Here is a 116,481-nt window from a genome sequence, read left to right as displayed (position 1 = left end):
TATATAAAGATTACTTCTACTCTGATTCATAAGAAAATCACAATGAAAGGTCAAATGTTAATACCTGTAGATCACAGATGCGCACTTCGGCAGGGCTTCGCCGCTTTCCTTCTTCTCACCCCTCTCTTTTATTTTTTCTATTTTTTCTGGAATTTTAGAGAATAGAATGAGGGGTGAGAGGGGAGGGGGGTTTAAATAGGGCAGCCCTGCCCTGTCGCCCGTGGGGGGGGCAAGCCCCCCTATCGCCCGTTGGGGGGCGACCGGCCCCCCTGCACCACATCCCCCGCCAGGGACTTGTTCGAAGAAAAAATTCGAAAAATAAATACAGAAAGGTCCCTGTCGCCCGTTGCCTGGGCGACAGGGGGCCAAGGGGGCCTGTCGCCCACCCCATGGGCGACAGGGCCCATTTTCGCAATTTCCTGAAACGACCACATATTTTTGAAATTTTGATTTATTTTAAATATAAAAAAGAAAAAAAAAAACGCTTCCTTTCCTCTCCAAGCAGAGCGAGTGGTGCCCAGACTTTCGTCTGGCCCATCCCCTTTCTTTCCTTCCCTTCCTTTGCAGCCAATACTCCAGTTGTGGTAGAGAGACAAACATTAGGAGTGGCACGTGTGAGTATGACTGACAATTAAATTATCACATATAGTGGAATATTTATTTAAATATACTAGTAGTCTATGTTTTAAATAAATATTTCAATTTTTTATATTTTACTACCATACCCTTTAGTGACCGATCCACTCGTGGTTAATCGCGTCACCTCGGATAGCGCCTGGTAGGCAAATAAAAATAATAATAATAGTACCTAAAGAATAATAGTGTGACCCAAACTCAAGAAATGAGCAAATAGGCCGGCCCAAAATACATCTTCTGCCTTGAGAACATATCTGGTGGAAACTACAACTTCGTAAAAACCCGTACAAACCACAGTAAAAAAAGTTGTATAAATTTACTAAAAAAATCACACATGTAGATGATATGATGATACACAATTTTGTAAAATATCTTGTTCAAATTCGACTTCGTTTGTGAGATACTCTCTTCATATCTTTTTACTTGTCGTTAAGACAAGAAATGTTAGTTCATTTTAGTGCAATTTGTTGGTTTGAAACGTCGTCTATTAAGATATAGAGGGATATTAAAAATAACAAATTTCAAATCAGAAATCTATCCAAATAATTTGTTAGAAATTTATTATTTTTATATCTCACAGATGAAGTCGAGTTTGGACAAAATATTTTATAAAGTTATGTATCATCATATTATATATATGTGTGATGTTTTTGATGAATTTAGATAACTTTTTTATTGTAGTTTTTATGGGATGTTACAGAGGTGGTGGTTTGCACCACATACGTTTACCTCGCCGAGAGGATTACAAGTTGGAGTTGGCGACCTGCCCACCGCGCCTCCTCTTCCCAGGCGCCGAAGCGCCGCCGCCCCGCGCCCGCCCTCCGGCCTCCGCACCTCCGCGGCCCCTTCCTGCTACCCTGCTGCACCTCCTCCGCCCGCGCCGCTCGCTGCTGCCCTGCTCCATGCTCTCCCTCGCGGCCCCGCCTCGGAGTGCCAAGCAGCCGACGGACGGCCGGAGCTAGGGTTTCGGCCGAAAATCGCTGCGGCCAGGGCGCCTGTCGGTTCGCCGTCTTCGTCTCTCTCATCTCATTCAGTGGTGAGCTCTAATTTCATCTCTCTTTTCAGTTTTTGCATTTTTGCCTGATATGTAGATTGGATGTTATCTGCTACTGCTAGTGTTGGGACTTGAGAGAGCATGAAGAACCGTATTGTGTATTGGATTATACCGAATTGCATGTTCAAAAATTTGGTCAGGACTAACCAAGGTTTGAATGCTGCTTCCGCCACTGCCTGAAGCTGCGAATTCGAACACCTGAACCCCCGACATATGCTATTTGTATTCGGATCTGACCATATATTTTACCTACTAACTTCGATTTTTTGCAAAACATGTACGCCCTGTCCTGTACTGCTTACGCCCCTGATTGACCACACTAAGCCAGCCAGACGCTCGGTTCAGGGTTCCAAGCCCCAATTCAGTGACTACCTTTTTTTCATTTATCCGATTTGGGAATTGCATCTATGTTCAGAAGCTGCTGGAGCAAACGTAGAATGGGTTCCTCACACTTTTATTTATGCTCATAGCCTATCTGCTACAGCCAATTTCTGCAATGCATCTTTATTGCTGTCGTTTTCTACGTGCAGAATTGGAGCGACCGTCTCAACATGTCTTGGGCTGCGATCGAGAATGATCCCGGTAAGTTTATTTTCTGTTGCCAAGCAGTTATACATTGCAAAGTTGTTCTTTTTTTTAAACACGTTCCACACATGTCACACTTGATAAGGTTCCATTCCACCATAGCTCTGACTAGCCTTTTTGCCCATCTCTACTGATTAATACTACATGTGTTATGTGTGCACGGTCCTTATCTGGTGCTAATTGATGAACACATATTGTCATGTTATTTTCACTGGATGCTGATACTATAACATTCAGACCAGTCTGTCTGTAGTAGTGTTTCTTATTTACATACATTATTAGAAGAATGTACATACCTCGTAACAGTACATGTGAGTTGCAACTGACTTTAGTAAGGTTGGAAAATTGAGATGTGCATGCTTAGCTGTCTACATCTGTCAGCTACTTTAGGAGAGCGCCCAGGTGTTTTAGGACTTTGTATCTGGAGTAACATGATGGCCATTCTCATTTTGTAATTCGCAGTGTTTCTGCCTTTTCATTTTGGATTTTGTCAGACTAACTGAATGGTTATTCTCAATTTATAATTTCCTATCTTATGCATTTGTGGTCGGAATGTGTTAAAATAATTTATAGATCCTAGAACTCTCTTCCTCCACTTGATGATATATGTCAACCAGCTCAACTGCATACTCTTCATTCCTTGTTGCACCTTGTATTTGTTTGACCACCTTTCTGGAAACTCATGAGCATTTTATCTTGCTGCAGGTGTTTTTACAGACCTGTTGCAGCAGATGCAACTGAAGGGTCTTCAAGTAAGTAATCAACTACTTCCACTCTACGAGTCTATCTTCTTGATAAATGCCGATGGTTAGCAAACAGTCACCCAACCTTTTCATGGTTATACTTATACAGTTGGATTGTGATTCTGGTGTGTATGCACCGTACCAAAATGAGCACCTGTTCATGGAATGGAATCGGTAGCAATTATCCACACTGGCACTAACAATGAGGATATCTGACAAAGTTTTGCTTGTTTCATACTTTATGACAGACGTTGCATGCTACAATTTGTGATGGAAACAGATATTTGTATGATAAAACAGCCCTTGCAAGATGTTAGGGTCCCCTAAAACATATAAATGGGCATCATGACATTAGTTTAACATACCTCTCTAGGCTACCTGAACCATGTAAACAACCTTTTACAAGCCCACGACAAAATTAATTTGAAGCATTGCTGTCACCTTAGCATAAACAGATAGTAACATAGTGATAACTGTTTCTCCTTCTTCTATTGATCCCTGTGGCCTTTTGTCGTACTTTTTTAAAGTTTTTAACCTCTGCTAAATAGTAAATGCTAAACCTACATATATTGTGCAACAATATAGAACATAAATTTAATGTTTTGGGAAACAAGAGTGAGGTTCTGCCTCTTCTTCTTTCTTTTGTGAAACTTGTTATTTGTTTTACATCCAGAAAAGCCAGCAGAGTATGATATGCTATGTTATGTTATTTTTTTTCCCTTATTAGGTTGATGAACTCTACTCACTTGACCTGGATGCGCTCAGTGATCTTCAGTATGTTATCCTACGTCTAGCATTAGCGTGAATAGTGCTTCTTTTTTCCTTCTAAATTCACCTAACTTCTGTTGGCATTTGCTAGGCCAATATATGGGCTCATAGTACTGTACAAATGGCGACCTCCAGAAAAGGATGAGCGTCCTGTCATCAAGGATGCAATCCCAAACCTTTTCTTTGCCAATCAGGTCAGAAGCATTGAGTTGCCAGGCTACTTCTGCCACCTTTATTCATCTGCATCTTTTAAAATCAAGCCTGCTCTTCACTTGCAGATAATTAATAATGCGTGTGCAACTCAAGCTATCCTTTCTGTTCTCTTGAACTCACCTGGCATCACCCTTAGTGACGAGCTTAAAAGGCTAAAGGATTTTGCAAAGGACTTGCCACCCGAGCTCAAGGGATTGGCCATAGTCAATTGCGCAAGCATCCGCATGTTAAACAACTCATTTGCGAGGTCAGAGGTCCCCGAGGAGCAGAAACCATCTAGCAAGGATGATGATGTTTACCACTTCATAAGCTATGTTCCAGTGGATGGTGTCCTGTATGAGCTTGATGGACTCAAGGAAGGGCCGATAAGCCTGGGTAAATACCCAGGTGGTGCTGATGAGGCGGGGTGGCTTAGGGTGGCGCAGCCTGTGATTCAAGAGCACATTGACCGGTTCTCTCAGAATGAGATAAGATTCAGTGTGATGGCAATCTTAAAGAACCGGAAGGAGATGTACACAGCAGAGCTCAAAGACCTCCAGAGGAAGAGGGAGAGCCTGTTGCAGCAGATGAGTGATCCTTCTGCCAGCAGGCATGTGCCATCTGTCGAGCAGTCTCTAGCAGAGGTAGCTGCTCAGATCGAGGCTGTGACAGAGAAGATCATAATGGAGGAAGAGAAGTTGAAGAAGTGGAAGACGGAGAACGTGAGGAGGAAGCACAACTACGTGCCATTCTTGTTCAATTTCCTCAAGATTCTCGAGGAGAAGAAGCAGTTGAAGCCCCTGATAGAGAAGGCAAAGGCGAAACAGAAGTCTCACAGTCACAGCACCAATCCTAGGTGAAAAAGCTGCAATGCATCCTCCTGTGTTTGTTTTAGTTGAGGTTTCTTGTAGAGATTGGCTGTGTGGCCCGTATTTTCTTGGCCAGTGTTCACTCCAAATTTTAGCTAGTGCACAAATGTGTGCTGAAATATATCCAGGCGAATGAATCTTGAAGAGGCCGAGTGTGCCGTGGACTGGAGTTTATCCAGTCATACTGTATACATGGTTTCTCCATTTTTTTTTCTGGCAGACTGATTATTTTATTTGCTGACATCTGTTGAACCTCATTTCTGTCTGAAACGTAGAGCACGATGCCCTCACGAACAGGTCTACTCTTTCACTATTATTATTTTTTCAATCACTAACGCATCATCATCACATATACGATGTGCGTGCACACCACCATTAAGTTTATTTGCTGAAAAAAATTGGAGTATATATGCATATGCATTGAAACGTTTTTTTTTAGCATATATGCATTGAAACGTTCATCAATTGCACAAAGCAAGTGCCTGTCAATGCTTAGCAAAGTGTCCTTTTTGACTAATGTCGATTCATTATTTACCGCCACCAGTTAAAAGTATGAGGGCAGAGATGGGATTTTCGCTTACCAGTTCCTGGTCAATTCAGCGCCTCATGGCGGCCGGCGAGTCAGGAAAGATGGTGGCGGTGAGAAGCTGCAAATGAGACTCATTCCCTATCTCATTAAAACTCACTCCCATCAGGTAAATTAGAGATCTCTAAGTAGCTATCTCTCTTCAAACTTGTTTCATTCCCCCACTAAGCACTCGATCAAGTTTAATGTGAGAAACATGAAGTAGCTTGCGGCTGGTCTAAAATTAAACTAGAAATTAAGAAGAAGAAGAAAAAGAAAAAGATGCCATAGCAGCTTTGCAAAGTGTCTTGAATTCTTGCTGTGGAAGATAGACACCTCCTGCATATATTAGGTTGATTTACATAACAACTACTACAGTGTACTTTTCAAAAAGAAAACTACTACAATGTACTTTTCAAAAAAAAATGTGTTGAGAGAGGATCAGGACGGCGGGTTGATTCAACAAAAATTTAAGGTTTTATTTACAAAGTTTCTTGACTGTGGATTGATTTTGAGAAAGTTAAGGGTTCTTTTGTAAAATTACCTGAGAGAGGTGGTCGTGCTATGGGTTGATTTCGCTAAAAGGAGAGGACTTTTTTTCGCAAAAAAGCCCTATGAGAGGAGGCGACTGCGGGTTGATTTATCTAATGTTCGAGAGTTTTCTGAAAAATGAATGGCACTCACACAATCTGGACCATTGGCCAGCCCATCCGACGGCCGGTAAAAGATGATGACATGGCATGCTCGAAGGTCAGCTTTTGGTGCAAATTCGTATTAGGAGATATATGGGCGTGTGGCACACCACTGTGACTGTTTTTAATTACTTATTAATTTCGCATTCTCAGGGGGTTACTGTTTTTAATTACTTATTAATTTCGCATTCTCAGGGGCTTACTATACGTACTAGCTAGCGAGCTGCTATCTAGTAGTTGGTAACACTGTCAGGGGAAAATTATACATAATTAAGAAGAGCAGAGCGGCTCCATCGTCCTGGATAAAGCCTCGCACAACATGCCCTATAATATATATAATATATAGGGTCTGTTCAGTTCATTTTGCAAAAAAAATTTGCAAAGGAATCTTAGTCATTTGAAGTACTAAATGAAGTCTATTTGCAAAATTTTTTACATAGATGGGTTGTAAATCGCGAGACGAATCTAATGATGCTAATTAATCCATGTTTAATCAATAATTAGCGGGTGGTTACTGTAGCATCACTGTTGCAAATCATGGATTAAGTAGGCTCATTAGATTCGTCTCGCGATTTACAGCTCATCCATGCAAAAAGTTTTGTAAATAGACTTCATTTAGTGCTTCAAATTAGCAAGATTCCGTTACAAAATAATGCGTTTACGGCATTTTTGTGTTTACATGTAAACAACTAAACAGGGCCATAGTTTGCATTCCAAGTTTCCAAAACAACTACTACTCCAGGTCCATGCATTTTTATTCCAGTGCAGTGGCCACTGGCCAGTCCTGAACACCAAGTGCACTAATCTATCGGTAGATCTGGAAGGAGATGGTCCCATATGTCAGTGACCCTGCTTTGACAAATTGTGCATTCAATCTCGTTTATTTATCTTTTTAACATAAGATATATATAGTATCGATAGATAGATGCGCTTTCCTTTGCTGAGCTGCTGCCTTGGAGAAGCAATCAAATAAATAGTTTATCAACTCCCGGCCCAACAGGGCCAATAAAGCAACCTTACACTACTAGAAAACGGGCCATCGGTTCAGTCCAAAGGTACCAGCTGCTGTTGCAGCCGGTATCGATGTTACCCATCGGTACCGGCTGCAATACCATCTGGTACCTTTGGCCTTGGACCAACCTAGTGGAGGACAATTGGCACCGGGTGGTGGTTCCAACCGGTTCCAATGCGTCAGTATAGGCACCGGTTTGAACCACCACCCGGTACCAAATGAAGGCAGCGCTATAAGCACAGGTTGATGGTAATAACCGATTCCTATGGTGATGAAACGTGGCAGCTGTCAGGAGCTCGGGCCTAAGGCACCGGTTGGTGCCTTGACCCGGTGCTATTGAACAAAATTTAGCACCGGGTCATTGAAACCAACCGGTGCCTTTGGCCCGAGCCTATAAATACCCCAGCCCCTCCCCCCTCAAGCTACCGTGAACTCACTGTTCATGGCAGCTGAGTGAGGTGAGGGAAGGCGAATTTTTGCTTTTTGTTTGAAAAAAAGGTTAGTTATTTTTCTTTATAACTTAGCAATTAATTTTTAGAAACAATTATTACTTGATTTAGTTTATACATGTGATAATTATTTTTATTTGTAGCATCTTATTGTAGTTATATGGGTTATCAATTTATTTGATATTTGAATACTATCAAATTATTGTATTTATATGTTTTATCAATTTATTTGAGAAGTGAATAGTATCTATTTATTATAGTTATATGCATTATCAATTATATAAATATATTGTTATAAATTGGTAGTATGAATGAACTATTTGTACAGTACAATGATGTATATAAATGTATTGTGGACCCAGATGAGTCGGCAATGGATGTACATGGCCGATCGGCGTTCAAAGGAGTTCATGGATGGCGTGCATGAATTCATAGAAGCGGCCGAGAAACACAAGTATGGCGGTTTCGTTCGTTGTCCATGCAAATTCTATAAGAATGAGAAGGATTACTCATCATCAAGAACCATCCATAGTCACTTGTTCAATAGTAGTTTCATGCCGAACTACTATGTTTGGACCAAGCATGGCGAAAGGGGAATTGTGCTGGATAATAATGTAGAAGAAGAGGACAGGAATTCTGACTTTGCAGCCAATTATAATTCTTTTTTCAATGACACTTCAATGGGTGAGCCTGAAGAAGATACTGAAGGATACGTTGTAGAAGATGATCTTTGTCAGATGCTGCGCGAAGTTGAGGAAGATTGCGAAACAGAAAAGGAATCGAGAGATATGAAACGTATGTTGGAGTACTACAGAATATTGTTGTACCCTGATTGCAAACAAGACCAAAAGAAGTTGGGTACCACATTGGAATTATTGCAATGGAAGGCATCAAATGGTTTGTCTGATAAGGGATTCGAGGAGTTGCTGAAACTTATAAAAAACTTACTCCCTGAGGGTAACACCTTGCCGGAGACAACATACGAGGCAAAAAAGTTGTTTGTCCTCTAGCATTAGAGGCACAGAAGATACATGCTTGGCCTAATGACTGCATCCTATATCGAGGTGAGTATGAAAATTTGGATTCATGCTCTGTATGCAACGCATGCCGGTATAAGATCCCTCGAGATGATCCAGGCGACGTTGAGGGGATGCGTGTCAAGAAGAGGGTGCCTGCCAAGGTGATGTGGTATTTTCCTCTAATACCACGCCTGAAACGTTTGTTCATAAACAAAACGAATGCTAAATTGATGCGATGGCACAAAGAAGAACGTAAGCAAGACAATATGTTGAGACACCCCGCTGATGGGTCGCAGCGGAGAAAAGTGGACAGAACATTCCCAACATTTGCAAATGATGCGAGGAATATAAGATTCAGCTTAAGTACGAATGGCATGAATCCTTTCGATGCCTAAGGATTTGGGGAAAAAAAGAAAAAGGTCATTGGTACCGGTTGGAAAGACCAACCGGTACCAAAGGGGCTGCCACCTTGCGTCAGCGTGGCAGCCTTTTTGGTACCGGTTGGACTTTCCAACCGGTACTAATGGGTGCCTAAGGCACCGGGTTAAATACCCGGTGTCCTAAGGCGAGGTCATTGGTCTTGGTTGGCGGAACCGGTTGGAAAACCGGTGCCTAAGGCCATTTCCAACTGGTTCCCATGGCCCGTTTTCTAGTAGTGTTAATTATATATTTCCTACAAAGAACCAACCTAGCTAGTTAAACAAACATTTGAGCTGAGACAAGAATACATGATTGGACTAAAATACGCCAGCAATATATTCCTGCCTGTTCTTTTTTTTTTTGGGCAAACATATTCCTGCCTGTTCTTGCACTGTCCACCATAGGACAGTTGGGAGAGAGAGAGAGAGGTATGAACATGAACATGTATGTAGTAGTTTATTCTATTTCTGACATGTTAGCTAGTCATGCATATATAAACAGTGGGTGTCACCTTTCGGGCTGGGTGTCATTTGAGGGAGGCTTCAAGTAGGGATGTTGTCAAGTGCATGCCCACCCCTTAGCTTGGGCAGTTGACCTCCTCCGCCAGGGCCGCCGCGATCTCCAATTCTCCATCCCCCTCCCCCATCCCATCCCATCTTGCCTTCCATTGACCGCCAATTCGATCTCCCTCAGAGCTCCGCAGCAGGTTTCATATCGCATGCGCAAAATCGCGAGCCAAATAAGCCTCAGATCGAGACAGTACCAAAGCTAGCCAGCATGATCGGAGGAGGGACGAACAACAACCCCTATTTCCTGCAGAATCACCACCACCAGCAGCAACAGCTGTTCCACCACGCCCTCGATGGCATGGACGGCGGCGGCGGCGGGTTCATGGAGCCGCCGGCGGCGTCCGATTCGGCCGACGCGCACTGCCACGCGCTGCTCTACAACCTTTCCTTGCTGAGGGACAAGGTGCAGCAGCTGCAGCCGCTCGTCGGTCTCGCGATGGAGCACGATCGACCCGGGGGAACCGTCGCCGCCGTGTCCAGCGCCGGCGCCGTCATCCAGGAGATCATCACCGCCGCCTCCTCGATGATGTACGCCTTCCAGCAGCTTTGCAGCCACGGCGCTCAATCCTCCACCACCGCTAACGCGGCGCCGCCGGGGGTTAGCAGTATCGCCGCCGCCGCCGTTGGCCATGCCCAGAACGGCGGCATAGCGGATACTGCCTGCGGCGACTACCAGCAGGCGGCGGCCGTCATGCAGCAGCAGTGGCAGCAGCACCACCACCGCGGCGGCTACGGCTACGGCAACCGTATCGACACCAAGACATCAGCCGTCGTCGTTGCGGCGGCCGTGCCATCATCGTCGCAGTCGCAGTCGCAGCCCTCGACGACGACTGCGGCGGCCATGGCCGCGGAGGAGGCCGCCGGCACCAGCACGATCATAGAGCTGGACGCGGCGGAGCTGCTGGCCAAGTACACGCACTACTGCCAGGTGTGCGGCAAGGGGTTCAAGCGCGACGCCAACCTGCGGATGCACATGCGCGCGCACGGCGACGAGTACAAGAGCAGCGCGGCGCTGGCGAACCCGGCCAAGGGCAAGGCCGGCGGGGGAGGAGACGCCACGGCGGCGGCGGCGAGAGCCAGCAGGTCCTACTACTCGTGCCCCCAGGAGGGGTGCCGGTGGAACCGGAAGCACGCCAAGTTCCTGCCGCTCAAGTCGGTGATCTGCGCCAAGAACCACTACAAGCGCAGCCACTGCCCCAAGATGTACGTCTGCAACCGCTGCAACCGCAAGCACTTCTCCGTGCTCTCCGACCTCCGCACGCACGAGAAGCACTGCGGCGACCACCGCTGGGTCTGCTCCTGCGGCACCTCCTTCTCCCGGAAGGACAAGCTCATCGGCCACCTCTCGCTCTTCGCCGGCCACCAGGCCGCCGTGCCGCTCGACAGGCAAGCAGCCAACGGCAAGAGATCGCTACTGTCGTCGTCGACATCCACCACGCACTTCGGTACGTAATAATAATGGCCTGGCACTGGCAGATAGATGTGATCAGAAGAAAGCCATTGATGTAGTACTTCAGGTATGATGATGTGTATCACAGTATATCAGCATATACATATAAAACGGCGCCCATGCTTCTCAAAAACAGCGCATGCATGAGTTTGATTGCTGTATTTCCTTAGCTTTATCTAAAACGAATAAAAGGAACAGCTAGTAATCAAACTCATGCTGCTGACAACTGTTAGTTGTACATCAATTGGCATATGTAACTACAAATTAGTGTGATAGATGGATGCTTGTTTAATTTTGGTTTTGGTTAAATGGTACTGCGGCTATATATAGCCAGTACTCTAATAAGTTGGCATCATAGTAAAATGGGGCCAACTGTGGCTTGTTTAATTACTCTAACTCTACAAATTCTAGGGCCCAAAAGACTGAATGTATATGCATGCCTACTAAAAGTACTTTGTAATACAGATTTCATAGCAGGAATTAGTCTGTTTCAGTTCTTTTAAAGTCTGGGGACAACGAACCTTATTGTAAGTTTGGAGAGTGCCAATTCACTGGAGATCAATGCAAGAAGGTTGCATCGTTTTTCTTCAGACCTTCACCGGAGAGGCACACAGCGTTTGTTGGGTTTCCTCCCTTTTTTTATAGACGAAATAGGCTTTGTTCTTGGCAGTTATAACTAGGCTCGTTTGGTTATAGTCTTGCACTGCACCTTGCAATTTGTATGGAAGAGGTTTGGTACCCCCCCCCCCCCCGGCCTTCACTTTATCCAAACTAGCTAGTTCATTATTTTGGAAAGATTTGAATGTCAAATTTCTTTGCCCACTAATCCCTGGGTAACCTAGATTAACATTTGCTTGATATTCTTCAATTTGTTAACAAAAATTATTTTATGGTAACACATATTAAAAAAACCTCGACAAGGGGGAGAGACGTCTTCTTGAATTTCATCTTAAGAGGCTTGTGCCATGACTCGAACCCGGCTAGCTCAGTGAACCGCTTCTCTGGCGTGTTCGGCTGACAGTTGCATTGTGAGAGCGTTGGCTTCTGGTAACATACTATACCAACGGAAAATTCATATGTTTTTTTTTCACATGTGTAGTGGAATAATATTTCTATTTTATTGGGAAGAATTACTTACATTTTTAGTTGACACCTCCATCTCTTACTACTTGAACATATGCCAGGAATTAATGGCTCTTCGATCATATACATTTTTCTATAATCGAGTTAGTAGCATTACCGTGATATTTAGAAGTTCCATATATAAAGAAACCTATATCAAGATACACAATTCCGAAGCAGCATATATATATATCCCATATACTTATTGGGATATCAGCTGCACCTGCATCTGCATATATATATTCGTATTATCAAAATAATAAATACTAGGTTGAGCGCTTGGTGGCTTAGCAGGAACATGAAATTATGCACAATTAAACTGTTGTTAAGGTTCACATGACACCATTTTACCCATGTACTTTGGTGGTATTGCTATAGAGAAGATCAGGTACTGCTTTGGTTTCGTGGATGTCCATGCCTCACCACCAGTACCATAATATTTTTGCTGCAACAGCTATTGCTTTTTAGTTAATGATATATCAGTTCTGCCAAAATATAAGTCATTGTTGACACTGGTACCGTATCCAAAATATCTACAAACTAGCAATTACTGTGAAACAATATATCTGTTCCAAAGAAAAGAGAAATAATATAATGGAAAGAACAGATGACCAGCTCGGATCCTAATTAAAATGTTCAATGATAGTATTTTTTTTAAAATACTAAATCTAGTGGCATCTCAATCCTGTGTTGCCAATCCAATGTAATATAATTCTTATTATATTCATCATTGGAACTAATTTAAAAAGTGTCCAACATAGATCCTGCTACAAATTCTATTTTGGATCGGACGGTATGCGTTCCCTATTGATGTCACCGCCACCTTGTCGATAAGGTTGTACTGCCCATTTTCATAAAGCATTAAATGAAATATTCCTTGGAGTTTCCTTTTTGTGGATCTTTTGCCATGATGTATAGCAACAGATGGTATTCATAATTTTGTTACTGCTATTATCCCAACACTTATTTTCTTAGGGGTTAATTTGCATGAATTTACAAGATTCGTATGGGATTGAAATTACGCTATCTTGCTAGCTTGTAACTTTATAGTAGCAGGGTGATTCTCGCACTTTAATTTAGAATGTGATTGATGTCTATCGTGTGATATTGCTAGTCCCTGTAGTTCATTACTTCTCTACTTGGTTGTTCTGCTCCAAAGTCCTAGCTAAGAGATGGTAAGTGAGCATGGTAAGCTGAGACTATTAGGTCTTAAATTACGGGAGAAGTAGTAGCAAGAGTGTTATTTAGAAGGAAGAAGACATGATTATTAGTGTGTGCTGTGCGAATTGAAGCAACATGCAGATTCGAATGAAGAAGAAATACTCCATCGATTTCTATTTACATATTATATTAGATTTGTTCTAATAAGACAAACTTGGTAAACTTTAATCAAATTTATTTATAGAGAAAAGTAATAACATTTCAATACCAAATTTGTTTTAATTGAATCGACCATGAAGTATAGATATGTTGCTAGTGTATATGTTGGATAGTATTTGTTGATATATTTTTGTATAGATGTGGTCAAAGTTAGTCAAGTAGTTTAACTTATGACAAACCTAATAAAAAAACGGAGGAAGTATATAGAATATAATGGCCAGATCTCACGGAGTGGGGGACAAATAAAAAGGTAATTTTGGATAATGGTCGGATAATGGGCTGCTAGCTGCATATATCGTCTGTTCTTGTTGGGCTGCGGTATGCATGGGCAGGCAGCACATCTATCTGTTATTAGTTTGTTTTAATTTGGTCGGCGCTAGCTTAGCTTGCATGGTATAGTTTATAACACAAGTATCATGCATGCGTGCCGAATTAATCTACAGTTAAATTAGCTTGCTGCTCTAGTTAGTACTCTAGTTAATATATAATTATGATTAATTATCAAGGCAATAGGCAAGGCAAGTGGTGGTCAAAGTCGACGAGCTGATCGATCTATATCTACTCCGGCCAGTATCTAGCGAGCAACAGAATGCATGGTCCTTATTCATTATGATGCATGTGTCAACGCTAGCTTTAATTTGTCTAAAACCCTGGCCTCTTCACACACACACACACAACCCTGGTACGGTAGATGCATGTCTGTTCATTATTGTTAATAGGCTATTAATAAATTAAATAAATATATTATAGGAGGATGGATGCCGCGTACAAGGAGGCATGCATGCATATCGATCGACCCACACGTTTCATTTGATTTGATTTGATTTGATTTTGCATACCCGTTTGTATTTGTATTTGATCAAAGTCGCCGCAGAAGAGGCTGGCCGGCCGGTTGTCATCTGCTTGCTTTTGACTGTTTGCCGTTTGACCCGCTAAAACTAAAACAAGACGCGTTGCTAATTGTCCACTGCTAGCCGCGTACGTTATGTCACTTCTTTTCTACCTACTTATTTATTAGCTTAGTTATTAGCCAGCGTGAGTGAATTGGTAAGCTGCTATCATTCAACAATTCAGGGATAAACATGCATGATATAGATGCTTCACTCCGAATCCTACGTTAACTGTATGCAAGGTCAAATATATATTTTTGAACGAACGGCACTCGACGAGTGCGTTTCTATTGATATAGTAGAAAAATACAAGACTACGGCCCTGGGAGGCCATAGGCAGGAAACAAAAAGAAAAAAAACAACAAGCTCGTCCGGTTGGATTGGGACGTCAACACGGGTTACCGCTCAACTATACTCGTTGGCCGGTTGGATTGGGACATCAACACGACCAAACTCTATTCACAACGACGACAGAGGAGAAAAGGCACAACTGCAGCTTCCACCTACCATTGCACTCTTGCGGCTATCGAAACAACTGAAGTGATCCAGCGTTGATAGAGAAGCAGAAGGGGCAGACACCACCACACCAAGAGACCCCTGCCGTGCAGGACCCAACGCCGCAGTGCTGCCGCACCCAAACCGACCGCCCGACGGCATGAAAAACACCAACTCCGGAGCAACCCAATGCGCGGGGGCCTCGCCACTTCCGCCATTGGACGCCACTCTCGCGTGCGCGGGGACCTCCAACCCGCCACTCAGCACGCCTCTCTCGTGTGCGGGGACCTCCAACCTGCCACACGGCACCACGCTCCGTACTCGTTTCAGGGATTGCTGTCGAGTCAGCAAGAAGAGGTGCCCCGCCCCCCCGGAACAAAACCAAGCCGCCAGACCACCGTCGTGGTTCGAAATCATCACGTTGCTTTCCCCCTCGCACGAAGACGCCGTCATCGAGCCAGAAGACCGAAGATGTCACCCGCGCCGTCTTCCGACATTGTACCGCACCGGAAGGGTTCAGCCGTTCTGAACACCCCGTCGCGATCTGCTGCAGGCCAAGTCGTCACTGATTGTCATTGCCGCTAGCGCCGTCCTTCAAACACTGTCCGCACCGCACTAGGGACTGCCACGCAGCTCCAGGCGCCGCGGAACGCTGCAAGCAGGCGAACAACAGCCGAGTGATGACCCCCGGCCACCAACAGAAGAGCAGGCGTCTTGGCGTGAGGTAGGCAACCCCCTTCTCCGCACGCCCTCCGACAGATTTGTCACCACCGGCCGAAGCAAACCGCGAGCAGCAGGCCGGCCAAGTTGCCGAACGGTGTCTCTAGAGATGATGCCTCCAAGGAGGTCACGACGCCCACAGGCGCCGCCGCCGCCGCCGTCGCTCGTCCAGGAGCTGGACTGGGTTTTCACCCAGAGACCTCGTGCAGGAGGGTTGCAACTCCAAAATGACGCCCTCAACAGGGAGAGCGACGCCCGGAGGCGCCGCCGCCATTTCACCAGAATGAATCTGGCGAGGGCTTTCGCCCGGAGTGCCGGCACCCCACAGCACGTGTTCGTCGCCTCAAGCCAGCACCATCACTGCGGCCGCCCCAACCGAGGGGCGCCACTGTCACAGCTCCACAAAGCCCGCTGCCGAAGTTCCATCTCCCTCCTCCGTCCTCGCGACCCGGCAACTCGCCGGCGCCACAACGCGCCGGCTGCTGGGGAGCCTTGCACGGCCGCAATCAACGACGTCACCACGACGACCGCTGGCATACGTCCAAGCAAACCGCTGTCGACCACGGCTCCACGCCGCCACCGACACATCGTCGCACAGGTTGCAGGCGCCGACACAAGAAGCCTGCCTGCCCGCCGCGCTAGAGACGACACCAGGAGAGCAGACGACACACAGTTTGCATGAATGTTGAGGTTTCTGTGTGAATGTTCAGTTGGTGATTCTGTCTGCATGAATGTTCAGGTTTCTGTCTACAGATTTATTTTATTTCTGTGCTGTGTTTCCAATGCCAAACATGTATTTCTATTCTGAAAGGATTGCTATCTCTGAAATGCGAAAGATGAATGAGGTCTGTTCATTTTTCCAAGAAGGTGGTGTGGCATTTTCAGGAACATTACTTCCATTCATTCTTGCCCAGGTCTGAGTTTCAGTCTAACAGAATTTCAGTAACACAAGTTCTAGTAACAGAATTTCAGTAACACAAGTTCTAGTAACAGAATTTCAAAATAATGAACAGTACCTAGATACATCACCATACAGAACAAGCTGGCTGCTGGTGCAAATTTCAGAACCCACAAGCCACCAGCAGTCAAGTTGAGCCAATTCTTCAAGGAAGAATTAAAAGAAAATTGCCTGGTCTGAATAAGTATAGAGCCAAGGCATGCAGGCAAGATTACTCAAACAAGCTGTTAACTGAATCTCTGAATATTCTAGAGAACAAGTCAAAGTTCTTGTGAACAAGATAACTAAATAGTACAAATGCTCACCAAACAAGCTGTTAATTGAATCTCTGAATATTCTAGAGAACAAGTCGTGTTGCTGTTTTCTGAATCAAAGCCTCAGACCGAGATATGCTCTTTCTGTAACTGGTAGTCACCAAACATGACTTGTTTTCAAATTATCCTGCATGTTTCATCAGTTGATCTCTTGATAAAAAATGGTAGTCACACGCGCTACCACTTCCTGATAAAAAATGGTAGTCACACATCGTATTATTTCTACTCAGAATTCAGTAACAGAATGCAGAATGCTTCAGTACCAGAATTCATCTGAGCAGCAACAGAATGATTCATCTGAGCAGCAATTAAGTAACAGAGTTTCACTGATGTACTGTCAAGTAACAGAATTCAGTAACATTCAGAATTCACAATGCAGCAACAGGCACCATCCAAGTGTTACAAAATGATGTGAGCATCCAAGTACTGGATAAAGTACTATCTTACATTGTTTTGGGTGCTACATCTAATATTTACAACTAAGAATGCTAATGTCTGTATACAACTAGTCTGCATCTTCTGAAAGCATTTCAAACACTGCTACATCGAAGGGTGCTGCTGTTTCTTGGTCGTCACTGTCGTCGCTGCTGCTGCAACTATAGGGAGGCAGAGTTGTAGTAGTAGTCCTGGAGATGATGGCTTCCAATTGAACAAACCTGAGGCATTGACTGTCGCTGCTGCTGTAACTAAAAGGGAAAAGAACAGTTAATTGGTCGCATGAACTGAACTACTGTACAAACAAGTGCTTGTGTTGTGTGTAGCACAAAGACATTTAATAACAAGTCATACATAATAACAAGTCATGGATATTAAATTCAGCTTACAGATGTTGGGCATATGTTAAATTAAGATGTTGGGCAAGTAGCATAACAACCTAGAGGAAGCTAATGACTTAATAGCATCAGGCTCTATCATCAAATTATTCCCTGCATGCATGGCTACCAGACCAACATAGAAGAGTTTTTTTTCTAGACAACCGTATCTGATTCTTAGATGTCACTTTGCAAGAAAACATGATGTCATCTCACAAACATATTATCACTTCTCATTAATGGTACTAGACTTCTAACAGGTGCTCCATCTCACTAGAACTGAGATGCAAAGATAATTGAGACACGAACACGATGCAAAGACAATTTTTTCCACCTCAGGATTAGCAAAAGCTCTGAGTACTGCACTGCAAAGACAATATTGCAGCCATATTGGAAAGAGACAGTGATATCAGCCATTTTCCATAAAAACTTGGCTCCTGTCTTCCTATAGGAAAAGGCCTGATAGCTTGACAGGCTGAAAGAGATGAACAACTTGTATAACCACCATCTGCTCTAGCTAGAATACGTTTTTTTGAAAGAACTAGCAAGAACATGTGCAGTCCATTCCGCAGGAGCATAAGAAAAGAACCACTTAATCTATTTCATTGCTACTAAGAACAGGCCAGGAGGATCTTGCTAGCTAGGTCTATATGTGCTTGATTAAAGTCTGGCTGTAGCAATTAGCAAATAGCAGTGCAGATTGGCATAGCAAAGAAATCCTGAAATCCTGAATCAAGATGATACCTTGTGAGTTCGAAACAGATCAGAAGGTGCGGTGTCGGTGACTCACGGTCGTCTCAGGCCGCGGGAGGTGGCGGAGCACGAGAGGCAGCTCCGGTAGCTGAGGGCCGCCGTGGAACTCGAGCTGCAGGCCAAGGCGGCGGCGGCGGTCACGGCCAAGGGCGGCGGAGGTGGTGCAGGCCAAGGCGGCGGCGGCGGTCACGGCCAAGGGCGCCATCTCCGCGGGGGACAAGAGGGCGCCGGAGGTGGTGCCGGGCGATGAAGGGAGGCGGGGGAGGCGGCGGGCAGACGCTGAGAGGGCGGCGGCGACCGGACGACGAGCGGGCGGCGGCGACCGGACGACGAGCGGGCGACGGTGGGGTGGCGGGCGCCGGCGGCGCGGGGTAGGGTAGGAGCGGGTGGGAGAGGTTGGTGGGTTACTGAGGCAATGACAGGTGGGGCCAGATGTCAGTTGAAAAAAAATGAAAGCCCAATTTAGTCACCCTACTAGAGTGGAGGTCCATAATTGGATGAATAAAATTTAAAAATAAACTTCTAAATGAACAATTGCTCATCCAAATTTAAAAGTCCCACTGGAATTGCTCTCATATAAGTAGTTTCCTGACGCTTGGGTTGGTGGCGGAGGATGAATTGAACTAGGCCAGTAATAATGCTCAGCCACGATCAAGATACATACATACATCATCAAGGATCTTGGACTGAAGAAGTCAATATGCACGCCAAAACAAACTATATATGGAAATGGAAATGCAAATGCTGACGCTGTAAACACACAATCATCTACCAGTGGGTGTGTTTAGTTCCTCAGTTTTGAAATTTTGAAGGGAAATCTTTTCACATTTAAAGTATTAAATATAGATTAACCACAAAACTAATTACACTCGTCCGTAAACTACGAAACGAATCTAATGAGCATAATTAACCCATCATTAGCATATGTTTACTATAGCTTTATTGTAGTAATTTAGTGTCTAATCACAACCTAATTAGGTTCATTAGATTCGTCTCGCGATTTACAATATATTTATGTAATGCGATTTTTTTCAACTACATTTAATACATCAAGCAGACGATTTACAAATTTTTTGAAATTTTAAACTTTGGATCTAAACAAGGCCACTATATGTATATATGGAAATCACCGCTTTTAACTTTAATGTAACTTTTGTTTATGTGAGAAAAATTAACATCACAGGATGGACCATGGATATTTAAAAGTGGTTTCCGGCCTATATATTGTTATGGGTTGTGTTGCTGGAAGCATTATGGTACATGAGAAATTAAGAGTCGACTATTAATTTTTGGAGACCGTGCCATATCGTGCGTGTCTTTTATATTTTTTTAGTACAGAGTAATAGCAGACTCAGCTCTATTTTTGGAGTAGCACAGGAGAGGTGAATAGCTATAGCAGATCCGATCCATGGCATAGCTGCATGCACTGCACTGCACGCGCAGAATGTGTGAACACACGAGTACCCTTTTTCTCATTTTATTTTTATTTTAATGGAAGAATACCAGACATCAGCTTCATCATCGAATCGCTCCAATCGTGGCCGTTGGCGCTGAAAAGTCCACGGTCAACGCAATCCACGCAGGCAGGCATCACCTCACCTGGGTGTTGGGAAACTTCCCACCGTGGAGCCGGATGATGGTTGTTGTTTTGCCAAGCTTCTCCCTCACGAGTCCCCCAATTGCAAATATAATACGCGAACCTAGCTAGTGTCTCATGTGAAACTCTCCTATATGTGCAATTATGGAAAACTGTACAAAGAAGGCCTTTGTTGTGCATGTATGCCCCCCTTTTTTTTTTGCTAGATGTGCTAATAAAGACTTGAATTTATTTATTAATCATTTTTCAATGAATGAACAAGGTTTTGATACAAAGCATCTCCAACAGATTAGGTAAAAAAATAAAAAAAAACTTTCCAAAAAGGTGTGGTAACCGACAACCTCTCCAAATCACCCCCTCACTAACGGTGGGGGAATACTGAATACCAGTAGCAGGGATTCGTAGAAACCTCTGTTTAGACATTTAGTCATGTTCCATCTTCTCTTCAAATGGCAACCAAAAGACGTGTAGTTTCTAAAGTGATCTATGGCATTATAGTGGCGGATGCAGCACCGGATCTAGGATCTAGGGGGCTCTAGCCCCCCCCCCACCCCCAGAAATAATGGAACCCTCTCTTAAGCCCCTCTTCCATTTTTTGAGAAGAAAAAAGAAGAAGAAAAAAGAGAGGAAGAAGAAATCAGCCCATCCTTTAATCATTTCTGGATCCGCCACTGATGCGGTTGTATGTAATGTAACGGCTTCATTTCTATTTAAGATTACTATGATTAACGGCGCATAATAGCTAGCAATGTTTGGTAGAAAATAAAAAACTTCAAATACAACTACGTACCGCAGGCAGGTATTTGAAAAAAAAAGAGTCGTGTGGCCATGATCAGAAAACAGCCATCGCACGGGGTGAATTCTGTAAAAGGGCTCCCAAAGCAATTAGTATTATATTATGGTGAAATCCCTGGATTTTGGCAATGTTGGCGTGGTGTTCCGAAAAGGCCCCTGGGCTTTCTTATAGCCCAAGCCACTCCCCTTCTTCCCGGAAGAGTAGACCTCTCCCTCCCGCAAAACTTTCCCCAATCCCCTCCCTCCAATCCAATCTCCTCTACAACCCTAGCAGCAGCAGGCACGCGCATGACCCACCCCTCCTCCTCCGCCCCGCCTCCGGCGGCCGCGGAGGCCACCTCCCTCGCGCCGGGCTTCCGCTTCCACCCCACGGACGAGGAGCTCGTCTCCTACTACCTCAAGCGCAAGGTCCTCGGCCGCCCACTCAAGGTCGACGCCATCGCCGAGGTCGACCTCTACAAGCTCGAGCCCTGGGACCTCCCCGCCCGCTCCCGCCTCCGCTCCCGCGACTCCCAGTGGTACTTCTTCAGCCGCCTCGACCGCAAGCACGCCAACCGCGCCCGCACCAACCGCGCCACATCCGGGGGGTACTGGAAGACCACCGGCAAGGACAGGGAGGTGCGCCATGGGCCCAGGATCGTGGGGATGAAGAAGACGCTCGTCTTCCACGCCGGACGCGCGCCCAAGGGCGAGCGCACCAACTGGGTAATGCACGAGTACCGACTCGAGGGCGAAGAGGCCTCGGGGATCCCGCAGGTATCCAGGATTGTCATCAATCCACCCCCTTCTCCCTCCCTTATTCATTAAAATTCTGCGTATTTGCTTCGGATTCATGCCTCTCGTGCACATTGTTCTGTATGCCCGGTGCCAAAAATGGGCATGTGCATACTCTAATGTACTAGTCTTGTAACTATATAAATAAATGCAGTGCACTCACACTGATTCGCAAACCTGTTCTTCCAGGACTCCTTTGTGGTGTGCCGGATCTTCCAGAAAGCTGGCCCAGGTCCACAGAACGGGGCACAGTATGGAGCACCCTTCGTCGAGGAGGAATGGGAGGAGGATGACGAAGATGTCGGTTTGCTTCCGGTCGAGGGTGATGCTGTTGTTGACCATGAGGTGCCCCCCGCTCCTAAGGAGATCCCTGGTGCTTTGGAGAAAGGCTACCTTCAAATGAGCGATCTCATTCAGGTATAGCTGCCCTTGCATCTTTCTTATTTGTCAGCGTGGTTTCTGTACATGATAGCAAATATGCCGGGGACCAGGCCACATCTGGATAGACCCGGTCCATGGGTTCCAGAAGGACGGCCAAGGGGAGGCCGCCGATTTGGCGCTAGCAGCCTGGCCACCGGAGGGCGCAGCAGCGTCGGGGGACCGGGTGTTGACGCTGTTGTTGCCGCCGTTGCCGCCACCGCGCCTCGAGCGTCGGTTCTTGGGCTTAGAACCGGGCGTCGAAGGTGTGCTGGAGCCAGCGCCCCCGGAGCCGGTGCCCCCGGAGGGCGCGACTTGCTTTGGCGTGGACGAGGCGACGAACGCGGCGGGCGGTGCTGAGGAGGACTTGTGCGCCATGTTCATCTCCTCAAGCAGCAGCTCAGCCTGGGCCAACTTGAAGGTCGGGAACGGGCGAGCGCGACGGAGATGAACGCCGATGCTGGTGAAGCGCTCGTTGAGGCCGCGAAGCACGTTGAGGACGAGCGTGCGGTCCGAGACGGGAGACTCGAGATCATCGAGCTGATCAGCCATCTTCTTGAAGCGCCGGCGGTAGTCGGCGATGGAGAGGTCGCCCTGGGAGAAGCCGTGGAACTCGACGTCGAGGAGGATGGTCCGAGTCTCGCGGTTCCCCAGGAAGTGTGTCTCCACAGCGACCCACAGATCGCGTGCCGTGGCGCCGCGGCTGGAGATGGCCTCGGCGAGATCGTCGGAGAGGGTGCCGGTGATCCAGGACTGGACGACACAGTCCATGCGCGCCCAGTCCGGGGAAGCAGGGGCGCGGGCGTCGACCAGCACGTGATCCTGGAGGGAGAACTTGTCGGTGGTCAGTAGAAACTGATCACGCCAGCGAGCGTAGTTGCCGGAGTTGACGTCGAGGATGGTCGTGATCAGACTCCGGATGTTCTGGATGGAGACGGCCTGGGCGTGGAGCAGTGTTCTAAAAAACGTTTTTAAACATCGTTTAATCTTGATTAAACGATGAACGGTGGCCAAGCGTTGCGTTTAATCACAGTGTCGTTTAATCACAACACACGTTTAATCATGTTCAATCTACGTTTAATCACAAAAAAACTCTAAACCATAGGCAAGCGTTCGCCTAGCGTCTAGCGTTTTTTAGAACCTTGGCGTGGAGGTTGAGGACGGCGGCTGCCTCGTGCAGCATCATGGCGGAGTGGAAGTCGTGGTGCTGCAGATGAGGGGATCCTCCATCCTTCTGCTCCTGGGGCGGCGGCGTCGGGGCGCCGGCTTCGGCGCGAGCGGCGGCCGCGCGATCCAGAGCGGTCTGGATCTTCGCGGCGGCGGCGTCCCGCTCCTTCGTGGCGGCGGCGGCCTCGGCGTCGGCGGCGCGCTGAAGGGCAGCAGCGCGCGCGGCTTGGGCGCGCTCCGTCTCCTGAGCGCGCTCCTTCTCCTGGGCGGCTGCATCGGCAGCCGCTTTGGCGGTGGCGGCGGCCTGCTCGGCGCTAGGGGAGGAGGGGCCAGCCATGGCTAGGGTTTGGGGCGCAGCGCAGCGGAGCTGGCGCGCAGGGAAGGTGGGCGCGGCACGGCGGGAGGCCGGCGCGCGAGCGCTGCACGGCGAGGTGCCGGCGCGCTAGGGCAGCGGAAGACGAATCGGGAAGAAGACCCGGACTCGTGATACCATGATAGCAAATATGGCACGGGAAATTGGTGATTGATTAACGAGAGTACATGGGGTACATTATATAGGCAAGGATCGGTATCTAGGGTTTATAGAACACACCCAATCAACGGAGATCCTTGCCTAATCGAGATCAATTACCATAACCCATCTAAAACCCTAGCCGCCTAGGCTAGGCGCCAAGTCCCAAAGGCCGGCCCACTATAAGCCTTGCTAACAGCCTCGCTAACAGTACATATTGAATTTATTTTGACGTACACACATTTAGGTCTTACTTGTACTTGTTAGCCTCCGAAACCTGAGGTCTGTGGATAACATGAAACAGAGGAGTTATACTTGCTATACCTCTGGAACTATTCTATTGTTCCGATTAAATTGAATGGCACTTGAAGAAGCGCTTGATGCATCTCATTTTTTTCGTAGATTATTAGACAGTGCACTCCTATTTATATGAATTGTTATTCTGATAAATCTTCTATATGAGCCATTAATATTGTTTGCTTATGTGCAACTGTGTAGGATTTTTATTCCTTTTTTTTAAAGCCTTTGATCATACACTGAATACTTCCTATTTCCCTCTTAAAACATGCCACTTTAATGTTTGAAGTACGCATCAGAACCGGCATCACGTGGATCATTTGAGCGACCAACCTATGTTCTGTAGTTCACTACTTCTGCCATCGGTAGTAGTTCACAAATCATCTTGAGTGGTCTTGGTACCTTGTTTGATAATAATACATTGCTTTATAGGCAAAGGACACTGGTTATGGATATTGTAGAAGTCACGTGTTGAATGTTCTGTTTTTCGATGGTTCTACAGGTGGGTTTTAATAATTGTAGAGCTGCTATGATCTTTTCAGATTTTGGTTTGCCTAGTATTGGAATTTCCATTGGTTGCTTCTAGCATCTGATTGAAGGAAAAGCTTGCGAATTATGCTAGTGCAAGTACAATTTCTATAACTGTTGCACCAAAGACAATACTAAACAAGTGGTTCGCTAGTCGTCAAGTCATGGATCAGCATGTTCCTCTTAGGCCTTAGTGTGATTCTTCTAGGATGCCAGTTGAAGGCACGTAATCTTTCGAAAGGGGCTATGGGCACCTTGTCGACAGAACATGACTTTGTCAAGCCTTACATTTCTATATACATATCGATTAATCATCCACCTTGCTCTTAACAGGGTTGCTGGATTTCCTCCAGCAAGAGCTTGTTGTATGTAACTTGTATTTTTGGAATACTATTCCATGCCGCCTAGCAAGGGCACTGACTTGTTTGTCTTTTTGGCATAAATCTTGCTACTTTTTTCTCAGGTAGCAAGTTATATGAGATCACGACTACAAGAGTCATGATGTCATAATACTCATTTCTGAGCATAAAAGGTTGGGATTCTGTGTTGCCATCCATCTTTGACTGTATGGTGTGAACTCCACATCATGTTACAGTATACAGATTATCAAACAGAATAGTTCTTTGACAATAAGTTTTTTGTTATTGTAATAAAAGCATTTCGTCAATCTAAATGAGCTTACTGTCCATCCATGCAGGGGCTTTTTTTTATGTAAGTTTTGATGTATAGGTGATCCTTTTATTTGTTTCGTACTCGGTTCATTTTGATTTTGGTATCAAATTTACACATTGGTATTTGTTCTGATAAATGCTCTTTTCTTTTTCAGGGTTTGGGTGATCAAAATGGGAATGGTACAATTGGTTTGCCAGTTTCTGATACCTCAAATAATAGCAACCATTCTGAAGATGTAGATGGAAATTCTGGGGACATTTTAAGTGACCCGAACCTTGCCTCTAATTTTCTTCAGTATGTTGAGCCTGGGGAGCAAAATAGCTTAATGCTTAATGGAAATATGATATCAAATGCCAATGCTGGATATTTTCTTAATAATTTCAGCCCCAGTGATGGATTCCTAGAGCTGAAGGATTTTGCAGATGCTGCAAATCTAGATTGCCCTGTAGGCAATGAATCCACCGTCTGTCCTTCGGATGGTTGGGCATGGAAAACACCCGATTCTTTGGAAACTGTAAATGGAGCTAACAATGATATTCCTCCACTCCCTGATGACCAGATTTTCCAGCCTGATGAGCTGGAACAGTTGTTGCAGTCAATACAAGAAGATTCCCATTTTGGCTCAAGTGTCATTGATCCTCCACATTCTTCTATAACAAATTCAGTTATGCCAGAGGATGATTCTTTGATGTTCTATGATGCACCCTTCGATTCCACCATGTGTGATGATGGGTTTAGGCAGGTGAATGGAATTCTTAATTCCCCTGCAACCAATCTATCAGGTATTGGCATGGTGGATGATGGTATGCCATATTATGATGCAATGGATGATAATTTATTCAATGATATTCTGGGCAACATACAGCAGTCAGCTGGTAGTTCCCATGCTTTTAATGGTCCAGTTCTCACCCAAGAGGTATGCTTTTGTTTGAATGAAGAGACGAAGTTGCTGTGTTTTGTGCAGAGCATAGATATGTTTGCTGGTGATCACCCACATTTTTCTACTTTTACAGGTCAACAATACCATGTATACATATAGTCCAACTCAAAAGGTTTTAGAACCTAATTTTGTAGTTGGTGCTCCATCATCTGCTAGGTTACCTGAGGCTGGTAGTCAGTTAAATTGTGTTGTTTTACCAGGTAATCTACTATGGAAAATTACAATAGGTCAGCTATATGATCCATGATGGAAAAGGCGCATTTCATACCTTTTGCACCAGATTCTTTTATGTTAGTTGTATACTTACCCTTATTAAGCAGGATTGAAGTATTAGACTGTTTTGTGTTGTTGAGAAAATCTAGCTCAATCTTGCTTAATGGGGGCAGGATTATATACAGCTGGCATGCAATTTCCTGGTCATTAGCTTGTGCCTGTAATACCTGTAAAAGGAACATTGTTGACAAGTTTTTTGTGTTGTGTTCCACAGATGGGCAAGCTAAGAGTAGTTCCATCGGAAAGCGGATATTGGATTCCATCTCCGCTCCACCAGCTTTTGCATCGGAGTTCCCGGCACACCTCCGCAAATCCTTAGCTCCTATTTCTGGAGCACGCCCCAACACCTTCCATGTCTCTGCTGAAGTGATCAGTATAGGTAGTTTAGCTGTAGCTTCTGGGCCTGATAAGTGGTCCCTGCAAAAGAATCAAGGCATGGAGCTGCTCATCACAGATTTTGAGCCTGGTACCCGTATACACTGTGGCTGCAGCACGATTACCACGGTGCTGCGTGGTGGCTTCTGCCTTGTCTTCTTTTCGGCAATAATGCTCTTGGTGAGCTACGAGGTGGGCATGTGCATCTATGGCAAATAGCAGCCTGGTATTGGAGTAAGATAATCTCATGACACTTAGGTTAATCCGCTGTGTTTTGAGGCAGCCGCAACTTGGGCATCCGCTTAAGTGTATTGCATTGCATGACATGGACCTGTGGAGTTTAGCAATAGCAGTAGCGTCTTGCAGCCCGAGAGCTAATGGTGTATGGCTGAGTATGAATTCCTCCAGTGCTGTTGTTATAAGTGTGCGTACTGCTTATCATCACATCGGGATGTGACGATGCTATTTGTCATGCTTCTGGCTGCAACGGACAATGTTAGTGCAGAATCCTGTATATATATTTCAGATCAGATTCACCGTGGCTGAATCATGATGCTTTTGCGGTACAGTTGTGTTGGTGTTTTTGAGTGTCTTTTTTTCTTGTTTCAAAATGGATGGTAGATGTAGCGATGAATCCAAATTTGCGGCTGTGCCTACGGGTGGCTCTGTTTCTTCTGGTTATTATGTTTTTGCCATGAACGAAGATCGATTGTTGTTGCAATCTGAAAGCAACTTGATGATTCTAGCTATGCTTGATGCACGTTTAGTAGCTCGGCATCATTTTGTTACTTTATTAGTGTACAAACTTCGCATCATAGGCAAATTCCTATGGCACACTTAACTGAACATACATATAGATAGCATCTGTAAGCAGCTGCTTCTCTCAACTATCGTCTGTGTTTTCGCCCGAAACTGCATTAACATACACAAGTGCGCATTCGCCCGGTCGTGCTGCTGTTACTAACTTACATCTCTCCTGGAAGCATGGTATCTTCTGGAAGATCACAAAATGCAATCCCCTGCATTCCACGAGGAAAAACGAAGTCGATCATTTGCAGCACAATCTCTATTTTACATGCATACATCATTAAAAAAGGATTTCGGTAATCATGGTGATTTACCTCTCCTGTAAGATGGGCTACGCATTTCTTCTCAGCAATCAACTCGGCTTCAGTCTGAAAGAATTAGAATTACAGGGTCAATGGTTACAATAAAATCTTTTTTTTGTCGCCTGTAGTCTACAGCTTATTGTTGAAGGCAGTTCCTATTACCCTCACCTTTTTAATACGTTGCCAGAGAAAATCGTCCATTAACACATCAGTAGCTAGTTCATAGTCACCATCACCCTGTTGGAAGAATTTCAAGATCATTAGAGTTGAGTCTGATCCTAGGAACAAAAGTTATGCAGGCAACTTGGATCCTGAATTGTACCTTTGATCTGCATGGCATACTGAACACGATGTTCTCTGCTATGCCATAAGGATTTCCAGTAGTATAAACCTGTGTTTTATTTTTATTTTCCTTTCAGAAAAACGCCAAAACAAAACAATGAACAATTTAAAGGGATCAAAACTAACCCCTGAAGAGAACCAATCGCCTTCTGGGGTAGGAGTTACAAGGGATCTAATAGCATCCACTATTGAAACAGCGGTTGATGCAGCTGAAGATCTGCCCCATTTTTGGATGAGCACACCTCCGCGCTGTTTAAATATGTAGGGATGAAACAAATTATGATACAGCATTGTCTAAGTTCTTGAGTGACAGATAACTGCAAATATGTAGCAAACAGAGAGACGTACATTTTGAACTGTCAATGTGAATTCTTCTTCTAACCACTTTGTATCCTTAATGACTTCTTTCGCTGGTCTCCCATCAATTTTGGCATTCAAGAAATCAGGAACCTACGCATGGTGATCAGTACCAAGTTACCAACAATCAGCGAAAAAATGTATCTGCAAAAGCCTGGGCATTCATAATCATATCTTCACCTGAGTTGTTGAGTGGTTCCCCCAAATAGTCATGTTTGATACTTTGTCATAAAACACGCCTGCTTTTAGTGCTAGCTACAAAAGGAGATTGCGTGTGATTGCTTAATCTGTTTGTCTGCTGGGGAAAAAGGACAAGAAACAATAAAAAGCCAACATCAGGCACCTGGCACTTTGCTCTATTTTCATCCAACCTCGTGAGCGCATGGAAATTTTTTGCAGGTATGTTTGGAGCATTTTTCATGCAAATCAATGCACTGCATCAAGGGCAAGCCACAACTCAGACATGGCAATAGCAGAAAACATTAATACTTGGTAAAACATATAAGCGTCCATACTTAGTGTTACAGGGATTTCCAACAACTATGACTTTCACGTTCGGCGATGCCACGGCGTTAAGTGCTTTCCCCTGGCATAGTTAAAAAAACTTTAGAGCACATCACCATTTGTTCATTGCACTCAAATATATACTTGGTTGCTGGTTTTGGGTGTTAGCAGTTCTATGCTAAGTAATCCTTGTTAATTTGAGGGTGAAGTTTCATAAATGCTCCCTGGCACTTTTCCTGAGAGGGTTTCTTTACAATTTCATGACATAGTACTTGAGAAGAAACGAGGAACAGAAAGAAACCTGGTCAGCATAGATTTGGCCATTGATGTCTAGTAATGCAGCTCGCTCCATTCCAGGGCCTCGGGGCTTAGCACCAATAAGAAGAGCCCAATCTACATCTTCAAAGACCTCATAAGGATCCATACCAATGCTGACTTCCCTCAGCAATGGATATAGTGAGTCCTCCAGTTCCATAGCTACACCTACAGTTGCAATTTCAAAAGCACATTAGGAATGGAGGGCACATATATGTTCAGTCACATTGATGGACTGATATCTGAGAATATGGTTAGCTTGGAAATTAAACAATGTAGCAAATATGAATTTTTTTCTCTTTCTTAATATAAAGAAATGGAGTTATTGTCCGTGTTCAAGAAAAAAAAAGAATTCCGCTTCACAAAAACTGAGGCAGAGAAAAAAAAAGTCAGTTACCTTCTAGTGCTTGGAATGATCTTTCTGAGCCAAGTAACTTAAGTGCTATTGGTTGGTCTTGTCCAAAAACCTCACCAGAGGCAAGCTGAAATTTTTATAGTCAAAGGTGTGGTCAACAACACTGCATCTCCAGTTAGAAAACATGGGAACTTATTAGGGGTGTAAATTGGTGACCTTAGGTGCACATCCAATTCTCTTTAGTTTAAATATTTGTACAACTTCTCCAAAATAAGGTCCTATCTTAGAAAAAGTAGCACATATATTTGAACTAAAGAGGGTTGGAGGTGCACCTAAGGGTCACCAATTTGCGGCCCATAGAACTTCGTAAAATAAAAGATTACTTACTTTGAAAAGCAGATGATTTGATATCATCCCAGCCGCGCCTGACACAGCAATGCTCACTAACTTCTTCCATGACTTGCTCTTGCAATGTTCACTATCCTGTGTTCCATTCGACGGAAGGAACGATAGATTGGTACATAATACAAGTATGTAGCATAATGAAAAAAAAAAAGAAATCAAGCAATGGCATGCCGACTCAAAGAGCTATTACATTTACATGTCAACACCATTTTGCTGTATTGCTATTTGCTAACTAAGAAACCACTACTTGATCGCATCTCACAGTTACCGGTCAATATTTGGTGGCCTGCACCGTACAGTGCTCGATCTCCTTGACGCTGGCACTCCACCCAACTACGCTGTGGTATGTAGGAAATTTATAGAGGCCCAACGGTTTGATTGGTGTGCGCGCTGCTATCCAGTACCATAGCAACAAGCTAGCGTTATTGCAATATACTCCTATGTAAAATAAAATAATCCTATTCTAGTATGTGAAGATTGTGCAATAGCAATACGCGGATCTTTTTAACACAGTTGCGTGCTTTACAAAACCCTGAGAAGAAGATGGATTAAATATTCAGGAGCGGCGTCGCAGTCCCCACCAGCAACTCTAGCTTATTAGGTCGGAAAGGAATTCTACTTTTTGAGGCAGTAGCAGTAGCAGTAGCAGCGCGGGTCCAACTCCAACGACGGTACAGCATGCAGCAGAAAGGAACTAGTAGCCAGCCGACGGAGCATTCCAACAAACACATGGGGGTGACTGAGGGTGGATCGCGTGTGAGACGGGCCGGCGACTCACCGCCTTGAGGTCGTAGATGGTGCTGAAGACCCCGAAGCCCTTGCGCGACGCCGGCTTCTCCGGCGCGACCGTCGCCGCGCCGTCCTGCACCTGCCTGATGAGGCGCACACATACACGCATGTTATGTTAATCGCCGGCCGACATGCATGCTGATTTATATTACAAGTAGGTAGCTGATACGCTCGTCGATCGGGGTACTTACTTGGCGGCGTCGACGGAGCATCGGACGGTGGCGAGCGGGGTCCGGCGCGGGCGGAGGAGCTGCGCGGCGCCGGCGCCGAGCGGGGTGGTCACGAGGCGCGATCCGGCCGGGGAGTAAGCTGTGGAGAGGCCCATGAGGATTGAGGAGCTAGCGAGTGGATGCTGGGTGGATGGATAGGAGAGGCCCTGGCTGCGCGTGTTTGGATTGGCCCGCCTATTTATACTATAGCCCTCCAAAGAATTAAAAAAAATGTAGTATTCTCCGCGTATAGGACGGAGGGCCGCCACGTCGTGTACGTCGTCTAGCTGCTCTCTCTCTCGTCTCCTCTGCCACGTCACTGTCCAAGTCATGCAGCAGTCTCTGTTCCTTGCAAGCACACAAATACTATACTATACCCCAGACTGGGATATCGATCTCAAGCCAATTTCATTTCAGCCGATCGAGCATCTGTTATATTCCTAGCATATGCGAGTCAGTTTCGTTGATGTCATTTCGTTTTGCTTAATTACCAGATGATATGAGTGTCTGAGTTATACTGTGTAATCTCAAAAAAAAAAAATCCTTGCCTATGCATGTCGATCAGTACACAGGCGGATCAGAGATATACATATAGCAGATGCTCGTGATCGATCTGCAATGGCGGCTGTGGATCAGGCATGGAATGCATAATGGAATGACGACGACGACGACGACGACGAGTAGGTAGCTAGCTAGAAGTTCTTGTCGGCCTGGTAGGTGACGCCGAATTGCCAGCCCGTGGGGAGGACGTGCCAGGAGGTGGCCTTGCGGTGGTCGCTGGTCATCACCCGGAACGTCAGCGACTCGCCGGTGAGGTCCTCCCCGGTCTGCCACACCTGCCCCCAGTTGCGCTTCAGCTCCGTCCACCCGACGCGCTTGCTCCCCTTCACCGACACCGCCGCCAGGTCGCCGGCGCCGCCCACGTTGGTCACCGTCACCATGTTGAAGTACCTGTTCCCGGTGACGGTGTACCGGATGCCGCCCTGCTTCGCGCACGCCACCCGCCGGTACGACACCGGCACGATGCCGGCCTTCTCCTGCGCGATCTGCAGGAACGCCGGCATGCTCAGGTCAAAGTGCTCCCGCGGCGGGTTGCACCACCCGCCGCTGTCGCTCGACTGCTGGTAGTTGGGCGGGCACAGGTTCGTCGCCGTCACCACCACCGCGCCGGCCTTGCACCCGTCGGGGCTGTCCACGCACCGCACCTCGTAGCAGCCGCCGCACGCCGCGCCGTCGCCGAACAGCACCGGGCTCACGGCCACCGTCTGCACGCCGTACCCCTCCGCCCGGGTGTCCTTGTACCCGCACGCGCCCGCCGTCGTGCCGGACCCGTCGCGCCCGCCGTAGAAGGTCGCGTGCGCCGCCTTCCAGGGGCCGCACGTGAACTTGCCATGGTTGTGGTGCACCACGCGCCCGCCCGGCGTCAGGGCCTTAAGCTTGGCGGCGCCGGCCGACGACGCGACGGCGGCCAGCAGCAGCGACACGACGACCAGTCCCGCTCCCGCCGGCGGTGGCGCCATCCACGAACAACCGGATAATATAATTTGATGGATTATTATTACCTATATACAATTAATCTCTTCTTCGATGCGACGAGGTTTCTTATAAAAACTATGGCACGCACGTACTGATCTGCTGCTGGCCATTTTTAGGTTCCTGCTGTCTTCTGGCTGTTAATTAAGGCGCTAATTCTGTGCGATGCAACTAGAGGCCTGGAGGAGCAATCGGAGGATGCAAATGTAATAAACAACAGCACAGGACAGCTAGCTTAGCTTGCAGGTATTCATCATCTTATTATATGCATGGTAAACATAAACCTAAGATGGATGTCCAGTAACACTTAATGCAATAACAAACACATGCTCAAAAGTTTTACAGCTGGTACAACAACAAAACACGGCAGTAAAGAGTTGATGTTCATAGTGCTTCATAGATCGACCTTCACGATATGTGACAACACTTATTTTCCTCAGCTAGATAATTATTAGTTTTTTTAATATGACCAACCGACCGACCTGCAAGGGCTATATATTAACCACCACACCATGCATGGTGCAAATTCAAGTAATACAAAAAAGGCACTGCCTCCAATAGCACGATTCAAGCCAAAAGGCCACCATGGATGTGACACGGAAGTCTCAACTGCAATCCGGCGAGCGAGCAACCTACAATGGAGTCAGGCCAACAACACCTGCGCAAGAAACAAATATTAAGCAATGCCTAAATTGATAGTGTCTGAACAACAGAAATTTGAATGTGTGATGTAAAATTATCGCAGTTCCTTATCTTTACCATCATATATATAAGAATCAACTGAACAGGTAGTGTTCTTTCTCATGCATGCATGCTTAAGTAACATTGTCATAAACTATGTATGTCCATTCATGGATTCATAAATATGGCTGAGAGAACATACCGCATGCCAGTCTTCCACCAGCATTTCCAGTACTGAGGCTAAGCTCATGGCCGCCTAAACACATTGGACAGATGAATAAGTATCATTCATGTATTAACTAAGACAGGGAAATGGGGCATGCAAGTGGAACTAGACACACCTTTCCCCAAATCATCTTCAAGCTCGTGAACCACAAATGCTCTCCCAACAACTGAATTTGTGCCGCTCAAAGGAATCTGTGTAAAAGGAATAGCAAAAATTACCAAACTGAATTTCGAAATGCAGAAATAATATGAGTATAGCTTACATAGTGTGAAAGTATGATTACCTGATTATCAACAATGGTTGCCTCAGCGACTCCTATATCATCACCAGTATAACACACATTGCACAAAACAGGTCATTCATCCAGAAGAAGATATTTGCAAATGAATATCACAAGTGTACTGATGATTTTTACAGGCCTTACCCTCAGCATTGGCAACAATGTTTCCCAGGTCACCCGCATGGCGGACTTCATCTTCTGGCGCACCGTGTGTCAAATTGTTTGGGTTGAAATGTGGTCCTGAATATTAAATTTTGATCTGTAAGTATTATGTAAACAAAAAGGCATTTGGTAGCTTGAGCAACTAGATGGCTTAATTTATTTTCAGAGCGCAAGCATCAACAAGGATGCATGAAACGATAGCCTGAATAGCATCATATGACAGAAATAGTTGGATGGAAATCACGACCTGTGGATATGCATCCATTGGTGGTATCGCCAAACTCGTGCTGCAAAACGAACAAGTGTATCATTATCCTAACAAAACAAGGAGTTGAGATTAAAAGCTGATTACACAAGAGAACAACACTCACAAGGTGGAAGCCATGAAGTCCAGGAGTAAGTCCAGTGACACGGACGTTGACAGTGGTTGGTCCTGTTATGCAAGAGAAAGATTCATAGGGGCAATAGTAGGCACAGGCAGTTGTGTCTCAGGAGCAAAATGCATGTGCACTGGTGGAGATGCCAGTGAGGAATCGCACAAGTAATGTATCGGCAATGAATGGCCTAACTAAGCCCATTAGCCCAACAGTTGAGGTAACATGTTTAGTTGAGCTAGTGAACAGTTGAGACTCGTGCATATGGATTCTAGTCATACATTTGCAGCACCAAAACAGTGAAACTGTCCTCGAATTGAGTTACAGAGTCTGCGTGAACTATGAATGAAGGTAGAATGTGAGCAAACATGAAGCTATTTTCTTTTTCTTGGCTGATGCCTGCTGCAGAGCAAATCGGTGCAGTCGTCGTGTGCAATTAGAAGAAAAGTTGAAATTTTTAGATAACCGTGGCACAAACTCGAGCAAATTGCTATAGCCCAGAGAGAAATAAAATGTGGTGCTGCCAATTAAGAAAAGGGGAAACGAGGGTGCCTGTTTCGGCTGCCCAGCGATCCAACTACCGAAGCTAAGCCTGTAGTAGACGGAAGGTGGATGAGAGGAGAAAGTGGCAAGGTAATGGGATTGGGGACGCACCGTCGTCCTCCTGCGTGAGCGTGACGACGCCCTCGACCTCGGATGTGCCCTTGAGGACGGCGACGGCCTTCTTGGTGGCGTCGGCGAGGACGAGCGCCCTGGCGGCGGCGGCACCCCCGGGCCCAGCGACGAGGCGGAGCGAGTGGAAAGGGCGTGCGGAGGAAGAGGGGGCGGCGAAGAGGGCGGCGGGCGGCGCGAAGAGGAAGGTCTGCGCGGCCATGGCGGCGGCGGCGGCGGCCTTTGGGACTTTGGGAGGGTCTCTCGAGTGTTGTGGGGGCCTGGGGGGTGGGTGACTGGCGGCGATAAGGTGGGCTCGATCTCCTCGGCCTTATTATACTAGGCAAGCTCCTCTGCTCTTGTGATGTGCCGCCACGGCGATCCCTTGTGATGTGCCGCGTGTGGCTCAGCTCGCGTCACGCACGCGCCAATCGCCATGGAATGCAAAGCGAAGCACCTGGATGCATCATCGCCATGGATGCATCATCACCTGCGGGTTTGTCTTTGCTCGCCTCTCTCCCCTGCGCTGCTCCAGAACCCAGTGGCGGAGCCAGAAATTTATGACTGGGCATGCCATATGTAAAAAAAATTCAAAATCAAATACGAAATATAATGGACAAAAAGTTATAATAATAATAACAAATTCACAATAGTGATCCAAGTATAAGTTGTAAACATAAATAATTAAATAATATTATAAAATAGTGGTCCGAGTATGGCCACCGGTCGAAGAAGGGTCGCAGAAGATGCGCCGCTTGCTGGCGTCTTGGCCGCCACTGCAAAGCCGACAGTGCCCAGTGCCCCAACGGGCCGGTGGTCGGCACCTTCCATCCTTCGCAACTCGCGTTAGGAGGAGAGGACATGAGTCATGAGTGATAACTGATGGGGGGTAAGGACCCGAGGTCACGAGGCTGTCAGGTTGCCGGAGTTGGGGGAGGAGCACCTGAGCGGGGAACCACCGTCTCACTGAACGCTAAATGGACGGGATACGGAGGTCAGGCATCAGGGGCGGACACGACACGCAGAGCAAGACTCTCTATATCTTTCTTCGTAGCTAGGAATAGAGATTTTGATGGAAAAATATCCTCCAACAGCTTCTCTAAGTGGTTATCCAAATGTAGCCATCCTCCCTTCCGCGTTTCTCGCTAGTCAAAGATAGATAATGGAAATAACTTTCTAGAGTGTACACAAGATATAGAAAAACTTTTAGAGAGTGAAAACATATAAAATACGATTTTTGTGCAGAAGACTATCCAAATAATAATTTAGAGAGTGTAATTTAGAAAGACTCTTAGAGATATTTTAAATCTGTGTATACTTATTAGTATTTTCTCCCAAATTTTGGGTATGCCAAGGAATACAGGGGCATACCCCTAGCTCCGCCCATGCCAGAACCAGAAGCATCCTCTACTGGAGCTGAAACCAAATTTGCAGAGCTTTTGTGATCCTTTAACTCTCTCTCTCTCTCTTTCCCCATGGATGATGCTTGCAAGGGTTTATTGATTTTGGCAAAAGGTATGAAAGAAAACTTCTTTCTATTTTTTTTTTGCCGTGATGTGTCGCTAGTGTCACGTTCGTGTCCTGCCAGAAAGCACAACCCGAGAGCGAGAGACTTGTTCTTGGAGAGGTTACTTGTGTCTTGGAATATAGGATGGGAGTGCCAATGCCAACGGATGCATGCATGATGCAGTTCATTGTGGCCACACACATCTCCCTTAGCTTTTGGAGGCTCCATATACTATAATCTGTTTCTTCCATCTTCTTCTTTCTTTAAAACAAAAAGAAAAAAAGAAAATACGTAGGAGTAGCATTTTGGGCTCATTTTGGTCTTTGTGCTTACTTACCTTGTGACATGCTCGGCCCACTGAACCCGCAAAACAAAAGGCTCGGCCTATTGTTGAAGCGAGATGTGTGTGGAGCCGAGCCTGAAGTCTGACCTGGCCGCAAAACAAAGGGTAAGGCTCTTCGGGATCCTCAAGCGCCTATGGACCACAATAGAATGACGTGCCCGTCAACTTGCACCTCTAAAAGGTGTGTGTATGGGTTGTAGTGTCGGGTTAGTTAGGGAATACGTGTGTTTAGATAGGGAGTGAGTTCAAATACTACAGCTTGTAGGCACTAAAAAAACAAAGGGTAAGGCTCGCAGCTCAACAACTCTCGCTCTGAACCCGCAAAACAAAAGGCTCGCAGAAACAAGCTGCATCCATGGCCACCGCAAAAAAAAAAGCAGATGAATGTGATGCAACGTCCAAAACTCCTCACGGAAAGGGAAAGGGAAAAGGACAACAAGTAGCTACTACAACTTGCAGGATTTCTTTTCACATCGTCCTCCTGGTCCCTTGTGGCCGGAAAGAAGATACTAGGAAGCAGTAAAGTAAATTGGCAGCTAATTTTGGGCACTGAATCAGGATTCAGCAGTCATCCGTGTGCATCATCATGTTTTTTTTCAGAGCAGGTACACTGCAGTTGGTAATACCAAACCGATTCCATTTGTTAGCTTTTCCTTTCTATTTTCATTTCTTATGCTTACCAGGGTCAACCAAAGTTGACTTTATTCTTATCGCGCTTAATCAAATATTGTATATACACTTATTGTTAAACATCTCGTAATCCTAAATACATGGCAGCGGGAGCAGATAGTTGCATTGCATTCATGCTCTCAGCAACCTGCAGAAGGCGTCGCGTGCTCCATCAACGTAGCTAATAATGCGTGCGATCAATGTTTTTTCAGACAGAATAAACAATATTAGTGTCAATGAATAAACAAGACAATATGTATATATGCAACAGGCAGGCAGGCAGGCAGGATCGGACGACATGCATGTTGTGCAAGCTAGGTAGCATCATATCCCCATGCCATGTGGCCGGCCATGTGACTTGTGATTGGTATATATTCGGTGGTTAGGTTCCAATAATATCTATCAAGGACTGAGCTGATGACTCATCTTGGAACGAATATATATAGATTCTTCAAACAAGAGACCAATTAATATCTATATGAAACAAAACATGCATCCATGCATGGATGACCAGGTGAGGTGTAATACTTAAGTTAGTTTTTGCAGTAAGAACTAGACATTCGTCAGTTCATTCTTGACTGTATAGAAGCTAAGTAGCAACACATATGCGTTGTGCGGTGGATGCATAAATTGCAGAATGCAGGCACTTCGTTCTCCTCAAAATGCATATCTAAAATTGTATGTATTGCTCCTAAATGTTGATCAATCTATATATATCTCGTCATTCCTCAACCTGCAGGAGTAAATGTTAATTAAATCAACACATAGCAGGGACAGACAAGAAAGAATTGTGGTGATCTGCCTGTTTGGCAAATAAAATATGTAATAGTTCTTGCATTGCAGAACACAACACAAGGGCGACGGATGCTGACGTGAGAGGATGGTGATCCCCCTCTCCTTTCCTCGTCGACGATACTGATCCGTCTCCACATGGTGGTGGGCTGGGGGGGCTGGCTGGTGCTTGTTGGTGGCGCCGAGGTGGTGCTTTCGAGCAGCGCCGGGCTTCTTCCGGTAGAGGCGGTGCAGAAGCGACGGGGAGCAGGCTATTGCCATGGCCATGTGTGTGCGGCAGACATGGTGTTGAATCGGGCGAAAACCTTCACTGATGCGTCGGCGGCGGACATGGTGGTGGCGCTCTTGGCCCGTCGTTTCCTTGCTGGGGGCACCATGGCGAAGCATCATGTTCTCTGCATCGCGGGACTCTCAGGATGAAAACCCTGTCCATCTATGGACGTGCGACGGCGCCTTGGTGTCGTGCCCTCGTTGGAGGCGTCGCATCTGGAGACCCGGAACGGCTTGTGATAGTGGTGGTGGTGGTTTGGTTGGTGGTCTCGCCTGCGTGCTGCATATTGTGCGCACGGTCTGTATTGGCAGAAAGGTGCAGATGGCCCATGGGTGCTGGAGGGCTTGAGCTAGCGAGCAAGGTGCAGTGGTGAGCTCAATGACGGCTGGGCGGAGGTGATGCTCTCAAAGTGGCTTTAGATATCTGAGTCTTTGGCGGAGGGGTGTGAGGCGGTGGGTGAGGCGAGGCCCCCACGCAGAGTGGCCAGGATCAGTGGTGTTCATTGGTGCTGTGATGGGAGTATTTTGCTGATGCACCTCTAGAGCAGAGGGATCGACGATCTTGTCCGTGCGTCTTGAGGGTGATAGTCCCATGGTGGAGGAGTCCGGGTAGCCGCTCGGACTTGCAGCGGGCTGCGGCTTTGGCGTGGCACAACGTTGATGACGGTGGCGTAGTTTTCAATGGCTTACTTTCAACTCTTCTCCCAGGTGGTGGTGGTGGTGTAGCGTGTGTGGTGTGCATTTGTTTGTATGGTGGTGTACGCTTCGGCGCGTTATGTACGAATGCTTCTCCTTCTTAAATGACAAAGCAGTGCTCCTGCTATCTTTTCAAAAAAAAAAAAATAACACAACACAACACATTGGGGGGGGGGGGGGGGGGGAGCAGAGTCTAGCTACGACATGTGTGCAGTGCAGGACATTAGGTGCAAGACAGCTTTCGTGCATAATAATGGCCTGCTTTTACATCAAACTAGTGTATATCGATCTGCTGCTTCTTATTCGGGTTTGTTTGTCTGCATTGGATGCATTGTCTTGTTCCTGCTGAGTTGAGTTCCTCACATGCATATGCATGGACAAGTACTCTTAACTTGCTTCCAAGCTTGAGGAATAATACTATCATAGCCGCCTCGCGCGTAGGAGGGCCCAGTTGATTCAAACTACCAATGAGCTTCCTTCCTTCCTTCGTCCCTTTCCATTAGAGTTTTAAATTAAAGGTGGTTGCTTGCTAATCACATGCCAAAAAGGCATGATTTGGAATGAGAAAGCTCAAAGCGGCTGCTGTTGTCGGGGCACAAAGCATGCCCTGCCCAGGTGGTACGAGAAATGGTGAAGATGCAGTACTAGTATCCCCCACTGGCAATCTATCATCCCATCTTTCGCTTTGCTTACTGAAGGAGAGCGATCAGATGCTGAAGGAAGAACCGTGCCATCCATGCGACTAGTCTGGACAAACCAAGTAAGACACAGACACCTACTACTACCAGAGTCTACCACCACGCAGGCACATTTTACGGCTATGTAGTATAGTGGATAGGTTAAGCTGCTTGCACCTGGGTTCCTTATATTTGTGGTGCTGCACATGGGCACATGACAAACACACACTCTGTGATCTGATGATGAATTGGACAGGACAAGACCTACTGTGCTGTGCCCACGGCTACGAGGGAGTGACCACATTTTACTATTGCACTAACCTAGCCCCACACCAAAAGGAAAGCTTACTACTACTGTGCGTAGGAGTACAAGTGGTAGCAGTGGAACCGTAGCCCTCACTCGGATTCATCATTCATCGTTCATGAGTGCTGGATCCTGGCTGGCTGAGAGGATTCGTCGTTGTGGAGGGAGGAAAAGCGAGGGAGCACAGGCACAGCAAGCAAAAGGGAGACAGCTTCATGGCTTGCTTTGCTCCAAGCTGATCAAGGGCAGGGCAGGCAGACACAGCAGAAAGAAAGCAGAGAAATGACTAGCCGCTAGTATGACCCAAAGCATTAGCAGCCAAAAAGCCATTCCATTGATCCATCGAAAAGCAGGCAAACCCCAACCCCCAACACCACCGACTGACAGCCAGCCAAGCTCGAGATCTCTGAATTGCTGATTGATTGCGTTGCAATTTGCATCATCGTCTTCCTTCCTCCTCACTCTCACGCCTTTTGTTCAAGGGGCGTACACGAGTCCGTCGCCATCTTTGGTTGGTTGTCGTCCGGAATCTGGATGGAGTTGGTGGTGGCTAGGGAGGACACGACACGAGCAAGGGGAGCCCCTCCATACTGCAACAGTTCGCGTCGTGCTCGTGCACCTACACTACACGCCGAGCTAGAGTAGAACTGTACACTACATGCTGCTCCTGCTCCATTATTGCCTTGCCTTTGCCCCCAGGCCCCAGCTCGGCTCTGCTCTCTCCTCCGCCGCCGCCTAATCACCAATCATCTCGCCGCCTCTGCTTCCCCCCGCCTGCTCGATTTGATTGATCCTTCCCCCATTTCCATTTGGTTCCCGCTGGTACGAGTCGCCGGTCCTCAGGTTCTTCTTCTTCTTCCGTGCCCATGCCCAGCACCCTGTGATCTGATCCGGGGGGCATTGCTCCGCGGCTGGCTCCTCCAGCCGGGGCAAGGAGCGGGGGAGGGATGGAGGGGAGGCCGGCGCGCCGCCGCGCCGCCTCCAGCCCCAGCCCCGGCCGCAACAAGGTCTGGGTCGAGCCGCCGGGCAAGAGCCGCCACCACCAGACCCCGGCGCGGTCGCCGCCCCCGCCCCCGCCCCAGACCCCGGCGGCCAAGAGGGTGGCTGTGGTGTACTACCTCTGCCGCAACCGCCATCTGGAGCACCCGCACTTCATCGAGGTGCCGCTCGCCTCCCCGGAGGAAGGCCTCCACCTGCGAGGTCAGTCCTCCGACCTCCATCACATCACATCAATAAAGGCGCTGCCTTTCGGGGCCCAAATCGAGCATTACCGCTGATGCGATTGGCGTTAATGGCGTTGATCGCTGCTGCAGATGTGATTAACCGCCTCAACGTGCTGCGAGGGAAGGGCATGGCCTCCATGTACTCCTGGTCCTGCAAGAGGTACTACCGCACTTCTCACTCAATACTCAAGAACGGCTTTTGCTAGTACCTGCTGCTTGTTTTCATTTCATCCCTTGTGTATCGCCCGCCAGGAGCTACAAGAACGGCTTCGTGTGGCACGACCTGTCCGAGGACGATCTGGTGCTCCCCGCGCAGGGCAACGAGTACATCCTCAAGGGCTCCGAGCTCCTTGACCGCTCGCCGCCGCCAGGTAAAAATTGCCCATCATGACATAGCAATAGCGTTTTCGCACGACGGAAGAGAAGAATTGATGCCCGTCATTGTGTTCATCAGATCAGATCTTGGTTCAATTTGTCCTTGTGTTGTTTTAGATCGGCAGCAGAACGGCGTCAGCAACCCAAAGGTCGAGGGCCTCAAGCACCCCAAGGAAGAGTCCCCTCAGTCACGTGGTTCGCAAGAAGGATGTTCCTCCTCCTCATCCCCGTCTGCCGCCGATGTCAAGGAGATCTCACCTCCGCCTGCTACTCCACGGCTACAGCAACAGGCACAATCAGCATTGCTGCCGTCCTCGTCCACCTCCACCAACCATGAGGATGAGCAATGCCAGACTACACATTCAGGCTCATCTGGCAACCAGTCCCCTGAACCTGCAGGGAGAAATGCTCCACTATCAGAGGCAAGCTCCCCAGGAACTTCCGAGTACAGAGTCTGCAAACCCAACGGAGCTCAGGATGCCGCCACACAAACAGATGATAGTGAGAGAGATGTTCCTGAGAAGGATACCCGCCTGGCAGGACTGTCCATGGAGGCTGGTACATCAGATGCTGAGATTCAAGAATGCCACGAAAGGACCTCTCTGGTGTCGCCAAAGGGACCTGAAATCGTTCGAGAATCACCAGCAGTGTGTTCGTCTGATGCTTCGCCTGGTGGCAGAGTTGAGACCTTGGAATCCCTGATAAGAGCGGAAGCCAGTAGGAGAAGTAGCTTTAGAACACTGGAGGAGGAACATATGTTTGGTCCAATGGGTGTGAAACTCAAGCCAGCCAATTTGCTAATGCAGCTTATCACTTGTGGGTCTATATCTGTGAAAGAACACCGGGGCTTTGGGATCATCCCAACATACAGGCCTAGGTTTACACAAGTTGAGTTCCCTTCTCCAGTGTTCTCCACTCCTGTGGCATTGCGACACCTTGACAAGATCCCATGTAATTCAAGAACAATTGGGATGAGAGCTCCAGAGTCTGAATGTTTCAGCGGGACCTTGGTTGAGACCAAGAAGCAGGATGAGTCTGGGAGAGGAATCGACACACTCAAACGCTCTTCATCTTATGACGAGGATAGGTACAGTATATAATACTACCACAGATTGTTCTGAATTTCTGATCTTGGACTATGGTGCCAGTAAGAATGATGCATGGTTCTTTCTTCAATAATGTAGCCTACATGCCTCATTACCTTCTTATCAGTGGTTACTGTACTGTACCTTCTTTTAGAACTTTAGTCATACTGGTTAGTCACACTGAATGTTGGGTTCTAACTAGTCGCATTAATGTTGGGTGCTAAAAGCTCGAGTTAATTATTATGTCTTTCTTCATTCTATGTTATGATAGTTCCCAGACTAGAGGTATAGCCGAAGGAAAGAGACACCAACAATAAGACACTCGAAAACAAATCATGTAATTTGCTCAGGCGTTACTTTTAAGTGTCAAACTGAACATGTTATATGCAGTGTGTCACTAAATTGTGACCAAGCTAGAAATTTGCAGACTGTCACTTTATAGTTCACGTGTAATGTTACATCGCTCAAGCAGTTCAATTGTTTAAATATGGTTAGGTCTTTGTTGTACGCCGGGCATACTGATATTTGACACAGTACCTCCTTTGAACATTTTCCAGGGTTTATAGAGGAGCACATTCCAAAAGTGACACAGAAAGCTCTGTGGAGTCAGGTAGTTTCAGGTGTCTCCCACAAACTATCAGGATTATATCTTGTAAGCAATCGAGAAATGGAACAATACTCTCCCCAGCCTCTGACATGAGGAACAGCTCTAGTCGACAAGAATATAGTGCTAGATCCTCGCCACTGGATTCATCAAAGAGTGCAAGCAATAGGATGACTGATCCATCACTGGGTAAACTATCTTCTGCGAGAATAGAGTCATTCCACGAGGAAAAGGATGTGATCAAGATTGAAGAAAGTTGAGTTGCCTCTCACTGTTCTCGTTTGTTCATCTACTGGTTCTGTTTCTAAAAACTGACAAGATAGACCGTTTAAAACTGCAGGCTTCCTTCTGGAGCTCGGGTCATAATCCAGTCTGCACCTTTGTGGGAAGAAAGCGATGACAGCAATGAATCACTGTAAGGGGATGTGTTACATATATGTTTTTCTTCTTTTTGTTTTGTTTTGCTGAGTACGGCGTTTGTTGGAAGTTAATGTGCGTGTGCCATAGCTTTTGGAGTAGGTTCAAAGGTATTCATTTTGTGATGTGTGAATGTGATAATAGATAGTCAACATTTTCTCACACCTTGAAGAAGAGAAGAGTTTGATTTGCCCACTTCGGTATTCTCAGTGCTGCCAGTTTTACTGGCTTTATTTGTTCAAATAAATATGCATGAACTGTATGCCCACCCGATTATCAATGTGTTGTTTTACAAATATCAAGCAAACAAAAGCAAGTTATCCCTTTTAGAATGCAATACAATCACAAAGCAAAGTTTTCTTTTAGTAGTATCCGAAGTAGGGTGGCACCAGAGCACAACAAATACATCACTGAAAATCTGGATGACTATCGATTCTTGTTCCAAGACTGTAACATGGCCAAGTATCTATCCTTTCACCAGAGCTTGGTGAAATCTTGATAGGACTACATACAGCATTACATCATCGGACCACTTGAAAGGCTCTCATTGGGTAGTACATCGATATGCAGATCTGAGTGAGAAGCGGGAATGCATTTGCTTTTGTTGTTACTAGAACATTTGGCGCGCTTTGCGCGCCCTATCATAATGTCCTTATCATAATCGTCAAGATGCATTACAATATTAAACAGATATGGCACATTTTGAAATCCATAACATCAGCATGTAATAAATGGAAACATGTTCATATATTTGTCTATACAAAGGAGAGAAAATGATGATATGGCCTTCTGCTAGCTACATCCACCAATTGGTCTTTAAATTCATCATACAACAGGTAATTCAATCTTGCCAAGTGAATGTTTCATTTATACGTCAGTCTACGCACTTCGCGTGCCCTATCATACATCTTATCATCTGATGTATAATATTTATAGATGTTTGTTAGCTTGTCCTCGCGTTTGGATCTGAAAATTGGCAATGTTTTCTAGGCATGTCAGGTCAGAACACATACAAGTGGCAGAACCTAGGGGACTTTTTTTTTGGATAATGCAGAACCTAGGGACTGAATAACTCTATAGTTAATCAGCCTGGAGTGCACTATACACAAATACAGACCCAAGAAAGCTCCCACCTGTTCCAACTGAAGTTTGTTGCCATGTCCTTTGGATCACCCTTCCGCTTCCCGCTTGCAAGTAGTGCAAAAGCGGGCTTCTAAAGCTCTTGCAGTGGGAGACCTATTTCTGGTTCCATGCCACCGAGGATTAGCCTCCAAAGCAGGTTGCTGCAGGTTTTCCTGTTGCCATGGAAGGATCACGAGCCATGTTGCTGTTCGAACTGGAGGGAGCTTCAACATCCTTCATGCAACTCTAATTTTTTGATGGCGTGACACAAATACTGCCGCTTGCCCTATCATCATGTGGTGTCTTCAGCTTATTTGAGTTAATCGGACCACTAAAACATGACCTTCTTTGGCATAATTTGTCTCATCAGCGGTGATCTTTGAGTGAATTTCAGCCACTGCATCAGCCTTATGCTCAAACGACTTGTTCTCAATTAAGTTCTCCATGACCATTCTCTCATTTTGCCCATCATTGGTAACAGAGTTTGATGCATTCATTTTGTGCTCAGATCGCTTCTCCTTTATAGAACAGCATGCAATTGTTTTAGTCTGGAAAGTGGCACCAACATCAACTGCAGCTGATGTTGAAGTCAACGGTGGCTTGCTTTCCTCTTTGTCCAAACCACCACGACCATTTGAGAAAGAAAAGCTGCAGCGGCTGCTTTGTTCATTACTACAGCTAGTTAATCTTCTGGACTTTGACACTGGGGACAAATTCTTGTGCCTTTCAGGTTTTGTTTTTTTCAGGTTTTGTTTTGATGCCATAGCTGCCTGTCAAATCAATTTTATCATCATTGCCATTTGAAGAATGTAGCAGTCACCATGTTCCGCAATGAACCCACTGAAACCATTTCAATTTTGTTAGCCTCAGCTGTAACTCGTCCACAATCTTCCTGGTCATCTGATAATCTATCATTGGCATCTTCCTCCTCGGAGGAACTGTCACTCACCATATTAGATGAATGGCGTGAAAGGACAAAATTAATATTTGCATCTGCAGGTAAGTTTCTCAGCTCCCACACATTGAAGGGCTCTTCCCCTTCAACTAAGCTTGTATCAATTATTGTGAACTTAGGAAACTCTTGATATCCATCTGAAGGACTGTCTTGGTTCAGTTTCATTTCTGTTATACTGCCATTTTTCTGTTATATCATGGTGAGAAGACCATGGTCTACCCCATCAGCCTCAAATTCAAGAAGAACAGGATCAGCTGACACCTTTTTTTTTAGGACATCACTCACAGAATCAAAATTATGGGTGCCTTTAGTGAGTTTACTTCTCGAGAACTTATTTATACCAGGCATGAGAAATACAAGGCAATTTTTAGTTGTGCTGACATCCTTTGGCTACTATGCCAGCCTTTTGCAAGCAAACAGGGCCAGACAGCTTCCCAGAAAATATCATTTGATCTTGTCTTACTTCTGAAATCACCAGTTAAGAATTTAATTATATCTTCTAAAAACCAAGCGACGAACAGTCTTTTCCTGTAGGCAAGTCGCTATGAACAGTGAGAGCTTGATTGGGTTTAGATTGGTCCGTAACAAATCCAGTCAAATCGTGCTACCTTTACCAACCCCGACTGCCTCCACAAAAACTTATGTTCCAACGATGGATATCAGAGCTAAGACAAATTCCTTCAAAGATGTTTGACTGTCACTAAAAGGTTTGACAACCTGCAACATGTGAGAGCAGAACAAATCAGATGACAATTCATAACAGTATAAGGTTGACAAATATCTGAAGCATGAAAGTTAGTGATTATTGGACAGTTTCAGATCATCATGTATACCTTTTCATATTTTTCACCATCTCCCCTTCTGTTTTTATTAAAGATATAAACCAATACAAACAATCAACAGAACCCAAATTCTGTAACAAAAATATTGATACGAAATGAGCATAATTTGGAAACAAAATCCTGAGTACATGAAAAATATGGAACTCCTTATAAACAGTCAATTTAATTGGGTATAGCTAAATCGAGCCAAATGAAGATTCTTCTCTCTGCGATTAGTAGCACAAAATGCTAACTAATTAACAATATGAATGAGTTTTATTCAAAGAGGATTTTTGCATCTTGCTACACTAAATTACATCTGAAAGCAATTCCTGACATGAACTTTCTGCAGCTAGTCAACATATGTGCCTACTTCACCGGCACAGAATAAGAGCAAGTATTATTAGATCAAAGAATGTCTAAGTGAATTGATATTTGGGGTTGTAATTCTTCTCTCGGATGATATCTTTTAGAAAATTATCTCACAGATGATGCAATGCCTTACTATGCCCGTGCATCAAGAGAAGAAAAACTGCAAGCACAAAATAAACACAACCTGCTCATGCTCGCCTTCCTGCTCCGGCTAGAGGAGCTCGATTCAAGGGAGAGGCTGATTCGAGGGAGGAGAGGCTAGTTCGATGCAGGGAGAGCTGGACTCGTGACTTGGTGAGGTCGGTTCCATGGAAGAGGAACTTAATTCGCAGTTCATTGAGGTCGATTCAAAGGAGTAGGAGCTCGATTCTGTTCTTGGTGTGATCGATCTGAAGGAGGAGTTCAATTTGAGGAAGGAGAGCTCGATTTAAGTCCTAGCAAGGTCAATTTGAGGCGGAAGGGACCTGATTCGTTGTTGACCTTCCGCGCTGCGGCCTCTATCTCCGGCGCTGCGGCCTCTGCTCCTACTGCCTACGGGGCCGAGCCCGTGCAAGGTCCGTGTATCTAGTGCTCCTCCTCCTCGCGTTCGCGGTAGTGTTCGCCTCTGTTTCCCACGCGCAGGTACTGCCGGCCGCGCCACGAGCAGGCCCGCCGGATCCATGCCGACCCGTGTAGCGAAGAGGGGTGAGGGGTGGGGAGGGACGCCATCGGGAAGAAGGTGCCGGGAGAGAGAGGAGGCGCCGTCGGGGTAGGGAGAGAGAGGAGGTTGCGGGGTTGGCGAGTGGGGTTAGAGTTCGGGGCTTGCGGTAGAGGGTAAATGTAAAAAGTATCTTGTGGAGGGTGTTTCTTCTTCTTTGTGGCGAAAGAAATATTAGTGTGACCGTGTGAAGGTTTACGTGTAAAATATATGAATATGGGTGCCGCATTCTTAGAATGAGCTGGGCTCAGTTGCAATTTTTAGAAAAGAGGAGGATGTTTTTGAAACATTGCCGAAGCTGGCGGGAGGCAACACGTGTCCCGTGGAGTGCGGGAAGGATAGCAAACAGTAGCAGGTTTTAATTTACTCGATGTGGAACTTGGCCTGCTGTCATGTTGACCTTGCTGCATTGAGTTGACTTGGAGTGAACTGCTGAAGGCAAAGAATGCTGCTATTTACTGCTCATTTACTTGTCTATAATGGCTCCGTTTGGTTTGTGCTGTATTAGTGAATAATGATATTTTGACCGATAATTACGGTGTCAAATAAACCCAGTTTACAAAACCAACTTCAGAACCCCTGCGCTAGTGACCCTGAAGAATCTAATGAGGCCTTTGACCGCACGATTAGAGAATGATTACTGTAGAACAACTGTAGCAAATCATCGATTAATTACCGTCATTAGATTCGTCGCGAAAAGTTACACCATCCCTAAAAAGATTTTTGCAAATAGACTTCATTTAGTACACCATGCATGTGAGATTCTTTTATAGAATGGAATAGAATGGAAGGAAACAAATAGGGCCGGATGGTGGGCGCCTGAGCTTTTCAGTCAGGGATGGGATCTGGAGGGAGTATGTGCTGGATGGTAGTTTCGTACTACCCCTTTCAATTGACTTTGGCACTCGTCTAAAGTCTTGTTTAGTTGTAAAATTCAAAATTTCAAAACTATCACAACGAAAAAAATCTTACATGTATGGAGTATTAAATTTAGATGAAATATAAATGAATTGTGAGGAACGAGAGTACTCTATCCTGCTTGTGATGAGTGAATTGTCAATCGTGCGGTGTGATCGTGCGCTTGGTCTTTGGATTGCAAGTACACGGGCGTCGAGTGTCGACGGGGAGCTGCCGTGGAGGTGCTGTGGCCGATGGACCGTGCGGTGGACTGGCGGTGAAGGGCAGCCAGGGACCGGAGCTCGGACCGGGCGGCAGCTGTGGCGTCCACTCCTGGATCGAGGACGCAAGCGGCGACGGAAGGCGGGTTTCTTGGTTTGCGCCACAAAACCAAGGAGGCAGATGGCGGTTGAAGACGCCAAGTCGTGGAGGCACGGGCGTTGGTCTCGGGACTGACGGAGGCGACGGGCGTCGACGGCGTCTAGGGCCTCGCTGCGGGCGAGGAGGTGACGGGCGTCGGGCGGCGTCTAGGGCCGTCAGGAGGCCGAGGCGGGAACGGCGTCTAGGGCCACGGCGTGGAGGCGGGAATCTTCCCGCGCGTGAGGTTTTGACGATTTTCTCAAAACCGGCCACCTACTCGGGTTTCGCAGACCCTCCAAAACCGCGGACCGGATCTTCGTTGACGTGGCGGCATCGCAGCAAAGATTTCGAGTCGAAGAAAGAAGCTCCGCCGTCGATCGAGGGTGTACAGCGGGCTGCTGCAGACCCGACCGGTCTGATCGGTCCCCTGGACCGGTCTGACCGCAGCAGCCAGGTATAAATACCCCCCACCAGCCCATGGGTGGGTGAGTCTCTTGAGTCTTTTGTTTTCTCTGAATTTTTCCTTCTCCCAGCCTCTGCTCTAGGTTAGGGCCAAGGACTCCAACGCAAAGAGAGTTTAGATTATAGCTATTCTCTTCAATCTAGTGGGTGGATGATGGGCGGATGGCTCTAGCCTTTGTATAGGTGAATTCCTCCGAAATTTATGAATGAAATCCTGTTGAGATTCACCTTTGTGTGCTGAGTATTCGTCCTCTTCCTTCTCTCTTGCGTTTTGGGTTCAATTCTCCTCTTTTGGTGTGTTTCTTATTTGGAGGAGAACAACCCTTGATTTCGTGGTTTGTTGAACTCTTTGGAACAATTCCTAAGCATATAGCCTAGTGCCAAACCCCCTGGAATCATGAGTTTCCACGAATTGGCGATTTTGTGTTCTTGAGAAAACCCCAATCCTCTTCGATCTTTCCTCGATTTCTCTCGATCCGTGAATCTTTTGGGTGAGATCTTTTGGGGATATGTTCACGGGGTAGTTACGAAGCTTTTCTCCAAGTTTCGCTGGATTTGGACTTCGTTTGCTCAAGATTTGCCTTTTGAAGCTTTGGTCTCGGGCTGTCTGGAAGATACCGGTCTCTGAAACCGGTCTGACCGGTCTGGAATTTGAATTTCCAGCCCGACCGGTCTGTGCAACCGGTCTGACCGGTCTGCAGTTTGAAGTTCCCAGCCCGATCGGTGAGACCGGTCCAGTACACCGGTCAGACCGGTCTATGTGTGCTGTGCTGTGATCTGTGAAGTTTCTCTCGCCTTTGCTTCCGCGTTGCGACCTGGGTCTTCTGCTTCGAGATAGTTTGTCCATAGCTATTCTCGCTGACCTAGGTTCGAGGGTTTGCGGTGATTTTGGGACATAGGCCGTCGTTTCAGATTTCGGAAGAAATTTTGATCGGCTCCCATTCACCCCCCTCAGGTCGCCGGCTTCGGTCCCACAAATTGCATAGTTTGCTTGTAAATTGCGAGACGAATCTAATGAGCCTAATTAAGCTATGTTTAGACATTAAATTGCTACAGTACACATGTGCTAATGACAAATTAATTAGTCTTAATAAATTTGTCTCGTAGTTTACAGATGAGTTTTGTAATTAGTCTATATTTAATATTTTAAGTGTGCAAAAATTCTATTTCAGAAACTTTACGAGTGCAACTAAACGAGGTGTAAGTGGTTTTTTTCCTTATGTAACACCAGATGTACTCAGTGATGTACTCATGTTTCTGAAGCAGGTACGCGAGGCGTTTCTGGCTCTGCATTGTCGAGTACCATGTTTCTGAAGTCTGAACGTGAAAGAGAGGCAAGGCATGTCATCCCTGTCGTTGTACAATTGTATGTGCTTGTTTCCAGTTGTTCTAGATGAGAGTGTTGCAACTGGCAGTGAGGCCTTGAGTCAGAACTGAGAACTGAACTGAAGCAGAGGATAACTGCAGCATCCATGTGAGCCGCTTGCTTGTGAAAGTCATTTGTAAGGATCGGGTGTTCTAGTTTAAGAGGAGAAGGGGGTGAATTATGCACTATAAAAAAGTTTAGACCTATGGCTCCAACTAGTTTGCACAAAACTTAAACTAAAACAAGCTATCTAGATATGCAACTATGGTTGTTCTAGTGTGAAACCCCTATCCCAAAAGAGATTAGCAACATATAGCCTTTGCTATCAAAAAACTACTCTATGAAAGTAAAGGCATACAAATTGCTAGTATGAAATGCGGAAACTTAATGAGCGGGATATGAGATAGCAAACTCTTGACGCGGGTGTTTATCCCGTGGTTCGGTTAGCCACAAAGGCACACCTACATCCACGTTGTTGTAGCACTCACCAAGAGTATTGCTACTCGGCCACCAAGTCTCTTCCGTGAACACAATCACGGTCACCTTGGCCCCCGGGTTCCACTAAGGAGCTGCTCCACAAAGGATGGGGGTCTCCACGTCTCCCGCACAAAGTGTCGTCGCCGCTCCACACCAAGTTGGAGGGTCGATGACGTTGCCGGCGAGCTTCACAGCTCCAAGGGGCCGGCGCACCAAGCTCTTCTTTTGGTTCACTAAAGAACCACAGCACAAAGCCTCAAGGACTTGCAATCTCACTCACTAAGAGCTAATCTAGCACTCACACTTTACAAGACTAGTGCTAAAGGCTAAGAATATGATCAATGAGCTCTTGTATGGCTTGGAGATGATCTTGGGTGTGTGTGTGTGACTTCTAGCAACTCCAGCAAGCTTCAAATGGCCGGGGGATGCCATATATATAGGCCTCCAAGTCGAGGAGCCGTTGCTCCAACGGTCAGCAAAAATCTGCGTACCATCGGATGAACCGATGCCTCTGCATGGGGTAGCGTCGGTTCATCCGGTCACTCTTAGACTCGAAGTAGCCGTTGGCTTCTCTGACACAGTTGCAGCAGTTCCAGGGACCATCGGTTGAACCGATGCTTAGGGTGTCGGTTCAACCGGTCACACACAGCAACTGGACTATCCGTTGGGCCTCCCTCTTCTGCTGACGTCATTACACCGGTGCTATGCTCCGATGCATCACCGGTTCAACCCGTGCTGAAGACTTGGCTCCTGCGCGCTTGACATCGTCTCTGGAACATAGTACATCCAATGCACCGATGCCTCTCTTGACACCATCGGTTCATCCGGTGCTTCACTTGTTGCTTCACTTAATCTCCAGAGGCGCACAGACTTGGGCCACACAGCAGGGCATCGGATCTTCCGACAACCATCGGACGCATCGATGCTAGGGGCATCGGTTCTTCCGGTGCTTCTGGTTTCAGTAGAACTCGTCCAATTCAGCGTTTCTTTGAGTTCTTTCTTTGTGTTTTGCACTTAACAAAAACATTAATCCCATTGATTGCATTGTTATTCGATCACCAAAATCACTCGAAATGGTATAAATGGTGCCATGTTCGTTACAATCTCCCCCCTTTTTGGTGATTGATGACAACACAATCAAAACAAGCATAAAATTTACAAGAATTGATAAATTGAACCACTTACACTTGCTTGGATTGTTTACCACCATCCAATGATGGCTTGGCCTCCCCCTAAAACCATGATCCCCCTTTTGTTCCTCCCCCATTTGCAACTCTTCTCTCATATGTTGACTTGATCCTTGGAATGTTTTTCCTTCTTGGGAACATCTCTCCCTCTTTGTTGGGAACATGCCTTGCTTTGATCCACATTTCTCCCCCTTTGGAATCAAATCACCTAAAAGGCCTTGCCCTAAAGGATCTTGCAAAGCAATATAGCTCAAAAGAAGATTAGTAGCCTAGGGAGTTAGTTTCATGACTTATGATCCAATTGTATGATATCAACGAAGATACCAATTGAAAATTCACTATGGTGAATCACAAAATCACAAAACTAGCATGACATGAGCTAAGCTTTCCACACGTGTGTACACAACATGATGATGTGAAAATCAAGTGTACAACTAGATGTTTCAACTAGAAAGCTTAAACCATATCATGCACGGAGGTAGCTCTAAAATAAATAGGATATGACAATGATACCAATTGAAAGAATTTAGAACCTTACATACCTCCGGGGGAAATTTGTTTACCTTGCATGTATCAATTTGAAAGTGACTTGCAAATGATACCAAATGAAGTTGAATACTAATTGAAAGTCTTTGAGGTCAAGGATACTTGATACACCAAGGTTAAGCAAATGTATGAGCACATAGCCTATGAACTTAGATATGAGCATTTAAGTTCAATAGAGCATGGCTCAATATGCATGAAAGCACAATTTATCTAATCACTCTTATAGAGTTGTTTGTTCACATTGATCGTGAGAAACATTCTCTTAGAGTGTTAACTCCATTGTGAGACTACAAAAGATAAACTTGGAAACATGTTAGTCTCAAAATCACAAACCATAGTATGAACTCCCCCTAAATGTGTGCATTTAGTATTTAAATCACCAAGCAAATGTATGCACATTGATTTTGACATAATTAGGAAAGTTTACCCTATAGCTTGTGTTCATGGTACATATATGAAATACATACCTCATGAGATGCATGTACTATGAAGGGTAACCTTGTGTAGCTTTCTACACACTTATCAAACCATGTAGATTGCTCATGGGTTAGAATCATGACACAAGCAACCCACCATACATAGTACTAGGAGATGCAATGTATGCAAACAACCTAGCAAAAAAGCAATGGAGCTACATGATACTTGAATTGAAATCTAGCTACCAATACCTTATGGGGGACTTGGGCAACAAATGTCCAAGTTGTGAGCTTAGCTTCTTTGGCTTGAACCTTCACTTAACTTGTAAGCTAAGCATCCAAATCCCCCGAAGCCATTCTTGGACATTCAAGTCTCCATTGGAACCCACACCATTTGAGACCCCTTCATATTGGTGATGATGTCCTTGGGCACCCAAATGGAGTGGTTCCAACTCCTTTCCTTCTTCCCAACCTTGTGAGCAACCACCTTGCCATTGGTTTTCTTTTTGATCACATAGGAGGTGCTATTGCTTTTGTTCCTCCGGTTGGTCTTGGTGTAGATGAGAGAACTCTTGATTGTAAGCTTCTTTCTGTTCTTCTCATCCGAAAGCTTCTTCCTTGGTTGAGGATACTTGTTGGACTTGTGGCCTTCTTTGTGGCACTTTGAGCAAGTCACGGTGGACCCCTTCTCAAGCTTGTTCACCATGTCTTCATGGTTATCTTGAGAAGGTTGTACATTGCTCTCTATGCCTTTGCCTTTCAATCTATACAAGTTCTTCATGAGCCTTTCCACTTCTTGCTTGAGAACATCATTCTCCTTGGCAATGAGATCATCACATGATTCTACAACAACATCCTCATTACATTTCTCATCGCAAGGGTTAGAGCAAGATTCATCAATTAAATGAATGCAAGAAGTTGAAGCATCTACCCTAGAAATAGGAATTGCACAAGGGATAGTTTGCTTCTTTTCCAAAGAGTCATTAGTATCATTAATGCTCTCAAATTTTAATTTGGGCTCTTCATGCTCCTTGCTAAGCCATTTGAATTTGCACATCAAATCTTCAAAATTTGTAGCAAGAGAAGCATTTAGATCTTTGAGACCACTAAGGTTTTCGATTTCTTTTGATTGCTTCTTAATGACTTTTTGGTGCTCATGAACAAGGTCAAGAAGTTCATCAATTGAAGGAGAATCGGAGTCATCATCACTTAAATAGCTATCCATACCTTTGGCCATAAGGCAAGTGATTGATGATGATCCGATGCGGGTGGCGAATTTCTTGTTTGATTCATCACTTGAACTAGCACTTGATTCTTCACCACCGCTAACCCATTCACCAAATATGTCAAATGATTCATTCTTGGGCTTCTTCTCCTTCTTTTGCTTATTCTTCTTGAACTTCTTTTCAACCTTCATAAGTTGATGGTGAGGCCCATCTTTGAGGAAGACCACATACCCCATGAAGTTGATTTCCTTCAAGCATTTATTCATCTTCTTTACTTGCTTCTAAAGGTAGGGGTTCATTGGCTCTTGATCATCACTTGAGAAGCTCTGGCATGCCTCCTCTTCTTCCTTTTCATTTGAGCTACCTTTTGATGGCCATCTTCTTCAACTTTTTGACTTGCTTGCATGCAAGTGCACTATGTGTTGGTGAAGAAGGTGGCGCTCTTGGCTTGATATCATGACGTAGCTCATGGGCGATCACTTTGTTGAGGACTTGATTTGGTGTCATTGTGTTGATATCTTTCTCATATAGATTGTGGTCACCAAATCATAGTCCGGCCTTCGGAGTGAGTGAAGGATCTTGCGAATGAGTTTCAAATCTTTAATTTTCTTCACATCTAAAGAGTTAATCTCATTCACAAGAATATTCAACCGTGAGTACATAGTTTCGACATTTTCATGATCAAGTTGCTTGAAGCTATTAAGTTTATCAATGAGAACATGATATTTTTCATTTGCAACATCTTTTGTGCCTTCATGGTTCTCACAAATAGTTTTTCATAAAACTTTAGCATTTTCGCATGCAAACACACGGTTGAACACATTTTTACCAAGAGATTTTAAAATAGCACACTTGGCTATGACATCATATTGCTTCTCTTCTTGACTATTGATTTTAGTATCTTCACTCATTACCCTCCAAACATTTAGGCCCTTTGCTTGGAGGTGTGATTTCATCAAAATCTTCCATCGTTGGAAGCCCGTGCCATCGAAACGTGGAGGAGGTCCTAGAGAATCCATCCCTTCCCATAAAAGAGCTAACTCACTAGGCGGTGAAGCCTAACCGATCAAGTGAGCCGGTAAACACAAATTTGCCAATGGAATTGGCTTTCTTTGTGAGAGAAGTGAGTGCCGGCTCTGATACCACTTGTAAGGATCGGGTGCTCTAGCCTAAGAGGCGGAGGGGGTGAATTAAGCACTCTAAAAAACTTAGACCTATGGCTCCAACTAGTTTGCACAAAACTTAAACTAAAACAAGCTATCTAGATGTGCAACTATGGTTGTTCTAGTGTGAAACCCCTATCCCAAAAGAGTTTAGCAACCTATAGCCTTTCCTATCAAGAAAATACTCTATGAAAGTAAAGGCATACAAATTGCTAGTATGAAATGCGGAAGCTTAATCAGCGGGATAGGAGATAGCAAACTCTTGACGCGGGTGTTTATCCCGTGGTTCAGTTAGCCACAAAGGCACACCTACATCTACGTTGTTGTAGCACTCACTAAGAGTATTGCTACTCGGCCACCAAGTCTCTTCTGTGAACACAATCACGGTCACCTTGGCCCCGGGTTCCACTAAGGAGCTTCTCCACAAAGGATGGGGGTCTCCACGTCCCCCGCACAAAGTGTCGTCGCCGCTCCACACCAAGTTGGAGGGTCGATGACGTTGCCGGCGAGATTCACAGCTCCAAGGGGCCGGCGCACCAAGCTCTTCTTTTGGTTCACTAAAGAACCACAGCACAAAGGCTCAAGGCCTTGCAATCTCACTCACTAAGAGCTAATCTAACACTCACACTTTACAAGGCTAGTGCTAAAGGCTAAGGATCTGATCAATGGGCTCTTGTATGGCTTGGAGATGATCTTGGGTGTGTGTGTGACTTCTAGCAACTCCAGCAAGCTTCAAATGGCTGGGGGATGCCATATATATTGGCCTCCAAGTCGAGGAGCCGTCGCTCCAACGGTCAGCAAAAATCTGCGTACCATCGGATGAACCGATGCCTCTGCATGGGGGTAGCGTCGGTTCATCCGTTCACTCTCAGACCCGAAGTAGCCGTTGGCTTCTCTGACATAGTTGCAGCAGTTCCAGGGACCATCGGTTGAACTGATGCTTAGGGTGTCGGTTCAACCGGTCACACACAACAACTGAACTAGCCGTTGGGCGTCCCTCTTCTGCTGACGTCATTACACCGGTGCTATGCTCCGATGTATCACCGGTTCAACCAGTGCTGAAGACTTGGCTCCTGCGCGCTTGACATCATCTCTTGAACATAGTACATCCAATGCACCGATGCCTCTCTTGACACCATCGGTTCATCCGGTGCTTCACTTGTTGCTTCACTTAATCTCCAAAGGCGCACAGACTTGGGCCACACAGCAGGGAGTCGGATCTTCCGACAACCATCGGATGCACCGATGCTAGGGGCATCAGTTCTTCCGGTGCTCCTGGTTTCAGTAGAACTCGCCCAATTCAGCGTTTCTTTGGGTTCTTTCTTCGTGTTTTGCTTTGCATGTCCTTTCTACTTCATCCCTAGTATCTAGAAATGTTCACTTAACAAAAGCATTAATCTCATTGATTGCGTTGTCATTCGATCACCAAAATCACTCGAAATGGCATAAATGGTGCCATGTTCGTTACACGATTGGGTGCTCTAATCTAAGAGGGGGAGGGGGTGAATTAGGCACTCTAAAAACCTTAACCTATGGCTCTAACTAGTTTGCACAAAACTTAAACTAAAACAAGTTATCTAGATGTGCAACTACGGTTCACCTTAGTGTAAAATCCTCATCCCAAAAGAATTTAGCAACCTATTGCCAATCCTATCAAGATACTACTCTATGAAAGTAAAGGTACACAATTTGCAATAAGAAATGCGGAAGCTTAAAGAGAGGGATAAGAGGAAGCGAACTCTCGACACGAGGATTTATCCCGTGGTTCGGATTGCCACAAAGGCGCCCCTACGTCCACGTTGTTGAAGCACTCACGAAGAGTATCGCTTCCCGGCAATCAAGTCTCTTCCGTGAACACAATCACGGTCACCTTGATCCCAATCTTCACTAAGGGAGATTGCCCACGAAAGAGGGGTCTCCGTCCCCCGCACAATGTCGTCGACGCCGCTGCACACCAAGCCGGAGGGTCGTAGACTTGCCGGCGAGCCACCAAAGCTCCAAGGAGGCCGGCGCACCGGGATACACTTTTGGTTCACTCTAGAACCAGCCACAAGGATCTAAACCTTGCTTGTACACTCACTAAAGAGCTAATCTAGCACTTACACTCACAAAGCTTGTGCTAAGGACTAATGATTTGATCTTTATGCTTTTGGATGGCTTGGAGGTGTTCTTGGATGTGTATGATATGTCTTGGGACTTCAGCAATCTTCAAATGGCCAAGGTGAGGAATATATATAGGCCACCAACTCAAGAGAGCCGTTACTAGCCGTTGGCCAGTTCTCTGCGTAGGCATCGGAACTTTTGGTGCAGGGACGTTGGAACTTCCGGTCACTCACAGCAACTGAAGTAGCCGTTGGCTTCCTGACACAGTTGCAGTGCCTCCATGGACCACCGGTTGAACCGATGCATAGGGCATCGGTTAAACCGGTCACACACAGCGCCAGGACTAGCCGTTGGACCTCCCACTTCTGTTGACGTCATTGCACCGACGCCATGCTCCGATGCACCATCGGTTCAACCGGTGCTGAAGGCTTTGCTCCTGCGCAACTTGCATCGTCTCTGGAACACAGTACATCCAATGCACCGATGTCTAGCTTGACTCCGTCGGTTCAACCGGTGACCTGGCTATCTTGACTTGGTCTTCGCTTGATCTCCATTTGGTGCTCAGACTTGCACCGATGCCAGGGTGTCAGAACTTCTGACAACCATTGGATGCACCGATGCTACATTCATCGGTTCTTCCGGTGCTCCTGTTTTCTGCGGAACTAATCCAATTCAGCGTTTCTTTGAGTTCTTTCTTCATGTATTGCTTTGTATGACATTTTTACTTCATCTCTGGGATCTAGAAATGTTCACTTAACAAAACTATTAGTCCCATTGATTGCGTTGTCATACGATCACCAAAATCACTCGAAATGGCATAAATGGTGCCATGTTTGTTACAATCTCTCTCTTTTTGGTGATTGATGACAACACAGTCAAAGCAAGCATAAAATTTGCAAAAGTTGTCAAATTGAACCACTTACACTTTCTTGGATGCTTACCATCATCCAATGACGGCTTGGCCTCCCTCTAAAACCATGATTCCCCCTTTTGTTCCTCCCCTATCTCGCTACTTCTCCCTCATGACTTGATTCACTTGGCATTTCTCCCCCTTTGGGATATGCTTCTCCTCCTTGAGAAAATAACTTGCTTTGATCCACATTTCTCCCCCTTTGGAATCAAATCACCTAAAAGGTCATGCACCTAAAAGGTCTTGCAAAACAATATAGCTCAAGATAAGATTAGTAGCCTAGGGAGTTAGTTCCATGACTTATGATCCAATTGTATGATATCAATGAAGATACCAATTGAAAATTTACTATGGTGGATCACAAAATCACGAAACTAGCATGACATGAGCTAAGCTTTCCATAAGTATGTGCACAAAATGATAATGTGAAAATCAAGTGCACAACTAGATGTTATAACTAGAAAGCTTAGATCATATCATGCACGGAGGTAGCTCTAAAATAATAAGGAATGACAAAGATACCAATTGAATGAATTTAGAACCTTGTATACCTCTAGGGGATTGTTTACCTTGCATGTACCAATTTGAAAGTGACTTGCAACTAATTAAAAGTCTTTAAAAGAAGAGCACTTGGTACGCTAAGGTTAAGCAAATGTATGAGCACATAGAGCATGGCTCAATATACATGAAAGCACAATTTATCTAAACACTTATAGAGTTGTTTGTTCACATTGATCGTGAATAACATTCTCTTAGAATGTTAACTCCACATGAGACTACAAAAGATAAAGTTGGAAACATGTTAGTCTCAAAATCACAAGCCATAGGATGAACTCCCCCTAAATGTGTGCATTTAGTGTTTGAATCACCAAGCAAATGTATGCACATTGATTTTGACACAATTGGGAAGCTTACCATATAGGTTATGCTCATGGTACACATATGAAATACATACCTCATGAGATCCATGTACCATGAAGGATAACTTTGTGTAGCTTTCTACACACTTATCAAACCATGTAGGTTGCTCATGGGTTAGCATGACACAAGCAACCCACCATATATAACACTAGGAGCTACATGATGCTTGAATTGAAATCTAGCTACCATTACCTTATGGGGGATTTGGGCAACAAATGTCCAAGTTGTGAGCTTAGCTTGTTTTGACTTGAATCTTCACTTCAACTTGTAAGCTAAGCCTCCAAATCCCCCGAAGCCATTTTTGGGCTTCAAGTCTCCTTTGGAACCCACACCATTTGAGGCCCCTTCATATTGGTGATAATGTCCTTGGGCACCCAAATGGAGTGGTTCCAACTCCTTTCCTTCTTCCCAACCTTGTGAGCAACCACATTGCCATTGGTTTTCTTTTTGATCACATAGGAGGTGCTATTGCTTTTGTTCCTCCGGTTGGGCTTGGTGTAGATGAGAGAACTCTTGATTGTGAGCTTCTTCTTGTTCTTCTCATCCGGAAGCTTCTTCCTTGATTGAGGACACTTATTGGACTTGTGGCCTTCTTTGCGGCACTTGGAGCAAGTCACGGTGGACCCCTTCTCAAGCTTCTTCACCATGTCTTCACGGTTATCTTGAGAATGTTGGACATTGCTCTCTATGCCTTTGCCCTTCAATCTATACAAGTCCTTCATGAGCCTTTCTACTTCTTACTTGAGCTCATCATTCTCGTTGGCAATGAGATCATTACATGATTCTACAACAACATTCTCATAGCATTTCTCATTGCAAGGGTTAGAGTAAGAATCATCAATTAAATCAATGCAAGAAGTTGAAGCATCTACCCTAGAGATAGGAATTGCACAAGGGATAGTTTGCTTCTTTTCCAAAGAGTCATTAGTATCATTATTGCTCTCAAATTTTAATTTGAGCTCTTCATGCTCCTTACTAAGCAATATGAATTTGCACATCAAATCTTCAAAATTTGTAGCAAGAGAAGAATTTAGATCATTGAGAGCATTAAGGTTTTTAATTTCTTTTGATTGCTTCTTAATGGCTTTTTGGTGCTCATGAACAAGATCAAGAAGCTCATCAATTGAAGGAGAGTCGGAGTCATCATCACTTACATTGCTATCCATACTTTTGGCCATAAAGCAAGTGTTGGATGATGATCCCATGCGGGTGGTGAATTTCTTGTTTGATTCATCACTTGAACTTGCACTTGAGTCTTCATCACCGCTTACCCATTCACCAAATACGGCATATGATTCATGATTGGGCTTCTTCTTCTTCTTTTGCCTGTTCTTCTTGAACTTCTTCTTAACCTTCATGAGTTGATGGTGATGCCCATCTTTGAGGAAGACCATATACCCCATTGAATTGATTACCTTCAAGCATTTGTTCATCCTCTTCACTTGCTTGTAGAGCTTGGGGTTCATTGGCTATTTTTCATCATTTGAGGAGCTTCTTGCATCCTCTTCTTTCTCATCACTTGAGCTACCTTTGATGGCCATCTTCTTCAACTTCTTGAGTTGTTTGCATGCAAGTGCGCTATGTGTTGGTGAAAAAGATGGTGCTTTTGCCTTGATGTCATTGCGTAGCTCATGGGCAATCACCTTGTTGAGGACATGATTTGGTGTCATCGTGTCGAGCTCTTTCTCATATAGAATTGTGGTCACCAAATCATAGTCCGGCCTTCGGAGTGAGTGAAGGATCTTGCGAATGAGTTCCAAGTCTTCAATTTGCTTCACACATAAGGAATTAATCTCATTCACAAGAGTGTTCAAGCGTGAGTACATTGATTCGACATTCTCATCATCAAGTTGCTTAAAGCTATTAAGCTTATCAATGAGAACATGATATCTTTCATTGGCAACATCCTCCGTGCCCTCATGGTTCTTAATGATAGTCTTCCATAGCGCTTTATCATTTTCACAAGAATAAACACGATTGAACACATTATCACTAAGAGAAGACAAGATTATGCATTTAGTGGTGACATCATATTGCTTCTCTTGTTGACCATTATTTTTTACACCTTCACTCACAACTCTCCAAACATTTAATCCCGTTGCTTGGAGATGGGCTTGCATCAAAACCTTCCAACATTGGAACCCCGTGCCGTCGAACCGTGGAGCGGGTCTAAAAGGATCCATCCTTTCCCCCTAAGAGCTAACTCATTAGGCGGTGAAGCCTACCGATCTAATGAGCCGGTAAACACAAATTTGCCAATGAAATTGGCTTTTTTGTGAGAGAAGTGAGTCCCGACTCTGATACCAATTGAAAGCAATCGGGTGCTTTAGCCTGAGAGGGGGAGGGGGTGAATTAGGCACTCTAAAAACCTTAACCTATGGCTCCAACTAGTTTGCACAAAACTTAAACTAAAACAAGCTATCTAGATGTGCAACTACGGTTCACCTTAGTGTAAAATCCTCATCCCAAAAGAATTTAGCAACCTATTGCCAATCCTATCAAGATACTACTCTATGAAAGTAAAGGCACTCAAGTTGCAATAAGAAATGCGGAAGCTTAAAGAGAGGGATGAGAGGAAGTGAACTCTCAACACGAGGATTTATCCCGTGGTTCGGATTGCCACAAAGGCGCCCCTACGTCCACGTTGTTGAAGCACTCACAAAGAGTATCGCTTCCCGGCAATCAAGTCTCTTCCGTGAACACAATCACGGTCACCTTGATCCCGATCTTCACTAAGGGAGATTGCCCACGAAGGAGGGGTCTCCGTCCCCCGCACAATGTCGTCGACGCCGCTCCACACCAAGCCAGAGGGTCATAGACTTGCCGGCGAGCCACCAAAGCTCCAAGGAGGTCGGCGCACCGGGATACACTTTTGGTTCACTCTAGAACCAGCCACAAGGATCTAAACCTTGCTTGTACACTCACTCAAGAGCTAATCTAGCACTTACACTCACAAATCTTGTGCTAAGGACTAAGGATTTGATCTTTATGCTCTTGGATGGCTTGGAGGTGTTCTTGGATGTGTATGAGATGTCTTGGGACTCCAGCAATCTTCAAATGGCCGGGGTGAGACATATATATAGGCCACCAACTCAAGAGAGCCGTTACTAGTCGTTGGCCAGTTTTCTGCGTAGGCATCGGAACTTCCGGTGCAGGAACGTCGGAACTTCCGGTCACTCACAGCAACTGAAGTAGCCGTTGGCTTCCTGACACAGTTGCAGTGCCTCCATGGACCACCGGTTGAACCGATGCATAGGGCGTCGGTTAAACCGGTCACACACAGCGCCAGGACTAGCTGTTGGACCTCCCACTTCTGTTGACGTCATTGCACTGACGCCATGCTCCGATGCACCATCGGTTCAACCGGTGCTGAAGGCTTGACTCCTACGCAACTTGCATCGTCTCTGGAACACAGTACATCCAATGCACCGATGCCTAGCTTGACTCTGTCGGTTCAACCGGTGACTTGGCTATCTTGACTTGGTCTTCGCTTGATCTCCATTTGGTGCTCAGACTTGCATCGATGGCAGGGCGTCGGAATTTCCGACAACCATCGGATGCACCGATGCTACATGCATCGGTTCTTCCGGTGCTCCTGTTTTCTGCAGAACTCATCCAATTCAGCGTTTCTTTGAGTTCTTTCTTCGTGTATTACTTTGTATGGCCTTTTTACTTCATCCCTGGGATCTAGAAATGTTCACTTAACAAAACCATTAGTCCCATTAATTGCGTTGTCATACGATCACCAAAATCACTCGAAATGGCATAAATGGTGCCATATTTGTTAAAGCTTGCCATCCCTGTCGCCGGCTGGAGGGGTTCATAGCTATGTTATGCTTGCTGGTGTCATTACTCACAATTTCAAAAGAGGCGGCATGGGTAATAGGGGCCATGGATGAGGAGGATGGTGGTTACACGGCACAAGTTCTGATTCAGAGAGGAAAGAGCCAACCTCCATCAAGGAGTATTGATTATCTGTACTGCCTCAGGACACATTCTGCCAAACTTAGACCTGTAATAGAGCTTGTATAAAATGACTATACAAGATTTTAAATTAGAAGAAAAATATTAAAGATATACTTACATGACGCCAATAAAAGAGCAACTTGCACAACGTACTTATCTTGCACCAATATTATGTCTTAGCCAACATAAAACCTAAATGTTGGGAATTTTTTTGAGTTCGGCAGCATTTAGCAACCTTTCCAGCATGCTCATGCATATCTCGAGTGGTATATACAGTTAAAACCTCCAGGGCAGAGGCATTAACATGAAGAATAAATTCAAGATAATATTCACTCTGCAAATGAGTTTATTCATATCGCTCAAGTTTCTACCTTATAGGACCCACATCGACAAACCATAAATCTGTACATCCAAACTGCAAGGTTAACATAAATTGGAAAGTTGTATGGATTATTAATTTAAATAGGAAACAAAACACATTAGTCATTGGTAAGGACCCATAACAACCTCCATTATTTCAACAAGAGTGGCTCTTTAAAAAGAGGCCAAACAAAGAATCTTGTCGGCATCTTGGCGGTCTATATTCATGAACAATTGTTAATTCTTAAGACGAGAAAACTTGTATGGATTATTATTGCTCAACCCTTGCATCTGAAAGGCAAACAATAGAAAATTACTGACTAGATTTTGTCAGGTGAGATGAAATTGAACATCAAGATTATTTCAACAACTAGCGAGCCTCTATTTGTAGAAAATAATATGAATAGATGCTTCGAGCTCCGAAGGCCATGATGAGAAGTGATGCAAAAGTATGCTGAAAGGTTTGCTACACATAGAGAAATGCTTGCATCATTCAACTTGCTGGAATAGTTGAGGACAATAGACCGTAAGGATCCTCTAATGGAATTCTATCTTGGTGAATTCGCAGCGTACAACGGGTAGATGTGGCAGATGGAATAGAGGGGTATCCACCTTTAATTCATCACCAAGATGGCATCTGTATTCTGTCCATGCTTAGACACTTCTCCAATACTACAGCAACTGGATAGTGTATCTTGGAGATCCTTTATTCTAGTGACAGGCACCGTACTCGTATCATCTTTCTCAGGGTTGGGAAACCACTGAACTGAAAAGGTGGCTTCTAGGATACGCGCACGCATATTTCATTCAGGACAATTCTTGGGCCAAAAGCCCAAAAGCACCCCTACTCGTTCCAATGAATGGATCAGCATGCTCGTGGCCCAAGTTGGTTATTATGGATAATGCATCATCGTCGTCTGCTCCGGCCGGGTTTCACTACTGAGTGCTAACGGGGGATTTTTTTTCATTTTTGTATTTAAAAAAAATTAAAATTTCAAAAATATATGGCGGTTTCGAAAAATTTCAAAACTATACCCCTGTCGCCCCTTGCCTGGGCGACAGGGGGCCTGTCGCCCTCTGGCTGGGCGACAGGACCTAAATGTAAAAAAAATTATATTTAGGTCCTGGCGCCCGGGACGCATTAAACAGCAAACTTGTAAAATAGATATAAAATCTTAGAAAAATCAGAAAAATACAAACTCAACTGTTCTGGACTCTATGAAACAAGATCTACAACTTTTGTTATATAAAGTTTTTCATTTGATCAATGTATTTTGCTCTATTTTAAATACTAGTTTAATGCACTTTTATTTAAATATCAAGATCCATCCTTTGGATGCATGTCATCTTTGGCCAGAGTGTTGCATATGGTAAGCATAGGCTTGTACAAAATTGGTAGGCCCAGAAAACATTTCTAGAATAAGTTTTTAAATTAAATCTTGCAATATGTCTAGTTTAAATGAGTTATTTATCCATGCTGCTATACTGAGTTTTAGAAGCCATAACTTTTACAGTACCATTATTTTATTTCCTAAGAGCTACAAAAAAAGTTTGGTAAATTTTAGATAAGCACAACTAGACCAAATGAATTATTTCAAATTTTTCTAGGTACAAGAACTATTTTTCTTGATTTAGTGCATTTACCTAAGTCATAATTCATTTGGTCTAGTTATACTTATCTAAAATTTACCAAACTTTTTTTATAGCTCTTAGGAAATAAAATAATGGTACTGTAAAAGTTATGGCTTCTAAAACTCAGTATAGCAGCATGGATAAATAACCCATTTAAACTAGACATATTTCAAGATTTAATTTAAAAACTTATTTTAGAAATGTTTTCTGGATCTACCAATTTTGTTCAAGCCTATGCTCACCATATGCAACACTCTAGCCAAAGGTGACCTGCATCCAAAGGATGGATCTTGAGATTTAAATAAAAGTGCATTAAACTAGTATTTAAAATAGAGCAAGATACATTGATCAAATGAAAAACTTTATATAACAAAATTTGTAGATCTTGTTTCATAGAATCCAGAACAGTTGAGTTTGTATTTTTCTGATTTTTCTACGATTTTATATCGATTTTACAAGTACGCTGTTTAATGCGTCCCGGGTGCCAGGACCTAAATGTAAATTTTTTTTACATTTAGGTCCTGTCGCCCAGCCAGGGGGCGATAGGCCCCCTGTCGCCAGGCAGGGGGCGACAGGGGTATAGTTTTGAAATTTTTCGAAACCGCCATATATTTTTGAAATTTTAATTTTTTTTAAATATAAAAATGAAAAATAATCGCTAACGGGGTGGGTTTAAATTTTGATCAAGATTTAAAAGTTTTAGCAAACTTTACTACTTTAATCCATCTAAGCCCTTGTTCGGTTAGACATGGATTCATTCTGAGCCAGGAATAATAAAAATAATAAGAAATATAACAAGTTTCGGATAAAAAACTAATTGTAACAAAATAGACTCATAGTCGGTACAATAAGAGACCGGGATTAATTCTATATCTATAGACTCATGGTTTGATTTCCGATCTTTTAATGTAGCTATTATAAACCTATTTTATTGCAATTAGCTTTGACCCAGAATGAAACCTTATCTTTTATTATATTTCTCAATCATTTCTGACCCGGAATGAATCCATATGTAACCGAAAAAGTCCCAAATATACATGGTAATGTGCAAATGCAGCGTGGCGGTTCAAGAACACACCAATCAATATATATATATTATATTGACTTACACACCGACCATGCATATACGTATATATATATATATATATATATATATATATGCATGCATGTTCTCCAAACAATTAATAATCCTAGCTAGCTACTAGTGCTGCATACATACATACATACATACGTACGTACGTACATACATACATCGTCTGCTCAGCTCGCTCGCCACACCAAATCTCTTAATTAATATGCATGCATGCGTGGAATGGATCAATAAGATGAGAAAGAAAACCACTAATTAATTAATATAAATACTGCTGGTGCATGCTGGGTCGATAGCTAGCATTGCATCATATCAGACGTTTTCGGCGGTGGAGGATGGCAGCAGGAGCGGCTGCGTCGTGCTGGACGGCAGCTTGGCGCTCCGGATGATGCTGCCGGCGGCGTCAGCTGGCGGCGGCATGACGGCGGCGTCCCTGTCCCTGGCGAGGCGCGCCCTCTCCTGGCTCTTGCCCCAGAGCACGAGGTAGAGGCCGGCGATGATGAGCACGGCGCCGATGATGCCTCCGAGGTAGAACTTCTCGCCGAGGGTGAGGGAGGCCATGATGGCCACCACCAGCGTCTGCACGGGCTGGTACACGGCCACGAACACCGGGCCCCCGCGGTCGATGCACCAGATCTGCACGGCGAACGCCACGCCAGAAGCGATGAACCCCTGCACGCAGGTACGTACACACCAAATTAATTAATTAAGCTGATAATTAAGTATATATATATATCTATATAAATTAAGTTTACAAGCAAGCTAAGTACTGACTGCGTATAGGATGGTGAAGAGCTCGGATCCTGAGTGGAACTTCCATGCGTCGGCGTCCCTCTCCATGAAGGCGGCGATGATGAGGAACTGGATGACGCCGAAGAAGCAGGTGTAGGAGGTGACCGACAGCCTCGCCGGGTACTTCTTCAGCACGGGGGCCTGCAGCACCAGCCAGCCCGACCACGACAGGCAGTGCCCGATCAGGTACACGCACCCCAGCGTCCAGTTCTTCAGATCATTGGGCGCCGCCGCCTTATCATCCAGCAGCCCCAAGGCGGCCTCGGGCCCCCCGAAGATGGTGGGGCCCTTGTACAGCGTGATGACGGAGGCCCCCGCCACGCACGCCAGCGTGCCCGCCACCTTGGCCACGCCGTCGCGGCGGTCCAGCCGGACCTTCTCGATGCGCAGCGCGGCGGCCATGGCGAAGGTGATGGCCGGCACCGAGTTCTGGATGGCGGAGGCGAAGGTGGGGGACGTGTTGTCGAGGCCCAGGAGGTAGAACCCTTGGTTCGCGGTGATGCCGCACAGCGCGAGCAGGAAGAACTGGACCGCGAAGCTGAGCGTCAGCCGCGGCCTGTCCTTCTTCTCGAGGAAGTAAGCGAAGGGCACGAGGAGGCAGAGCGCGATGATGTTGCGGTACACGGGGAAGACGAGCTTGCTGATGCCCATGTTGAGCGCCAGCCGCGACACCACATGGAACCCCGCGTACCCGAACTGCAGCGCCAGCATCGCCACATGGAGCTGCGCCTTCTCCGGCATGCCGCACACCCGCCGACCCTCCGCCGCATCCGCCATTGTACGTCGTTGCTTTGCTTGCTTGCTGCTGCTTCGTCCTAGATAGGAGGAGATGATGAGATCAAGAAGCTGCTATATACCAGCAGCACCTATAGCGGCGTATATAGTGATTGATCGAGCTTGGAAGGGGTCGCTAGCTAGCTATATAACAAGGGCAGGGCAGGGCAGCAGCTACGACTGCTGCATGTGTGCTGTTACTAGCCACTGCATGTGGGCCCCACAGGCGCAGCGACAGCTGATGAGAGTGACGTGGCACTCCAACTGTCACTGTTTTTCTGCCTGTCGTGCGTGCACTTCCCCTTTTACCTGACGGACAAGTTAAAGGGGGATGTTTTTGCCTCAATAAAAAAAAGCTAATAAAGGGGCATTCTTTTAAATTTATTACTAAACCTACGACGACCTAGCTAGGAGCAAAGTTACGGGATGCATCGGAACTTTACCGCACCACTGACTGCCTGCTCCAGCTCCACATGATGATGACTGCTGGCGCAGCCGCTGCTTATGCACGCTGTCATGTGGTCGTAGTTCCATATTGGCTGTGTTCACTTTCCCCAAACTCCTCTAAACTTTCTAAACTTTCCAAACTTTCCATCACATCGAAACATTAAATATAGCAAATGACTCATGCATGGAGTACTAAATGTAGGTAAATAAAAAAACTAATTACATAGTTTTAATGTACGTTGCGAGACGAATCTTTTGAGCCTAGTTAGCCTATAATATGACAATATTTACCACAAACAAACGAAAAGTGCTACAGTGTGCTACAGTGTCCGATGTGACCTTTTCTACCAGATTTTCGCGGATCTAAACACACCCATTCTAAACTTGTAAAGTGAGTGAGTGATTCAGCTACACAACTCGAGTATACCACTCGAGTGCAATGGCGGCCAGATAGAGGCCGGGGTACATTAGTCTTTTTCCTCCTCCTCCCTTCTTTGTCGACCTTTTTCCTCCAAAAGTACCGTGCTTACACTTCCCGGATCTACCCGACATGAATGAGTGGTTCAAGGCATTAGCACAGTCTACAAGTGCTTTGGCAGGCTATTTTATAGAAACATGGCACCTATAGATTTCCAAATGGGCCGCCCGGCCCTAGCCCGATGTGGCCCGGCCCAAAAGCGGCCCGGCACTATCAGACCATCGGGCCTGATAGTGCCGGGCCCATCGGGCCATCGTGCCGAACTGGCGGCCCAAGCCCGACACTAAGGCCATTTTATAGGGCCGGGCCGGCACGGCGGCCCGACCGGCCCATCAGTCTCTGGCGGCCCATCGGGCTGGGACGGCCCGGACGGCGATGGCCGGCGGTGTGCGGCCACGTGGGGGCGGAGGCGGCCGGCGGCCGAGGGGTGCCTCCGGCCGGGGGCGCACGGGGGCCGGAGGCGGCGACGGCCGAGAAGGGCGCACGGGGCCCGGAGCGGGGGGCGGCGACGACAGGGGCGGGCGGCGACGCTGCGGCTGCCGCGGGCGGGGGCGGCCGTCGCGGGGTGCGGGCTGGGGCGGCGTGGTGCGTGCAGAGGGGATTGGAGGAGAGGGAGGGCGGCTGTAGACTTGGGGTGGGGAGAAAGAAGAGAGGGTAGAATTAGGGTTTGATGATTTATATGTGGGAGGGGAAGAGGTAAGGGGAGATGGGCTGTTGGGCCATTGAATGTCATGGGCCGCTATCGGGCCGGCCATTATCGTGCCGTGCTTCGGGCCGGCACTATGGGCCGGGGTGGCGGCCCAAGCACTAACACCCATCGTGCTGGGCCAGCCCGCGGCCCGATCGATCGTGCCTAGGGCCGGGCCTCGGGCCGCCCATCGTGCCCGGCCCATTTGAAAATCTATAATGGCACCTAAAACAACAAGGATTATATATTCTCTTCTGCAGGACCTTGCTATATATGGTACTCCAATTACCTTTCCTAAGAGCATCTCCAGCAGGGTGACTAAATTTGGATGACTAAATCCCATTTTAGTCATCCACCCCTAACTTTTAGTCACCTAATATTTGTTCCCAACTCTAGCAGGACTGATCAACTCACTCCCTATTATTCATCCTGACATATGGGTCCACCCTGTCATAGAAACGTCAAACAAACTCCGCTCGCCCCTTCACGCCCGTTCTCTCGACCGTGCGCGCGCCGGCGCCGCCCCCGCTCCGCTTGCCGGCCCCGCCAGGGCCGCCTCCTCCCGGCGCCGACGCCCCACCCGAATGTCCCTACCCTGCTCTGCGCCGCCCCCGCTCCACCCGCCGGCCGCCGCCAGGGCCGCCTACTCGCGCCACTAACCCTGGGCTGCCTCCTCCCGGCGCCGACGCCCCACCCAAACGTCCCTCCCCTGCTTGGTCTAGCGCCGCCTCCCCACCATCGTCACGGCGCCCCCTCACCACAGCCTTCCCTCACCACCATCGTCGCGAGGAGGATCCTGCCCTCCTTCCTCGGATCCACCCCGGTTTACTTCTCCTCACCTTCCCTGCCTCGGCAAGCCTCTCCCCTGCCCCAAGCCAAGAGGTGAAGGTGAAAAAGTTTAAACTTTTGTCTCAATGTTTACTCAGTTTTCTCCATGAGTGCCATGTTAAGATCAATGAAAAGTTAGGAAATGCAGAAACCTGTAATTTAAATACTATTGATATGATTTTCACAACAAATATATGGGATCCTTTCCTATTAGCACCAACACTTCCATGATGCAGAGCTGCAGACACTTTGATTGTTATTTATCATAATTTCTGTGAGTATGTTTTGTGGGTTGTTGCACTCATGAATATGTCTGGATGCATATAAGTCAGTTCAGGCACCTATTTTTTTTAATTGATCAGTGACTTTGAAATCAATGTGCTCTTCTGCTCCTGTTTTAGGCCTACTTATTTTAGTGTGCTTGCTAGCTTGTTGTGCTTTTCAGTACTTCATCTCCCTCTAGCTACTAATTATCTTATTTTAATATATGTACAGGTCAGATATTGTAAATGGATAGCCTTCTTAAGCGGTGGTGAGATGAAGAGGAGGAATCTGATGATGATGACCTCTTCGTGGTTGGTGCCGTTCTTACTGGATTGAAGAGGAAGCAGAGCGAGAAGAAATTCCGTGGCTCGTTGCCGGGTAGGCACAGTGTGCAAAGAGGCATCCAGGGAGGCCACCAGAGACTTTACTTGGACTACTTCGCGCCCCAGCCTATGTACAACAATAAGCACTTCAGGCGGAGGTTTAGGATGTCCACGCCCCTCTTCAATTCTTGCGGATAGCAGCGGCACTAGAGGCTCATGAAGAGTAGTTCAGGCAGAGACTCAATGCGGTTGGGGCTCTTGGCGGCTCTCCCGTTCAGAAGGCAGCTGCAGCTCTAATAATGCTTGCCTACGGAGTTTTTGCAGATTTCTTTGATGAGTATGTAAGGTTGGGAGAGAGTAGCCTGCTGCCGATGGCGTCTTTTCACGGCTGTGAAAAGTGTCCTTGAACACCACCAGGGGCTGTGCATCACCCATGGCAACAAGAAATGGGGATCGGTTAGTTGGGACCAGCAACGAGCGTTGACGCGATCGATCTTGCAAGATGATCCAACAATCCATCGACGAGCACAAACGATTCTCATCGGCGATTCAGCAGCGGTGAGTACCTCCGGATGTTGAAGGCCCCGGCGATGTCTGGCGCGCCGTAGCCGAAGAGGACGCAGGTGCTGACGCACTTGGAGGTGCCGCGTGCCGCGAGGTCCGACTTGGGGTGCCGGAGCCTGTTGGTCTCCGGCGGCAAGAAGCAGGCGCAGGCAGGTCCGGCGGCGGATCCGGGGAGGACGAGGACCAGAGGCGGGCAGGCCGGCGGCGGCAGCTAGGATGGTCGGCGGCGTGGCGTCGGCGGGGGCGGGGGCGGCCGGCGGCGTGGCGTCGGCGGGAGCGCGGGGCGGGGGCGGCGGCGGCGTGCGGGGCGGCGTGCGTCGCCCTGGCGCGTATCAGGCACAGCTCGCCCTGGCAGCTGGCGAATCTGGTGTGGAAATGAAAAAAAGGAAATTGGTGGGGCCCATAGTTGGCAGTCCAAATAGAGGGGCACCAAATTGGGGGATGGGGAGAGAAATTTGGAATGCCTACCAAAATAGCAGCCCATTTACTCCCCTACTGGAGATTAAATTTTTGCGCCCACCGAACAAATATGAAGATAGAAACCCATTTAGTCATCCTGCTAGAGTTGCTCTAAGAGGTAATAAGATCAAGAGAGGTACACAGACACTCTCTCTCTCCCTCGAATAAAGAAGAATATGTAGACTTATTACTTCATAAAAAAGGATATATTGACGCCACGCACACGCAAGCAGACAGCAATCCCTAGCTAGCATAGTGTGGTTGATGAAAGTGTGGTATTTGGACGGTAATGTGTGAAGTGACATATTAGAATGCTGATTATTGGCGATTGCGTGGTTTCCGTAGTGTGGCGTCGCTTTTTGCAAAGAGCTAGCTAGCTAGTGATGAAGCGACAGCGGCAGCAGCAGTAAAGCTTCTAGTGGACTCGTTTGATGGCATCTCGTTTGGCGCCACTCCACTCGCACCGGCCGTGACCGGATTGATAGAAAGAAAGCGATCCATAATGCTCAAAAGCAGTCGCCGAATGATATATGCAAAGTAGTAAAAAGACCTTTCATTATATTTATTTATTTATTTATAGGCTAACCTGATGCATGCATTATATATTGCTTATTATTTGTTTCTGCTTCAGTCTTATGAAACTTTCTCTCATCTCTCCTCATGATGACAATGCCACATCAGCAAAATTGTTGACGTAACGATGCTAATTAACGCTCATGAAACTCCTGATGAAATTTGCATTGAGACTAGCCTTATTGGTATGTTTATTTTTTTCTTCCTTGTTGCATCGATCTTGCTTATTATTACAATGCAGTGAAGTGCAGGCAGGGCCTACCTGAGATTTTTGCCACAAACACACCTTTAACCCGGTTGGAGTACCAGGCAAGGCCTAGCTGAGATTTTTGCCACAAACGCACCTTTAACCCGGTTGGAGTACCTATACATTCATGGTTTTATCTCCTGTTTGATCGAATTATTAGTGTTCGATCTGTAATGATCAAGTCATAAAAAGGATATATATCTTAGTATGTGCTGTTGCAATCCACCACGAACTTTTTTTTTAAAAAAAAATGAACCAGGTAGGAGAGCTGCTGAGTATATTAAAAAGAAGAAGAACGTCCAGATTAGGCACAACAATAACAACAAATGCCAGTTAGACTGGGACATCAACACGACCACGCTTCTCCGCTCGAACTTGACACAATAGTAACCAGTTGGATCGAGGCATCAACACGGCTGCAAACTCAACTCAACTCCACACCAAACCACCACAGGGCGGTGACCTTCTCGGTGCGGTGCAGTCTGCTTCTTCCAGTTTTCCTGTTAGCATGGGGCCACGCTTGGCTCCGATGACTTTTTGAGCGTAAGGTGGGAGGTCCCGTGTTTGAGTTTGTCTTTGCGCGGTTGAAATCCACCATGAACTTGCTGTGGAGCAACACACTATTTCTGCTAATTAGTGCCAGACATATAGTTGGTCCGGTCCTTGCAAGCAAATAATAGCTAGAGATCTGAAAGTGTTGGCGCGAGCTCTGATACATTTCGATTATTATACCCAACAACTGAAGCCACTGAATCAAATCAGATGCTGAAAACAAGGAGGCTGGGTGAAAAAAAAATCTAAACTGCAAAAAAGTGAATCTAAATGTGCTTCGTTCTCCACTAGCTACATGGATCTGATCTGAAAAGCAGGGAGAGAGAGAAGCTAAGGAAATTAAAAAAAGAGAGAATATAATGCAAAAAGCAAGGAGAAAAGTTAAGTTGCAGATGTATCAAATTAAGAGAGAAATTAAAGTTAAGCTGGCCGGCGGGAAGTTAAGAAACGCAAATACTAATGCATTGCATGCTTGGACCACACCACAGCACATAACAGAGCGAGAGAGCAGATCCGGATGGAGAGCGTGCGCGCATGCATGTCAAAGCAAGCTAGCGATCGAGAGCAGGCTGGCCACTGCTGTACAGTAGTAGTGGTACTACGTCTTTTCCATGGATCGATCGATGGATTGATTATCCAGGTGCTGCTTCTGCCTGCTTGCTCTCGATCGAGATGTACACATGCATGCTATAGCTTTTCCTGCTTTCCAGGGCCGGCCAGGACATGCTGCTCGCCGCTGCCGCGACATAGGCCAGACTACTATATATTCAATTCCATCATCATCATATCCTGCCTTTCTCTGATCTTTGGATTTTCTTTTCATCAATGTATGCAAGAAGCCAAGTGTTATAAGCTGCTGCTATTAGGTCGGTCGCTTGCATTGTTAAATCTGTTGACGGCGTTGCTGCCTGCCTTTAACCGATGGATGGATGGATCGATCTATCGATCGAGAGTTATTAGTTGGAGAAGCTGCTTATAAACGACTAAGCAATGCTAGCTGTAGGCCTGTAGCTTTTGAAGTTTTGATCCATGTACTAGCTCCGATCCTAGCTAGCAGTAGTATATAGATCATCACTGATCAGATCGATCGATCAGCCAGCACCAGCCAGTGGCGGATCCAGGAGATCAAGAAAGGGGGGGGGGGGGCTCAATCTCCCCTTCTTCTTCTTCCTCTTTTCCTTCTTTCTCTTCTTCTTCCTCCTCTCTTCTCCTTCCTCCTCTTCATCTAGGTTTAGAAATTGTTGGGGGGGGCTTTAGGGGGGCTCCAAAGGATCTATGGGGGTAGGGGGGCTCCAGCCCCCCTGCCCCCACGTTGGATCCGCCCCTGGCACCAGCAGATCGATAGCAGTGTGGTCCTCCTGATCTGAACTGATCGATCAACAAGCATGCATGCAGCTAACACCTGGAACAGTACGAACCTGCATGCCGGCCGTGTGAGCGAGCATTATTCATATCATGCCTCCATCTCGATCGATCACAGCCATCCATCCGTTCAACAATGTATCCAAGAGCAAGCTGATCGAATCGCTTCAGGTTATTGAGGCCGACAAGGCATGGATGGGTGGATCGATATGATAGATGTGACAGCCAGCACTAGCAACAAGCAGCCACCAACATTGCCACTGCTCACTCACATTCCTCGTCGTCGCTTTTATTTAGTTAACAGCAGGTTGCCCGTCCAACTAGCCTTCCTCTTCTTGACTCTTCTCCATTCATTCCAAATTATTAGTCGTTTTGACTTTTCGAGATATATAGACTTTACATCTAGACGTGACATATATCTAGATATATAACTAACAAAAACTATACATCGAGAAATTTAAAACTAAAATGACTAATAATTTGGAATGGAGGGAGTACATTTATAATCGGTTAATTGGAGTGGCACACAGTAGCTAGCTAGACTGATTATTATGAGTTATGATCGACCGCTTAATAATCGGATCCACATTCTGTAATTTACTCGATAACCCGTAGTACGTCTTTGATCGATCGATCGATCGTTCAGTACTTATATTTAGCTCGCTCCTCACAGCAAAGGGGTGCGTGGGGTCTTGTTGATCAGATATATACTAGTTAACTATATATATTATTACAAGTGTATATATATATGTATATATATATATATATATATATATATATATATATATATATATATATATATATATATATATATGAACTTTTGCATCTTCAATGATGCAAATAAAGATACAGCCATCATGTCTGCCGGCCATCATCATACCGTTCTTCCTTCTGCCACAGCTTTATTTAATTTGCAACATAATAGTACTATTATTACTAGGGTTAATTTGTTTAATATATACATAGACACACACATATATATAATTAAACAGATATCTGGTGGCCCCCCCATTTGTGCAGTTGTATTAGGTAGTGCATCTATCATACTAACCTTTAGTGACATGCTTTATTTACTGCTGGTTAGTCGACATACAGCTTTTAGTTTGATTTGGTTAATATACAGCTTTAGTGACCTGGGTGGTGGCTCAAAAGTCAAGGATATGCATGCATGCTATCTGAAGATCCCTAACCTGCACTACATATGCAGTGATCTGAGACTATATGCAGTGATGATCGGAGTAGCTACTACTACTACACACACCAGCAAGCGTTGAGACAAAAAATATTAGGAACTTGGTCGGTAGTGAATGGACTAGATGAATGGACGAATGAAGATGGTCGATAAATAAAGCAACGAGAGGGGCAGGGCAACAGGGGTTTCCCTGTGCAACATGCGAAATGCCATGCAGGCGCAGCAGAGTCCAAGGGGGAGAGATCAACGAGAGCGAGTCCAAGGACAAGGACAAGGAGAAAGGCAGCTTCCCCTCAATCCCCGACAGCTTGGAGCCATGTGCTTGCCTGCATCGGTCTGCATGCGACACTGCTGATCATTCTGATCAACGTACTCTGCACCCCAACAACAGCAACACACATGGATGGATCGATCAAGCTAATACAGATCAGCTAGCAACGGGGGTATGCAATGCATGCATAGTAGAGCAGGTAGTATGTGCTAGCAGCTAGCAAGCTGCTAAAGGTAACCGGCCGGCCGGCCGAGAAAGAAGCGGCAGCAAGCATCTATGCAAGTGCATGCCGGCCGGCCGGCCGGCTCTTCTGTCAAGCTGGAGCAGGACATCATATCGATCAACACAGGCAAGCTGCTGCTTGCTGCTGTCTGCATCCCGACAAACTAGACAGGGATGGACGACTACTACTCGATCGATCCGTATAGCCAGCAACATGTTCAAGCACGCGCGCACAAAATATAATTCAAGAGAAACCGTACGTACGCGCGTGCAGATGCTCCACGCATGAGTTGACGACACAATGCCGACATATATATCTACCAAGTAAATATTAATGTACAAGTACATTTATTTATTATATTGGGCAAACAAACATTTTAGATTTTCATGGAGGAATTTTATTGGATTTCAATCCTACATGTGTGCAGTGGCTCTTTCGCACCCTCATTTTTATTGGACTTCTAGTTGTTCCGGGGTTGCCAGAGGACTTTGGAGATTTACGAATTTAAGAGGATATCTGACATTAACCATGACCTTCCTAGTCCTTCTGAGTTACTAGTGGAATTTGCTATTTTTGAACTTCAAAGGTTATCTGGGCCAAGGATAATTTCAGACTACCTAATCGTTTTGTTGGTGTTAGAGGAGTTTAGATATATAACTTTTTATTAATTTCAAAGGATATGTGGCCTCCAGCATGTCCTGTAGATATTTTTGCTACCTTCCTGGATGTTCCAGTGTTTGCTGGAGGAGTTTATTGATTTCTTATTTTTAAAGGGTTTTGGCCTCAAGCATAAATATTTATGTTATACACTAAATACTTATAAAATGTGAGACTAACTGTCAGGTCCGGGGCCACGTGATATCTCACGTGGCATGGTCTTGTGCGAGATATAGGAGGAGATATTATGTATAGCATGTAACCACACATATCTTGCACCAGTCAGATTAGATGGAAATTACTCGGGATAAACTCCAGGAGATAGACCGACTTAGGGTTTCCAGTAACCCTGCTCTTCCGGCTAAGGGCGGGCAGGGACCTCTTCCATTCATCTAGACATTAGCCAAAACCCTTAACGCATAGAAACTTCCTCTCTACGCGTATCCAAGGCAATACAAACCACAAAGGACATAGGGTATTTGTCACACCCGGTTTATGAAGGCAAACCGAATGCATCTCATATGTGCGCCAGGATCAGTTTACACACATATGATTAACCATAAAGGGGTAGGCCATCGCACATGGTGGCCTACCCCTAGGGCCGGCACTGTTCCTAGATATTCTAGAGTTGCCAGAGCAGTTTGAGATTTTTTTTCTAAAAAAATAGAGAATATTTAACCTCAACATCACATATTGCTCACGTTTCCTTTAGCCTTGCTCGTCATCCTAGTTTTACTGGAGGAGTTTCTTAATATTAAATTCTGAGGATATTCGGCCTCAAATATAACCTATTTATTCATGTTTCTTTGTAATTGTCACTAGTTTTTCAGAAAGAGCTTTAGGGATTTTATAATTTTAGAGAATATTTGGTCTCAAGGCCCTCTTAGTCATTCCAGGTCGCAGAGGTGTTTTGAGATTATTTTTCGTTTATAAGAATATATAGTTTTAAGCATGAGTTATAGCTCATGTTTTTTTATTTGTAATCCTTTGGGGTTGCTAAGGAGTATGGAGACTTTAATTAAAGAGGACTGGCCTTATCCATAACCTATATATAATATTTAATTATAGACTTACTAGTTCATTGTTCTGGTATTACCAAAGGTGTTTTAGGATGTTTGGATTTCAAAGGATATCTAGCCTCAAGCATGAGCTATAGTTCATGTTTTTCATCCTTTCTATCCGGTCTGGATTTGTTCAAGAAGTTTGCATATTTTTGAATTTCAGAGGATTGATAGCTTTCAACATGATCGGTAGGCTACGTGTTTTCAGCCTTATTACTAGTAATTTTACGGTTTCTTGAGGAGTTTTATATTCTAGGATATATGGCACCAATTCTGACCTACATAGTTCTTTCTTTTTTTCCTTTCCTATCTGTTATGGCATAGTGGAAGAGTTTAGGATCCCTTAAATTCATTGAGTTATAACTACTTTTTAGGCACGTTTAGGGTTGCTATTAAATTTTAGAGGATTAAGGCATGTGGTTGGCCATACCAGCACTGCAATTTCAAATGAATATGCGCACAACCTCCGTGGAAGTTTGCAAAATTTTGGAAATTTAAACAATATTGCACAACTTTGCAGAACATCCGCAAATTTAAATGCAGCGCTGCAATGTTAGAAGAATTCAGGTGTTCATGTCTTTGCTTTTTGCATCTCTTATTAGGGGTTCATTGGATTTTCTTTTAGCACGTAGTCATCAGAAATAGCAAAGTTTGCATTCCCTTATAGCCGGCATGTTATAGCCAATTTTTAAAATAAACTTTATATAATCCACATATCTCATACGTCTCCTTTTGAATATATTAGGTATAGTTATGTTGTAGACTATGTTTTAGCTATCTTTTGGCCCAATACGAAGCAAATTGTAGCCTAAATATGTCATAAAAAAGAAAATATGCCGTTCGATCATTGTCTTTCAGTCGAATCTACAGGCCGCAGTGCAATCTTTTCCGCTTCCACCATCACCGCCGCTAGGCACGACACGAATCGTGACATCTGCACTTTCACCTTTCAGACTTCACTGGGCACTCGTAGGCCGCAGCGACGGTACTAGGGCTTAGTTCATAGTTTCGCACAGGCCCTCCGGATTTACTGGCACGGCCCTGACGACACAATATATAGTATGCATGCACCTCTATAAGTACATGATGCACTTTCTCTCCTTTGATTCTCGAATCCACCAATAGTAGATCGACACAGAGCATTCTATAGCCGCAGTGCTGCATAAATGATATCGATCGACGTGGACCAGCGACATGATAGATAACTAACACAATACTCTTATGTTGCATGTATGCGCGATTCATTCTCTTTTGATAGATCAGAGGGCCAAATATACGTTTATCAGAATTCAGAGAAAAAAAGCCCCGCCCTCAAAGTTGCGTTCGCCACTAACGCACGGAGGATTGAACAACCATGATCAATCAAAAGGCTTGCATTGTGAATTTTGACTTCCTTCCACCATGATGCATCAATCGATACTTCAGTTTGTTACAATAATAAGAAAGCGATATGACATTAGACATCGAGGGGCATGGCAGAGCCAACATACCGGGGGACGAAATTGAAGCAATTCATCATATAAATATATAACCAACTAAAATATCTACTGATATTGTTAAAATTACGTGCAATCTGATATAGAAATGGAGCCTTATCTCTCTAGCAGTGTTGTCGAAACTAGAAAGAATCAGGGGGGCTGTTTGGATTCAAGTGCTAATGTCCAAAAAAGGTGTAGTTTATCCAAATACGAGTAATAATGGGGTGGATTAAACTTTAACCAAAACTTAAAAATTTCAGCCAAGATGTGAGTGGTAATATGTGCTAAATTTAGCATTCAACTTTAACACATTCAAACAGGCCCTCAATCCTGCGTGGTCGCCTCTGGTTACTCCGGCCTGATGATCGAGTTGTCTGCGAACCCGAAAGGGTATTATATCCAGGTGCAGGCCGATGAAGAGAATATTCCCGGAAAAGCTATTAGCAGGCCGATGAAGTAGTATGTTGCAGCTGCACATCCGTGCATGCGTGGTTGGTTGCAACTGACAGCAGACAGGTCATGTGGTTATCGATCACATTATTAGGACAATGGTATACTTAGTAGCAAATAGCTAGTTGGATGGATCGCACCGCATCTGAATCTTCAGGGCTAGACCAGGCAAACAGCAGGATAGAATGAAGATGGATGGGATGGGATCGTGGACTAAACAATAGGCGTCTCAACTAGTAGTATTCTATATGCATGCTGTGGCTATACGCTGGCCACTCGATCTTGGCAGCCTGTATAACTTTTTCTACCTTTTCGAGTGAGTGAGCTAGCAGAGAGATTCCTCGTCGGCCGGCCAGTCCTGTCCTGTCCTGTGTCCTGTCCGATGAAAGACGCGATCGAGGGAGGAGGTGGATCATATCTATCGTCCTCCCTGCACCGCGCGCATGCTCTGCTACTTTGCTTGCTTGCTTTACCCACCAGCAGGTATCATATCTTTACTAGTTGATTCATTCAAGGGTAGGAATGATGGTGACTCCCCGGTGGGAGGCATTGCCCACCACTGCACCTCAGTTCCCTTCATCGATCAGTATTGCGAATCTGACGGTATCTCAGGCTAGTGGATTTGCAATCTTAATTAGTATGTCCACTACAGTTAGTTACTGCGCATTGGAGTCAAATGAAGCATGTATACTAGTTGCTTGTCTTCTTTTATTGTTCGGATTAATTTCTTCGGTTTGATGTTTGTAGCATTTTGGTTGGCAGTCTGTGCACTGCATTCCTTTGTTGGATGTGAACCCTCGCTCGTGAGATGTCGAGACCGGATTTTCCTTAATTAAAAAATTAATTCTGAAGATAGAAATAAACTGAATTTTCCCCTCTTAATTAAGCAAAGGAAAATACACACACTACTAAAAATTTTTTGGTCATCATAAATAAAACAATGAAACTAAAATTAGAGTGGCTGCAAAGAAAGAAACAATCATATATATTCCATTAATTAAATCATGGATATACGTTTTTCTTAGGATGCAAATACATGGTTCGTTTCTCCAATGATGAATTACATAGAAATTAAGCTGGCCTGCCAGACAGTACAATTTACTTATCGGAGGCATATCATATGATGAAGATGAACACGGGAAAAAAAAAGAAAATTCGTCCATATATATTGGAATGGAAGCCGATGCAACAATATGGGGAAGAAAAAAAAAGCAGAGACTCATCATCAGAATATAATCAAACTGATGGAGCTCGTACTAGCTAGCAGTGCTTAATAATTTGTTGGTAATAAATAAACCACCCGAAATGATAGATGAAATAATCAAAGACGATATATATATATATATATATATATATATATATATATATATATATATATATATATATATATATATATATATATATATATATATATATATGATCGGCGAGCCAGCAGATGGATGGAGCGACGGCGATGATACTCCATCTTGATTGATTGTGGTAGTAGGTGTTGGATCGATCACGCATCATCAGAATTCAGAAGACCTTGGCGACGTCCTTCATGAGCCCCGGGTTGGCGTTGCAGAAGGTGATGAACTCGTTGAAGTCGATGCAGCCGTCGCCGTCGGTGTCGATCTCGGCCATCATGCGCTGCACCTCGTCGGCGGAGGTGGACCCCAGCGTCCGCAGCGCCTCCGTCAGCTCCGACAGCGAGATCTTGCCGTCGCCGTTGGTGTCGAACCGCTTGAAGATCCGCTCCATGTCCGCCGCCTCCGCCATTGTCGCCGTCGATCGTATGGTATCTCCTCTCCTCTCGATCTGTACCGTACCGATCGATCGATCGATCGATCCCTCTCTGCAGATAGATACCGTTAAAGCTGCAGGTACCCAAGTTCTGACAGTACTCGATCACTGCGCGCGTTTGTGTCCACGCGTTAGCGCCTTTCCTCGACTTGTTCTTCCCGCTATATAGTATAGCCATGGAGGAGTGAACGAGCCTCACTACGTTTTCAGTTTGTGGAGGAGAGAAGACGCCGGGGAGAAATTGTCGGGGCACCTCACCGCCATCCACACTTCCAGAGCAGAGCAGAGCAGAGAAGAGGAGAGGAGAGGACACAAGCCAAGCATGCCATGCCTGCCTGCTGCACCTAGGCCCAACTAGGCACCTAGGCTTCAAGGCCCACCATAACTTTAGCCAGAGCCCATCTATGTATGGATGCAAAAGCACCAGCTCGGCCCACTCAAGTCAGCCCCTCCAACCCACCGACTCGGGGCGGAGCGTGGTGTCTGCGCAGCCACAGGCCGGGCCCGTCCGTCCGTCGCCGCGCCATCCATCGATCGCCGCCGGGTCTCCAATGGCCGTGCCGGCGGCCGCAGGCCGCCCCCTCCGCCTCGTCGCCGCCCCAGGACACGGACCGCAAGAAGAAGGCACCGTCGGGGTCCGGCCCCCACCGCCTCGCCGCCGTCATGGACGCCGTCAACGAGCGCAAGCTCCCTCCCGAGCTCCGCGGGCGAGGCAACGCAGTAAGGTCAGGCACCTCCAATCCTCCATCACTGATTCTCTCCTCTAGATACCGTACGGGACTCCCCAATAAACTCGTAGGAAAAAAATTGTAGCTTTATCTTTATTATTTGCTCATTCTGCTCATGTGCGGTGCAAATTTCTAATTTAGATTAAACATGATTAATGATGCAAGCATATGTGGCCAAAAGTACTGCTACTGCTAATTATGTGCATTTTGATGCACAAGATGTTACAGCGAACAAAATCCACCATGTGGACATATGCACAATTTGCAGGTTAACTTCACAAACGTTAGTCTCGCAATTATTTACTAGATAGACGTTTCTAGAGGATGTGAGCCCCACTACTGTAGGAGTGTAAAAGCTAGATGTTTTCCCTTGTACTACCAATCTACCATGCCAAACATGAAATTGATGGTACGTTCAATTGCCTCATTCATATTGTAGTGTGATATCTTGTTTATTCTTGAGTAAATTGGGATTTTCTTATTTTAGGTTCCCGGTTGTAAGTTCCAATATTATTTTTTTTTTGTAAATTTTTACCAACTTAGTATGCATTTCGAAAGTAATATTACCAACCTGTTCTTGCATGTGAGACTGATTAACAATCCGTTTTTTCTTCAAATCATGACATTGTATGCGAATTATATACCATTGCCGCACTGAGTGTTGGTTTAAGCTTCCTCTGGGATGATGTTGACCAAATTACGGGCACCTGATTTGGATATTATGTTTGTTTGGTACCTTGTTGTCCTTCAGGTACTGTGAAGTAATGATTAGAGTCCCCTTTGCCGCTGCTAATAACACTATGATTATCCTTACCACTTTAGTAGATCATCAACAGTGTCCTTTCTCAATATATTAGGGGTGTAAATTGGTGACCCTTAGGTGCACCTTCAATCCTCTAGTTCAAATATTTGTACTGCTTGTCCAAAATGAGGTCCTATTTTGGAAAAGTAGCACAAATATTTGAACTAAAGAGGGTTGGAGCCTTGGAGGTGCGCCTAAGGGTCATCAATTTACACCCCTACAATATATAGATAAGTCTCAATGGTGTCAGTGAAGAAATGAAGCTGCTTGAAACCTCAACCTAGCTTGATAACTGGTAATGCGTATAGGATGCCTTATTCATGATCTGCTGAAGCCAGGTTAGGCATAAATGAGCCAAACCTGCTGATTCCTATGTTTGGTCCAAGTTCCCTTTATGCATCCTTGGTCTCATGCTGTAAATAAAATATAATGTAAGAGATTATATCATGAGCTTAGTTGGCCTGCACCTCGCAAGTTTCTTTTAGTTACTTGTTTTAGTTACTTGTCAATCACTCTGTTTGATTACTCATAAGAGTGCGCAAAGAACATCATGATCATGCAAGCCAGTACTTTTGGGCTATATGCCTTGATGTCAGCAGTAGATTCTTGAACCAATAATTTCAGAATTTAAAACTGAATAGATGTTAAAGCTGGTATCTCGTTGAGACACCGAGGTTCTGACACTCAGTGCTTTACTTGTCCTAGGATTTAATTTTCCCCTAATAAACTGCAGCTCGTTTGCCAATTTCAGGTCTGAGACCGACATCGTAAATGTCGTTGAACAAAGAATATGGCACTCAATGGAAGAAGGGCACTTTGAAAATCTACCAGGAAAGGGCAAACCCCTGAATCTCAATTCCAATCCTCATGCTGATCCTGCTGAAGATACCCTTTACCGGATACTTTCAAGGAACGGTTGTGCACCTGAATGGGTTGAACTTAATAAGGAAATCCGTGGCATGATTGCTGGCTGGAGGTCAGCATTAAAGAAGGCTTGGGCAAACCAATCTGAAGTTGATGGTTCTAGCTGGAATGATGACTGCAGGATTCTCTAGGAACAAATTCGCCAGATAAATGATAAGGTGCTACTTGGCACCAGCTCACATATCTCTTTTCGTTACTGGAAACACTGAAATGGAATGATAAGGAAACACTGTAGCATCGCTGTAGCAAATTATGAATTAATAAGCCTCATCAGATTCGTCTCGCGAATTATCACTCAGCTGTAAAAAAACATTTATAAACAGATTTTATTTAATACTATAAAATAGTAAGATTCTTTTTGATGTGATAGGGACTTCTGAAAAAAGTTTGGAACCAAACAGGGCATAAGTAGCGAGTGGTGAAAATTTATGTATGACTTTGTGGCACGAATCTCTCTGCAGTTACTGCAGAGGGTCATCCGACTTTGTAAGTTGGCTGCACTAAGTGCCGTTGTTTTTCGCTACCTATGATGTGATGAGGACCAAATTGCTGGCCGGCCAATGTTGTGGACTTTATATTTCACCTAAAGCTTTCTGGCCCTGCTAACCCGTTAATAACACTGCAATTGTCCTTGCCAAAGTGAAAAATTCTAAAATGGTGTCAGCTGAGAAATAGATGGCTCGGCTCCATTTCCTAGTTAAATTACTGATATGTAGAGTACTCACTACAATCAAGCTTATCAATGCATTCCGATACCTTTGCTTCGTGTCAGTGCAATGCTCGGTAGACTCCCTTTATTTACAGGAACAAAGAATATGGCCACCCTTTATTTACAGGAAGGATACTTTCAAGGATCAAGGAAGGGTTACCCGCAAAAAAATAAAGATCAAGGAGGGGTTGCGCTTCCGAATGGAAGGGTTGAGCTGAATGTGGAGTAGCGAGCGTGCAGTTGAGGCTGTCCGCACCGGCGCCCTCTACCGCTCCTTGCAGGAGCCAAATAGCGGGATTTCAGCTGCAGCGGGACACGCTAAAAGGTTGCTACTTCAGCGGAGCACTCCGTTTCCTCTATTCTCGGCGGAGACAGAGGAGGCCGCTATCGGCCGACGTGGCTCGGGCCTGCCTTCCGGCGCTGCCTGCCCCTTTCCTGCTCCACACCGCGCCCCGCCTCGACGTTCACCGCCGTGCGCCGCCGCGTCGTGCGCCGTCGTCGCTGGGGAGGAGGCCCGCCGCAGACCCTGCTCCTCCTCGTCCTCCATCCCACGCGCACGTCGCCGCTGCTCCGCCCCGCGCGCAGCTCTGCACGCGCCGTCGCCGGCCCGCCCTGCGCGCAGCCGTGCGCCGTGGTCGCCAGCTCCGCCCCGCGCGCGCCGCCGACGGCCCACCACGCCGCGCCGTCCCGCCCTGCCTCGCCGCTCCGCGCACGCCGCTGGCCCGCCACGCACCAGCCCGCCCGCCGCCGCCGCCTCCAGGCGCTCCACCGTCGCAGGCCGCCCACCACCACCGCGCCCGCCCCGCCGTCCGCGCCGTGCACCTCCGGCCTCCTCCGCGCCGCGAGCTGCCGCGCCACCGCCGTGCGCCGCTGGCCTCCTCCGCGCCGAGAGCCGCCGCGTCACGCCGTGCGTGCTGGAGAAGCAGCGCAGGGACCCGCCGCCCAGGCCGCGGAGGGCTCGGCCGCGCAGGGCCCTGGCCACGGAGGGCTCGGCCGTGGCGGCGGCGGCGAGCTCGGCCGCGGAGGCGAGGAGCATGCGCGGCGGTGGCGACCTCGGCCGCCGGGGACGGTTCGACGCAGGGAGGGCTGCCGAGAAGGACCGGCACAGGAGAGGGAGATCGGGCCGCTCGCCGGCGGAGGAGGAGCAGGGGAGGAGAGAGGTGGACGTGGGGGATGGAGTGGATGGGTGGGTTCCACTCGTCAGTTTTGAGTAAAAAATGTTGATGACTGGGATATAGACGACAGATATAGAGTATAAATGAGTGTAGGAAAAATAAAAATAGAGGAAAAAATATTGATGATTAGATAAGAATATTTTTGTAGAGGAAAAAAATAGAGTATAACGACTGCGAGTGCAGACAGCCTCACCGGTATTTGGAAAATAGAGTATATTCGTGCCGGTCAAATTTGTTAAAGTTTGATCATGTCTATAATGATTAATATTAACATTTATGTATCGATCAAAATCTATTACGAAAATATATCCCATCATTAATCTATTGATACTAATTTTGTATTATAAATGTTGATATCTTTTGCACAAATTTTGGTCAATTTTGAAAACCATTGACTCCTCGAGAAGCGAGAATTGTATTCTTATTGGGACGGAGGGAGCATGCTTCTTCAAACCAAACAGGACCACAGCGGTGCGGTGCTACTGCTACAGTATGTACAGTAGTCGACCAACACACTTCTCTCTCTGTCATGTTGTATCCTTTTCTTTTGTATTCCTTGCATGTCTGCTTGGTACAACAGTAAGGCCGAGTTTAGTTTTTTACATGTAAAAATTTTGTGTTGGAATTTTATTAATTTGAAGTACTAAATGAAGTCTATTTATTAAATTTTTTGCATAGATGGATTGTAAATTGCGAGACGAATCTAATGATGCTAATTAATCTATGATTAATCCATAATTAGCGGATGGTTATTGTAGCATCACTGTTGCAAATCATATATTAAGTAGGCTCATTAGATTCGTCTCGTGATTTACAGATCATTCATACAAAAAGTTTTATAAATAAATTTCATTTAGTACTTCATACATGTATTCCAACATTCGATGTGACTTTTTTAGTTTACGGGTAAAGATCTAAACATGGCCTAAATTTATACTATCATCACCAGCTCGCACTGCTTACTTTTTTTTTCCTGCATGACTGTATTTGTGTAAATTAAGAAAACTAAATGGAGTACTACTACAAAACTAATTAAACAGGAAAAGAATCTTGAAGAATTGGTGTCAGGCCAGCTCTGTACTCCTACTCCTTGGCAGGAGATCGCGTAATGTCAGCCAGCATCTTGAGTGCAGGGCATGGGTTGTCGATGGGAACCTGGTTCATTGTTGTTGCCACAAAAACAAAAACAAAAACAAAACAAAAGGCTGAGCATTAGTACGCCATCTTAGCATCTAGTAATTAATTTCCTATATAAACATAATAGTAATTATTTTGTTCATCACTATGCACGCCCCCTGCATAAAGTTTCCTTTTTTTTCTATTCGGAAGACATGCACGTCCCGTAAGCATTGAAGAAGGCTGGCCCTGAAGCACTTCAGCTGTTCTAGCTGCCTGCTACTCCCTCCGTCCCATAGTATTAGCATTTAGAGCATTCAAATTTTTTCTCAGAATGTAAGCATTTCTGCAGCTGTTGGGTCCCACACTTTGATTCCCCCGCACCCTCACCCAGGCCAAGCCACGTGCGGATGAAAAAATTTCCCCACTCGGACTCCCTGCAGGCTGCACCGCTGCAGCACGCCTCCTCTCCCCTGTCGGACTCCTCCGCTGTGATGCTGTACTATCTGTTCTGAGAATGCAATATTTTATTTGTTTTTGTCTGTACCATATCATCCCATTTCAAGGGCACATGCGTCATTTCACAACTCTGCTATTTTTTCAATTTGAATGCTTGGAATGCTAATATACTGGGACGGAGGGAGTACATGGAGTATCTATTACCGTCGGCGCATGTGTGGCTCCCTGGGCTGCGCCCTAGGTCTTGTCTCTCTTTGTATCACAGAAATGAGGACATTTCTTGTGCACGTGCCCATGAAAAGCCTCTCTCACCAACTGCTTCAATGATGCACATGTACACTTTCCAGCTCACGCAGAAAAGGAATCCCTCCTACCTAGCTAGGATCCTATGAGTTGAGGGTGGATGCGTCACCTTCTCATCAGCTCAGCACACATAGTACATATGAAGCTTGACGACAGCAATGTGCAACGGCGATAGATAGATGGATATCGAGCAATTTGTTATTGGCTATGCAGAGGCCGGGTGTGTTTTAAGGTCTTTGTATCATGCATCTTGGTGTAACAACAATCTTGAAGTTTTACTATAAACTTTCGTTGTTGAAAAAAAAGGATAGGATATAATAAATAAACTTACCATGTGTCCAGCTCCGAGTATCCAGTAGAATTTGGGATGCTTGTACGACTTGACGAAGGCTTGGGTGCCGGACTGGCCTTCCTTGCTGCAGTAGATGGGCGTCCTGGGTGAGTTGATGAAGTTGTTGAGGCCGCCCCACCTGGCAATGCAAGCAGCAGCAGCATCAAAGCTCAGTTGACCTAGCTTCCTTGTGAACTTTGGCGTATGTATGACGAGACACAGACTGCAGAACCAAACAAGAGGTAATTGATGGGTGCATTACTTGAGCTTCTGAACCCAGTCCATGGTGCCTTTGGTGGCGCAGATGAGATCGAGCTGCATGATGCAATAGAGAGACAGACTGGATTAACTGGCAAGGCAGAGTTTGTTGTAACAAGTTGCAGCAGATCTTACGATCGAAATGGCTTGCTTCTGATGGTTTATTAGCAATAAAGCTAGCTAGGTACACATGCAGCAGAGTCACAACAGTCAGCCAGCGGTCAGATGGCTTCCTTGTGACGGACAGACCGTCGTTGTCTTGTACGATGGACTCAGGCATGCAGACTTGCAACTTTTTAAAACACAAATGAAAACAAGAAGGACTAATAAAAACGGCGTGATGAGCCTAATGAGGACATCGATCGCATGGCAACCGCATCGCATCGCATATATATATGGGGACGAGACTCACGGACCGGAAGAGGGCACCTGCTGCTTATCCATTCCAGCCGTGCAGTGCAGATGAGCACAGCATCTCATTCTCGATCATCTACTGGGCCCTAGCAATTAAGCTGCAAGTATACGTGCCACTCCATTTGGCTGCTTATGCGCTAGTACTAGTCTACTACTGTACACTACATCGTGTGTGTGCGTGTCCAGTAAGTAGGACGGACGGACAAACAAAACGCACATGCACTGCTGACCTGACACACACAGAGGAGGAGGCCACAGTCCGGCCGGCAGCGTGCCTGTTCCGTCCGCCAGAGCAGAGCACCGAGACTGCCTCAGATCAGATGAGATGTTTGTGTGTGTAAGTTTGGGTCTTTGGCTGTTTACCGAGCTGAGTTGTAGCCTAGCTTATCTGTCGTCCATCCAATGCAACAACATGCGGACATCGAGTACGGCCAACTGGTGCTAGCAAGCACTGCACTTGGTCAGTCAGAGCTTGAAACAAATGGAACCGGGACCCAATGATCAGTTTCAGGATCGACAAACTAGGCAATGGCTAGTTAGTCAGTCAGTCAGTTTGATCATTGAATTCAATTTCTAGTTACCTGGCCGTTGTAGATGGTAATATTGACGCCGAGCTCGAGCAGCTGGTCCACCTCCTGGATCCTGGGCTTCATGAAGTCCCCAGCCATAGCGTCGAAGACATCGCCAGACTGCTCTCCCCACCTGCATCGGATCAGAGATTATATTGTCATCAGAATACAACAACAGAAACGATCGAGATTGATTGACGGCGCGGCGTACGCACGAGAGATCCTTGGGGATGATGCCGAGCTTCTTCTTGATGACCGTGTTCATGAACCCGTCGAAGCCGCCCTCCCGCGCTGAGGCCGCCGCCGCGGCCATGGACTCGAGGTACCCCGAGTAGCCATTCTTCCTCCTGAAGGACGACAGGGTCGACCTCTGCCGCTGCGCCGCCGTCGGGACCGCGTCGTCCTTGAGCAAGTTGTAAAAGTCCTGCATGCAGCCATAGATCGATTAGCGACAACCAACCAACAATTACTGCTGTCTGCTGCTGCTTACGACGGCGTTGGAGTTGGCGAGGACGACGTTCTCCAGCTCCGACCACGACGCCTCGGCGTCCGTGAACTGCTTCTTCTCCACCTGGTCCTTGATCTTGGCTGACACACTGCATTGCGTTGCGTTCATCGATCAGCTAGCTAGCATTCAACTCCATCGAATACTCGATCCGCAGAAAAAAGAAGAAAAAAAACAACTAGCAGCATACCTGTTGCATTGCTGCAGGCCCATCTCGTCGACCCTGGACACTTGGTACAGCAAGGGCCCCCACGACAACTGCACCGAACAAAAGCTAATCATGCATTGACCGAACCTAATGAAATCACTAGTTAATTTTATTTGTCAAGTAGCAGCAGCAGTCAAACAACAACGTACACCACAGTGAGTCAATTCCGAAGCAAGTACTAGAACAAGAACAATTAAGAACAAGAAGAAAGAAGACTGACCACGAAGTCGAGGGGCGATATCCAGCTGTCTCCGAGGGCGACCCCGGCGAGGTTGGCGCGGAGGCGGCCCTGGTCGATGGCCCTGAGCGCGGCCAGCGCCGTGGTGACGGCGAACTTGCCGCCGTAGGACTCGGCGACGATGTAGAGCGGGCTGGCCCGGAGGCGGGGCTTGTCGCGGTAGAGCGCGCAGAGCAGCGCGGTGAGGTCGCGCGCCGCCTCGGCGTCCGTGCGCGCCATGAGGCTCCTGTCGCCGCCGTCGACGTAGCTGAAGCCGGTGCCGACGGGGTTGTCGACGAAGAGGAGGTCGGCCTTTGCGAGCCAGGTGGTGGCGCGGGGCTTGAGCTCGTCGTCCAGCGGCCCGATCTCCATGAAGTTGCCGTACCCGACGCCGGACGCGCCAGGGCCTCCCTGCAGCCAGAGCACGGTCGGCCATGGCGTCGTGTCCACGCGCTGCGGGCTGTGGTAGAGCCACCAGAACATGTGCGCCTCTGCCCGCCGATTGCCGAATCATCAGATGACAAATACATTCTAGTACTATATAGCTAGCTAGTAGATGCGTGCGCTTACTGGGTCGGACTTGGACGTAGCCCCACTCCTCGGAGCCATCCGGCGTGCCGGCGGCGTCGGCCAAGGCCACCGCGGCGACGGAGCACAAGAGCAGGACCAGCGCGGCGGAAGGCCCCGCGGCCGCCATTGCCTCTGCCTCTCCTCCTCCTCTACAGGCTGCTCTGCTCTCCTCCTCTCTTCTCGTTGCTAGTAGGAGTATGTATCGATTGGATCGAAGCGGTTACGGGCCGTCTTGTATTTTTTTCTCTCTCTCCAATATATAGAATAAAATAAAAATATAGGATGAGTTTGTAGAGGAGACGACGGATTATTATTGATGGAGACGATAAATGAGGACGACTGCGGCGGGCGGGCGGGCAAAGATCCAAACAAATTAAATACAGCTCCGTAGGAGTTTTGAAGAACACGTCGTAATAGATTTGTTTGTTTATTTGTAGAAGAAAAGTTTGTTGCATTAATTGAAGGGGTCAGTCAAATGCAATATATATGACACATCCAAAACAAACAGGAGCACGTTCTTATATACTATATATATGCCAGCAAAATATGAATGTCATGGTTGTTAGTTGCTGGTTTACAACACAACTGCTTCAGCTGCTCGATCCATCAGGTGAGCCTATTATTAGTAAATACAGACAGTAGGAGGCTCCAGAGTCTAATAACACAGATCGATCAAGAGTACGTTCCCCTAGGTCGGTCTGATTATTTGATCTTCAGGGATAATTCACATCGCAATCATCATTCCCTCCCTTCTCTTGTGTCGTTTCTTCTCTTGAATCTTGATGACTCGAGTCTTGAGAGCGAACCAGCGAATGAGATTGATGCGTAGAGCATGGAGGCGATGCACGCTCGCCGCCCGGCCTGCCATTGCCAAGATTTTTTTTCGTCTTGCATTGACAAGGACGGCGACATGCACGCATATTCTGAGTTGAATTGAAATGCGTGCCTCTAGCTACTACTACCTCCGTCCCCTACCAGTGTTGCTCTAGTGACACTTATGAAGGGTTAGAGGAGTACTCCTTCACACACATATGACTGATAAGACACTCCATTGCTTGCCAAAACTGTGGCATGCCAATTTTTTGGCAACAAACCAATCAGGCCCTGACTGATAAGACACTCCATTGCTTGCCGTATTGCTTGTTTCTTCTAGCTACCACGTCTAAACTCCGTTGTTTCTATCATGAGCTCTGTATGAGGCCAGAAAGAAGCTGACAGCAGAAGAGTTGGGGGCTGTACTTTGATGCAACACAAGCCGCCAGGTGAGCAACATGTACAAGCAATATTTCGGTGCTGAAATTAAGGGCTCAAAACGGAATGCAATGACTTGCTCTGGAAATGCCTGTGGTAACTCTGACAACATGATGTTGTTAGAGCACTGCCCATCTACCGTGCACCATACTGGATCTTGGCGAGAAAGTTTTGTTATTAGGACATAGAGCTCGTTATCGTCAACCCACGGCATAGCATAGGCACTGTCCAGTAAATTTGGTAGTAGGGTAAGTTCGGCAATTGCAGATTCTGCTGCAGGCTTCGACAGAAATGTTAATGACTATGTGCATCTAATAGCAATCCTAACCAAGTCCGTGCTTTCTGATACCCTTAGCCACAACAGTAGACGGAAGCTCCTCTCTGCCACCTTGCAATCCATATGCTGAAAATGTAGTGATGCCTCTACACCACGCTCTCCTAAAAATGCAGGGCGAATGAAAAAATTCACGTACTTGACTTCCTGGAACCATTTCGTATTTGAGAGCAAAAATACCTACTGCAATTGGAGCCATTTCATATCTAGATGTATAATAATATTTATGAATCTAGAAAAGCAAAAACACCGTCAAGTATGCCCAACGTCAGTCTCACTAGTATCATCCGTGGACCTAGTCCCTTGTCATGTATGGAGATATATGCCCAACGTCAGTCACTAGTATCATCCGTGGACCTAGTCCCTTGTCATGTATGGACCAAATCCAGTTCGGCCCGTTGAGGAGAAACACAGTCAAGTGTGAGCCCAATAGTTTCATCTAAATAGACCAAAGACAACAGCAAACCCGCCGGCCTCATCACCCACACCAGACAGCTGCTGCTGCTACAGCGGCTGCCATGCCTTCTCCGGCTCTGGGAGAACGTGCCTGGCGTCCAGGAGGTCTCCTCGGCCGCGCCGCCGTCCTGCTCCGCGCCGCCGTCCTTGCTCCCCAGCTGGGTTTCCCGCCGAGGGATCCCAATCTCGCAAGAGTTCACCCTTGCAGCAACCCGCAACGAGCAAAGTGACTCTCCCGTGGAAGACACTTCAGGAGACAGATTCAGGATCATCAATGTCTTGGAATCCCCCCCAAGGCATGGCTGTGTTGCAAGGAAAAGGAAACTTCAGTCGATACCGTAGCTATACCTATGTATCGGAACAGGAACTATACCTATGCATCACAACAAGGGTGCATTACCTCGAGCAGACTGGTTAACATTGAGTTCCTAAATGGAACATGTTTCTCCTTTCTCGCGATTGACAAGATCACAGCATTTAAGGATGACAAGCTTGTATTGATAGCCTAAGTCGGAGCAAACACATGATTATGCATTGTTCCAGAATATTATAACTTAAAACGCAAAGAATGCTAAGGGACTGGATGCAAATTACCTCAGTCTCTTTCAACCGTTCACCAGTGGCACGACTTTTGTTGAGGCACTGACTGCCTGCTAGATCAATGAGATTCAGAACACCATGAACTTGCTGAGCCGTACCCTGAACCAAAAAAAAAATCAGTTATAGTGGAAAAAGATTGTGCACCAAAAAAATTAGTTCATACCTCGTTTACACCAAAAATCCGAAGAGTGTAAACACAATGACTTCTTCTAGATTCCTCGTTCATGTGTGTTCTCCCAACTGATCTGAAAACCCAAGGAATGCATAAGTGATTTAGTTACAATGTACTAAACCAACTCACAAAATTCAAATAGTGCAAGTTTGGTAATACAGTTACAGAGATACGAGCGATGCAGATTTTACCAAACAATTTTAGAAAATCAACAGTGAGGGGATTATAGTGAGTATACAATAAAGTGTCTTGGGAAGGGCTTAATCCAGAGCTGGTTGTGAGCATCATCCAGATTTATATTTTTCTTTTGAGTTAGAAAATATAATACAGTGTCATAATAATTCTTATATATATGTTGATATTAATTATAGAATGGATATCAAACAAGTGGGACAGGCCTGAAGTCTGAGCAAGCACAAAGAAAAGACCCTATTACAATTCTGAGTCTTGTCATAATGACAGTCAACAGAATATAATTTACTGACTTCTTAATTCACATAGCTGCATTATATATTACAAAGTGTTGCCAAAAATCATATCATAAAAAAGAAGTAACAAACATTCAGGATCGGAAGAATTTTTTATGTTTTCTACTCTTACAAGCAAATATTTATGGTGGATATCTGAAACTAAGTGTGTTACCTTCTTCGAGCAGCCTGCCTAAGGAGCAAAGAAAATTGACTGATACTAGTAACGTCAACAACCATGAGGTTCGACACCTGAATGTTACCACTGTCATCATGCTTGATGCTGCACTTTGAAGAAGTACCATCTTGAGCAGCCATTCGGTTCATAGCAAGCAAGTCACGTAGGGTCTCATTGTAGATCTCCAACATTGAGGCCTAAAATTTCCACAAAAAAAATATTATGATGACAGTGACAGAAAACTTGGTCGAAAATGTTAGTTCAGTTAAATAACAAAACTAACAGAGACGCACTTGTATCTTATATTTCCAACCCTGTGAGTTGAGAGCTTGACTAGCTTGGAAAATTTGTTCCAGAGATCTGGGTATCATTCCTTTCTGATCATCTAACTCTGGATTACCCATCATTGTGTATGTCTTACCAGAACCAGTTTGGCCATATGCAAATATGCATACCTGAATAATTAACTTTGGTTAGCTCCATTCTAAGAAAGGTGTAAGTTATTACAGGAAAGGAAGAAAAACTGTTTCAAAACTCAATAAAGGTTATCTCTCTTACAGTCATCCATTGTACCTTATAACCATCTAGCGCGCTTTGGACTAGTTGGGATATTTCAATGAACACGTGTTCTTGTGAAGCTGAATGTTCAAATACTTTATCAAAAGAAAATGAATATGCTTGAGCTGAAAACAATAGAAATGCAATCAGACCAAAATAAATATTCAAAAAAAACAATTATCAAAGTGACAGAAATGATTGTAGGTTTGACTTTACCATTATGCATTAACTTAATACCCCTGCCTATGTTTTCTCCACTCTTTGGATATGAGACAGCTCCTGATTCGTTTGACATCAACGGCCTCAGTGCCTCACTCTACAGAAAACCCTTATGTTTCCCTTTAGCTCCTGCAAAGAAATAGTTCTAAGAATAGGCAATAACATATATATATAATATATATATAATATATATATTATATATTATATAATATATATATATATACACCTATGTGCTATTTTACACCCTAGGTGTAGATTAGTATTCTACACCCAACATCCAACCCACCCAAGCCCGCGCGCCCGACCGGCAAACCTCTCAACCCCGCGCGCCTGACCGGCTGACCCGCACACCACCCAAACCCAGACACCCATTAACCCCCACGTGCCCCACCACCACCCAACCCAACCCTGATTGGCTGCTTCTTTTCCCCCAACGCAGAAATCCCGCCTGGTGGTGGCGGCGGCGGCGGCGGACGGCCCCGAGCGCAGCTGGGAGTGCAGCCCACGAGTGGAGCTCGCGTAGCCGGCCCGAGTGGCAGCGACGGCGAGCGGCGGAGGCGGGCGGCCCCAAGCGCAGCCGGCTCGTGCGGCCTCGAGCAGCCTCGAGCAGCGGTCGCGTGGCCGGCACGAGCGCGGCGGGAGCAGGGAGCGTGGCTACCCGGACAGGCGGCAGGGCTGCTGATCTACGCCAATGGCTCAAATCGGGAGCTGCCTGGCTGCGCAATTTGGGTGTGCGCGGTTCTCCCCTCCACTGCGTTCTGTAGTTCCTGCTTGTTGATGAATTGTTTCTTTTTGTTACTCTTTTCCGTCAGGTTCATCGTGGGCATGGCACCCTTTTCGACTCATCGCCTCGTCCATAGAACTAACTATTCAGTATTATGCACTTTTTCAGTAATTTCTCAGGTTTTTGATGAATTGTTTTTCTAGTAACACACCATGTTCATGCTTGGATTCAGTAACAGGGAGATCGAGTTATTCAGTAGTTCTTTTATGTAATAAATATTCAGTAATTGGATTCAGTAACTGAGAGACTCAGTAACATGGAGACTCCTTTTTTACATTGAATGGATTTAGTAATCCGAAGATCCAGTCATTCACGAATTTTTTATATGCATTCGTAGGTTAAGTAATCAATAGATCCATCTAATCAGTATTTTCATGCCTACTAATTGTTGCAAATAGTTCATATATTTGGATTCGGTAACCAAGAGACTCAGTAATAAATATTCAGCAGATACTTGCATTCATTAATCCAGTTATTCAGTAATAAATATTCAGCAGATGCTTGCATTTAATAATTCATTAATACTTACATATATGAGTAATCCCTCAATACCCCAGTAATACTATATAATTCTCTGTAATCTATTAATACTATGCAACGTTTCATTTATTCTCAGTAAACCAGCAACCAAGTAATTCAGTATCCTGCCGGTCTTTTGCTCTGTTTTTCTCAATGATCTTTCTCAGAGTTTAACTGGTGGCAGATTCATGTGGGCATTGCACCCCTTCCCAACTCATCGGATCATGCATACGACAATGATACTACTGAACTTTTTTTTAGACTTTATGTGTTTTTGTGTTTTGGAGGCTACATGAGATAGTTAAACATAACTAATATGTGTACATATGTGTAGTAACCACCCAACTATATGTATATTCTTGGATTCAATAATCCAGAGAACTAGCTTTCAGTACTATGCACTTTTTTCCAGTAATTTCTCAGGTTTTTGGTGAATGATTTTTCCAGTAACCCACCATGTACTTTCTTCGATCCAGTAATATGAAGATCAGTTATTCAGTATTTTCTTTTTATGTACATCCAGTATTTTTTCCTTATGTTTTTGGTGACTTGGGACTTTTCACCTACACTTTTTTTATTTGATGTATTCAGTAATTTGGAGATCTAGTTATTTAGAATTTTTTTTGTACATTGGATGGATTTAGGATTACATGAAGGGCAGTAATTGTTGCAATAGTTCAAGTGTTTTTGGATTCAGTAACTGAGAGACTCCGTAATAAAATAAATATTCAGCAGATGCTTGTATTCAGCAATCTAGTTATTCAGTAATATATACATCCAGTAATTTTTTCAGGTTCACCAACACCTTATTTTCATAAATCATTTTTTTGCAATCAACAAAGGTGTACCTTCCAGATGCTCAGTATTTTCTCATGCAGATCCAGTAGTCAGTAAGTATCAGCAATTTTTATGTACATCCAGTCATGCCTATGCATATATAGATTAAGTTATTCCATACATCGAAGCCCATTTATCGAACAAATCCATAGAATTTTTTTGTGATCCGGTAATGCCTACCCATATGTCTTCAAACCTGCATATCAAGTGCCAGATACTTCAAACCCTAGTGAAAGCTTTTTCAGTAATTTCCACACCCCAACATGCTCACCTCGGTACAGATAACACGCGGCCGCCTCCAGGCACGTTGACATATGTATACTATGTCAGTAATTTTTCATGTCATCGGATCAACTAATTCAGTAATTCACACAATTCTGTCATACATGCTCAGTAATTACTTGGATCCAGTATTTTCAGTAATGCAAGCACCCAAGAACCATGTGTATACCAACTCTGTGCACATCTCAAGTAATTCAGTAATTCAAACACATATTCCCATACACGCTCAGCAATTACTGACAGCAATGCATCCAGTTGCTGGATCTTAGAGAATAGGCCATTTTTACTGAACCATTTTAGATCCGAATACTGATCTCGATAGCTAAGAACAAAACTAAAAATCATACCGCCAATTACTGAACTTAATCATAGAAAAACATACGAAGAAAAGATAGGACAGGAGTGGTAGCTCACTTACTAAGTGAAGAAGTAATATGCTTTGGTAATTTTTTCGAATTCCAAGATGAAGCTTGAGTAATTTTATATTTTTACTACCAGACTATTGGTGACTTTTTGATATATCACCAATGATAATATTGGACTACTGAACTACATGATATTGAGATAGTTTAGTAATTGTCACTAGTGAACTACAAAAACGCATTACTGGAACAATACAACGCATCTTAAATAATTTTTTGCCATGTCAGTTTGACGGAGTGCATTTACTAACAAAATATAGAGATTTTTGAGCGGAGGTAGATTACTGAATTTGATGGATCAAAATACACACGAATAGAAAACTATTCCCTCAAATCAGTGTGGCAGTGAAATCGTCGGTGATAAGAGCTCAATTACTATGGCAGATGCCATTATCTACAAATCACAGCAAATCAAATCAGTGGAATTTCGCAGCATGCGCGTGCTCCTGGCTCTGCTCCACACTGCTCTACGCGAGCTGCGATTTTTGCAGGCTGCGCTCGCCTGCAGCCACTCCCGCCCCGGCCGCCGCTCCGAGCAGGCTGCGCCGTCCCACGCGATGCTGTCACTCCGCGCGGCCGGCGCTCCCTACGAGGCTGCTCTGCTGCTCCCGGGAAGGCCGAGCCGCCGCCACCGCGGCACCGCGCCCGTTGGCCGTTGCGGTCACCGCTCCCTGCTGCGCGACTGCTGGTCCACGGCCGTTCCGTGCAGCGAGCCCCTGCGGCTGCACCCATGCCGCCTCCACTCCTCGCGAGGCCACGCCGCTGCTCCCCGTGCATGCCGCCCCGCAGCTCCCAGCGCGGCGCGACTTCTCGCGCTCGCCTCTCGCCACGCTCCGCGCGGCTCATGGCTCGCGCTCGCATCGTTTTCCGCCCCGCCGCCGCCGCCGCTCGCTCCGCCACGACCTCCGCCCCGCGCGGCACACCGCAGGCCCGTGCGCGGCCGCGGCCTCTGCCCCCGCCGGTCCGCGCGCCCCCGATGCGGGAGGTCTCGCACTCGCCGCTTGCGCGCTCCGCGCGCTCGCGTCTCGTGCTCGCGGAACACAGAAGCTGGACAGGTGGGGGACGGGTTGGATCGATGGGTGGGAACCGGATTGGTTTGGGTTGGTTAGGAGTGGATTCCTATTCTACACCTAGGGTGTAGAATAGCGCTGCCGTATATATATATATATATATATATATATATGTATATATATATATATATGTATATATATATATATGTATATGTATATATATATATATATGTATATATATATATATGTATATATATATATATGTATATATATATATATAATGGAGTTTTAAGAGTTCAAGAGAAAATTCCTTACAAGGATTGTGTTATGTAATTTTTTTCGTAATTTCTCTCCATCCAAAATCTGTTGATCTGCTTCTTCTAGGCGCGACTGAAGCTTCAATGCCGTCAAATCAGACCTCTATACAGTTAAACGAAGGTTCAAGATATTAGGCATCTATGCATTTTCCCCCTACGCAATGCAAACACTTCATGCATTAAAAACATATAGATAATCATGAATTACTTATATATAACACAACATTAGCCCATCATATAGAATAAAGAAATAGGCCATTGCACACCTTTAGCAGTTCGCTAGCAGCCTCAAGCTTAATTTCCAATGTCTTTATTATCTCTCTTTGGGATGAACAAGTTTCCTATTTTGTTGAGAACATGTTAGCCAATTTTGCCCATGTTGATAGGAATCAAAACATCTGGACATAATCATACCTCAAGAGCGGTTATTCTTGTCATGGCACCATCTAACTCCATGACACTATTCCCAGCCATTTCTTTGTTTGTTATTTTAAGACCTTCAAGCTCCTTCAATAAATCATTAATTTGTTTTGTAGCTTCAGATTGCAACGACTAGAAAGACACAACATTATAAAGACATCAGAACAATTATCGATACATGCAATAGAAAAGAATGGACGGAAAGGGTATACTGATAGAATGTGACTATGATTTTTACTTTTTCCAAGTCTAGCTGCATTTGTAGATGATCCTTCAGAGTGTTCATTGTCTCCACAATGGTATTCTTCTCTTTTTGCAACTTTGCGATTGTTTCAGAATTCTTAGTAGCATCTGCTTGGAGATATTGCAGCAAACTTGTCTCATATTCCTGAATCCTCTTGTTTGTGTTCTGAAGCATCTTAACCTAGAGAAAACAATGGTTCAGTTGCTACAAAATAGCTTCCAAAGTGTTAGCTAACAGATTAAAGAATCTGTGCTGCTACTGTGGTAGGGAAGAAACGGTGCAACATGCTATTTTAACGTGCCAATATGTATATGAAGTTTGGCATGAAATAATAAAGTGTTTTGGCATCAGATGCAAAATCCAATATTTGGCTTCAATCAAACAATGGCTCTTTGATTTCCTGGATGATGCTACTGATGAGGATGCAACGGTCTTTACCATCAAAGCTTGGCATATTTGGGAGGCAAGAAATGTTGTACGTAATGGTGAAAACCATATTCATCCCAATAGAGTTGCAGAAAGGGCGAAAGCTTATGTACAAATGGCATTGCTGCACTTATTTAAATCACCAACATCGCATAGGTGTGAATCTGAATACTCTGCTCCAAAGTGGATTCCACCGCCGGATGGATGGTTGATGATTAATGTTGATGCAACAACATTTAAAAAGCCATCTCGTATGGGTGTTGGCTTTGTGGTTCGTGATCATAGAGGCGATTTCATTGCTGCTTGCTGTCAGTTAATACAAAGATTTGATGATCCAGAGCTAGCTGAAGCAATTGCCATAAGGAGAGCTGTCTCCTTTTCCTCAGAGTACAACTTGCAGCAAGTTGTTGTGGCCTCTGACTGCTTAGGTGTTATCAAGAAGATAAAATCCAAGGTCTATGATAGATCTAATGTGGGAGTTATTGTCCAGGATGTTAAAAACTTGATCTGTGAAAATCCTTCTGTAACCTTAACCTATGTTAGTAGGGGGTGTAATAAGGCAGCTCATGTGTTAGCTAAGCAAGCTGATGTGTTTAAAGATGTAGTTTGGTTTAACGAGTCTCCTGAGATTATTCGGAATATAATATGTAATGAACGTTTGATTTAATATATTGCTGCCTTGTTATTCTAAAAAAAACAACGGTTCAGTTGCGGTTCGCCCCGTGGTTCAACCACGCCCATCTTTAGTGGTTAAGCATTAACAAAAAGGGTTAACTTATACATGTTCATTAAGGCATTTTCTCTCCAACTTGATTCTTCTGAGATCTTCCAAAAGCAGGTTCCGTGAAGATTCAACGGATGCCTCCTTTTCATCTTCTAGATCCCGTAAAGCATCCTGCATTTTAATAAAACTCATAGAATGTCACAATAGTAACAAGATGACATTAAGGCACAAGCACAAGCCACCTACCATTTTTTCAGCTTCAACTTTCTTCAGGATCTTTTGCAGAGATGCATGCTGTTCTTGAATCCCAACATTCACCACTCTTGCTTCGTTAAGAGTATTAATCCACTTAACAACTAGATGATGCAATAAAAATTCAGTCAGTAGAACATATATACAGGAAAAAAAAGACATATCTATGATGACTTAACTTGAAAATGCTGGTACCTGTCTCGGAGTTTTGTTTCTCCTCAAACTGGCTAGTGAAAATCTCAGAGAGGTGTTTATTCTCTGTCTCGAGCAACCATTTGATACAGGTCCGCAGCTTCTTGATGAATTCCATCATTTTCTCACTATTTCCCTGCATAGCCAATTGGTGGAGCAATGGGGGAAAGAAACAGTTCAATTTGTTTGAACATAATAACATGAAAGCACAGGCAGAGGGTCTGGGTGGACCTTGTAATCCATCTTCACCTCGCCCTCCATCTTGTTGATAAGGGCATCGACATCCGCCATGCCCGCGAAGATGGTGGGCTCCTCCTCGTCCGGCGGCGGCGGCGGCGCGGCCGTGGAGAGCAGCTGCCTCCCTGTCCGGGCGGAGGTGCCAGCTTGCGCGTCCGCCGAGTTGTTCTCCTTGCGGTGCAACATCCCTGGAACAAACAACAAATCACCATAGAACAAGTCAGCAAATGTGTTTACACATCGCATCACCACTCTAGCCTATAGTGATTTAGTACAGGGTAGAACTGTTTCACTTAAGTTCACATCCTGGCTTACCATACAAATCCTTAAAGACAGAGAGTGCTAGCTGGTTGTTTATAAGCCTATCTAGTTTTCATTGTGAATTTGTGATCTCAAGTGTGACCAAAATCAGTATATTTTTTCCATAAAAAGAGTAGTGATGCTAACTGGTTACTCTATAGCCTGGTCCACGAATATTAATCACCCTTATGCCTTTTACCAAGTTATGGCTTTTATTTTTCTTTTCCTTTTCTTTCTTTGTAGTCAAGAAAATAAGGCTGGACGGTCACCAAACTTCTATGATGATATGCAACAGTACTATCATATAGTACTTGGAATATAAAGATGATCTAAAATTCTAACGAGGGCCTGAACCAATAGATGTGTCACGGGTGAACAAATTCATCTCTGGCCATGTCAGCTTGCAATTTTGCAATTTTTTTTTTATCTTCAAAGTTATGTTTGATACCATTGCAAACCGTTGTTCCAATCCCTGTACATTGTTTACCAAGCTGACTTTCAATCAAAAGAGCTAATTAGATGTTTCCCACAAGTTCCCATCCTTGCAAATCGAATCAGAACAAATCAAATCGAATGGGTGTTTCAGGTGCTGGAACGGAACCGCATGACTAAAAAACCAGGATCCCGCGCTCGCCCAAGGAGGAAGACAAACAGTAAAAGGAACAATTGAACCAAAAAAACGCTAGCTTGATTACTCACCGAGTCGGGGTGGGGGTGGAGGAGCTTGGAGGCGCCGACTGCTCGGAGCCGGCAGGCGCCGTGGGCCTCGCGTCGGGGAGCCGCGGAGCGCTGGGGAGGCCGGAGGGGCCCGCCGGCCGGTGCGCTCGGAGGCTGGAGAGCGAGGGGAAGATGGAATCCCGGCACGGATCTTCTTCGGCGGTGAGCGGCGCGGTGGGCCGTGGACCTCGCGCGGAGAGCCGCGGGGCGCGCGGGAGGCGAAAAGGCCGGGGAGCCCAGAGGCAGCTGCCCGCGCCGTCGAGCTTCACGTTCGCGGGTGGGGCGTGAGGGGCCGACGAGCTCGGAGGTGCCTGGGCTCGAGGGTTGGGGGAAGAGAGGAGCGAGCAGGAGGAGAGGGCGCGCGGGAGCTCGGGCGGCGCTTTGCCCCGGCGCCGCGCGCGATGGGGGCGAGGGCGACCGCGGCGGCCGGCGCAGGCGCACCGGCGAGCGGCCGCGGCAGGGAGGGAAAAAAAAAGAAGCTACGGGGAAAAAAGTGGCCCCCACGATTCGAACCATGCTTTTTTTTTTGGAACATATAGCTTCTTCATTGATAGGACCGGTATAGATATGATGCGTCTGCACTCCAAAATTGAAGCCCGACACGCGATTGCAACTGTGGGATGGAGTGAAGGAGATGCTTTTGTTTGCTTTATCAGTCAGCTTCTCATTTTCCCACTAGGCATGTAGCAGCCACATCTTTTTCTTTTTAGAAATTAGTCACATTCATCTAGCAGTGTGCACAATCGTTTTGACCTTCGCAAAAAAATATTTTAGTGGAAAGCAAGGACCTCTTTTACGTAGAAAACTTTTTTGAAAATAAAACCCCCATTAAATCTAGACCTTTTTTTTTAAAAAAAAGAGCTGTTCAGACACGCTATATGGTGGGTTGTGGGGCGAGATGATGCTACTTGGCGGTCCACGGATTTTCTCAAGCATGATTACCTTGTCTTGTCGGGCTCCCTGTCAGAAAAGATCAATTCAGAGAGCCATTTTGATTGTTTGATATTTCTTAAGAAAAAAAGTACTAGCTAGGAGGTTTAATCATGACATGGATTCGTGGACGCATCTGATTAGCACTAATTTGTTAGTTAAGCAACCACAATTGTCCGGGTACATGCATGCTTAGTACTCAAGAACCCAGCCCTGTTTTGTACATGTTTCAAGGATCTTTTGGCCAGAAATTTGGTTGCGCCACATGGTTATTATATTTTTTTCCTCTTCTCTGTTAACTGGCCTATATATAGATTTTTCAGACTTACTACACTGGGGGTGCTGAAATGCAAAATGCTTTCACTCTTTCTTTCAGAGGCTAGGTCTTTCAGTACTCAACTCAACCGGCAGAAAAATAAAAAAAAAGATGCCGTTGGACTGGGCTGGCTTATGCATATTTATGGCCCATGGAAACATCAATATTATTAAAATGTCGTATACGCATGGGCTGAAACTGACAATGAGCCCAGTCAATCTTTTGTTTAAAGGAAGCCCAATTGATGATTTAGTGCCAAAATTAAAGCTAACAATATAATCATATACTGTGGCTAACAGTAACTCGACTAATTGCAGAGGAATTGTGGTGACTTGTCAACCTCAATTAGCTAGGGAGCTGGCACAGTCTCTAACAGCGAGGAGAAGTAGAGTTGTGTGTGCATATTCATGTTGGTGAATGTGTATTGATCTTATTCCGATTCGTGCTCGACTTACGGCCGATCGTGGGCCTGTCAGCTGCTCAAGTAGTAACCAGCTGTTCAACAATTACATTATTCAAGATCGAGCCTGCTTGTATATTTATTAAGTTAACCATGCATGCATATGGGCCCTCCTCCTTTGATAGATACACATTTTTTCCCAAAAAAAAAGAGAGTAGGAAACGCCATAATTTAAATATCCATTGTCATGGCTGGCAACTGGCATGCATGCATGTGCCACATAAGCCTTTTTGTGAGCTTGCACAGAACCTTACCACCTGCATTGCATTTGCATATATGCTGCCTCTCATGGGGGGTTCCTTTCCAATGTTCTCGGATACATGCATGCATGTTTGGATATTGAAATGAGCCACGTGTGCAATGCAAGCATGCAAAGTGGAGAATGGGGAGGGGGGGGGGGGGGGGGGGTACTGATCATAAGAAAAGTTTAATTTGTTGATTATGATATTCATGCATGTGAGGTAGGGCCATCATCGAAAATTAAGGCGATTGATGACCCATTACTGATTTCTTCTGCAAATTAATTCCAGCTAATCTGAGTAATGCAGCGTTTTGTCTTTATTTGGCCTTTTTTCTTTCTTGCAAGAGTTGTATCACAAATGCAAGTTGTGAATGCAAAATCTCCAAGTAATTATGTAGGGTTCAATGTGCATACATAAATCATAATAACCGTACTATATATATTGTCCTGCCGTTGACAAGTCATGCTAGCTACTCACCTAGCAATGCACTTAAGGAGTACTAGTGATCTTAATTCTGAAGAAATATATACGCAAGCAGAATGATACTATATATCATCTATGTACTAGCTAGTAACTCTTGTGCTACCTTTTAGCCGGTACTAATGCGCATATTTAGTACTGGGCTGAAAAGAACAGTGCCCCGGTGAGCTATTTACTCTTCAGCCGGCACTAAAGTGCGCCACTGACACCGGTTGGTGGTTGGTGTAACCAACCGGTACTAAATGTACCATTCAGTATCAGTCAGGCAAACCGTTACAAATTGCAAGTGCATTTAGTACTAACCAGATGGTACCGGTCTGAAAACCGGTACTAATCGAGGGTTCCTCACCAGTACTAGTGTGCAGTTTTGTAGCAGTGGTTGGTTAGATTGATGTAACATACTAGTTCTTGTTTTTTTTTTTGCTAAAATTATTTTTTTCAATGGTAGGAAATGATCGAGCTCATCAATTTGTGAGTCCTAAGAGTCAGCTACTAGTAACTGTGTACTGCACTGATGACACAACTAGTACTTGATTTGTATTGCATCCGTTGCACGGGCAATGGTGGGATTTTCTTCTGAAAAGATGAACTGGATCCTGTGATATATAGTCGTTGTACTTTGTGATCTAGCTAGACATGTGTTCTGAAATGTCTCCTTTTGTGTCTAGCTGGACATTGTCGCGTACCATCAGTCATGCCATGCATGTGCATGCCTTTTGCTATCTCTATGCACCCTTCTCTGCAATATATCTATACACACGTGTACTAGCTAGCATAGCAGTATACAATGTACATATATGCATACACAGTATACACACAGGTGTAGCTACTCCCAAATAATTACTGAACAAATTTTCAGTAATAACCGTTGAGCGAGATTGCTGAACACCATTTTACTGACGTGATTCAGTAACTCGGTTCAGTGATTTATGGTCAGTTCGGTCAGTCATTTGACTGTTGGGTGTAGAATAAACGCTACACCTAAGGTGTAGAATAGTATATATATATATATATATATATATATATATATATATATATATATATATATATATATACACACACACACGTCCACCTTCTATTACAAGTAGAAATAATCATCAAAATATTGAATTAAATTTATCAAATTATTGAACAATGTTTAATAATAGCTCACCGATTACTGAACTACTGAAGATTTGCTCAATAATTCTGCCCATTTTAGCTATTGGTGTTGAATAAATCACTACACCTAAGGTGTAGAAGGACTTGACACACGCACGGTGGGCTAATAACAAGTGGCAATACAAGTTGGGCATTTGAATCATCAATTAATTGTTTATCTTGATAGAATATATAATGCATTATTCTGTGAAAAGGGATAGCTAGGCTGCTGAAAAATTTCATTGGCCATGTGCATATATATAGTATAGATTCATATATATCACTATATATGTTGGGCTTTGAGTTGGTTTTGCCACCATGAGAGGAAACATCTGAAAAGGCATTCTTCTGATGTTACTAGTCGTTGTTTAATTTCTTACAAGCGGCCGGATCGGATGGAGCACGTGCCATCGCTTCATGCATGGGTATGCTGAATCTAGCTAGCTAGGTTTGTTTATTAAGTTTGGATGCCTCGTACGGGCACTCCAAGTACAGAATTACAATCACGATGCAACTTATTACAATATAGGAGCAAATTTAACCCCATCGTGCAAGCACTGCAATCTCCCATGTGCATGCCATTTATGCACGTAGGGGTGGTCTATCATATCTTCCCCTTAGGCTAAATCCATCTGATGAAAAGTTTCATCATATCTATAGTGCTTCAAGTAGTTCAATTAATTTCAGACTAATTAAGTTTTAAGTTTAATAATTCGGGGAGCAAGCATCTAGCGCCTTTTGAGCTGGAAGGAGGGATTGTGTTTCGACTCATGGACCAAAAGCCTGAAGCTTCCTCCTTGCATTGCCGCAGTATACTTGCATCGCTAGCTTTTGTTGGTACCCGACAGGAAGCAGCTGGCTGAAAAGATGAATGTTGTGACCTCAACCATTTCCTGCCCACCCCTTGCTGCATGTGTTCTTTACTCGTACAACTACGGGCCTCTTTGGAGTGCTTCAGCTTCAGCTCCTTTCCTAAGGCGCGGCTCTGGCTGAGAAGCCCCTAAATTTCAGCTCTCTCTCTCTGAAGCTATTTGGTGGAGGAGTGTAACACCTGCCTCGCGGACAGTCCGCTCGGGGTCGGCGGACAGTCCGCCAGGCATCGACCAGATATTTATCTGGATGGGCGTGGGACCCACCTATCATTCTTCTCTTCCTCCTCACTTCGTCCAGGGCCGAGCGGAGCGCGAACGCTCACGCCGTCGTCGCCCCTTCCGTCGATCTCCCTCCTCCGGCCACCAAACTTTGATTCCTCGCGCAAGAACCTTCCTCGGCACCTCCTCCACCTTCCCAAACCCCCGGTCTGGCTTCTCCCCGGCCGGAATCGCCCAACCACTGCCGGTCACCATGGGAGGCGCTTGAAACCTTGCCCCACCATCGATCCGCTTCTCCGGTCGTCCTCCAATCGAACCGACCGCGGGAATGGATTCGTGGTGAGTTTCTCGTGCTTCCCGGTCTTTTTCTCCTCCGTGGTGTGTCGCCAGCGCCGGTGAGCGGCCGCCACCGTCGCCGCCGCACTTGCTGCCGCCTGTGGCGCGGGTCAAAATTTAGGTATCGCGGACGGTCCGCCTGGGAGGTGCGGACAGTCCGCCGGTCAGATTAAGTTTCGTCCAGAGACGATGTTGTCTCTAGTAGTTTAGCAGAATGGACTGCGGACAGTCCACTATAGGGGAGCGGACGGTCCGCCGCTGAAACTTGAAGTTTGTCCAGAGACGATGTCTCTGGTGGGGGTTCGCAGGATTGAATTGCGGACGGTCCGCCACTTGGGTGCGGACAGTCCGCAGTAGAGTCTAGGATTTTGTCCAGAGACGTTGTCGTCTCTGGTGGATTGAATACGTGAACTGCGGATGGTCCGACAAGGGGGGCCGGACAGTCCGCAGGTAGAATTAGAAATTGTTCCCGAGACGTTATTGTCTCTGGTGGGTCGGTAGAATAGTACAGCGGACGGTCCGTCACTTGGGCGCGGACAGTCCGCAGGGCATTCCAGTTAAAGTAAATTAGCTACATCATTGAGATGCACTCATTTGTTTCATATGCATACGTGTAGCATCCGCAACTGAGGGCACCGTATTTGAGGTGATTGCGGCACCGCAGGAGCAGCCGACGCAAGCCCAGGATGAGAGTTGTGAGCACCCGGCCCAAGGCCCGTCTGACCCCAGTTCTGTGCAGCAGCCCGAAGGCAAGCCCCGGTGCACCTCCTATTATTTTTAAATTATGACACCTATATATGTATTTATTACTTATGCATTACATTTAGGAGTTGTTTGAAACCCTAGTTGCATGAACCATAGGAGTTCTTGAGTTGTACTAGTATGTATAGGACGATAGAACTGCTATGCTAGATAGGGTTCGGTAGAAGTCGAGTAATTCTTGGTTACTCGCGAGATATAAGATAGCTTTATGTTTCCATATATGAGTTACTAATTTATGGATGAAAGTCTTGAAATGAAAGAAAGAATAGAATCTGAGACCGGGCGGGAGAGGTGTAGTTCCGCCTGTGTCGGTTAAGGACCGAGCCGTTGTTGGCCCTGCTGATCATGTTTGAACTGTACTAACCGCATGCCGGGAGTAGGAGGTAGTCGAAACCGGTAAGCCGAATACTGCTTTACTTCGAAAGTACAGGAACCCGCACCCAACTCCTAGGGCGAGTCGAGTAGTCGCGGAGAATTGGGATGCATATGTTTACTTTTTGTGGTCTCACGTTGAGCTCGGCTGACCATATGTCATTGGGCTGGTTCCTGTAGTTCGAGGCGGGGAGGGGAAAAGTTGGTGCGTGGGGTCCGATGGGGCTTTTGCGTGCCGTGTTGGTTAGGTCCACCTTGCAAGGTTAAATCGAATCAATTCGCCGTCAGTCGCTCTCGGATATGAGCACCTTGGTCACTGCGTCGCAGCGTAGTGTTGTGTTGGAGAAAAATGGTTATACCCATATTGATGAACATATGAAATATCATTTATTGTTCCATTATGTTTGCTCTAGATTTGGTTATGCAAATATTAGACTATGTTAATTTATATAGAACTTGGGCTAAAATAAGGAAAGTGAGGAATAACTTTAGTCGCTGTTTTCTGCAAAATAACCACCAGCCAAAAGCCTTGCATGTCTAGCTATGTGGGCTAAGTTATACCCACTGGTCGGGTAAGGCTTGATGAGTATTAGTATACTCAGGGTTTGTTGCCACAATTATTTCAGGGCACGCAGACGTAGACTTCTATCCCTGCTGTGCCAAGTTCATCCGCCGGGATGCAGAGGGATGGGAGGTTGTGGAGCCGGACGTTTAGTTAAGAATCTTCTTAGGGCACACTTTTGGTAGTTGTAGGCCCCTTTCCTCTAGTTGACCCGGAATTCCAGTAATGCAAAGTTTGTAAATTAAGTATTTATTCAAACTTAGTTTGTAAAACTTAGGGTAAAGCCTTATGTATATTCGTTGTATTTTTAAATATGTGCCGTGCTTGTACCATCTGCGTCCACCTTCGCGTGGGACTATCGGTGATGTTTCGATCGGGACGTGGGTTGAGAAAGGATCGCCAAATTAAGCCGTTAAGCTAATGAGCCCGATGTATTCAAATGACGGCCATTACATTTAATTAGAGTTTTAATTTGACAGTTCCGTCACAAGGAGGAGCCCAAAAAACTAGCTCCTCGTGGCTCCTTCCCCTCACTTATCTTTTTGGCCTTCGGGTGGCACGAGCGGAGGTCCGTGGTGCAAGCAGGAGGCATGCATAGAGGCGGCTGCCGGTGCAAGCCCAATGTGGAGGCTTGAGGCTAAGGCAGTTTGCCAGCACGAGCCCAAGGCGGAGGTGGCGGACCTCGGCACAAGCTTGAGGTGCAAGCCGGCAAGAGCTCGAGGTGGTGGCAGCGACCGTTGGCGCGAGACTGAGGTGGAGGTGGAGGCCTGAGGCCGGGCGGCGAGCCAACGGGGGTGGTGGTGCGAGCGCATGAAAGTAACTAGACCCTAATTCTAGTTTTGTTAATTAATAAAAATATTTGTGGACTAACAATTTTTTTAGAAGAATGAAGAAATGAGTATAGGTTGGTTCAAAAGAATAGTAAGCAAGCATTAATGCTAGACTTAAATATTTTATAAAGAAGTGTGTATATGTGATCCAAGGACTCGGGGTCCCCAACGGACCCACTTCGTGCTAGAAGTATCCGCTCAGCTAAGATAGCCCCCTGGCAGAACGCCTGCTCTTATGGGCCGCAATTCCACTTGGGCCTACAAAACTGACCGACCGGCCAGTCGAGAGGAACAGGACTTACATCCTCAGCCTAGGGGACGGCCGGGCAAGGAGCAAGTACCATGACCCCATTTGCAGACTTCGACTGAGCACCACCTTACACATGGCATCCTCCCCGACTGAGGGCGGGGGTCACGGATGGACTCAGCGCACTGACAAACCCATGGATGGGCGCGATGGATAAGGATGAATGCTCAAGTAAAACTGTCTACAAGCCAAACCACTCCTCCCACGAGGGTAATAGTGCTTCCCATCATCTCAGCAGGGAACACTATTCTACCTGCCTGTCCTCGCGAGTGGACGGAGCAGGAAGTCATCATTTCAACACCATCAACACGTTGCGGACACGCCATCACCAATTGGAGTGACAGGGCATAGCCCGAATGACTGCCACACCATACCCGCTCGGGTCAGCCACTCCAGCTGACGAAGCATGATGAACAGGGTTGACTGACCCATGACAAGGGACGAAGGTAGTGGCCGCTCGTACACTCCGACTGACGAGTTTGATGACCCCGACTGTTGGAGCAGGAAGGCCCGACTGGCGGAGCATTAAATCCTTTCCTCGCACGATCTCTTACTAGTTTCTCTGTAAGGGGACCCGCCCCCTATAGGCTATAAAAGGGAGGGCCCTCCACGTAGAAAGACATCCGAATAGACATTAGAAATCCGGTCCAAGACCAAGAACTCTCATCCATACTCGCTCATGAGCTTGTAACTCCCCAACTTTCTTGAGCACCTAAGCTTGAGTAATACAACAGAGCAACCCCTGACTGGATGTAGGGCATTCAAATCTGAACTATTATAAAAATCTCGAGTTATTGTGTGCTAGACCACCTCTGATCACGGTGCACATCACATGCTAACGAGTAGGATTAGCAGTCAGCCATTCCGGAACTAATAGTTTGGCGCCATCCGAGGGGAGGACATCGTGCACTCAACTATTGATATATGTGAATTCTAATGTTGCGTGTATTTCTGCAAACACATAATTGTTTACCCATTCAAGATGTACGAATCATGAACTATGAGGCTTACGTAGGTTATTCCACCCTTGGTTTGAGCTCTAAAATCTGAGCAACCCTTGATGACACATCTTAAAAGTTCCTCCATCAAGTACGATTTAAAAAGTCAAGGAGAATATACATTGGATGGAAAAGAATAGGCCAGAAAGATATATCTCAAGGGCGTTAGCAAATAAAAAAACAAAAAAACTGAGACTTCCCAGCTATGGTCCGTGCATGCTGCCTGAGAAACTTGCTCACTTCCATATAACATAAAAGGACTAGTTTAGGATACCAACAATTGAAAAAGATCACACGATTTAGCTTAAGTTGACAGTTCTCCGGTGCTATTTTGCTCAAACAATTGTAATGCATGCATGAGGGCTAACTTCGTTTGAGAAAATGGTAATCCTTGGTTGAAAAGGATGTGCTGACATGAAGTGGCAGACTATCTAATCCAGAGGGGCAGACAATCCACGAGCTTTGTAAAATCTTGGACATAAACTTGGTGTTTCTGGTTTGGAGCCGAAACATGAACCGCAGATGGTCCGGCCCTAATGGGCGGTCAGTCAGCCAGCTAACAGAATTTCAGATAGAAGTGAGCTTGGTTCTTGTGGGTGAAACATGAACTGCCGACGGTCTTCCTTGGTTGCGAAGATGATCCGCCGATCTTTTCCTATAACCAATCAGAACTCGAGTAGTTCTGTGTGTTTATAATTTTTGTGTTGCGGACAATTCGCTGTTTGTGAGGCTGACGGGCTGCCATGTCTAAAATGGTTGACTCTGACCCATTTATTGCGCTTTCTAGCCATTGGGTTTGAATGACGGACTCCAATTTTTATGAGGCGGATAGTTCGCGATAACTCTATTTCGACGGGTTTTGCGGCCTTGTAAGTGCGAGAGCATCATAATGCATTGCATCAAGAGTTTGTGCTTCGTGGCACTAGGGAATCTTCAAGCAAGTGTCAATGTCTTGTTACTCTTGGATTTTATCCTTCATAATAGTATGGAAAGACAACAATACCCCTTATACATTCACACCCATACCCCATCCCTTAATATAGGGGACATTCACAGCCATTGTCCGCAAATTTGTTGTCCATTTGTTTAATGTCAAAATAAGAGTATAATTAGGGGTGGTAATGGGCCATGACCCTAATGCTCTCTTCACAATCCAACTTGGCCCTTCATATTTTAGTTCAAAATCATATAAGATTATAGCCCCACTCTTTTAGGGTCAGATCCTTAGATTATCAAGGATAAAATTAAGACCCTTTACCACTACTAGGTAAAATCACAAAGTACTTGCACAATTAGAGGCAAATTCTCAAGGGTAAACTCGTCTCTTACCAGCTCATTTCACACCGTTAAGTGTTGTTCACAGAGTAGGGATGAACTCTCTCTTCGTTCTCAAAAAATAGGGGTAAAATCACAATTCATGATCAAAATAGGGGTAAAAATGAGGCTTCAGCTCTACTAGAGGAGCCGAAGCCGGAGCCATGTTTGGAGAAGTCGCAACCTTTGCAAGCATGGTCTACATCGGCATTGATTCGCTCTATCGCTCTACATGGTAAGCATCCTATCGTGCCTACCGTGCCGGCCGATATCGCGCCTATCGTGCCAGCCGGCAAGATGGCATGCAGTGCCGGCACAGCACGGCTAAGCCTTCGTGCTTAGCCGGGCCGTGCCGGAGCCGAGCCGGGCTGTGCCGTGCCGTGCGGCACGTTTGACTATCTATAGCCATCATATATGGAGGCGACACACCATGAGCATATATTAGATATATGTATCGAGGCCCACATAACAATTTGTACAGTATTTTTTAATATATTTATTTGTGTATTAGATTAAGTAACAAGCTAAGGTGGGCCGCTACATATATATGAGTTGCAGCCACAAGATGGATGCAGTGGCCTGTGGCGTGGCAAGTAAGTGCACAAGTTGCTTGGGTGAGAGATGGAGACGGCAGCAAAGAAGGCATGAGGAATCCTTGCTTGCAACTTTGCAGAAAGCATGCAGCACCGCGAGCAGAGAAGGGAGACGCTTGCTTGGCTTGGCTTGGCTTGTTCCTTTTAGAATTGCAAAGGGAGCAAACTTATTAGCCATGGTCATTTGCATTTGCGCTCAAACTGATCGATGCTGCTGCTGTGTTGAAACTGAAAGCCACCTTTTTCTTTTTTTCTTGAGACGAACTGAAAGCCAGTCTGCTTCCTCTTTTTCTTGCTGCTGCTAGCTGATGTGTTGTGTGTTTTTTTTAGAGAAGGAAGGTGTGGTCGAGCTGCTAGCTAGGGGGGATAGATGCTTAACTTGCGTGGATAAAACTGAAAAGATCCCGCTTTTGAGAGAGGAAAGCAGCTTCGGAATGAGTAGCGGCCCAACAAGCTAAACAAGTCTGTGCACTGGACTGCACTGCACTGCGGTGGGAGTCAGCTTTTGTTTGGTCAGTTGCGGCATGCCATGGAATTCTCGATTCTTTCAGGTGCTGCTGCATGCATGTCCGATTGTCCTGACTGTAACTGTACTGCTACTGAATACTGATCGACTGTTGTCCCCTTTTTTTTACAATGGTGGGGGGCAGCGTGTCAGTGACTCACCATTGCCCAGTTTCAGTTGTGGTGTGTGTGATAGATAGCTCGGGATTGGTGCCGGATCGGATGGATGGTCAGTCCAGTCATGAGACGGACGGCAGTCAAGTACGCGAATCCGCATCGGGAGGAGGCGAGCCCCCACCACCACCAGGCAAAGGCAACACCAGCAGCTAGTGAGTCAGTCACAGGCACCTACTACTTACTCTGGCTGCGTGCGTGTCCATTGTCCAAGCAATGCAAATTATGCGCACGAGCTTGGCTTGGCTTGGCTGCAAATCCCTCGCAAGCAAACACCAAAAGGAAGCCAGGGGAAGCAACGAAAAGCCCACGCTACCTTCCAATCCCCCACCCCATCTCCTTCTTCTCTCTCTCATAGTCTCTCTCATTACCCCACCCCACACCCTCTCTCCCTCTCTTTTCCCCCATCTCTCTCAATCTCTCTCCCCCTTGGGCGCCGGCCGGCAGGGGAGGGGAGGAAGCAAGGCCGGCCGCGGCCGCCATTTCCTATTTGCCTCCAGATTGCCCACCCAACAGCCTGCAGCCCGCCGCCGCCGGTAGCCAGAGAGCATGATGCTGCGGCGCGTGGCCTCGTCGACGCCGGTGCCCGAGTGGCTGGAGGCGCTCCTCAGCACGCGCTTCTTCCTGGCCTGCGGCGCGCACCCGGCGTCCCCGCGCAACGAGTGCAACATGTTCTGCCTCGAGTGCCGGGGGGCGCCGCCGCCGGCCTTCTGCTACTACTGCAGGGCGCACCGACACGCATCCCACAGGGTCATCCAGGTTTGCCCGCTGCTTGTTTCTTTGTTTCAATCTTGTTCTCCTTCTTCGTCTCTGCAATGCAAATGCGAATGCAACTGCAATTGCAATGTGGCTGCGCGCAGATACGGCGCTCCTCCTACCACGACGTCGTCCGCGTCTCCGAGGTGGAGGACGTCCTCGACATCACCGGCGTCCAGACCTACGTCATCAACAGCGCCAGGGTGCTCTTCCTCAACGAGCGCCCCCAGCCGCGCGGCGCCGGCGCCGCCGCCGGCAAGGCAGCCGCCTCCCCCTACAACTGCGAGATCTGCGGCCGCGCGCTGCTCGACCCCTTCCGCTTCTGCTCCCTCGGATGCAAGGTGCCTGCTTTATTTCCTCTTCTTCTTGATTTGCTCTCCGTCTTCACTTCATCAGTTGTGCTCTTCTTCTTGATTGCTCCGCCCGCCCACCCACCCACCTGCATTATTCATTCCCCAATGCCGGCCAGCCGGCCAAGAACACCAAAAGATTGCACCTTTAATGATATGATGATGATAATCTCCCTC

The 116,481-nt window shown here is 45.8% G+C and overlaps 12 protein-coding genes, 1 long non-coding RNA gene and 2 pseudogenes across 13 annotated transcripts in view; 6 read left to right on the top strand and 9 right to left on the bottom strand.

Annotated features, from left to right (window-relative positions):
• Nucleotides 1–1,378: 1,378 nt before the first annotated feature.
• LOC120678707 (ubiquitin carboxyl-terminal hydrolase 2-like) lies at nt 1,379–5,137 on the top strand. Its single transcript, XM_039960013.1, has 6 exons — nt 1,379–1,672; nt 2,221–2,272; nt 2,981–3,027; nt 3,746–3,792; nt 3,878–3,980; nt 4,065–5,137. Exons 2-6 carry the CDS (start codon nt 2,242–2,244, stop codon nt 4,836–4,838), a joined length of 1,002 nt encoding a protein of 333 aa, XP_039815947.1. The 5' UTR covers nt 1,379–1,672; nt 2,221–2,241; the 3' UTR covers nt 4,839–5,137.
• Nucleotides 5,138–9,468: 4,331 nt separating this feature from the next.
• Nucleotides 9,469–11,257, top strand: LOC120677307 (protein SENSITIVE TO PROTON RHIZOTOXICITY 2-like). Its single transcript, XM_039958453.1, has 2 exons — nt 9,469–10,171; nt 10,427–11,257. Exons 1-2 carry the CDS (start codon nt 9,782–9,784, stop codon nt 11,024–11,026), a joined length of 990 nt encoding a protein of 329 aa, XP_039814387.1. The 5' UTR covers nt 9,469–9,781; the 3' UTR covers nt 11,027–11,257.
• Nucleotides 11,258–21,002: 9,745 nt separating this feature from the next.
• LOC120679201 (NAC domain-containing protein 53-like) lies at nt 21,003–27,381 on the top strand. Its single transcript, XM_039960736.1, has 5 exons — nt 21,003–21,615; nt 21,823–22,050; nt 25,380–26,141; nt 26,239–26,365; nt 26,653–27,381. The coding sequence occupies exons 1-5, from the start codon at nt 21,148–21,150 to the stop codon at nt 27,030–27,032; spliced, it is 1,965 nt and encodes a 654-aa protein (XP_039816670.1). The 5' UTR covers nt 21,003–21,147; the 3' UTR covers nt 27,033–27,381.
• A 144-nt stretch (nt 27,382–27,525) lies between these two features.
• Nucleotides 27,526–31,379, bottom strand: LOC120679202 (malate dehydrogenase [NADP], chloroplastic). Its single transcript, XM_039960737.1, has 14 exons — nt 31,181–31,379; nt 30,979–31,072; nt 30,183–30,278; nt 29,838–29,922; nt 29,427–29,608; nt 29,137–29,207; nt 28,965–29,055; nt 28,802–28,876; nt 28,613–28,714; nt 28,391–28,513; nt 28,245–28,313; nt 28,091–28,159; nt 27,935–27,988; nt 27,526–27,832 (listed from the first exon to the last, which is right to left on the bottom strand). Exons 1-14 carry the CDS (start codon nt 31,312–31,314, stop codon nt 27,779–27,781), a joined length of 1,299 nt encoding a protein of 432 aa, XP_039816671.1. The 5' UTR covers nt 31,315–31,379; the 3' UTR covers nt 27,526–27,778.
• A 339-nt stretch (nt 31,380–31,718) lies between these two features.
• Nucleotides 31,719–32,844, bottom strand: LOC120678320 (expansin-A32-like). Its single transcript, XM_039959443.1, has 2 exons — nt 32,827–32,844; nt 31,719–32,760 (listed from the first exon to the last, which is right to left on the bottom strand). The coding sequence occupies exons 1-2, from the start codon at nt 32,842–32,844 to the stop codon at nt 31,891–31,893; spliced, it is 888 nt and encodes a 295-aa protein (XP_039815377.1). The 3' UTR covers nt 31,719–31,890.
• Nucleotides 32,845–32,969: 125 nt separating this feature from the next.
• On the bottom strand, nt 32,970–35,557 carry LOC120679092 (superoxide dismutase [Cu-Zn], chloroplastic). The gene is made up of 8 exons (XM_039960596.1): nt 35,109–35,557; nt 34,452–34,513; nt 34,328–34,367; nt 34,063–34,158; nt 33,922–33,953; nt 33,754–33,829; nt 33,615–33,668; nt 32,970–33,389 (listed from the first exon to the last, which is right to left on the bottom strand). The coding sequence occupies exons 1-8, from the start codon at nt 35,326–35,328 to the stop codon at nt 33,364–33,366; spliced, it is 606 nt and encodes a 201-aa protein (XP_039816530.1). The 5' UTR covers nt 35,329–35,557; the 3' UTR covers nt 32,970–33,363.
• Nucleotides 35,558–40,951: 5,394 nt separating this feature from the next.
• LOC120678800 lies at nt 40,952–44,270 on the top strand. The gene is made up of 6 exons (XM_039960178.1): nt 40,952–41,563; nt 41,677–41,746; nt 41,839–41,957; nt 42,079–43,048; nt 43,604–43,906; nt 43,991–44,270. Exons 1-6 carry the CDS (start codon nt 41,311–41,313, stop codon nt 44,067–44,069), a joined length of 1,794 nt encoding a protein of 597 aa, XP_039816112.1. The 5' UTR covers nt 40,952–41,310; the 3' UTR covers nt 44,070–44,270.
• An 896-nt stretch (nt 44,271–45,166) lies between these two features.
• LOC120678319 lies at nt 45,167–46,601 on the bottom strand (annotated as a pseudogene).
• A 20,637-nt stretch (nt 46,602–67,238) lies between these two features.
• LOC120679276 (protein WALLS ARE THIN 1-like) lies at nt 67,239–68,809 on the bottom strand. The gene is made up of 2 exons (XM_039960821.1): nt 67,891–68,809; nt 67,239–67,788 (listed from the first exon to the last, which is right to left on the bottom strand). The coding sequence occupies exons 1-2, from the start codon at nt 68,683–68,685 to the stop codon at nt 67,429–67,431; spliced, it is 1,155 nt and encodes a 384-aa protein (XP_039816755.1). The 5' UTR covers nt 68,686–68,809; the 3' UTR covers nt 67,239–67,428.
• Nucleotides 68,810–81,771: 12,962 nt separating this feature from the next.
• LOC120680025 (polcalcin Phl p 7) lies at nt 81,772–82,806 on the bottom strand. The gene is made up of 2 exons (XM_039961674.1): nt 82,218–82,806; nt 81,772–82,145 (listed from the first exon to the last, which is right to left on the bottom strand). The coding sequence occupies exon 1, from the start codon at nt 82,555–82,557 to the stop codon at nt 82,315–82,317; it is 243 nt and encodes an 80-aa protein (XP_039817608.1). The 5' UTR covers nt 82,558–82,806; the 3' UTR covers nt 81,772–82,145; nt 82,218–82,314.
• Nucleotides 82,807–82,872: 66 nt separating this feature from the next.
• Nucleotides 82,873–85,294, top strand: LOC120680024. The gene is made up of 2 exons (XM_039961673.1): nt 82,873–83,306; nt 84,863–85,294. Exons 1-2 carry the CDS (start codon nt 82,990–82,992, stop codon nt 85,164–85,166), a joined length of 621 nt encoding a protein of 206 aa, XP_039817607.1. The 5' UTR covers nt 82,873–82,989; the 3' UTR covers nt 85,167–85,294.
• Nucleotides 85,295–87,744: 2,450 nt separating this feature from the next.
• On the bottom strand, nt 87,745–92,104 carry LOC120678517 (serine carboxypeptidase-like 51). Its single transcript, XM_039959748.1, has 9 exons — nt 91,870–92,104; nt 91,303–91,790; nt 91,065–91,132; nt 90,860–90,965; nt 90,585–90,793; nt 90,382–90,502; nt 89,391–89,443; nt 89,129–89,267; nt 87,745–88,074 (listed from the first exon to the last, which is right to left on the bottom strand). The coding sequence occupies exons 1-9, from the start codon at nt 91,994–91,996 to the stop codon at nt 88,003–88,005; spliced, it is 1,383 nt and encodes a 460-aa protein (XP_039815682.1). The 5' UTR covers nt 91,997–92,104; the 3' UTR covers nt 87,745–88,002.
• On the bottom strand, nt 89,654–90,375 carry LOC120678518. Its single transcript, XR_005676616.1, has 2 exons — nt 90,164–90,375; nt 89,654–90,075 (listed from the first exon to the last, which is right to left on the bottom strand). It is a non-coding gene; the product is annotated as an uncharacterized LOC120678518 (long non-coding RNA).
• Nucleotides 92,105–93,615: 1,511 nt separating the features above from the next.
• Nucleotides 93,616–104,281, bottom strand: LOC120678516 (annotated as a pseudogene).
• Nucleotides 104,282–115,472: 11,191 nt separating this feature from the next.
• Nucleotides 115,473–116,481, top strand: part of LOC120677309 (protein RGF1 INDUCIBLE TRANSCRIPTION FACTOR 1-like) — a 1,953-nt gene continuing 944 nt past the window's right edge. The window contains exons 1-2 of the mRNA XM_039958454.1: nt 115,473–115,957; nt 116,059–116,295. Coding sequence (XP_039814388.1) covers nt 115,748–115,957; nt 116,059–116,295 — 447 coding nt within the window. The 5' untranslated portion in view covers nt 115,473–115,747. The remainder of the gene's footprint in view (nt 115,958–116,058; nt 116,296–116,481) is intronic.

This window comes from Panicum virgatum, chromosome 6N (genome assembly GCF_016808335.1).
Source record: "Panicum virgatum strain AP13 chromosome 6N, P.virgatum_v5, whole genome shotgun sequence".
Classification (NCBI taxonomy): domain Eukaryota; kingdom Viridiplantae; phylum Streptophyta; class Magnoliopsida; order Poales; family Poaceae; genus Panicum; species Panicum virgatum.
Note: the sequence above shows the minus strand (reverse complement) of the source record. Positions and strands in the feature narration are given on the sequence as shown.

Bases quoted from the DNA above. Each gene is read 5' to 3' on its own strand.
- LOC120680025 (XM_039961674.1), bottom strand. From the start codon at position 82,557: ATGGCGGAGGCGGCGGACATGGAGCGGATCTTCAAGCGGTTCGACACC.
- LOC120679092 (XM_039960596.1), bottom strand. From the start codon at position 35,328: ATGGCCGCGCAGACCTTCCTCTTCGCGCCGCCCGCCGCCCTCTTCGCC. The intron at 33,954-34,062 runs GTAAGGCCTGTA...GTGATGATATAG, and splicing joins CATTGTTGCCAATGCTGAGG to GAGTCGCTGAGGCAACCATT. The intron at 33,390-33,614 runs GTATGTTCTCTC...TTTCTTGCGCAG, and splicing joins TGGTGGAAGACTGGCATGCG to GTGTTGTTGGCCTGACTCCA.
- LOC120678707 (XM_039960013.1), top strand. From the start codon at position 2,242: ATGTCTTGGGCTGCGATCGAGAATGATCCCG. The intron at 2,273-2,980 runs GTAAGTTTATTT...ATCTTGCTGCAG, and splicing joins TGCGATCGAGAATGATCCCG to GTGTTTTTACAGACCTGTTG. The intron at 3,981-4,064 runs GTCAGAAGCATT...CTTCACTTGCAG, and splicing joins ACCTTTTCTTTGCCAATCAG to ATAATTAATAATGCGTGTGC.
- LOC120678517 (XM_039959748.1), bottom strand. From the start codon at position 91,996: ATGGCGGCCGCGGGGCCTTCCGCCGCGCTGGTCCTGCTCTTGTGCTCC. The intron at 90,794-90,859 runs GTAAGCAGCAGC...GGCTGCATGCAG, and splicing joins TCGCCAACTCCAACGCCGTC to GACTTTTACAACTTGCTCAA. The intron at 89,268-89,390 runs GTAATGCACCCA...TTGCATTGCCAG, and splicing joins GACTGGGTTCAGAAGCTCAA to GTGGGGCGGCCTCAACAACT.
- LOC120679276 (XM_039960821.1), bottom strand. From the start codon at position 68,685: ATGGCGGATGCGGCGGAGGGTCGGCGGGTGTGCGGCATGCCGGAGAAG. The intron at 67,789-67,890 runs GTCAGTACTTAG...ACCTGCGTGCAG, and splicing joins TCTTCACCATCCTATACGCA to GGGTTCATCGCTTCTGGCGT.
- LOC120679201 (XM_039960736.1), top strand. From the start codon at position 21,148: ATGACCCACCCCTCCTCCTCCGCCCCGCCTCCGGCGGCCGCGGAGGCC. The intron at 22,051-25,379 runs GTATAGCTGCCC...TTTCTTTTTCAG, and splicing joins AAATGAGCGATCTCATTCAG to GGTTTGGGTGATCAAAATGG. The intron at 26,366-26,652 runs GTAATCTACTAT...TGTGTTCCACAG, and splicing joins AAATTGTGTTGTTTTACCAG to ATGGGCAAGCTAAGAGTAGT.
- LOC120680024 (XM_039961673.1), top strand. From the start codon at position 82,990: ATGGATGCAAAAGCACCAGCTCGGCCCACTCAAGTCAGCCCCTCCAAC. The intron at 83,307-84,862 runs GTCAGGCACCTC...TGCCAATTTCAG, and splicing joins GGGCGAGGCAACGCAGTAAG to GTCTGAGACCGACATCGTAA.
- LOC120678800 (XM_039960178.1), top strand. From the start codon at position 41,311: ATGGAGGGGAGGCCGGCGCGCCGCCGCGCCGCCTCCAGCCCCAGCCCC. The intron at 41,747-41,838 runs GTACTACCGCAC...ATCGCCCGCCAG, and splicing joins TACTCCTGGTCCTGCAAGAG to GAGCTACAAGAACGGCTTCG. The intron at 41,958-42,078 runs GTAAAAATTGCC...GTGTTGTTTTAG, and splicing joins TGACCGCTCGCCGCCGCCAG to ATCGGCAGCAGAACGGCGTC.
- LOC120679202 (XM_039960737.1), bottom strand. From the start codon at position 31,314: ATGGGCCTCTCCACAGCTTACTCCCCGGCCGGATCGCGCCTCGTGACC. The intron at 29,923-30,182 runs GTAAGTAATCTT...TAAAAATTTCAG, and splicing joins CAAATCATCTGCTTTTCAAA to CTTGCCTCTGGTGAGGTTTT. The intron at 28,514-28,612 runs GTACGTCTCTCT...ATATTTAAACAG, and splicing joins TCACATTGACAGTTCAAAAT to CGCGGAGGTGTGCTCATCCA.
- LOC120677307 (XM_039958453.1), top strand. From the start codon at position 9,782: ATGATCGGAGGAGGGACGAACAACAACCCCTATTTCCTGCAGAATCAC. The intron at 10,172-10,426 runs GTTAGCAGTATC...ATGGCCGCGGAG, and splicing joins CTAACGCGGCGCCGCCGGGG to GAGGCCGCCGGCACCAGCAC.